Source organism: Lynx rufus, unplaced genomic scaffold (genome assembly GCF_022079265.1).
Source record: "Lynx rufus isolate CCGP_SWC_20201006 ecotype Redwood Valley unplaced genomic scaffold, mLynRuf1.p SCAF_1, whole genome shotgun sequence".
Classification (NCBI taxonomy): domain Eukaryota; kingdom Metazoa; phylum Chordata; class Mammalia; order Carnivora; family Felidae; genus Lynx; species Lynx rufus.
In genome coordinates, this window is record NW_025814823.1 from 92,205,313 (window position 1) to 92,349,491 (window position 144,179).

At 40.3% G+C, this 144,179-nt stretch overlaps 3 protein-coding genes and 1 non-coding gene across 4 annotated transcripts; 2 read left to right on the forward strand and 2 right to left on the reverse strand.

Annotated features, from left to right (window-relative positions):
- Nucleotides 1-1,724: 1,724 nt before the first annotated feature.
- On the reverse strand, nucleotides 1,725-5,518 carry TMED9 (transmembrane p24 trafficking protein 9). Its single transcript, XM_047083455.1, has 5 exons — nucleotides 5,330-5,518; nucleotides 5,059-5,159; nucleotides 4,158-4,283; nucleotides 3,652-3,798; nucleotides 1,725-2,596 (listed from the first exon to the last, which is right to left on the reverse strand). The coding sequence occupies exons 1-5, from the start codon at nucleotides 5,511-5,513 to the stop codon at nucleotides 2,447-2,449; spliced, it is 708 nt and encodes a 235-aa protein (XP_046939411.1). The 5' UTR covers nucleotides 5,514-5,518; the 3' UTR covers nucleotides 1,725-2,446.
- A 9,345-nt stretch (nucleotides 5,519-14,863) lies between these two features.
- Nucleotides 14,864-17,248, forward strand: LOC124521353 (transmembrane emp24 domain-containing protein 9-like). Its single transcript, XM_047092461.1, has 5 exons — nucleotides 14,864-15,002; nucleotides 15,368-15,468; nucleotides 15,797-15,922; nucleotides 16,472-16,618; nucleotides 16,762-17,248. The coding sequence occupies exons 1-5, from the start codon at nucleotides 14,873-14,875 to the stop codon at nucleotides 16,909-16,911; spliced, it is 654 nt and encodes a 217-aa protein (XP_046948417.1). The 5' UTR covers nucleotides 14,864-14,872; the 3' UTR covers nucleotides 16,912-17,248.
- Nucleotides 17,249-32,048: 14,800 nt separating this feature from the next.
- YTHDC2 (YTH N6-methyladenosine RNA binding protein C2) lies at nucleotides 32,049-103,598 on the forward strand. The gene is made up of 30 exons (XM_047083466.1): nucleotides 32,049-32,354; nucleotides 33,548-33,638; nucleotides 41,414-41,610; nucleotides 42,932-43,131; nucleotides 46,460-46,626; nucleotides 47,144-47,246; nucleotides 48,139-48,295; nucleotides 52,238-52,345; nucleotides 53,956-54,104; nucleotides 55,623-55,758; nucleotides 59,866-59,992; nucleotides 60,196-60,261; nucleotides 65,216-65,394; nucleotides 65,645-65,741; nucleotides 65,821-65,908; nucleotides 65,997-66,077; nucleotides 68,037-68,119; nucleotides 71,573-71,678; nucleotides 73,139-73,258; nucleotides 73,816-74,088; nucleotides 78,456-78,582; nucleotides 79,731-79,936; nucleotides 80,281-80,476; nucleotides 86,875-86,984; nucleotides 88,702-88,994; nucleotides 93,044-93,221; nucleotides 99,369-99,572; nucleotides 100,266-100,448; nucleotides 101,650-101,741; nucleotides 101,842-103,598. Exons 1-29 carry the CDS (start codon nucleotides 32,174-32,176, stop codon nucleotides 101,728-101,730), a joined length of 4,287 nt encoding a protein of 1,428 aa, XP_046939422.1. The 5' UTR covers nucleotides 32,049-32,173; the 3' UTR covers nucleotides 101,731-101,741; nucleotides 101,842-103,598.
- Nucleotides 103,599-137,686: 34,088 nt separating this feature from the next.
- LOC124523171 (U6 spliceosomal RNA) lies at nucleotides 137,687-137,796 on the reverse strand. The gene has a single exon (XR_006964939.1). It is a non-coding gene; the product is annotated as a U6 spliceosomal RNA (small nuclear RNA).
- Nucleotides 137,797-144,179: the final 6,383 nt, after the last annotated feature.

The following is a 144,179-nucleotide window of genomic DNA, read 5'->3' on the forward strand; positions in this document are numbered from 1 at the left end:
CTGCTGTTCTCTCATTCAGTCCTTATGGGTAGTGTACTTACTATGCCCACTTTAAAAATGAGGAAATGAAGACACAGGCAATTCAGGGTGTAAACCAAGATACTTTGTACAATCTACGGCCTCAACCACTGTGCTTTCAAAAGGACTTTACTGTGAGAAATTAATCATCCCCAGCGACGCCCATTCTCCCTTAAATCCAGCATACAACCGACCAAAGAAGGACCTTACTGCTGAACTCTGCCATTGCACTGCACTCTGTAACAGAACTTTGGCAAATCCAGCCCAGGTTTGGCTGGTGACAAAGGCAAGGCTGATCCCCTGAAGAGACCAGTCAGTGGGGTGAGGCCAATAATGGAAGCAGGGAGGTGGGACTGTGACCTTTGAAAGCACAAGCCCTTCTAAAGGGGAACAGCTGCCCTTCAGTCTTGCTAATTGTTGTTACATCAGAAAGAAGCCCCACTAGCGTCAGATCTGATTTGCCTCAAGAAATCAGATTTCACATAAAAATCCTAATTAGTTTTAAACAGTGACACCCACAATCATGTTAATAATAAGCACCCTTGGTATGATGGGATGAGAATGGCACCTTTATGGTCTTTCAAAAACCCAGAATTCCAGTTCAATCATGAGAAAAACAGCAGACAAATCCCAATTGAGGGAATTCTACAAGATACCTGAACAGTACTCCTAAAAACTGTCAAGGTAATAAAAAACAAGGCAAGTCTGAGAAACCGTCATAGCCAAGGAGGGGTGAAATGTAACTTGTCCTGGATGGGATCCTGGGACAGAAAAAAGGGCATTAGGCAACAACTAAGAAACTCTGCATACTCTATGGGGTTTAGTTAAAAATAACGTATTGGGAGCCTGGCTGGCTCAATAGCGTGCAACTCTTGATCTTGGAGTCCTGAGTTTGAGCCCCATGTGGGTGTAGGGATTACTTAAATAAAACTAAGATAATGTATCAATACTGTTTCATTAACTTGAACACTTGTACCATACTGGTGCATGACAATAATAGGGAGAACTAACATCATGAATTTTCTGTAACGCTAAGGCTATTCTAAACAAGTTTTTTGTTTTTATTGTGGAAGAGGTCTAGGAGGTAGTATGAGGTCAGACCATATCCCCTTGTCAGTTCAAGTAGTCCACAGCCTGGCCTCCCCAGCCTCTTTCTCACACCCTGCTGGATTCACCTTCCTCAAATTTATCTTCGGTTCTTGTACCCAAAACTGTGTCAAACACTGGGTAATATGCGAGTCTCTTCTAACTCTAACCAACCTCCCTTAACGGCTTCCTCAGCCCCCTCCCTAAACTCCAGTGGAAACCATGTCCATCCACCTCCATGCCAGCCATCTGCCAGGGCTTCCAACCACGGCTGCTCTGCCTTCTTACATCCGAATCCTTCGCCTTCAAGGTCCTCCTGAAATCCCATTCTGTTGGTTAAGACCATCTACATCCTCATCCCCGCCAGCCCAAGGATTTCTGTCCTTCCCAAACCCGCAGTGCTCTTCTGTTCAATGCACACTACCTTCCTGAACAAGGCACCAACCCCCCACCATTCACTTGTTTTATGCTCTTGGGCAAACCCACTATCCCCTGCTACAGAAAGGTACAGAGGGGAGGGAAAGAATGAACTTCACAGGTGGGTATTCATCTTGGAATGTTAAGTGCTTTGCATAGAAGAACTGACGTTCCCTGAGCACCTCGGTGGCACAGTCACTTTATGTGGGACAAGCGAATTTTTTTATTTTTTATTGGGAAACCAATGTAACAAACCTAGACTTGTTGAAAATGAAATCAGTAACTAAGACTTTGCAGGCCCCATCCCCAGCCAGCACCAAGGCCTCTGCCTGGCCTGACCCCAGTTCCTCAAGCCCCCAAAAGGACAACCATGTTGAGAAGCTGAGGTCAACCTCAGGGCTAGTTTCCCACACTGCAACCCCCTCAACCCCACCCTCCATTGACACACATACCCTGGATCTGCAGTCTGGGTCTAGGCCCAAGGAGGGTACAGTGAGGTTCCCAGGGTGGCAGGGAATCACGGCCACACCCCAACCTGCTCAAATCCCAAGTTAGCAAAGGAAGACAGAAAAAAGACTGGCGTGCCTACCCACTCCCCCCTCCCCAGCCACCCCAGACAACAGCCTCACATCCCTGATCAGTAACACTGTGATTCTGAGGTGCCAATGGGGCTCCCAGTGGCTTCACCAGACCCTGGGTGATTACTGCAAAGGGCTTAGAGCCCAGGGGAGGGGACAGGCATTGCCCCACCACCTGCTCAGTATTAGCCAGCCAAGCTCCTGCCCTAAACTTGTGCCTGGGGTGCCTGTAGCCCCTTTCCCCTCCAGACATCCATGGCTCGGAACCAGTCCTCCTGCTAGACAGAAATCAGTTCCAGGAGGCCCTTTCTCCCCCAGCCCGGGAGGAAGGATGGCCTGTGAGCTGGCTACACCAGCTTCTTCGCTTCAAAGAAGCTCTTGAGGTGTCGCATCTGCCAGACGCCGATGGCTACGAGGATGAGGGTCTGCAGAATGGACCACCACAGCACCCGCTGGTTGGTGCTCTCGCTGGTCTGCCGGAAACGCTCCTCTCGCCACTGTGGGAGGGGAGAGCGGAAGAGGAGCTTAAGTTTGCTGGGCACCACCTGGCGCCACTCTAACTGCTGGGTTCCCTTTGCAGAGGATGCCCCAGAATCAAGGAGCTATGCCCAGGTTCCAATCAAGTGTCTGCAAAGAGCCAGAGACCCCATCTGGGGACTGTATTCATCCTCCCCAGCCAGATGACCTCCAGGAACCCACTCATTTAAGTCTGTTTGCTTGGGGGTGCCTGGCTGGCTCACCTAGTAGAGCATGCAACTCTTGGGATTGAAGCTCCACATTGGGCATGCAGCCTACTTCAAACCAACCAACCAACCAACCTCTGTCTGCTCATGTGTCAGGTACAGCCCTCCCCTGGTCCTCTCCTGGAGCCAGTGGGGGGGGGGGGGGAGGTGAAGTGCCAGTAGTATCACCCCATCAGACAGAGCTGCCCTATAGCACTCAGGAGTGCACATGCTCTAAGCTCTCTGCCCAGGTCTTCCCCAACTGCTCCTCGAGGATTGTGGGCACAAGTTGCAAACTGGTGGCCCAGTGGCTGGATGTGTTTCGCCAATAGTTAAAACCTGGTAAAAATTCACATCAAAACACTTGGATCTCTAGCTTCTCTTATAAGCCAGGGCTAGCGTATCTATCTGCAAGGCTACCCTGGGTTGACAATTAACCAAGGCCACTGAGGATTAGACACACAACAGTCCTTATGGTCACAGATTCATTCATGGTACCGCCTGGCTCCTGGACACAAATGAGTTTGAAACAGCTGGTCCTGGAAGCACCTGGAACCATGGAAATAACACCCAAGGTATTAATATCAATTCCCGCTCTGTCACTGTGTACATGTAACTGGGATTTAGAGCAATGATGGCCTCTCAAGAGCCTGTCTCCTTGGTTACACACTGGAGTTAGTGATCCCCACCCCACCTTTTAGACTTGCAAAGCGGCACAGTTAAGTCCCCTGGCTTTCATAATGAATCTGACACACATGCCACTCCTGGCTGAGCCAGGGGAAGGCTTCTGGGAAGAAGCCCACCCAGGAGCTCCTGGCCCAACCACATACCCGCTGGTAGTTTTGCTCTTTCTGGATCTGCTCCACTTGCTCCACCAGCTGTCTCACTCGTAGCTGCAGCTCACTCAACTTGTCTTTGGCGGCAATTTCTGCGTAGTCGTTGGCGTGTTCACCCACCTGGATGTCCAGGTGAACTCTCTGGGGACAGACAAGGGAGAGAAAAAGAAATCGGGCAGCCCTGCTCCATCTTCCTGCCAGGCACTGACAGCTGGTCCCCCTACCTTCCTTCATTTGTGCATTTCGTCCAGTGCTGAGGCCTCCACAGTGTCCAGCCCTATGGGGCTCTAGGCAAACAGGCATGAATAAACTTGGCTGACACTTGGACCAAGGCACATACAAGGAGTTCAGGGACTGTGCCCAGATGTTCAGCGGAAACCCAAAATTATTAGGAGACACAAAATCCGACACGCTCATCTCACACCCAAAGCACCGCCAGTCTCCAGGCCCCACCAGGGTTTAGAGGTTGAAAGCTACGAGCCCCATGTGGGTCCACTCACCAGCATGCCTCCAGCAAAAAGGGAGAACTTGGTGGAATTGGAGTGAAGACAGATCTGGTGTTCGCCAGGGGTATGGGAGGTGAAAGTGAACCTGCCTTCAGAGCCATACTGCCGGGCCAGGATCACCTGGAGACAAAAGCCTTCAGTGAGTGTTATAGAGAGGATGGGGCTGGAAGGAAAGAAGTCTTAAGGCTCTCTGAGCCTCAAAAGTTAGCCAACAGAGACATAGGCACCCCACACACTAAAAGCTCCAAAGCTGCTCGGCGGTAGTTGCCAAAGCTTATCTGAGAACTTCTGGGGGCAGGGGTGAAGAATCTAAAATGAAGCTGACGTGGGCCTGCTGTTGGAAAGGGCTCTTTATTCAGAGCTCCTGCCATTTCAACTCTTTTTTGTGTGTGGTTCTTTTTTTTTTTTTTTTTTAAATGAAAAGTGACAATCAATGATTTTTTTTTTTCTTTTGCTTTCCTTTAATATCCTTATCTGGTGAAATTAACAGTTGCTTCTTCGTTTTGGAAAGCACTCTGTCCTGTGAAACCTTAAAGTCTGGATGCCACAGCGTTAGAGTTGACAAAATTCTTTGACTGCCAGCACCACAATTAAGGCACCAACCACACCTGTAAGATAGGTGAGTTTCCATTTCACAGACCAGGAAACCGGCTCAGGGAAGCTCAGTGACTTGGCAGAGTCACGCAGCAGTCGGTAAGAGGTTGAGAGGAGCCGCTAGCACTGCAGCAGCCCAAGCTTGGCCTAGAGCGCAAAGCCGGGCGCGATCTTCTCACAACACCCAACTGTCTTCAGCAGTTCAGCAGATGCGGCAACTAGGAGGGGAAGTACCAGCACCTGCCTGGTCTGGCGCCTAAGCGCAGGGCGGAGGGCTCCGCGGGCTTTGGGGTCGGCTCACCTTGTCCTCTGGGTCCTTCACCTCCACGAACATGCCGAGCCCGGGGGTGGCCGGCTGGTACTCCTCCCGCTGCTTGTCATACAGCTGCGTCCGGTAGTTTCCTGGAGGGAAGTGGGGCGAATCCAGGTCAGATGAGCGCGAGGTGGCGCGGAGTCGGCCCACGCCAGCACGCGGCGAGACCGGCTGCTCCCCTTTCTGGAAGAGGTGACTCTCCCGCACCCCCCGCCCCAAGACCAAGGTCTTGTTCCAAACTCTCCCCCTCCGCCCGCACCTATAACCATGGTCTCGTCCGGGATCTCCTCAATAAAGCACTTCTTTTCGGTCTCCCCGATGTGGAAGTAAAGCGCGCCTCCGCGGGCCACAAAACACAGAAGCAGCACGAGGGCCCGAATCACCCTTCCCAGTCCCCCTCCGGGCCGGGGCCCGACGACCCTCACGCCCTGCTCCGCAGCCATCTTGCTCCACCTGCCGGCGCAGTCGCAGCCCGCGGCGCCACGTAGCCCGGCCGCCGCTGCGGGGCCTGCCGGGACAGCGAGTTCGACTGGCTGGACTACAAGTCCCGAGATACCCCGCGGCCGCGGCGAGGCAGTACCCGATTGGGAAGCAGCTTTTGCCTGCCTCCGAATTACGGCCCAAGAATTGAAACCTTTTTTTTTTTGTTAATCGCCCTGGCGGCGGGGCGACTACTAGTGTTTATAAAATTTTTACAGATGCTCCAAGTAACGCAGTTTGGTTGCGGTCGCAGTGAATAACGAGCAGATACAGGATTGAAACCGAGGATCCCTGACTTTCCTCGGGATTGCATCCGACACTCTGGGCTTTCTTCTATTTTTAAAAACTGAACTTTAAAAAGTGACACAAACAGTGCACCAACTTATCTTGGAAAAAAAAAAATTAAAGTACAAAAACAACAACAACAAAAAGCTGAGGTCTCATTTTACCACGTCTTTGCCACCTGAAACCCATCCATTGATAAATCTGGTCTACCCTGGTCTGTATGGTCCCCGGTATCCCCGCCCCCCCCCCCCCCCCCGCACTCTCATCGGTACGGGACATCATCCACGCGAGTGTTGCTGCCGGAGCACTGCCCTGATGACTTCTCTCCGAAGGTGGTTCGGTGTCCCAGGGGCCCGCTAGTAAAGGAGTATTGGGGTCTTGGGCCAGGGTCGCCCCGTTTTGGAGGTCTCTGCGCGCAGTGTGAAATGAACAGAGGTCTGAGTCTGCCCTTCGTGTCCTTCCTGGATTTGATCCATAGTCTAGTGTATTGTGGCAGCAGTTTATGACTGTGTGCGTCGTCAAGGTTTCATAGAAGTTGGAGGTTTTCTCTCTACTTCGGCTTCTCTTTGTTATTTCGTTTGGCCCTGTGGAGGGAAGTTTAATGGCAATCTGTTGACATTTCCCCCTCATTGTAAGTCTTGATCTCCTTTTTCTTAACAGTAACAATATAATGTAATCTTTGCTCATACAGTACCTTATTTTTAAACCATTTCTCTGATGAAAGTGGTTAAGATTTCTTTTCCCCTACTATTTGCTCTTACATTTATTGCTGCAATAAATACTCTTGTTCATTTTCTAAAAGAGCATTACTATAGGACATAGTTTTTGATGAAGTCACAAAATTGCCCTTTCAAACTTCATGCCAATTACAGTCTCACCAGCAGTGTGTCCTAATGCTTATTTTCCACACTCTGGTCTAATGTTCTCAACCTTTTTTTTTTTTTTAATGTTTATTTATTTTTGAGAGAGAGAGAGATCATGAACAGGAGAGGGGCAGAGAGAGAAAGGGAGAGAGAATCCCAAAGAGGCTCCACACTGTCAGCCTCCAACGCAGGGCTCCAACCCACCAATTTATTAGGTCATGACCTGAGCCCAAATCAAGAATCAGACGCTAAGCTGACTGAGCCAGCCAGGTGCCCCGGTTGTGTTTTTCTTAATGCTATTATAACTACATGCTATTAGTGTTGATGTAACCATCACACAGAATTAACAAATGATTACAGAATTGATAAACAATAACATTTTATAATAACAGTTTCTAGTATTTGTAAAATTAAACTTTTTATGTTGAGATAACTATAGATTCACATGCAGTTGCAAGAAACAATGCAGAAAGATCCAGTGTACCAATTACCCAGTTTCCCCCATTGTAATATCTTGCCCAAGTATAATGCAATATCACAAACAAGACATTGACATTGATAGTCAAGACACAGAACATTTCCATCACCATAGGGATCCCTCATGTTGTGTGTTAAAGCCACACTCACTTCCCTATTCTTTCATCCTTTCCTTTTTTTTTTTTAATGTTTATTTGTTTTTGAGAGAGGATGTGTGAGAGTGGGGTAGGGGCAGAGAGAGAGAGGGAGACAGAGGATCTGAAGTAGGTTCCTCACTAACAGCAGAGGGCCCTATGTGGGGCTTGAAATCACAAGGCATGAGATCATGAGGCATTTGTCATTTCAAGAATGTATAAATGGAATCATACAGTATATAACCTTTTACGATTGGCTTTTTTTCACTTAGTTAATTCTCTGGAGATTTAAGCAGTTTATTGCTTGTATCAACAATTATAGCAAAAAAAAGTAACTACTACATACGATGTGTATACATATAATTTGTTTGATGTCAGTCACAGAAAAGGGTGAGAACAGAGCTAGCTGTTAAAAGGAGCAGAGAGTTTTTGGGTGTTACTGAAGGTAAACTGGTATAAATTCAAATTGGAATGTTTTAACTTTTAGGATATTAAATGTAACCCCCATGGTAACCACAAAGAAAATAGCTGTAAAATATACACAGAAGAATGTGGGAAAGGAATTTACATGTTTAACTACTAATTTAGAGGAATTTAGGGACCCCTGGGTGGCTCAGTCGGTTAAGCGGCCAACTTCAGCTCAGGCCATGATCTCGCCGTCAGTGGGTTCGAGCCCCGCATCGGGCTTTGTGCTGACAGTTCAGAGCCTGGAGCCTGCTTCAGATTCTGTGTGTCTTTCTCTCCCTCTCTCTCTGCCCCTCCCCTGCTCATGCTCTCAAAAATAAATAAACATTTAAAAAATAAAAGCTTTATAGTTTTATACTTTATATTTAAATCTATATTCTATTTTGAGTTCATTTTTTTAATAAAGTGTGAGGTATAAGTCAAGTCGTGTGTGTGTGTGTGTGTGTGTGTGTGTGTGTCAAAGGATGGCAAATAACTATAGCATCACTTGTTGAAAAGGCTATCTTCAAGGGGTGCCTGGGTGGCTAAGTCCAACTTCGGCTCCGCTCATGATCTCATGGTTTGTGAATTCTAGCCCCTCATCAGGCTCTGCGCTGACAGCTCAGAGCCTGGAGCCTGCTTCAGATTCTGTGTCTCCCTCTCTCTCTGCCCCTACCCAACTCATGCTCTGTCTCTGCTCTCAAAAATAAATGACCATTAAAAAAAATAATAGAAAAGGCTATTTTCAACAGAATGAGAAGCCAAGCCATAAATTGGGAGAAAATCTCTGTAAAGGATGTATATCAGAAATAATTGCTACCCAAAATATACAAAGAACAGACAAAAAACAACAAAATATACAAAGAACCCTTAAAACTCCACAGTAAGAAATGAATAACCCAATGAAGAAATGAGCAAGAGATCTGAACAGACTGTTCAGCAGAGAAGATCATACATGGCAAAAAAAGCATATGAAAACCTGGTTATGATCATATGTCATTAGGGAAATGCAAATTGAAACAATGAGATACCACCAGGGACCTATTAGAATGATAAAAATCCAAACACTGACAACCAACACCAAATGCTGGCAAGGTTATGGTGCAACAGGGATTCTTATTCATTGCTGGTGAGAATGCAAAATGTTACAGCCACTTTGGATGATAGTTTGATAGTTTCTTATAAGACTAAACATACTCTTAGCATGTAATCCAGCAATAGGGCTCCTTGGTATTTACCCAAATAAATTGAAAAGTTATGTCCACACAAAATCTTGCATAAAGATATTTGTAGCAGCTTTATTTATACTTGCCCAAACTTGAAAGCAACCAAGATGTCCTTCAGTAAGTGAGTGTACAAATAAACTGTGGTACATACAGATAATGGAATATTATTTAGTGCCAAAAAGAAATGGGCTATCAAGCCATGAAAAGACATGGAGAAACCTTACATGCATATTGCTAAGTGAAAGAAGCCAATCCAAAAAACGTTGTTACTGTATGATTCCAACCATGCAACATTCTAGAAAAGGCAAAAGACCAGTGGTTGCCAGGAAGGGGGGAGGAGGGATGAATAGGCAGAATGCAGAGTATTCTTAGGGCAATGAAACTATTCTATATGACATTATAATGGTAGATACATGTCCAAAACCATAGAATGTAAAACACCAAGATGGACTCCCAATGTAAACTAAGGACTTTGGGTGAAAATAATGTGTCAATGTAGGTTCATTGATTGTAACAAATGTACTACTGTGGTGCAGGATATATTCTAAAAGTTTTTATTTATTTATTTTGAGAGGGGGGAGGGAGAGAGAGAGAGAGAGAGAGAGAGCGAGCACAAGCAGGGGAGGGTCAGAGAGAGAGAGAGAGAGAATCCCGAGAAGGATTCACACTGTCAGCACAGAGCCCAATTCAGGGCTTCATCCCACAAATTGTGGGATCGTGACCTGAGTCAAAATCAAGAGTTGGATGATTAACCAACTGAGCCACACCAGTGCCCCTATAGTTTTGATTTTTTGACTAAGGCATACAATGTCTTGAAATCAGGTAGACTGATTTCTGCCACTTTATTCTTCTTCACGAATGTTTTAGTTATGCTAGTTCCTTTGCCTCCATGTAAATTTTAGAATAATCTTGTCTATGTTAAAAAAAAAAAAAACTCCTGGGGCGCCTGGGTGGCGCAGTCGGTTAAGCGTCCGACTTCAGCCAGGTCACGATCTCGCGGTCCGTGAGTTCGAGCCCCGCGTCGGGCTCTGTGCTGACAGCTCAGAGCCTGGAGCCTGTTTCCGATTCTGTGTCTCCCTCTCTCTCTGCCCCTCCCCTGTTCATGCTCTGTCTCTCTCTGTCCCAAAAATAAATAAACGTTGAAAAAAAAAATTAAAAAAAAAAAAAAACTCCTGGGGCGCCTGGGTGGCTCAGTCAGTTGAGTGTCCGACTTCAGCTCAGGTCATGATGTTGTGGTCTGTGGGTTCGAGCCCCACATCGGGCTCTGTGCTGACAGCACAGAGCCTGGAGCATGCTTCAGATTCTGTCTCCCTCTCTCTCTCTGTCCCTCCCATGCTCATGCTCTTTCTCTCTGTCAAAAATAAATTGAAAAAATTAAAATAAAACAAAACTCCTGGTGGGACTTTGACATGAATTGTGTTAAACTTGGGTAATAGTTTGGAAAGAATTGCCATATTTACTATGTTGAGTGTTCTGATCTATGAACACAGTATGTCTCTGCACTTATTTGGTCTTCTTTGACTTTTTCTTCATCAGAATTTTGTAATTTTCAGCAAACAGATTTTATGCGTATTTTGTTAAGATTTCACGTGAGTAATTCATTTTCTATGAACTGACTGTAAATCATATTGTTTTTAATTTTGGTTTCCTTATATTTATTGTTAGTATGTAGACATGTGATTGATTTGTACATGTTGCTCTTATGTTATACAAACTTGCTGAATTCATTTATTAGTTCTAGGAAATCTATGGATTTCTTAGACTTTTCTAAATATATAATCATGTCATCTACAAATAGGGACAGTTTTATTTCTTCCTCTCCCATCCGCATGCCTTTTTTTTTCTTAGCCTTCTTACAGTTACTAGATCTTCTGATACAATGTTAAATAAGAGTGGTGAGAGGGATACCTGGGTGGCTCAGTTGGTTAAGAATCTGACTCTTGATTTCGGCTCAGGTCATGATCTCACAGTTCGTGGGATCGAGCCCCACATCAGGCTCTGAGCTGACAATATGGAGCCTACTTGGGATTCTCTCTGTCCCTCTCCCCTCTCTCAAAATACATAAAATAAAATTTTAAAAAGTTTTTTTATTATGAATTATATCAAATCTACCAGTGTTTGAGTGGAAATTGTCTTTATGTAGTTTTATATGCTGTAATATGTCTTCAAATAAATCTCTCCTATTAAAAAAAAACCATCAAATTCTGAGGTCTTGGGTGAACCACAGATGGGGCAAGTAGATGTAGCGCCGCAGTGTCTTCTTTTAATCTTGCAAATGGCACCCAGGTTCAGTGGTCTTGGCAGCAATTGTGGAACGAGCTTTTTGTCAAGTGGGAGGATCGCAGACTGGTGGGTTCACTGCTCTTATGTTCCTAGCCTCGTCATCGATCAGAAATAGGCTGTTCTATTTTTAACAAAACACTTTTACTCCTTGGGCAGTCATATTCCCCCTTCTTAATGTCTGGATTCTGGGCTTTGAAATCTCACTGGTGCACTATCTCCTTACATGTATTTTGATGCAAGCATTTTCCACTTTTTACTCTTTGGGGGATTTCTGTGAGTAGTCTGATCAATGGACCACTTCCACGCAAGACTGGTTACTCATATAGTGGGGTGTGGGGGCTGCCACTGGTCCATCCATGTTTGTTACAGGTCTGCAATGATTTAAGTACAGAAATTGAGTTTTTAGAACCTTTTATAGAAGTTTAACATTGATGTGATATCCAAGCACATGATTAGTTTCATTTTTAATTGTATTTTATAAGAGTATTGGCTTACGAGGGATTGCAAATTTTATTGAAACAAAACAAAGCCAATACTTTACTCCAGGTGGTGGTAGTGCTGGTTCAGAGAACAATCAGGACCAAGGACAGCACCCCTGTCTCCCAAACCGGAGTCCTCGCTTTTCTGCCTTTGCTCCCAGCTGCAGCTACATTCCCTGGTAGACAACTAGTTCCCAAATCAACATATGCTTTTCAGCTCTTGTTTATTTGGCCTTTATAAAGCGTGACTGTTATTAATATCTGAATCTGTCATTTTTGTTTAATAGTCATTCCAAATGAGGAAGTAAGAAACACTCTCCTAGGATTGTCAACGAGCCACACCATTAAAATGAGGGGACAATTCCGGTAACTAAAATATATTATCAGTCTTAAAACACTGTATTGTAATTGCTCCTTTTCTTTCAGTGGGCTCTTAGATGGCAGATGACAGGTCTAATTCATTTTCATGTCCAACACGTGTCATAACACCTGGACCAGAGTTCGTGTCAGCAAATGCCTGCCACTTATCAACTGGGTGATCTTGGGCAAGTTTTTACTCAACTTTGCAGCTGTTTCCCTCTCTAGCTATTAAACTGGAATAGCATTAGAGTCTGCCTAACAATTTTTAAAAGATTAGTTCACTTAGTGAACTTAAAAAGTGATTACAGGGACACCGGGGTGGCTTAGTCAGTTGAGCGTCCGACTTCGGCTCAGGTCATGATCTCACGGTTCGTGAAGTTTGAACCCCACATCGGGCTCACTGTTGTAAGCCTGTCAGTGCAGAGCCTGTTTCTGATCCTCTGTCCCCCTTTCGCTGCCCCTTCCCCCCTTGTGCTCTCTCAAAAATAAATAAAACATAAAAGGAATCAATAAAAAAAAAGTGATTATAATAGTGCCAGGCATTAAAGAACAAAAAAGATGATCATCAGGGTGCCTGGCTAGCTCCAGTTGGGAGAGCATGTGACTTTTGATCTCAGGGTTGTGAGTTCTAGCCCCATGTTGGGTGTAGACATTACTTAAATAAATAAAATCTTATTTAAATTTTTTTTCAACGTTTATTTATTTTTGGGACAGAGAGAGACAGAGCATGAACGGGGAGGGGCAGAGAGAGAGGGAGACACAGAATCAGAAACAGGCTCCAGGCTCTGAGCCATCAGCCCAGAGCCTGACGCGGGGCTCGAACTCCCGGACCGCGAGATCGTGACCTGGCTGAAGTCGGACGCTTAACCGACTGCGCCACCCAGGCGCCCCAATAAAATCTTATTTAAAGGGGCACCTAGATGGCTCAGTTGGTTAAGTGTCTGACTTAATTTCTGCTCAGGTCACAATCTCACAGTCATGAGATCAAGCCCCATGTTGGGCTCTATGCTGGGTGTGAAGCCTGCTTAAGATTCTCTGTCTCTCTTTCTCCCTCCCCTGCTCAAACGTGCTCTCTCTCTCTCTCTCTCTCAAAACAACTTATTTTTTAAAAAAATTTCTTTTGGGGTGCCTGGGTAGCTCAGTCGGTTGAGTGTCAGACTTTGGCTCAGGTCATGATCTCATGGTTCATGGGTTCCAGCCCCGTGTCGGGCTCTGTACTGACAGCTCAGGGCCTGGAGCCTGCTTTGAATTCTGTGCTTCCCTTTCTCTCTCTGCTCCTCCCCTGCTCACACTCTGTCTCTCTCTCAAAAATAAATAAAGATTAAAAAATTTTTAAAAATTTCTTTTAATGTCTATTTACTTTTGAGAGAGAGAGAGAGAACGAGCAAGCTGAAGAGAGGCAGAAAGAGAGGGAGACAAAGAATCCGAAGCAGGCTCCAGACTCTGAGCTGACAGCACAAAGCATGATGCGGCGCTTGAACTCATGAACCACGAGACCATGACCTGAGCCGAAGTCAAACACTTAACCTATTGAGACACCCAGGTGCCCCTCTCAAAAAAAAAAAAAAACTTATTAAAAAAAATCATCATCATCATCATCATCATCATCACCACCACCACCACCACCACAAGTTGCAGAATAAACTAATGAGCATCTCTTAGCACTACAGGCACTAGGTGGTGGAAGACTTCATCCTACTACCTGGGTTGAACTACATCTTTCTACTGACATGTTTGGGTCTACAGTATTCTCACAGGGCATTGTGGGCTTTGGAATTCTCTAGATTTGTTTTTTCTCCGCTCCCATTTTGTCATGTTGGCTCCACTCTCCCACCCCTTTCGGTTGTGTACCGCTATCCTTTTCCAGTGGCTTTCCTGCTATCTTCTCTCCCCTCCAGGCTCACCCACAACCTCTTCCTGGTTCCTAGTGCAGACGGAAGTACACTGGATGAAGGGCTCCCCTATTATATGGGCCTGGCACCTCCTGTGCCCTTAGATTCGGCCCAATTACCTTCACCCTCAAAGTTCCTGTAACTTTTCTTCCCCTAGTTCCTTAACTGGCCTACTGGCTGCTAGGCAATCCTAGGCCCCCCTGCCTAAATTGTTCTTGTCTCTCGCTGCTCAGGGAGATCTTAATCATCCTTCAAGGCTTGAGTCAAATCTACCGCTTCCACGAAAGCCGCGATATTTCCCTCTCCCCTTCCTGAATTGCTGCTGCAGCCTCTAAACCCCACAGGGCTTCTCTTCTCATTCCATGTCACCATGTCACCCCCTCTCCCCTAATCAATCCTAAACTCTTCTAGGTAGAAGCCCAGGTCATAAACGTCCCGTTATCCCCATCCTTTCAGCACACATCTGGGGTGGCTGCGCCGCATGTTGCAGAGGGCAACCCCCCGCCCCTGAAGCTGTTACCCCAATCGGCAAGATGGGCTAACAGCAGCTACGCCTCCCCGGGTTTCTGCGTGGATTAAGAGATGCCCGGTGGCGGAAAGCGCTCCAGAGCGTTCCTCCAGGTTGTTGGGGGCGGGGCGGGGCGGGGCGGGGGGTTCTCGCTTGGCCCCTCTGCAGCGTGGGTCGGCGGGAACGCGCCGGGGGCGGGGCCACGCGAGGGCTCCCGGGAGTTGTAGTCCGTGCGCGAGTTTGCAGTCTCCGCAGGCTCCGCGCGGAGACCGGAGGACTCGCCTGGGAAGGTGGCGGGGGCCTGCGGGGCGCGAGGAGCTGGGCCCCGGGCTGGCCCCCGGCGGGGATGGGGCACAGCGCGGGCAACCGGTATGGCCCTGCCGCTGCTGCTGGGGCAGCTGCTGGCGCTGATGGGCCCCGGGGACGCGTTCTACCTCGAGGTCCGCGAGCTGGAGGAGAAGTGCTTCATCCAAGAGATCCCCGATGGTACCGTGGTCATAGGTGCGCGTCTCGGCCAGTCCTGGCCTTGCCCTCCCTGCACCTAGAGTCCTGAGAGGGGAGGGAAATGGGTGGCACCAGCTCAGGCCCATATCTTCCCTCCCCTGCCGGGGGTAGGGCTCAGAGGGATGGGTGGACAGCAGTCTGGCCAAGGCATCCTTTCTCTTGCCTGTGCCGGGGATGGGGGCCCTAGGAGGCTAGTCTGAACCAGACTGGAATGATGGCAGAGAAGTGGGGCTGGAGAAGGGAGGAGAGGCCGAGGGCCGTGGTCGGTCTCCTCAGACTCAAGATCTTCCTGTTCCTCCCCTGACCACTGGGACTCCATCATGGGTATGGATGGGATTGCACCTCCGTTGCCTCTCCATTAGGTAACTACAAGACGGAGCTATACGACCCTGCTATGGAAAAGTACCAGCCCTCCCCCCAGTGGATCAATTTATTCGTGTTTGTGAAGGACCCGGAGAACAAGGTGAGGCAGGCCTTTACTCCTTGCAGCCTTCCACCGGGCCCCCACCCCCAGGCCCCCAGAGTCAATGTGTAGCCTTCTCTAGTCCTTCATTTCTCACAGAAGGATCTGTCTTCTCACAGGCAGGATAGCTTAAGGAGGGCCATGCTCTTTGCAAACTGTACTCTGTATTGGCAATGCTGGGATCTGAGAATTTCTGGCCAAACTGATGTCCTTTCTTTCACTGTCCCCTCTGGCCTGTGGGGGTGTAGACCTGGGATACCCCTACAATTCTCCTGGAAGCAGGTGTATGGCTAACCTCTCTGTGCTCACTGGAGGCTGCTTCCTCTAGAACCTTCTGGCCCGTCAGTACGGCCCTCAGGGCAGCTTCACCTTCACCTCCCAGTCTCCAGGAGAGCACCAGATCTGCCTCCACCTTGAGTCTATCCGGTTCGCCCTCTTCTATGATGGCAAGCTGGTGAGTGTGGCAGGTGGGAGGTCCACTGTCCCCAGGGGCTCAATTTCTCTGCCTCTAGAGTGAGAAGGGTGCAGTGGGTGGTGCCTGTTGAGTAGGGCTGGGACTTTACATGAAGTAAGCACCTGGGGAACAGATCTTGAGGATAAAAGGAGACCTTGGGAGGGAGTTACCGTGACTTAAAATCCTCCCTCGGCTCCCTGCCCCATCCCTAGGATACAGACTGAGTTTCACCATGTGAAATTCAGAGCTGTTCTGCTGATTGCTTCAGGCCTCTCCATTGTCATCTCCCAATACAGGACTTTTAGTAAACTGCCTCAGAGTCTTACCTCTGTTTCCTTTGCACATGTTGTCCCTATCCTTGGTGTTTTGAATATACAACTCCACACAAGCCGAGTCCCGATTTGGTGTTTGGACGCCCAGAGCAAGGCCAGTCAACAAGTTGGTGTGTGAGGAACAGTGTCAGGCCCAGGCTGGGATGCAGAAGCTAGATTTCCAGCAGGTCCATGGAGCTAAGCTCCCTGACTCCCACCCTTGGTTCCCCCGTTCCAGGCCATTCACTTGGATATGCAGTTGGGTGAACGCAGCAATGATTACTCGGAGTTTGCAGCCAAGGACAAGCTGACCCAGCTGCATCTGCGTGTCCAGCAGCTTGTGGAGCAGGTGGAGTTGATCCAGAAGGAGCAGGAATACCAGAGGGTGAGGGGCTGGGTTGGGCTGGCACAGTTGGGACGGGGGATGTGTCACCTCCTGGGAAGGGAAGCTTCCCGCTCTTCCCCCAGAGTGGGTGGGGGTGCAGTTCAGTTCCGGACGCGTATCTACTCCCTTCTCCCCTCCCACAGTGGCGAGAGGAGCGCTTCCGGCAGACCAGCGAGAGCACCAACCAGCGGGTGCTGTGGTGGTCCATTCTGCAGACCTTCATCCTCGTGGCCACAGGTGTCTGGCAGATGCAGCACCTCAAGAGTTTCTTTAAAGCCAAGAAGCTGGTGTAGGTGGGCCCCAGAAACCCAGCCCCAACTCATTCCCCTTCTGTTCACTGATGGGAAGTGGCCTGGCTTGGTCTATTTCCTGGTTCCCAACCCCCCAACCCTGCAGGGCTTCCTTGCTTACTGGCAGGGGGACAGAGGACTTCTTTGAACTGGTTTCTCAGCCAGCACTTGGGAAAGGATGGGTTTCCCACTAAACGCTTGGTCGGGGAGCTGAAGGATTCTGTGTGGCTCTGTGCTGCTGAGGAGGGTGACGGTGCCCCCATCCCAAGGCTAAACCAGATGGATGAACTATCCCAAGATGGAAAATTAAGAGTGAATTATAAACTGCAGACTCTCTGACCTAAGCATTTATTGCCTCCTACTCTGCAATTCATTCCGGTGTTTTGTTTCTAACCAGATATTGACAGGTGTGTGAGGCCCCACATGTACTGGTGGGGGCTGATCCCAAAATGGATGGGGTGAAGGAAGCTTGTACTCCAAAAGCCTTAGCAACTTGTGGAGTCCTTTCCAGAAAAGTCCAATTTGGGTCCATCTTATGGGTAACCTGAGTGCTTGTGCGGATCCTCTGTCTCTTTCTGGGGTTGGGTCAAGTTCATGTGCTATTCTAGCCACTTGGACTGCTGGGTTCTTCCAGGAGGTCAGGTGGGCACCTCTGTCTTCCTACTATTTTCTGCCAATCTGTGTCTCTCTTTGTGATGTCACTGGTTGATTTTTTTCAGGAGGTTCTTTTTCTCTTTTCTTTCCTTCTTCCCCCTCCTTCCCTCCTTCCTTTCTCTCTTTGTTCCTTTTTCTTTCTTCCTTTCTTCCCTCCTTACTTCCTCTTTCCCTCCCTCTTTCTTCCTTCCTTTCTTTTTCTTAAACAAGATTGGAAGTAATTGTTTCCATTATGTTCAGCATTCCTGTGACTCAGCCTTCACATGCGCACACAAGTATAGATAACCAGGCATCTATGTACCCACTGCATCTGCCTGATCTAGCCCACGTTTTACCAAGCCCTCTGCTGGTTGCTCTGTTGGAATATAGTCAGCGCTCATATGAATCTGTTTTCTGTCATAAGGAAGCTCACTCATCAAGAAAATCAAGTCCAAATCATCAAGGCCAAGGGAGACTCCCCATTAGGAGGGGGACGTTGTGACAAACCCTGCTCTTGGCCCCTGGGACAGACACAACCTCCCCTAAGATACTCTTGAGGGACACTGCAAGCCTTGGGGATGTTGCTCATTTGTGGGTGTGGTCATGACTGGCCTCTGGAAAGTATGAATGGACTGAACTGAAGGCTGAGGGAAACCACTAGAGAGTGACCAGAGTATGTGATCATAGGGTCCATTACCCTTACTTGAAGCTGGTGCATATGTGTGTGTGTGTGTGGGGGGGGGGTGCTCTGCTGTCTGCCACAGGAGAAGCAGAGTGATCCAGAAAGGCACACTCTTGCACACGGAGCCTCTGGTCTGACACCAAATGAGGCAGGGCTTGAACAACAGCTAAGGGTGATGCATGCTTCCGAGGAGAAGGCTGTGCACTAAGATTGACATGATTGGAACTCTAGCCTAGTCTAGATGGTCAGGAAATGCTGCTTTTTAGAATTGCATTTATGATTAGGAGTTAGCTGGAAGAAGTGTGTTCTGGCCAGAGGGAATAGCACCTACAGAAGCCCTAAGGCAAAAAAGAATATGGCAATTTGGGGAAACTGAAAGGAGGCCACTATATCATAATCCCGACTCTAAGAGAGACCACAGGACAGATATGGTGTTCGCTGGGGGTATGGGAGGTGAAAGTGAACCTGCCTTCAGCCATACTGCCCCACCAACATGACCTAGAGAGAAGGGGCTTCAGCGAGTGTTACAAGGAGGATGGGGCTGGAAGGAAATAGGGCTTAAGGCTCTCACTGCCTCCAAAGTTAGCAAACAGAGCCTTAGGCACTCCACAACACTAAAAGGAAGGTCCAGAGATGCTCAGCAGCAGTTGCCGAAAACTTATCTGACAGGGTGTCTCGGTGGCTCAGGTGATTGAGCAGAGGATTCTTGATTTCTGCTCAGGTCATAATCCCAGGGTCATGGGATCGAGCCCTGCCACAGGCTCCACGTTGAGCATGGAGCCTGCTTAAGATTCTCTCTCTGTGCTCCTCTCCCCCTCTCTTGCAGGGACACACTCTCTCTCTTAAAAAAAAAAAAAAAAGCTTATCTAGCAAGGGAGAAGAGTCTGAGAAGAGGCTGAGATGTGACTGCTTCTGGGAAGGGCTTTCCTTCATTCAGAGCTCCTGCTCTTTCAACTCTTTTGGGGTGGCTCCATTGTTAAATGAAAGGGGACAACTAAAGATTTGTTTTCCTTTGTTTTAATATCCTTATCTGGCGAAACTAACAGTTGCTTCTTCGTTTTGGAAAGCACTCTGTCCTGTGAAACCTTAAAGTCTGGATGCCACAGCGTTAGAGTTGACAAAATTCTTTGACTGCCAGCACCACAATTAAGGCACCAACCACACCTGTAAGATAGGTGAGTTTCCATTTCACAGACCAGGAAACCGGCTCAGGGAAGCTCAGTGACTTGGCAGAGTCACGCAGCAGTCGGTAAGAGGTTGAGAGGAGCCGCTAGCACTGCAGCAGCCCAAGCTTGGCCTAGAGCGCAAAGCCGGGCGCGATCTTCTCACAACACCCAACTGTCTTCAGCAGTTCAGCAGATGCGGCAACTAGGAGGGGAAGTACCAGCACCTGCCTGGTCTGGCGCCTAAGCGCAGGGCGGAGGGCTCCGCGGGCTTTGGGGTCGGCTCACCTTGTCCTCTGGGTCCTTCACCTCCACGAACATGCCGAGCCCGGGGGTGGCCGGCTGGTATTCCTCCGCTGCTTGTCATACAGCTGCGTCCGGTAGTTTCCTGGAGGTCAGATGAGCGCGAGGTGGCATGGAGTCGGCCCACGCCAGGACGCGGCGAGACCGGCTGCTCCCGGCTCTGGAAGAGCTGACTCTCCCCACCCCAAGGTCTTGTTCCAAACTCTCCCCCTCCGCCCGCACCTATAATTATGGTCTCGTCTGGAATCTCTTCAATAAAGCTCTTTGTGGTCTCCCCGATATGGAAGTCAAGCCCGCCTTCACTGCGCGCAAAACACCCTTCCCACTCGCACTTGGCATCCACCCTACTCTAGTCTCGGCAGCCGCAGCAGGCGGCGCGTGGTAACCTTGACGCCGCCGCGGGACGTGCCGGGATAGCGAGTTCGACCAGCTGGACTACAAGTCCCGAGATGCCCCGCGGCCTCTGCCGGGCATTACCAGAATAGGGAGCTGCTACTGCCTGGTGTCGAATTGGCGCTCCTGAATTGAAACCTTTGCGTATATCTTCTTGGTGATCCGGCAAGTGGTAGCGATTCTCAGCTTTTTACAGATGCTGCAAGTATCTGCAGTATGTTTGTGGTCGCAGTGAATCATGAGCTCATACAGGATTGAAACCGAGGATCCCTGACTTTCCTGGGCATTGCAAGAGTGCACGAATTTATCTTTGAAAAAAAAAAAAATTAAAAAGAGGGGGGCACCTGGGTGGTCAGTCCTTTAAGCATCCGACTCTTGATCTCGGCTCAGGTCATGATCTCACGGTTTGTGGATTTGAGCCCCATGTCAGGCTTTACGCTGACAGCGCAGAGCCTGCTTGGGATTCCCTCTCTTCCTCGCCTGCTTGTTCTCTCTCTGTCTCTCAAAATAAATAAACAAACCTAAAACAAAACAAAACAAACAAAGCCTGGGAGACTCTCTTTACCATTTCCTTGCCTCCCACACCCATCCACTCCTAAATCTCATCTACTCTGGTCTGTATGGCTCCAGGAACCAGCCCCCCCCCTTCCCAACCAGGTAAAGGAGTATTAATGGGGGTCTTGGGGCAGAGTCACCCCGTTTTGGAGAGCTCTGTGCTCAGTGTGAGATCAGCAGAGGTCTGAATACCCTGGTTTTACTGTCCTTCCTGGATTTTATACAAATTCTACCGTATTTTGGCAGGTCTTGGAGTTAGCAGTTTATGATTGTGCCATGTCAAGGTTTTACAGAAATCATAGGTGTTCTCACTAATTTACATCTTCTTTGGTGTTTTGTTTGGCCCTAAGAAGAAAATTTGATGAGAATGTGTTGACATTTCCCCCTCATTGGAAGTGTTTACCTCATTTTTCTTTTTTCTTTCTTTCTTTCTTTCTTTCTTTCTTTCTTTCTTTCTTTCTTTCTTTCTTCCTTTCTATCTTTCTTAATGCTTATTTATTTATTTTGGAGGGAGGGAGGGACAGAGGGAGAGAGAGAGAGAGAATCACAGACAGGATCCCCATTGTCACTGCAGAGCCCGATATGGGGCTGCATCTCAGGAACTGTGAGTTCATGACTTGAGCTGAAATTAAGAGTTGGATGCTTAAGTGACTGAGCTACCCAGAGGCCCCACCATTTTTCTTAACAGTAACAATATAACATAATCGTGGTTCATACAGTACCTTATTTTTTTAACCATTCCTCTGATGAAGGGGTTAAATTTTCTTCCCCCCTAATTATTTGCTCTTTTGTATTGCTGAAATAAAAATTCATGTTCATTTTCTAAAAAAGCATTACTGTAGGACATAGTTTTTTGATAAGAGATCACAAAATTGTCCTTTCAAACTTTGTGCCAATTTACAGTCTCAGCAACAGTGTGTCCTGGTGCTTATTCTCCACCCTCTGGTCAAACATTTTCAAGCTTTTTAATCTTTGCAAAATCAGTGGATGAAAAGTTGTATTTCCCTTTATTTACCACTATTTCCTTTCCTTCCCACCCTTTTAATTTTTTTCTTTTTTGTTTATTTATTTATTTTTGAGAGAGAGCACACACAGACAGGCAGAGAAAGAGAGAGGGAGACATAGAATCTGAAGCAGACTCCAGGCTCTAAGCTGTCAGCACAGAGCCTGACGCGGTGCACCAACCCATGAACCATGATATCATGACCTGAGCCGAAGTTGGCTGCTTAGCCAACCGAGCCACCTCGGCTCCCTCCCGTCCTTTTAATTTTTGTTTCCTCAGATACTGAGTATGTCTTATTGGTCATTTGATTTCTTCTGTGAATTGCTGATTGTGTTTTTCTTGGTGTCATTACAACTACATGCTATTAGTGTTGATGTAACCATCATTCAGAATTAACAAATGATTTCAGAGTTAATAAATGATAATATTTTATAAGAGCTTATAGTATTTGTAAAATTAAACTTTTTATGTTGAGATAATTATAGATTCACAAGAAACAACACAGTTGCAAGAAACAACACAGAGAGATCCAGTGTACCAATTACCCAGTTTCCCCCATTGTAAATCTTGCCCAAGTATAATGCAATATCACAAACAAGACATTGACATTGATACAGTCAAGACACAGAACATTTCCATCACCACAGGAATATAATATTGACCTGTTGTAGCCTACCTTCCTACTCCTTTACCCCATCTTTAACCCCAGATAACAACGAGTCTATGTTCTACATTTCTATGATTTTGTCATTTCAAGAATGTTCTATAAATGGAATCATACAGTATGCAACCTTTTGAGATTGGTCTTTTCCACTAAGCATAACTCTCTTGAGATTTATTCAGTTTATTGCATGTTTCAACAGCTTCTTTTTATAGGAAAAGTAACCATTACACACAATGAATAAAGTTATAATTCTGTGATATCCACAACGGATAGGTAAGAACAGAGCTGTTACAAGAGCAGAGTTTTTGTGTGCTACTGAAGGTAAACTGGTATAAATTCAAATCTGAGTGAGATAACTTTAGGATGTTAAATGTCATCTCGGTGGTAATCACAAAGAAAATAGCCATAGGAAATACACAAAAGGAATTGAGAAAGGAATTTAAATGATTCGCTACTAAAAAATTAACTAAATGCAAAGAAGACAGTAAATGTAGGAAGTGGGGGACAGAAAAAGCTGTAAGGCAAATAGAAAACAAAATAGCAAACAGCAGAAAGAAGTCCCTCCTTATTAGCATTTACTTTTAATTTTTTTGAGAGGCCGGGGGAGGGCAGAGGGAGAGGGAATGAGAGAATCTCAAGCAGGCTCCACGCTCAGTGCAGAGCCCAATGCAGGGCTCGATCTCACAGCCATGAGATCATGACTTGAGCTAAAAATCAAGAGTTGGACACTTAGCTGACTGAGCTACCCAGGCATCCCCGTATCAGTAATTACTCAAAAATTTCTTTAACGTTTATTTATTTTTGAGAGACAGAAATATAGTGCCAGCGGGGGAGGGGCAGAGGGAGAGGGAGACATAGAATCCGAAGCAGGCTCCAGGCTCCAAGCTGTCAGCACATAGCTGGATGGGCTCGAACCCACAAACTGTGACATTGTGACCTGAGCCAAAGTCGGATGCTTAACCGACTGGCTACCCAGGCACCCCTCAGTAATTATTTTAAATGTAGATGCATTAGGGGCATCTGGATGGCTCAGTCAGTTGAGCTTCCAACTTCAGCTCAGGTCATGGTCTCGCAGTTCATGAGTTTGAGCCCTGCATAGGGCTCTGTGCTAACAAACAGCTCAGAGCCTGGAGCATGCTTTGGATTCTGTGTGTGTGTCTCTCTCCCCCTCCCCTGCTCATGATCTGCCTCTCTCTGTCTCTCAAAAATAAATAAATGTTAAAAAAAAGTTAAATGTAGGTGCATTAAATTCTTTAATCAAAAGACAAAGGTTGGGAAAATGGATAAAATCATGACCCAACTATATGCTGTCTCTAAGACACTCACTTTAGACCCAGAGACAAAAATAGGTTTGAAAGTGCAAGAATAGAAAAAGCTATTCCACATAAACAGTTACCAGAATAGAGCAGGGAGACTATACTAGTATCAGACAAAATAGACTTTAAATCAAAAAGGTTACAAGGTATGGTAATGGTACAAAAAGAGCTACGTAGATTTATGCAACAGGATAGAGTCCATAAATAAACCCACATTTATATGGTCAACTAATCAACAAAGGAAGCAAGAATATATAATGGAGAAAATAAATCTCTTCAATAAATGGTGTTGGGAAAACTGGCAGCTATATGCAAAAAAAAAAAAAAAAAAGTGAACCACTTTCTTACACCATACACAAAATAAACCCTAAAGGAATTAAAGGCCTAAATATAAGATCTAAAATCATAAATCTTCATGGGAAAAGATATTTGCAAATGACATATCAGACAAAGGGCTAGTATCCAAAATCTATAAAGAGCTCACCAAACTCCACTCCTGAAAAACAAATAACCCAGTGAAGAAATGGGCAGAAAACATGAATAGACACTTCTCTAAAGAAGACATCTGGATGGCCAACAGGCACATGAAAAGATGCTCAACGTCACTCCTCATCAGGGAAATACAAATCAAAACCACATTCAGATATCACCTCACGCCAGTCAGAGTGGCCAAAATGAACAAATCAGGAGACTATAGATGCTGGAGAGGATGTGGAGAAACGGGAACCCTCTTGCACTGTTGGTGGGAATGTAAACTGGTGCAGCCACTCTGGAAAACAGTGTGGAGGTTCCTCAAAAAATTAAACATAGACCTACCCTATGACCCAGCAGTAGCACTGCTAGGAATTTGCCCAAGGGATACAGGAGTACTGATGCATAGGGGCACTTGTACCCCAATGTTTATAGCAGCACTCTCAACAATAGCCAAATTATGGAAAGAGCCTAAATGTCCATCAACTGATGAATGGATAAAGAAATTGTGGTTTATATACACAATGGAGTACTACGTGACAATGAGAAAGGATGAAATATGGCCCTTTGTAGCAACGTGGATGGAACTGGAGAGTGTTATGCTAAGTGAAATAAGCCATACAGAGAAAGACAGATACCATATGTTTTCACTCTTAGGTGGATCCTGAGAAACTTAACAGAAACCCATGGGGGAGGGGAAGGAAAAAAAAAAAGAGGTTAGAGTGGGAGAGAGCCAAAGCATAAGAGACTCTTAAAAACTGAGAACAAACTGAGGGTTGATGGGGGTGGGAGGGAGGGGAGGGTGGGTGATGGGTATTGAGGAGGGCACCCTTTGGGATGAGCGCTGGGTGTTGTATGGAAACCAATTTGTCAATAAATTTCATATATTGAAAAAAAATAAAATAATAAATCTTCTAAAGAATGGGGCACCTTGGTGGCTCAGTCGTTTAGGCATCCGACTTTGGCTCAGGTCATGATCTCGTGGTTCGTGAGTGCTGACAGCTCAGAGCCTGGAGCCTGCTTCGGATTCTGTGTGTCTCTCTCTGCCCCTCCGCTGCTCTGTCTCTGTCTCTGTCTGTCTGTCTGCCTCTCTCTCTCTCACTCTCTCAAAAATAAATAAACACTAAAAAAACACAAAACTTCTAAAGGATAACATAGACAGCAATCTCTGGGGCATTGATCTTAGAAACATATTTATGAAAGGGAAAGCAAGGGAAACAAAAGCAATATTAAACTGTCGGGACTGTGTCAAACTGAAAAGCTTTTTGCACATCAAAGGAAACCATCCATAAAATGCACAGGCAACCTACTGAATGGGAGAAAATATTTGCAAATGATGTATCTGATAAAGGGTTAATATCTAAAATATATGAAGAGCTCATACAATTCCACACCAACAAATCTCACAAGAACAAAGAAACAACCCACCCCCCCCCAAACAATATGACTAAAAAGCAGATAGAAGGGGCGCCTCAGTGGCTCAGTTCTCGTCCAATTCTTGATTTCGGCTGAGTCTGCTTTGGATTCTGTCTCTCCCTCTCTCTCTGCCCCTCCCATCCTCCCTCCCTCTCTGTCTCTCAAATTAAATAAATAAAGATTAAAAAATAAAAAAATAGACAGAGGACCTGAATAGACATTTTTCCAAAAAGACAAACAGATGGCCAACAGACACATGAAAAGATGCTCAACGTCACTAATCATCAGGGGAGTGCAAAACAAAATCACAATGAGATATCACCCCCCAGGAGTCAGAATGGCTAGAATCAAAAAGACAAGAAAAAACAAGTGTTGGTGAGGATATGAAGAAAGGCAACTCTTGCGATTATTGGTGGGAATGTAAACTGATGCAACCACTGTGGTAAATGATATGGAGATTCCCCAAAAACTTAAAAATATAAATACCACACAGTCCAGTAATCCCACTACTGGGCACCCAAAGAAAATGAAAACACTAATTTGAAATCCCTATATTCATTGCATCATTATTTTGAGAGAAAAATAGAGAGTGAGCAGGGGAGGGGCAGGGAGAGAGGGAGACAGAATTCCAAGCAGGCTCTAAGCTGTCAGTGCAGAGCCCAAAGTGGGGCTCGAACTCCTGAGCTGTGAGATCATGACCTGAGATGCTATCAAGAGCCAGACGTTTAACCCACTAAGCCACCCAGGCTCCCCTGAAGTATGTACTTTATATGAAACCCAATTTATTCTTTTGTGGTTTGTGCTTTTGGTGTCACATCTAAAACAAATCTTTCTCTAATCCCAGGTTGCAAAAATTTTCTCTTATGTTTTCTTCCAGAAATTTTACAGTTTTAGCTCATATTTAGATAAGGGCCTGTAATTCATTTTGAGTTAATTTTTGTGTGTGATGTGAAGTAAGGTTTGATATTATCATTATTAAAAAAATTCTTATAAAAACTTTTTTAATCTTTATTTTGAGATACAGAGCGTAGGGGAGAGGAGAGCAGGGGAGAGGCAGAGAGAGAGGGAGACACAGAATCTGAAGCAGGCTCCAGGCTCTGAGCCATCAGCACAGAGACTGACGTGGGGCTCAAACCCATGAGCAAGATCATGACATGAGCTGAAGTTGGATGCTTAACCGATTGAGCCACCCAGGTGCCCCTAAAAAAATTTTTTTAATGTCTATTTATTTTTGAGAGAGAGAGAAAGGAGAGAGAGAGAGAGAGAGAGAGAGAGAGAGAGAAAGAGAGCATGAGTGGGAGGACGGGCAGAGAGAGAGGAGACACAGAATCCAAAGCAGACTCCAGGCTCTAAGCTGTTAGCATAGAACCCGATGCGGGGCTCGAACCCATGAACTGTGAGATCATGACTTGAGCCGAAGTTGGACACTTAACTGACTGAGCCACCCAGGTGCTCCTATTGTTATTATTTTTTTTTATAACAATGTTTTCAAAGTAGGTTCCATGCCCTGCATGGGCTTGAACTCACAACCTTGAGATCAAGAGTCACATACTGCACTGAGCCAGCCGGGTGCCCCAGGTTTGATAGTACTTTTAAATTTTTATTTGCATTTGGCCATTTAATTGTTCAAACACCATTTGTTAGAAAGGCTATCCTTTCTCCTTTGGACTGTCTTTTTTTTACCTTCGTCGAAAGTCAGTTGTACAAATACATGTGGGTCTGTCTCTGGACTGTATTCTGTACTGCTAATCTACTTACCTATCTTTATGTTAATACCACGTTGCGTTTTTTTTTTAATTAAAAAATATTTTTATTTATTTTTGAGAGGGAGAGAGACAGAGCACGAGTTGGGTAGTGGCAGAGAGAGAGAGGGAGACACAGAATCTGAAGCAGGCTCCAGGCTCTGAGCTGTCAGCACAGAGCCTGATGCAGGGCTTGAACTCATAAACCACAAGATCATGACCTGAGCTGAAGTCAGACGCTTAACCAACTTAGCCACCCAGGCGCCCCTTTACCATGTTGTGTTGTTAAATGTGGCTTTATAATAAGTCTTTAAATCAGGTAGTTTTAGTCCTCAAACTGTTTTTTTTTTCCTATTTCCAAGTTGTTTTGGCCATTCTAGTGCATTTCCATATGAAGCATCATATTGTTAATTTTTTAGGAAGAAAATGTGCTGGGCTTTTGAGTGGGGTTTTGTTGAATTTATAGACCATTGTGAGGAAAATTATTATCTTAACATTAGTGAGTCTTCTGGCCCCTGAACACGTGTATCTTTTCATTTATGTAATCTTTAATTTTTTTATTCCTTATCATCTTCTTTTGTAGTTTTTGGTTATTTAAATCAGTCGAATGGAATAAGATAGTTCACTTTTTTTTCCTGTACGTGCTTTGCTAGCTATTCACAGATAATCACAGTGAAAAGTGAGGCCAACCTGAAAGTGACATATATCATTTCAATTCACTACCCATTTGCTAAAGCTAATCATATGTAAGGGGGCCAGCAAGTACAATTCTTTCTTTTTTTTTTTAAGTTTATTTTTGAGGCAAGGGGAGGGGTGGAGAGAGAGGGGACAGAGGATCTGAAGTGGGCTCCGAATTGACAGTAGAGAGCCTGATGTGGGGTCTGAACCCACAAACCGTGAGATCACCACCTGAGCCGAAGTCATGACCAGTGCCGAAGTCGGATACTCAACCCATTGAGCCACCCAGGAGCCCCCAGGAAGTACAATTCTGCTACCCACTTGGAAAAGAAGCAAACCAGAAATATTTGGTGAACATCACTGATGATTATCATAACTTCCTTGGTTGCTGACCTAATAGCCATTCTCCATCCCTTATTACTGGCTAAGAGAACCCTAATTTTGTCTACTCTCTTCTGGGTGACATCTGCTACAGAAAAGACCACACTTTTCATGGTAATCCCATTCATTTCTCTTTGGTGGTTATTGGATTAGCCATATTCTGGCTACAAGACAAAAGGATGTCTACTCCTGGGACTTCTGAGAAGTCTCTTAGGGACATCAGAGGGACAACTGGGTGGCTCAGTTGGTTAAGGATCTGACCTCGGCGCAGGTCATGATTTCACGGTTTGTGAGTTTGAGTCCCACATTGGGTGAGCTCGAGCCCCACCTCAGGTGAGTCCCACCTCTCTCTCTCTTTCTCTGTGCCCCTCGTGGGATTCTCTCTCTCTGCCCTCACTCACTTGCACCTTCTCTCCCTCTCAAAAAAAAAAAAAAAAAAAAAAAAAGGACATCAGAGGGGCACCTGGGTGGCTCAGTTGGTTAAGTGTTCGACTCTTGATTTCAGCCTAGGTCATGATTCATCAGATTGAGCCCTATGTCGGGCTCTGAGCTGTCAGCACAGAGCCTGCTTGGGATTCTCTCTCTCCCTCTCCCTGCCACTCCTCTACTCATTCTCTCCCTCCCTTTCAAAATAAATAAATAAATAAACATTAAAAAAAAAAAAGGACATCAGGCAGTGGGCAGTTACTGTTCTTGCCTTTCGTTTGGTGGTGTGTTATGATGTGATTACCTAGATGTGCAACCAAGAGAGGAGTGGCAAACACTCTCAGGATGGCAGAGGGGTAAGGTGGACAGATGCTAGGTGACTGAGGGCATCATGTGCCATGTTGAAATAATCAACCCTGGAACCACCCTACCCTTAGACTTCTTGTTATATAAGGTAAGAAATGTCCTTACTTGGGTCTTCTTTTTTTTTTTTTTTTTTTGAGAGAGGGAGAGAGTAAATGGGGCAGGGGCAGAGAGACAGGGGAACAGAAGATCTGAAGCAGGCTATGTGCTGACAGCAGAAAGCCTGATGTGGGACTCGAATTCACAAACTGTGAGATCATGACCTGAGCGGAAGGCAGACACTTAACTGACTGAGCCACTCAGGCGCTCCACTTGGGGTCTTTTTTGCTTGGGTTTTCTGTCTATTGAAGTAAAAAGCATTGAACTATAACAGAATGCTAAGGCTGAGCCAGGAGCCAGGAATTACGGTAAGCACTTGATCTGCATAAAGGTAATATAATCTGATTTCATCCCGGTAATAACACTGTGACATGGGTGTTATCAGATCGATTTTATGGATGGGGAAATTAAAGCACAGGGAGGTTGAATAATTACATGAGGTTACACAATTCTAAGTGGTAAAAACAAGGATGAAAACTTTAGGTCTATTCTATGCCAAGGATAACTTGAAATCATTTGTAAATATCCTATACGTTCCCTACTTTAATTTTTTCTCTGAAGCACATGTAAAAAGAATTGCAGCGTTTCACCCTCAGCACCCAGATATTTCCAGGGGTAAGGAAAAATACCAGAGAATGTAGAAGCTGGTTAACCTTATAATTTATTGCTACCTACCTTTGGGCAAATATTTTTTATTTGAATGAACATATTCCCTATTCTTCGTAGGCACCAGGAATATAAGCATTTAGGCATTTTAAAAAAGCTTTAATTTTTTTTTATTTTGAGAAAGAGAGAGAGAGAGAGAGAGAGAGAGAGAGAGAATGTGTACCAGGCTTGCAGGGTAGGGGAAGAGAGAAAGAGAGGGAGAGAGAAAATCCCAAGCAGGCTCTGTGTTGTCAGCATGGAGTCCGAAGATTTTTGGCATTTGTTTAAAAAGAAAGGAAAGAATGAAAGAATGAACACAACATTAAATCAATGCTTGATACTTACATATTATACCATATTCACAACAATCCTATAAAATGAGTATTCAATATATCTACTTACAGATGGGAAACCTGAACTTCAGCGTAAGTAGTCAAGCCACAAAACTAATGAATGATGGAGCCAATAAATGATGGAACTAAGAAGTTTTGGAGTGAGATTGAAAACAATATGTGTCTGGCCTCATATAAAATGTTTCGTCACAGGGGCGCCTGGCTGGCTCAGTCAATGGAGTGTGTGACTCTTGATCTCCCGGTTGAGAGTTTGAGCCCCACATTGGGTGTAGAGATTACTTAAAAATAAAATAATATAAAAGGAATTTAAAAAAATAAGTAAAAATGTTTTATCACAGCGTATCTGATGCATCCAGATATTATCTACTATCTGAGTTTTGTCTTGGAATGAAGCTGGCCTTCATTTTCTGCTTATTCAGAATTCATTCTAGTTGCCAACCAACCAAAGAGATTAGGAGTTCAAGGATTATGAAGAAAGTTTTCAGAGGGTAGAGATGAACAATCCCAATTCCAGATTCTAAAATATGGCTAACCAATGAATATTTCTCTGCAGTTTTTAGTTGCTGATGAAACCGACAAACAAGATAACCAAGGTTCCTGCGCTTGAGCTTATATTCTAATAAAAAGAGCAAATTATAAATAAATAAAATAATTTCAAACAGTGGTGAGAGTGATAACAGATTGATGTGAGAGAGCCTGTCTAGGTAACTGAATCCTGCCTTAAATGACAAGAAAGAGGCATCCACATGGGTACTGGGAGGAAGATTGTCCTATGCAGGAGGAAACTATACAAAGTGGAAAGTTCCCCTGATGGTAATGAACTTGGTGTGTACAAGGGAAAGAAAGAAAGTAGTGCATTTGAGCACTGTAAGTGAACATGAGAGTGGTGGAGATGAGATTCCTTGGAGGTAGGGCAGAGGCCAGTTCAGGCAGGGTCCTGAGACGGTCATGGTAAAAAATTGAGGGTTTTTAGTAGTTGCAATGGAGCACTACTGGAGTGCTTTATGTAGGAAGGTTATCCTACCTGGCTTATATTTTTAAAAAGATCACTCTGGTTGCTCTCTGCAGAATGGATCATGGGAAGGCCCGAGTGGAAGCAGTTAGGGTGGCTGTGACTAGGTTTATGTTAATGGAGTTGTATACAAGCAAGTCCAAACTCTCACAATCTTTGACCTTCCAAAATAAAGGGTTCCACCTTCCTATTCCATCATCTCAACTAACACTTATAACTATCATCTAACCATGTACTTGTTTATTGTCTGTCATTCTCATTTAAGATGGTCACATAAAATACGAGCGCTCTGTTAAAACTCCGTTTCAGGTAGAGTAACTTATTTTTACTATACGTGTTCCCAAATATTGCATGGGAAACTCGAATACTAAAAAAACTATTCGTCATCTGAAATGCTAACAAACTGGGCAGCCTGCATTTTTATGAGCTAAATCTGGCAACTTGACCCCCACTAGAATGTGAGTTCCATATGGGCAGGAACCACGTCTGTCCGGGCCCCAACGTACACCTTGGGCTTAGCGTAGTGACTGTCGGAACACGGTGGGAGCGCACACCTGCTCACGGAATGAATTAAAAAAGGATTTAAGGAAAGAATGAGTCAGTGAATAAAAGGCTGCACGAGAGCCCCTTGGTGCGGGGGACCTGTGGGTGGGCACGCGGGAAGACAGAGAAAACCGAGATTGGCCTGCTGCAGCCGGGAAGCGGACGCGCTGAGGTCACCGGCGCCTGCGGCCCTGGTGACGTCATCACGCCCGCGCTGCCGGCCTCGCCTGGGCTTCAGCGGCGCCGGCTCCTCCTCTGCTGTTGTGGTGACGGGGTGGGGGGTAGGGGTGGGGTCTCTGGTGACCCCGGCCCAGCGCAGACAGTCTGCGGAGCGGTCCAGTCCCGGCGGTGGCCTTCTGCGCCTGTCATTGACCGTCAGCCGGCAGACCTGGCCGCTCCCCCGAGGGGAGAACTTTTCAGGGCCATGTCCAGGCCGAGCAGCGTCTCCCCGCGGCCGCCCGCGCCTGGTGGCGGGGGCGGCCCCGCTCCGTGCGGTCCTGGGGGCGGAGGCCGGGCCAAGGGGCTGAAGGACATTCGTATAGACGAGGAGGTGAAGATCGCAGTCAATATCGCTCTGGAGCGCTTCCGCTACGGGGACCAGAGAGGTGAGGTTCCTGACAGGGACCCCGCCGGCTGCCCCGCCTCCCCCAAGCCCGGGCCCACCGAGTGAAGGGGCTGCCTCAGAGGTGGGAGGGCAGACCCGGGCCGTCCCCCGTCCCGGCCCCCACGGCGGCAGGGGGCCACGCTTGGTGGCCCTCTGTGGGATGCGCGGCGTCCTGCGCGTCTGCAGGGTGAAGGCACTTGCCCGGCATTAATCAGGTGAAAAGAGTCGGGTTGCTCCTTTGCAGGGGGCGTTTCTTTCCCCAGAGAGAGGCCTGTAGGCAGCCAGGGGCGGCTTAGCCACAGCTTTTAGGTATTGGTAAGCCCCTACTTTTTTTTTTTTTTTTTTTTTAAAGGAAATTGTGGCAGCCTTAGCGGAGGCACGTTTAAGCTACAGAAGTAGAAGAGAAGGAAATCAGGCAAATAAATGCATTGGGAACACGTAGTGCATTGTTTACATCCCGAGAGCATCACCCTTAAACACTTAAAAACAATCAGACTTTGGTAGATGAAACGTTTCTCACACCTCTTAGGGTTAGAAGGCTGCTTGTCTTGGGTCACACAGTGCAGAACTGGCAGCCGACCCGCGGTCATCCATACAGCATATTGAGTGCCCAGTCCGGTTTGCTGGCCTAAATAGGGTTACCCGTTCGTTAACCCGGAGTTTACGGTCCCGAACAGGCAATGACCTGGACAGAGTGAACTTACATTACACAGAGCCTCAGCAATAGTGTTTAACAACAAATCCAGTCTGAGATAAGTCTGTACTGTTTTGAAAGCAAAGATCATGTGGAGTTTGACGTTGAGCATTCATAATGCTTGAGCATACTTCATCATGGAAGGAAGTGAGCCTTTTGTTAATGAAGCCAGTAAGGACTTCAGTTAAAAGAGTAAAATAGGTTCATCAGTCATCGTACCAATTGAAGATTCCAGCCCAAATAAGAGTAATCTTTGGTGAACATTAGAGCCTTCTATCATATGTTTCTGTAATTTTTACTAATATCGCAATTCTGGCAGACATTTAGTAGTTCTTGAATTAATATCTACTACTCAGGTAACCTATAAATTTGATTATTTGTATGATTTTTTCATATTTTACATTTATGTGTCTATATTGAAGTACCTTGAAAGAAAATTGTATATTCCCAAATGGTACTTTGTGTTTTGTTTGTTTTTTTTTTTCTTTTTTTTCATGTAGAAATGGAATTTCCTTCCTCTTTGACCAGTACTGAAAGAGCCTTTATTCATCGATTGAGTCAGTCTCTTGGTTTGGTTTCTAAAAGTAAAGGGTAAGCTGATAGTTTTTCTTATTTAAAAAGAATTATTTGCCAAAAAAAGAGAAGTGTTTCTCATTACATTGAAGTAGTTATTACTGTTTTAGATTCACATTCTTAATTATACTGTATGTAGATAAACTGATTCATGTCTGTACCAAACTCAGCTTTTTCCTTTTCCTCTTATCCTTCCCTCTTTTGTTTTCCCTTAGAGATTAAATAAATAAATAAATAAATAAATAAATAAAATTTAAGATGTAAGAAAAATAGCTTAAAAGATGAAGTTGCTTGCTTGAGGGGGATGTTTTCTTTTTTCATAGAAACTAAGTCTCATTTTTTAAAAAGAGTGGATGGCCTAAAGATAGTAAGTACAATTATTTACAGAACTATTTCTTTTAAAGTTACCATACTGTAGTGGTAACTTTAGAATACATAATCGTTTTCTTTCCTACCAACTTAAGACTCTTATGATTAGAAATGATTAAATAGAATGGACCAGGAAGAAACAGTATGTATTTTTTTCAGGGTCCCTCATCTGTAGGGGGGAAAAAGTCACTTGAACCATCCAAATTGAAGAACTCTAAAATTATGTGGAATGATTTCATTTTGGGAATAAGGATGGTGGGGTTGATATATAGCAGAGTTTCTTGGTATTGGCACTATGAACATTTTAGACTGGATAATTCTTTATTGTGGAGGTCTGTCTTGTGTATCGTAGGATATTTAGAAGTATATCTAACCGTATTGATATGTGCCAGGAACACCTCCACCCACAGTTTTAACAACCAGAAATGCCTCTAGACATTGCCAGAATGTTCTGGGGAGCAAAATTGTGTCTGGTTAAGAGCCACCGAGAGGGGGAAAGGAAGATAAAATTTCAGCTTACCAGGGTTTAGGTTAAGAAGAGAGAAAACAAATGACTGTTAGGTTCATATATTAATAAACAACAGGAATGTCTTAAGATGAAAATATTTGGTGTAGGAATGTCTGGTATTTGAATGCCCACAGTGATACATTACTGAGTGACACGGGATTTAGCTTAGGTGAATGTGCCTTTTGTTTGTTTGTTTTTTGTTTCTGTGTTTCAGCTCTTATTTATTTATTTATTTATTTTTAATTTAATTCATTTTTTTAATTTACATCCAAGTTAGTTAGCATATAGTGCAGCAGTCATTTCAGGAGTAGATTCCTTAATGCCCCTTACCCATTTAGCCCATCCCCCCTCCCACAACCTCCCCAGTAACCCTGTTTGTTCTCTGTATTTAAGAGTCTCTTATGTTTTGTCCCCCTCCCTGTGTTTATATTTTTCCTTCCCTTCCCTTCTGTTCATCTGTTTTCTATCTTAAAGGCCTCATAGGAGTGAAGTCATATGGTATTTGTCTTTCTCTGACTGGCTAATTTCGCTTAGCATCATACCCTCTAGTACCATCCACATAGTTGCAAATGGGGTGAATGTGCCTTTTGAACATTACTAAGGCCAGTGTGTGAAGCAATGGTTAGGTTTCAATCATGCCCATAGCATAGTCCTCTGTGTAGGTTAAATACAGCACTTGAAAATGAAAAGAGTACAGGGCCATAATCCTTTATCCAAGAATACCTGGACTAAGTAGATTTTGAGATTCAGATTTTAGGAACATTTTAGGATTTTTTTGCAGTATGTTATGTAACAACTCCTCGTAAAGTGCAGGCATCACCTTTAATCACAATATTTCTGCCGAAAAATATAGGCTGTTCACAGTAAGGTAAATACTGGAAATAGCCTCATGTCAATGTAATCAGGTTTTGATACCAACTGAAGTTGTTGCTGTCAACTTTAAAATTGGCAGTTATTTTACCAGCGGAAGATGGGTTTCTTTGGAAGTAGAGAGTTGCCATGTGGGACAAGCAGGCTAGTGTACAAAACCATCCAAAAGTCCAACAAACAGAAGAGAGGAACATTATTTTATGGAGAAGAAGGAGGAAGTTGGGAGGGGTTGTTTTGAACAAAAGTCCATTGGAGAGAAGCAAGAAATTCAGGGTGATGTTGGTTTCTCAATTGGCTGGGTTGCTGGGGTGGTTGATTTCTTGTAGAAGATGCAGTGTACATCTTTTCCTGTTGGGGCTTGTAATTGAATCTGCTTTCCTCTGGAGGAGTCTTCTGTTGGGTCTGTAATTGACAATTTTTCCTGTAATTGACATGAGTGGTTTGGCTTTCCCTACAGCCTCCTCTTCTAGCATCCCCAGTCCACTTTAATGAGGTTTCCTTTTATTAATTTTCACATTGCAAACTTAGAAAGATATTCCAGTTTTCATTGTTGTTTGGGTTGAAGAGTTGCAGATACGAGGGGTGCCTGGGTGGCTCAGTCAGTTGGCTGAACATTCGACTTCCGCTCAGGTCATGATCTCACAGTTTGGGGGTTCGGCCCGCATTGGGCTCTGTGCTGACAGCTCAGAGCCTGGAGCCTGCTTGGAATTCTCTATCTCCTGCTCTCTCTGCCCCTCCCCTGCTCATTCTCTGTGTCTCTCTCTCAAAATATACAAACATTAAAAAAAATATTAAAAAGAAAAAGTTGCTTTTAGAGGTTTCAGGTCTGTCTTACAAATGTCTGTTGTAAAGCAGCTATATCATTTCTGTGGTTAAACTGTTTTTTTTTTTTAACATTTATTTATTTTTGAGACAGAGAGAGACAGAGCATGAACGGGGGAGGGTCAGAGAGAGGGAGACACAGAATCTGAAACAGGCTTCAGGCTCCGAGCTGTCAGCACAGAGCCCGATGCGGGGCTCGAACTCACAGACCGCAAGATCATGACCTGAGCCGGAGTCGGCCGCTTAACTGACTGAGCCACCCAGGTGCCCCTAAACTGGTTTTGAATTATAAATAGTTAACTTCGAAATGACCATTAGAAATTACTCTTAGAGGGGTGCTTGGGTGACTCAGTCGGTTAAGTTCTGTCTGACTCTTGATCTCAGCTCAGGTCTTGACCTCAGGGTTGTGAGTTCAAGCCCTGTGTGGGACTCTGTGCTGGGTGTGGAGCCTACTTAAAAAAAAGAAAAGATAAAGAAATTACTCTTAGTAAAGAAGTCCATTGGAATAGTCTACCTCTGTTTCTGTTCAGTAGCATAACTGTTTAAGGGATGATCCAGAATGGAGAAACCTGGGGAAAGGTAGAGAGCAAGATAGAAGCTGTCAGGACAAGAAAAGGTGGGTGAGAAAACACTGAAGAGACAGAGAGAGGAAAAAAGATGCTAAGGGAAACAAGGCAACCCTGCCTTCTTATCTAGTCCGTAGTTCCTATTCCTAGTGCTCTGCAAGCCCTCTTAGGATATTTCTTAGTGCTTTCCCTCCCCAATTTATCATTGATTAAAGGTAGTATAGTGTTTATCTAGTGTTCCTTGTGATTTTCAAATGCCTTTACTTGTTTTCATATGTACGAAGAACTTCTTACACGTTCTTTCTTTTTATTTGCATGAGAATGTGTATGTGACTTATATTTTCATGGGTTTTTTTGTTCACTTTTTTTTTTAATTTTTTTTTTTTCAACGTTTTTTATTTATTTTTGGGACAGAGAGAGACAGAGCATGAACGGGGGAGGGGCAGAGAGAGGGAGACACAGAATCGGAAACAGGCTCCAGGCTCCGAGCCATCAGCCCAGAGCCTGACGCGGGGCTCGAACTCACGGACCGTGAGATCGTGACCTGGCTGAAGTCGGATGCTTAACCGACTGCGCCACCCAGGCGCCCCTGTTCACTTTTGAGTAAAGGTTTTTTTTTTTCTTTCTTCCCCCAGTGCCTAGCATAACTTCATTAACTTAATAAGATAGTTTTTCTGCCTTTTTTTTTTTTTTTTTCTTTTGTACCTGGCATCATGGTTCCTTAATATGTATTTGAGAGAGCCTTTGGAGGAAAAGGCAGGAAACCTGGATTTGACTCCTAGTCTCTTACTACCTGGTTCTCTAGCTTTGGTCATGGCCCTTAACTTAAAAAAAAAAATTTTTTTTTAATGTTTATTTACTTTTGAGAGAGGGAAAGAGACACAGAGTGTATGCTGGGGAGGGTCAGAGAGAGAAGGAGACACAGAATCCGAAGCAGGCTCCAGGCTCTGAGCTATTAGCATAGAGCCCTACACGGGCTCAAACTCCCAAACTGAGATCATGACCTGAGCCGATGTTGGACGCTTAGCCAACTGAGCCACTCAGGCGCCCCTAAGTAGGTTATTTAATCCTCACAATAGTCTTAACCAGTAGATTCTATTAATAATGTCTGGTACCTGTATAATAGATGGGACAGTTCAGGGTTGGAGAGGTTAAGTGGTTTTCCCCAAGGTCACATGGCTAGTGAGTGGCAGAGCCAGGATTTGAATATAGTTAATGTTTAGTTTTTGATGTTGACAGTGAGTTCATGGTGATGTCCTAGGAGCAGTGAGCAGTTAAAATCGAATTATTAGATAGGTCTCATCTTTAAGTTGCTTATAGTCCAAAGTCACAGAATGAACAAATGTACCACAATTATAGTGTCCATGATATGAGAGCAACTTTGTTTAGGGACAAAGCTAACTGGTTGGTTTATTAATTTCCACATAGTCGTAAAATAAAGTACAAATTAGGATGATAATAGACTTTAATAAATTTGCAATTCTGTATTACAGTATGAGGAAGAAAATGGTTTGGAGTTAGGTCTTTGCATCTTTCTGCATAATGGAAGTATTAAACTAAGGAAATAGGAAATTACACATTTGCAAAGCATCATACAAATATGCATTATTTTTTGAGAGATTAGGTCCTTGGTGGTTGTGAACTTTTTAGGTCATTTCAGATTTTGGCTCCTTAGCTGATTTTTTAAACTGTTTATGGATTTGGAGAGTGGAGAATAATAAGGCATAGGGTGGTATTTGAGTTAAGTGTTGAGTAACATACTGTGTAAATTGATAAATTGATTAATATTAAAATTGCATCAAATTTGATGAGTTATTTTTCCTTAAAAGGAAGCCAAAACTTAATTATAGCATGTATTGATTACTTTCACACTTTGAAAGTTAGATACTATGATGTTCATGCCTATAATTTTAGCACATTTACTTTTATATTAAAAATTGCATATGGAGCTTACATTTCATTATTTGAAAAAATTATTGTGGCATTAATGTATTTAGCATCTCTTCCACATTGTGTGGCTAGTTTCTAGTTAACTTTGCTTTGAAAAGGAGTCTCTTTTTTTTTTATTATTTTTTTTAATGTTTATTTATTTATTTTTTTGAGAGACAGAGTATGAGCAGGGGAGGGGCAAAGAGAAAAACACAGAATCTGAAGAGGCTCCAGGCTCTGAGCTGTCAGCACAGAGCCCGATGCGGGGCTTGAACTTACAAGTGGTGAGATCATGACCTGAGCCGAAGTCGGACGCTCAACCTACTGAACCACCCAGGTGCCCCTGAAAAGGAGTCCCTTAATGGTTTTGTTCAAAGAGTAGTGCCGCTTTGGGATGAAAGCAAAATTAGACCTCAGCGTGTTTACATAGTAGGACAAATCTCTGCTAGATTGAATGTTTTCATCCTCAAAACAACGATGCAAATATTGTACCAAACATTTCATTCATCTTTTTATCATTTATCAGTGTCACCGTGGAGCTAAATATGGTAGGAATGAGCACTGAGAGCTACAAGTAGAATCTTTTACTAAAACATGAAAACTACCAAGTTGATAATATCTTTCTGCCCCCTCACCCATGTTCAAAGTGAATTCAGTACATTTTAAATGGTAATGGTTGAGTACTCACACATGCTTAGTTTGGGTTATTTTTGTACATAAATGATGTATTCTTAGTAGGCAGGCTCTGTTAGGAAAGTTTGACTGATTTTAGTTGTGAGCTTATTGAGGTGAGTATGTTTTACTTAACAGTAATCCCGGCTTCTTGCATAGCGCCTGGCATAGAATAGGGGCTTAATATATGATTAATAATTGATTGAATGAATGGAATAAAATTAGTTACAGGTGAAATATAGCATAGCTTTCCCAAGACAACTTCCAAGAAGATTAAAGCATCTTCTTGGAACTGGCAGAAATAGTAGAGATTTTTGAATTAAGTTGTATACAGTGTCAGAGAGATAAAATGGTTTTTGATCACACAGCTAGTTAGTTGAAAGATTTTTTACTAGCTGAACACAAGCCTACCGAGTCTTGCTCTAGTGATCATTCCAGCACACTTCCAGCCCTCTGTAGTTAAAATTTTTATGAAGTAAATGGGGAATGGATGATTAAGTCTATAACGACTGTGCTGAATTTTCAGAAAGGTCCATAGAAAAGAACCTACTACAGAGATCATCTTTTAGAATCCAGCAATTGTCATTTACCATGGAAATAGCTGAAATTCCTAGATCAGGTTAAATTTAGTTACTTCATTTTTATCCCATAATTTCAAGATGACTAAACACTTTTTAAAAAGCAGATGACAGCACTGAAAGCTTATAATCCATTAAAGCATTCCATAAAACGTTTCCAGAAATTAAAAACCTTGGTAAATCAGAAGCCTCATTTAATAGGTCTTAGAGAGCCAAAACTGTATAGGTTAATCTCCAGTTTTATGTTATTTTTACGGTGAAGATTTTGTTGAAAATTTTAAATCTAATGAAAATTAGAAAAATTGTACATATACTTACCATTGTATTTGTGGCTTTGTTGCTCATTTCTGTAATATAATAGTGACATTAACAAATGATAGAACCTTTTATGAAGTATTTTGGGTAACTTTTTAAAAATAAGTGATTTTTTTTCCCAGACTAAAATTATAATAACAGCTTTAATTCATTTAATGCTTATTCTGCTCAACTTACTCAAACATTAACAGATATTTTCCTTAACATGCATTATCTTATTTAATCATATGAATAATCATTTGAGGCAGGTATTATTATTATCGTAGGCTCAGAGCTGTTAAATAATTTGCTTATGGTCCCAACAGCTACTAAGTGGTAGAGCTAGGATTCAAACCCAGGTTGGTATGCTTTTAGAGCTTGCGCTCTTTTCTAGTACTATATTGTACTGGATTATAGACATGCATTATTAAATCGTTCAAAACACGTTTGAGGACTTCCTGTGTGTCTAACATTATACCTAGTACTCTAGAAGCTACAAAAGTCAAAAAAGACATTGTTAGTCTGGATCAGTTGAAGAAATAAATATACCTCCATCAAATCATTTGAGAACTGTTATAAATCACCATTACCTTATAACTGAAGGCTAGAGCCAGAAGCTTTGAAAAATTTGTTTTTTTCTCCCCGTATGCATATAAAAATACTTATCAGTAATGTTGATTTATGCTTTTTTGGTCCAACCACTAAGCTTGGTTCTTTTAACAGGTTTTCATGGGGTGTGACATTACCAGCATACTATGGAAACGTTCAGTGGGATATATTAGTCTGTACAGTGAACCATAACTTTTTAATGATCATTTTTAGATTCTGTTGTTCAACAGATTGGTTTTCTCCCTCTGTATGCTTCCAGCATATATTAACTGGTGATGTTTCATCCACCATGAAGTCTGCTAAGACTAGACTTTAACATTTGTGGGTAAGTAAGCCATTTTTTGCAGTTTAAAAACTGGATTGGTAGCATTTTGAAACTTTAATTGAAAATGGTCTTTTGGCCACTTCAGCACCAAACCCCTCCTTATTGAATTTTTGGGGATTTTCAGCATCTTCTCACAAAGCATTTTGATTTTTTCCAATGTTTTGCTTAAGACGTGTTGCCTAAGTAGGCATACATCATATGTGAACCAATTGACTATATATAGTAAATAAATGATTTTTATTAATATTCAGAAAGGGAGCAAATAGATACCTAACTGTGAAGAAGAAAGATGGATCAGAAACAGCTCATGCAATGATGACCTGTAATTTGACTCATAATACAAAACATGCTGTTAGGAGCCTAATTCAAAGATTTCCTGTCACCAATAAAGAGCGTACTGAACTTCTGCCTAAAACAGAAAGAGGAAATGTGTTTGCAGTTGAAGCTGGTATGTATTTTCTGGGGGAGCTTCCTTGTTTATCCTATTAATTGATGACTGTTCTTTTTCCATTTTAAATTAATTTAAAAAAACACTAAGATGCAGTAAGATTTCTCAGTTTGAATAGTCTGTTAGAAATGATAAAGAACTGTGAAAATTTGGGAATGAAATGCAGTGTTAAGGCATGTCATGAAGTTAGACAAATCTTTAAGTGTCACAGTAATAGCTATCATTTTTGGAGCACTTATTGTGTGCTAGGCAGGATACTAAACTCTTTATAGAGGGCCTCATAGCAACCCTCCCAAGGTAAGAATTTCCTCTATTTCAAGGGTGAGTAGACTGGGGTGCAGAGCAGTTAAATAATTTGTTCAAGGCTACTCAACCAGCCCGTAAATGGCAGAGCTGGGATTTGGCTTCAAGGTCTGGACTTTGCTGTATTAATGTTGCCGAGGCACGCTAATGAGTGCGATTTTGAACTGGGGCTTTAGCTTCTGGTAAGAGGACAGAGTCTTCATTACACTAACTTGCTGAAAGCTAGATACATGATACATTTAGGTTATAGAATGAAGCTGTAATTTTATTATTTGGAAAAATAACTTCCTAGTGAGAAAACCATTAATAACCTAAAGCAACAGATTTCATAATTTCCATCGTCCGTTGGAGTAGGTTTGCAGAGTGTAGCAAACACATGGTCTTAGATAGCGAGGGAATTAAGTTTTAAATACATGCACACAAAAATGTTTTGAATTATGTGAAGAGTATAAAACATTATGCTTTTTTATTCTTGTCTTATTAATAAAATGTAGCTGTTGGCAAAAATTCTCAATTAGGAAATTTGTTAAGCATTAGGACTTTATGTTTACACATATCATTCTATCTGTTCACATAATCTTACATAGTTAGCTTTAAACACAGAGAATATTTTTCTTTTCATAATGTGTTTTCATATTGTACATAACAGACTTTATAAATAATGCACATTGTTACCAACTTACAAAATTTTAATTTTTTGTGTCTAATTATTGATAGAAGCAAGCCTGAAAACTGTTTTAGGATATCAGAATCACGTTTTATTTTTAATGGGTATGGAGTGATTGATTTTTGTTTGTTTGTAAATGTTATGAACGAGAAACACTTTTAGCAATTTGCTTTCTAATTACTATTGAAATTTATAACTTATTTTTTAAAGAATATTAAGCATAGAGTGCAACACTAAGCTATTGCTTGCTAACTTTATACAGACTGAAAAGGGAAATTACTTATCTTTGTGTTTAACGCTTTTTAAAAAATGTTGATCATAAATTTTTTTTTTTTTTATTCATTTTCAAAGAAAACCGGGAAATGAGCAAAACGAGTGGGCGACTCAACAATGGCATACCTCAGATTCCAGTGAAAAGAGGAGAATCTGAATTTGATTCTTTCAGGCAGTCTCTGCCAGTGTTTGAGAAACAAGAAGAAATTGTTAAAATAATTAAAGAAAATAAAGTAGTTTTGATTGTAGGAGAAACTGGGTCTGGAAAGACTACACAGGTTGGTTTCTTCTTTGTTGTTTATGGAAGAAAAAATATTTTTTTCCACATGGCAGTTTTATAACAAGTTTATACTACATGTATTTTAACAAAAACAACCCCTGTTGGGTACTTTAATGTTTATTTCAAAAATAAATTGTTACTGGGAGTATGTTTTGAGAATTGGTAGAAAGGAAATGTTTTAAAATATTTTTAAACTAGCACCTTGGGCCTCCATTTAAATAGAATCGGGGATGTGGTTTGGCATCATGAAAGGAATATGGACTGGGCTAGTCTTGTTAACCTCTGTGAGCCGGAGCCCTCATTTGTAAAATGGAGCTAATACTTGCTCCCGTTCACCATGACGTTTAGAGAGGTCTATAAAGTGCCTGTCAGTGTTTTGTGCATAGGAGTTAAACTAACAGCAATATTAATAATACCAAACGTTAATATAAAGTTGACTGTAGACGTTGAGGCCTGCGCAGGTCCCAACCTGTCTGTGGTTTGGGGTTGCTATCTGCCTCATAAAGGAAAGTAGAGGGTTTATCTTCTGGGAAGACAAAGTCGTCTTATCCTCTGAAAAAGCCTCCTACATAGTTAGTTTTGGCTCTTCTGGGAATAGGGAGGCAGGGATTGAGGCCTCCTGAGTCTGCGTTTTCAGGTGAGGTAGAGAAGACCGTGTTTATAACCAGAAAGGTATTTAGTGGTGTTTTAAATATTATGCCTACATGCCTGTTACCTGTTAGATATCCTAAAAATGATTTCTCTCAGTTTTTTGTTTGCTCTGTAGCTTTGCTTTGTGGTGTCTTGTGTATTAGCTTTACTAATTATTTAGTCACATCTGTCAATCTTTTTTTTAGGGCTTTGAGCCATGCTGAGAAAGGCATTTCCTATCCCAAGATTAAAAAACATTTTCCTATAAATACTTTATTCTAGTATTTTTGTATTTATAGTTTTAAAAATCCATCTGGAATTTATAATATCATGTCAGGTAGGAATCCATCTTACTGTTTTCTTCATGTTAATATCTAGTTGTTCTAATATAATTTTTATTTAATTATCTTTTCCCCCTTCACTTAAGGTAGCCCTTTTGATCAAACGAAGTTTCTATAGTACTTGGGTCTATTTCTGGAATTTTTGTTATCTGTCTTTAATTATTTTTACACCAGGATCTCTCTTTTTTGCTTTTTGTCGTTTTACAGTATGTAGCATAATATTCCAGTTTATTATCTTCTCTTCTTAAATATTTCCTAAGAGAAAATTATTTCCTTAAATATTTCCTATTTGTGTTCATTTATGCTTCTGTATAAACTAGTCAAGTTTAAAAAAATCCTAGAGGCTGAAACATGCATGAAATGATGCTCTCTCTCTCTCTCACTTACAGTTAAATGAAATCAAAACAATGATTATATTTTTCAACTATCAGAGGGGCAGAAACTAAAACATTAACGATACGTATTTGCATAGGTGTTGGGAAAACAGCATCTTCTGCTTTATGGGCAGGAGTATAAATTGTTTTGGAGGGCGATTTGATACTACTTCTCTCCAATTTAAATTTACATACTCTTGGGGTGGCTGGGTGGCTCGGTTGGTTTAGTATCTGACTCTTGATTTCAGCTCAGGTAATAATCCTGGGGTCATGGGATCTAGCCCTATGTTGGGCTCTGTGCTGAGCATGGAGTTAGCTTGGGTCTCTCTCTGTCTCCCTCTGCCCCTCTCCCCTGTTCTCTCTAAAACAAACAAACAAACAAAACCCACCTTAAAACATTTACATGCTCTTTCATTTGACCTGTGTGTGTGTGTGTGTGTGTGTGTGTGTACACACACACACCTTTTTTTTAATATTTATTCATTTTTGAGAGAGAGAGAGAGCATGAGCAGGGGAGGGGCAGAGAGATAGAGACAGACAGACAGACAGACAGACACAGAATCCAAAGCAGGCTCCAGGCTCCAGGCTCCGAACTGTCAGCACAGAGCCCAGTGTGGAGCTTGAGCCACAAATCATGAGATCATGACCTTAGCCAAAGTCGGACACTTAACCGACTGAGCCATCTAGGTGCCCCTGCATATATATCTTTATAAAAGTTTGTGAAGATATTCACTGCAGCAATTTTTATAATAGCAAGCAGTAATATCAGTAACTTAAAAAAACTAGAAATTATTTAACATGATATTTGTTAAATTATAGCACATCCCTAGGATGGAATATGCAGCTATTAGAATGGATTAGGTAGATCTGAGTATTAAGTGAAATCTGCAAATTTTATAAACATTAAGTACGGTAATCGCTTTGTGTGAATAAAAGCCTGTTAATATACACAAATATCCTAAATTGTGTAAACATTTTTTCCCTGAAACAGTTCATAAGGAGTAATAGTTATTTTTTAAAAATAGTTATTTTTGAAAGAGAGAGAGGGAGGGAGAGAGAGAACGTGAGTGGGGAAGGGGCAGAGAGAGAGGGAGACTCAGAATCTGAAGTAGGCTTCAGGCTCTGAGTTGTCAGTACAGAGCCTGATGCGGGACTTGAACTTACGAAATGTGAGATCATGACCAGAGCCAAAGTCAGATGCTTAACTGACTGAACCACCCAGGCGCCCCAATAGTAGTTACTTTTTTGGAGAATACTGGTAGTGGTACGGCAAGAAAGACTTACTTTTTAAGTCCTTCTGACATGTACATCCTAGTATTAGGCTATTTTTGCTTTCTTTATGCTTTTCACTATTTAAAAAAATTCCAATGGAATTTTGATTGTTGTTTCATTGACTTTATAGAATAATTTGGATAGAATTGACATTTTTGAAGTATTGATTATTTCTACTCAAGATTGTGTCCTATTTCTTTATTCAGTTAGTGTTTTTTAGTTGTATTTTATATTTGTGGAATTTGTATTTGTGCAAGCCTTATTTCTCTGTGAATTTGGTTTTTTTTACAAAATTTTTTTTAAAGTTTATTTATTTATTTGAGAGAGTGAGCAGGGGAGAGGCAGAGATAGAGATAGAATCCCAAGCAGGCGCCTTGCTGTCAGCACAAGAGCCTGAGGTGGGGCTCGATCCTAGGTACTGTGAGATCATGACCTGAACTGAAACCAAGAGTCAGATGCTTAACCAGCTGAGTGCCCCTGTATGAATTTGTTTTTAGTATTTTCATTTTAGTTTCTCTTGTGAATCAGATCTTTGAAAATTACATTTTCTAGCTGATTGTTAGAAGTTACATAAAAGTTGTTGATTTTATGATTATTTGGACATGTTACCAAACTTTTCTAATTCTAGTAGTTTTTCAGTTGTGATTGACTTGGACTTTCTGAGTATATAGTCATGTCATTTTATAGTACTTTAAAACTTTCATTTCAGATTCCTCAGTTCCTTTTAGATGATTGCTTTAAAAATGGTATCCCCTGCCGTATATTTTGTACCCAGCCAAGAAGGTTAGCAGCTATTGCTGTGGCTGAAAGAGTTGCTGCAGAGAGAAGAGAAAGGATTGGTCAAACGATTGGATATCAGATCCGGTTAGAAAGCAGGTAACCATGGTTCTCCTGTAGCCTAGCATTCTTAGAAAAGATTAATGTTTATATTTCATTAAATAGGGACTATGTTAGTCAAAAAGTTAGGTGATCATTTTGCTCCAAGTAAGTCTTTGATAGGATGTTGAGGTCATGTCTGAACTTCATAAGGTTTTGAATACATAGTTGAAGAAAGTTCGGGCCATGGATACAAATCCCATTTTATAGGGGGATTTATGATCGAATACAAGTTATTTTGCCTCCTTAAGGTTTTTTTTTTTTAAAAAATCTATTTAATGGTTTCTTAAAATAATTAATAAAGGCCTGTTAGTAATAAAAATTTTGTGAGTTCGTCAGGTATAAAATACATATTTCAATAACTTGGCTAATAAAGCATACAAACTGCTATGCTATATTAGTAACTTTAACATTTATAAAACTTACATATGAGATTAGCATTTAATGTAATCATGTTTTAATTACATTTAAGAGTTGTAATTGTATGCTTTATTTTTGTTTTTTTTTTTTAAAAAAGGGTTTCTCCAAAGACACTTCTGACATTTTGCACTAATGGGGTATTGCTTCGTACATTGATGGCGGGAGATAGTACATTGTCGACTGTGACACATGTTATTGTGGTAAGAATATTGCTGAGTTTTGCTGTATACAACTCAGATTGCTTGAAAATTTGAATATGTAATTAATTATATTTTTAGAATAGAATAGGGGTGAAAGCCAGTTTTTTTTTGAACAGGTATTATAATGAAGTTACTTTTTATTGCCTGTAATTATTAGAAATAAATTTTACTTGTATTAAGTAAAGAATTCTTACCATTAGGTTTTATGAGGGCAAATTAAATGTATAGGTAGATTTTCAAAAAGTGCTTTTTATATGTGAAAATGATACAACTACTTAGCGTTCCTCAGAATGGGGTGAAAATTTTGTTTTTTTTCTCTCTCTGCTTAGTCATCTGATTCCACCTTTGGCTAATATGTATTTCCCAGTCTTCGCTTTATAGTCATTTAACTTCATAGTTAAGCTGCTAAATTAAGTAGCTGTTGATGAAGTAGATGAATTACCACCTTATTAAAAAGTTGTAAGCTTTTATCCAGTTTGTGTCAGAAAACAATTCGATTAAGTTTTAGAAGCTTGCAATAAGCAGCTTTAGAAAACTTATTAGTTTTGTTCATTCAAACCAAAGGGCGCACCTGTACCCTGATGCTAATTGAAGCATGTTTAAGTAGATTCTATATTTATCAAAAGTATGTTAAATTAGACTCCACTAATTCCGAATTTGTTGTAGTTTGTATGTCTTTTATATTATGTTAAGAGGCAGTGCTTTGTTTCAGTTGGTTGTTAATGTCTGATTATTTCTGAATTGTCCATAATACAACACTTTCACGAGTACCAATTGGCCTTGTTCACATTTAATTTGAATTACTATAAAACCCAGCAGCCCCATAATTTTAAAGGCTTAGTCATCCATAATGTTTTAACTATTCCATGGTTTTATTTTTTGTTTACTGCAGGACGAAGTACATGAAAGGGATCGATTTAGTGATTTTTTACTTACAAAGTTAAGAGATCTGTTGCAAAAGCACCCAACTTTGAAACTTATTCTTTCTAGTGCCGCCTTGGATGTAAATCTTTTTATAAGATATTTTGGAAGTTGCCCAGTGATCTATAGTAAGTTAAATTGTCAGATTTCTTCTAGGATTTTAATGAAAGTATACTTTTGGCATGATTATATTTATTGTAATAGGAATTGGGGAATGTTCTGAAGTAGAGTGCATCCATTTCTGTTTTCTCTGAGACCTGCCTCCTAATCATTCATCTGTATATATTTCCATCCTCTCCTTTTCCACCTATACTCGTTGATATTGTGTTGTGAGGCAGTTTTTCATTCTTAAAAGGAAATGTGCTTTATTGTGGTCCTGTATCCTCCTTAAATTCTGTCCTACAGCTTCCCCTTTATTGCTAGACTCCTTGAAAAGAGCAGTCTACACTCCTGTGTTTACTTCCTGTGTACTTTTTTTTAATATGATTTTTTTATTTAAAAAAATGTTTATTTATTTTGAGAGAGCGAGTGAGCAGGGGAGGTGTAGGGGTTGAGGGAGACAGAGGATCCCCAGCAGACTCCATGCTGTCAGCACAGAGCACTATGCGGGGCTCGAACTTACAAACCGTGAGGTCATGACTTGAGCTGAAACCAAGAGTCAGACGCTTAACCGACTGAACCACCCAGGAGCCCCTAAGCAGCTATTTTAATATTTCATAATACGAATGTACCATGATTTAACCATTTATTTTTGAACACTCAGATTGGTTCTAGACTCTGCTCATCCCCACTCCATAAACAGTGTTATAATAAACATCCTGTATGTATATCCTTATATACTGGTGCTCTTATTTCTAGGGATAGATTCCTGAAAGTACAATTGTTGAGTAAAAGAGTGTATCTGTTTTTAATTTTGACAGCTTTTGCCATTTTACTTTTTCAAAGAGCTGAAATGATTTATATTTCTGTAGTGTATGGGGCTGTTCATTCATGTATTGTTACCAGTATTGTTTTGATACTGATATAATTGCCAAGCCTACTATTTAAATTTTCCACAAAAATCTTACTTAAATTTTCCATATTTCTCATGGTTGGCCCCTCTTTTTTGTATGTGAAATGCTCACATCCCAGAATTTATTTGACAACACTGTCTCCTAATTCTGCATTAGCACTTGTACCCTCATGGTCTCCTTGGTGGGCTTCTCTTTTGCATGGTGCTTATATATTGGTATTCTTTGGGATTATTCCCTTGATCCTTTTTTTTTTTTCCTTCTTTCTCATTCATCTTCCCTTCCTTCTTCCTTCCTTTGTTTTCCTCTTCTTTCCTGGTCTGTGCTGTACTCTACTAGGTACTGGAGATGCACAGGTAGTTTCCCTGGAAGCTCTCATTCATGCCTGTGGCTTCTACTTTCTTTTTATACTCATGGACCCTGAATCTTTGTTTCTGTTTATTTTTTGTTTATTTTGAACATTTTCTTTAAGTAAGCTTTATGCCCAGAGTGGGGCTTGAACTCATGACCCCCTGAGATCAAGAGTCCCATGCTCTACCAACTGAGCCAGCCAGGGGCTCCCTGAATCTTTGTTTCTAATTCAAACTGTTTTCCAGAGCTTTGGGCTTTGATGTCTTATAAGCAGCTCATTTCTAATATGTCCCAACCTAAATATTTAATCTCTTCTACAAAAATCTGTGTTGGGGTGCTTGGGTGGCTCAGTCGGTTAAGCATCCGACTTCGGCTCAGGTCATGATCTCGTGGTCCGTGAGTTCGAGCCCCGCGTCGGGCTCTGTGCTGACAGCTCAGAGCCTGGAGCCTGTTTCAGATTCTGTGTCTCCCTCTCTCTCTGACCCTCCCCGTTCATGCTGTCTCTCCCTGTCTCAAAAATAAATAAACGTTAAAAAAAAAAATTAAAAAAAAATCTGTGTTGTCCGTTTTAGTTAATCATACCATCAACCTAATCACCTACATCACAAACCAGTCTTTCTTACAAAACTTATACATCTGCTAGTTGAAAGCTCGTTTTGTCACCTCACATTTGACATGTCTAAAACCAAACCCCAGCTCCCACCAGCCAGTCTGTTGCTTTTAGCTTTGCTTGTTACCTTTGAGATTGACCTCATCATCTATCCGGTTTTGTGCGCCAGACATCTAAGAAACATGGTTGACCCTTCATATCATTCCTTCATAACCAATTTAATGCTGAGTTTTGTGTATTTTGCTTCCTATCTCTGGAGTCTGTCTCTTGTCCGTTTTTATCATCACCAGTTTTATTCAAATATTGTTCTCTTTTACTTGAATTATCAGATGATAACCTGGTCGCTTCCATCCCCTCTGCTCTCTTATCTATCTATCTATCTATCTATCTATCTATCTATCTAGAGAGTGCACGTATGCACACAAGAAAGAGTGGGGGAAAGACAGAGAGAGAAGAGAGAGAATACCAAGCACACTCCGTGCTGTCAGCGTAGATACGGGGCTTGATGTCATAACTGACCTGAGCCGAAATCAAGAGTTGGATGCCTAACCAACTGAGCCAACCAGGCACCCCCATTCCTCTGCTCTCTTTTATTTATTTTATTTTTAAAAATTTTTAATGTTTATTTATTTTTAATGTTTATTTATTTTTGAGAGGGACAGAGACAGAATGTGAGTGGGTTAGGGGCAGAGAAAGAGGGAGACACAGAATCTGAAGCAGGCTCCAGGCTCCGAGCCGTCAGCAGAGCCTGACGTGGGGCTCGAATTCATGAGCTGTGAGATCATGACCTGAGCCAAAGTCAGACGCTCAACTGACTGAGCCACCCAGGTGCCCCTTAATGTTTGTTTATTTTTGAGAGAGAGAGAGAGAGAGAGAGAGAACATAAGCAGGGGAGGGACAGAGAAGGAGGGAGACACAGAATCCAAAGCAGGCTCCGGGCTCTGAGCTGCCAGCACAGAGCCTGATGTGGGGCTTGAACCCATGAACCATGAGATCATGACCTGAGCCAAAGTCCAATGCTTAACCAACTGAGCCATCCAGGTGCTTCTCCTCTGCTCTCTTTTAAATCTGTGTTATCGGGGCGCCTGGGTGGCGCAGTCGGTTGGGCGTCCGACTTCAGCCAGGTCATGATCTCGCGGTCCGTGAGTTCGAGCCCCGCGTCGGGCTCTGGGCTGATGGCTCAGAGCCTGGAGCCTGTTTCCGATTCTGTGTCTCCCTCTCTCTCTGCCCCTCCCCCGTTCATGCTCTGTCTCTCTCTGTCCCAAAAATAAATAAACGTTGAAAAAAAAAATTTAAATCTGTGTTATCTACTGCAGCCAGAGTGGTCTTTTCTGACCTGGAATTCTAAGGATGTTGAGCACTCTGCTGAGCTTAAACTTTGGATAACCATTACCTCAGGATGAAGACCTAAATCCTTAATAAGGCTCACCTGTTTCTCCTGCCTCATCTCAAACTACAACCCCTCTTTACTCCCCATCTCCCACCATGTTCCAGTTTGCTTGGCCAATTAGTTTCTTGAAGACATCATACTCTTTCCCATCATAGCATCTTTGCATGTGCTTTTGTTTTCTTCATTGTATATTTCTTCTATAAATACTATACAGGTTAGTATTTCATTTATCCCTTCTCTTGGTCCTCATCTTCTCTGAGAGGATGGTTTTCTTGACTCATTCAAATCCCCTATTATGTGATGGTATCCTGTGCTTTTCTCTGGGAGGATTTATTACAACTCTGTTTTCACATTTATATTCTGGATTATTGGATTAATGTTTGTCTCCCTTTCTAGTGTGTAAGCTTCAAGAGAGTAGGAGGCAGCTGTGTTTCTGCTTATGATTTGTATTCCTGGGGTCTGCCATGATGACAGACACAGGATAAGTAGATAGTAAACCCTAGAAAAGACAAGCAAATGAGCAGTTCTGTAAAATGAAAATCAGAATTATATTTAAATATAATGACATGACAATATCATGGGGATCACTTGACCTTTGGAATTGCTTTTGGATTTTTATACTCCAGTTCATTAACTCAGGATTCTCATGTTTTTATGTGCATCGTCCCTGTGATGCAAACTGAGTCTTTAAAGTATTCCTATTATTTAGTACAGGGAAGACCTTTTGAAGTAAAAGAAATGTTTCTGGAAGACATCTTAAGAACTACTGGATACACAAACAAAGAAATGTTAAAATACAAAAAGGAAAAACAACGAGGTAAGCTTTTTATCAAACAAATTTAAAACAAAAGTACTACTAATACTAAGTTTTTGGTCTTATCCTGTGGAGGTACAAGGACACTTGAAAGTATTTTTCCCTTGCACGTAATTGTATAAAATCATATTAGAGTTTGGTCCTAAGTGTACCTGCTACGTGGTGGTTTATGTCCATAAATTATCATCTATAGAGAGGAATTGAAAGTGGATGCTGGGGTGGAGGAGGGTGAGTGTGTCTGTATCCAGAGATGCAGCCACTGTTTTAAGGAGGCCGAAGACTATGTGCTGCCGAGTGTTTGACATGCCGCATACGGTAAGAATGCGACCCGCCACAGCACATTGCACAGGACCCGGATGGGGAGTAGGCAGGAGGCGTTGAAGGGAGTGGCATGTGAGTAGTAACAGGTTCATCTGTGATACAAATGCCAGGTTTTCAAATCTTGATTTCGTTATGAATTGCATCTGTGCTTACAACTTAGTGTTATTTGCCCATTAATACATCTCTTAATCACGACTTACAGTATATCTCAGCTTTGGAGTTAGGGTGAGATTCTTCTTGGTTGCTTTTTTTTTTCCGATTTTTTTTAATGTTTATTTTTGAGAGAGAGAGAGAGAGAGCATGAGCAGGGGAGGGGCAGAGAGAGAGAGAGGGAGACACAGAATCTGAAGCGGGCTCCAGGCTCCACTCTGTCAGCACAGAGCCTGACGTGGGGCTTGAACTCACTAAGTGAGATCATGACCTGAGCCGAAGTCGGACGCTTAACGAAGTCGGACGCTTAACCTACTGAGCCACCCAGGCGCCCTTCTTCTTGCTTACTTTTAACTTCATTATTCGCGATATGAGATTTGGCTTCAAGCTTTGCTTCCTTTGTTTAGTCTGTGTGACCTTGGACAAGAATCTTAAGTTCTTTGGATTCTCCACTTGAATAAAAGCAGTAGGAATTAGCAATTCCTATTTCATATGTAGATCATAAAACTAGTAGATCTCTAAGCTTTTGAAGGTGAAAATTGTAGATCACTTGTACCTCAAACAACTGGCATGGTGGTAGAAGTTCAATGAATTGTTTTTCTACAAAGTGCTGTTTGAATATTAGTCATTGTTTTAAGCAATATTTATAGTATGGCTCAAATAGTTTTCTTGAAATTTGGACTGACTTAGAAATAAACTTCTCACCAATAACGTGGAATAGATGATGTATTTTTTTTTTATTTTTATTTTTTTAATTTTTTTTTTTCAACGTTTATTTATTTTTGGGACAGAGAGAGACAGAGCATGAACGGGGGAGGGGCAGAGAGAGAGGGAGACACAGAATCGGAAACAGGCTCCAGGCTCTGAGCCATCAGCCCAGAGCCTGACGCGGGGCTCGAACTCACGGACCGCGAGATCGTGACCTGGCTGAAGTCGGACGCTTAACCGACTGCGCCACCCAGGCGCCCCTAGATGATGTATTTAAGCATAAACATTACTGGATGTTTCTCATTAATGTATTTTGAAAAAATAAAGCCAACTTTGAAGTATTTTCAGATTCACTTAATTTTTAAAAGCACAATATATTCCCCAACGTGAAGCATTTGTGTACTTTTTTGTTGTTATTTTTGTTACTAATTTAGAAGAGAAGCAACAAACTACTCTTACAGAATGGTATTCGGCTCAAGAGAATACATTCAAGCCTGAGTCTCAGAGGCAGAGAACTGTTCCGAATGTGACTGAAGAGTATGATTTGTTGGATGATGGTGGTGATGCTGTCTTCAGCCAGTTGGTAAGACCTTGTTGATTTCACACTGATATTTTGAGTGAAAATTGTGTAGTTTAAAGAACATCTTACGAGATTATAATATGTTACTGAATTATTACAGTGTAATTCTCTTAGTTTATCTTAGGCTACAACACATTTTTCAGAAAAACTTTCTAACACACTTTTTTTGGCAAATAATGCAACATTTTTTATTGTTTTATATGAATTTAAATTATTTCAATATTTTCTCTGATTTTTTTGAAGACAATACAGATATTATGGATATATGTTATCATTGCCTGATATTTTATCATCTCAAAAGTTTTTTTTATTAAAATTTTTTTAATGTTTATTAATTTTGAAAGAGGCAGAACATGAGTGGGGGAGAAACAGAGAGGGAGACACAGAATCCAGAGTAGGCTTCAAGCTCTGAGCTGTCAGCACAGAACCCAGTGCAGGGCTCGAACCCACGAACCGCAAGATCATGACCTGAGGCAAAGTTGGATGCTTAACCCACTGAGCTACCCAGGTGCCCCTACCATCTCAAAAGTTTAAGAACCTGTGAGCTGAACAATGTAACACAGATAAGTTCAGTTAAGAGAAAATTGAGAAAAAACTTTTGATATTAGAGCCCATAGTCAATACTGGTGTTGTTTCTACAACCAACCAGCTATGTGACTTTATAAAATCAGTTACCTGCTGTAGACCTCAGTTTATTCTTTTCTTCTGCTTTTCTTTTTTCTATTTTGCCACAGAATGTTTTACAAATGAAATATTTTGTAGAAGCCCTGCCTGCTCGTCTTTACTGTCCACTCCCATCCCTACATGGGGCTTCTGCTACCTTGGGTTCCATTGAAACTGTTTGAATCCAGGTTGAAAACTGGAACTAGCTGATTTCCTAGGTCCCTTCTGGTCTTTAATTCTGGTTTAGAATTCTTTAAAAGGCACTGGTGATTAGTGTGATGCAAAATATTGCTGGGCCTATGCACTTTTTGGAAAAAGAATTTAACTGTTTTGAGCATGAGAAGGTACATATGCAGGTGCATTTGGTTCAGTGAATAGCCTTTTGACCATTAAATCAGTGTTTCTTAAGCCTGGTTGCACATGAGCATCACCTCAGGAACTTATTTTAAAGCCCTTATGGAATCTTGCCTCCACCAGCAGAGGTTCTCATGAACTTGGCATCAGTGTTGAAATACACCAGTGTTGGCCCCTCTGATGTGCAGCTGGGAGAGAGAACCACTGGTGTACAAGTATATTTAGCAACATTTTGCTAGAAACACACTTAGGTAATATTTAGACTGAATCATGCTCCTTTGGTTACAAACTCATTCTCAGATGAAAGATAAATGTAAGAACAAGATACGATATTGTAAGTGGAGTGTGTGTGTTCAGATGAGAAACTTTTATGTCAAAGCCTGTGCTATTATATTATATGTGGTTAATAGTTCTTGTGGCCATTGTGTCATCTCATATTCTTTGCAAGCGAAGGTTAAGCTGTCAGGTAATTTATAACCTCTGCTTTTGTTTTGTTTTTTAAAGACAGAAAAAGATGTGAATTGCCTTGAACCATGGTTAATAAAGGAAATGGATGCTTGTCTTTCTGACATATGGCTACATAAAGATGTCGATGCCTTCGCTCAGGTCTTTCACCTTATTTTAACTGAAAATGTTAGCGGTATGTATAACTTCTTAAAAAATATTTTTTTTTACTCTTACAGTTATTTATGGTGGAAATGTAGTTTAATTCAGAATGTATGTACTACATTTGTTGTTCACAACCAATAATTTGTTCTTTTGGAGTACTTATTTCAAATGGGCAAATCAAGATCTTATTAGCATAGTAGAATAAATATTGTGTTAAATTAGGGATTCTTCTTTTTTTTTTTTTAATGTTAATTTTTGAGAGAGAGAGAGACAGAACATGAGTGGGGCGGGGGAGTGGGAGTGGCAGAGAGAGAGGGAGACACTGAATCTGAAGCAAGCTCCAGGCTCTGAGCTGTCAGGGTAGGGCCCGACATGGTACTCGAACTCATGAACTGTGAGATCATGACCTGAGCTGAAGTTGGACGCTTAACCGACTGAGCCACCCGAGTGCCCCTAAATCAGAGATTCTTAATCTAGTTGTCTTCAGAATAGCTATGTGGGGGTCTGTGAATATATGTGCAGTTATGTGCAGAGGTATTTTTCTGTATATATATTGTACCCATATTTCTGTATATATATTGTACCCATCAATACATGTTCCTTTCCTCCCAAGGGAATATCTTCGATTTTTTGAAATTTGTGATTTCAAAAAAGGAAGGAAAAAAAAGATTGATAACTTTGCTCTAGATTTTGTATTTAGTAAGTGATGAATTTTAACATACCGTTAGTTATATAAGCTCAAGTACTCATTCACATGCACATGCTTTATGTCATGTGATATGTTTTCATAATGACCTAGCCTGATTTTGTTAGTTGATTATAGTGACTGTTGGTAACCAGAGGTGAGTTTCAGAACTCTGAAGCCTTCTAGGCAAAAGACAGAATGAAAGGCCAGAGAGTCAGTACTGGAAATGATTTAGATGTCAAGTGGTTTATCCCCTCAACTAAACTTCTCAGTGTTATTATTATTATTATTGATCACTCCTTTCTTGAAACATTTCCTTCAATCAGCCTATCCTATTCCAGCTGGAACTTCTTGGTTTCCTTCGCAGAATCTTCCCTTTTCCTGACCTCTAAAGATGCAGTGGCCCAGGCCTCAGTCCTTAGGCCTTGCTTCAATTTACACGGACTTCTTATGTGGTTCTCATCTAGTCATAGCTTTAAATACTTATTGTCTCTTAGTGACTAGCTTCAGGTACAGTAGGTCAATCAGCCTAAAAATCTTTACTCTTTACTTACATCAATTCAGCCTATGGTTAGTATATCTCGTTGCCAACCACATTGTCTTAGTGATTCATATCACCTTTAAAACTTCTAGTTCTTCTCTTTTTTTTTTTTTTAACATGGGATTTTGTTAAGTGAATGCCCCCTATCATTTACATGTTGTTCTGCTTTTTTTTATTTTTATTTTTTTTGAGTTTTTAAATCTCATAATTAGATTTGGCCCATTGGTTTTGGTTAACAACCCCCCTCCCCCCGCCCCTGCCACCCAGTTCTAATTGTTACCTAGTGTATTAATAAACCTTCTCAGTTTATTAGCTCAGAAGGCCTGGGTCAATGACCATGTGCTATGTATGCTAGAAGAGGCTTTAGGTCAATATTTAGGTGTAGTTGTTCAAATGGTTATAATTCCATAATGTACTAATCTAACAGACCTCTTAAGGAAATGAAGATCTTTGTAAATTTAGTTTGATCTACTTTTTTTTTCCAGTTTATCAGTCATTAAAAAAATAAATTATCTGTATTTTGAAAAGTAACTTTTTGTATTTGGAAATGTGAACATTTGTTCATCTCCAGTTTTCTGGCAATCTTTTTTTCTCCAAAAGAGAAATGCCTTGCCATCTTACCTGAAAATTAGGAAAATTTGAACTCTGAGGCAAGTTGCCTTAAAATATTTATGAAGCATTAATGTATTATTCTTGACCTTCATCCTAGATATTTCTTTAGTGTATACTATTACTTGGATGTCATCATCCTATGCATCCAGGTCCTGCATCTTTATAAAAGTGTCACTGGACATTTTCTAGAGTGCGCTATGCTAGTATTTTAAGCTGTGTGAAGCAAACTAAAATGTTGTAGTAATTCTTTGAACAGTTATTGAATTCCTGTCTTTTTATTTTTCTTCTAAAATCTCAATCCTTAATTGGCACCAGAGTTGAAAATACTTCATGTAATCCAGGAGACCCTGGGCTTCATAGGTTTCTTTTTAATGTTGTCAGTTTCTCCATGTGATCCTGTGGAAGCAGCTGGTAATTAGTAAGATGTAGGCATTCTTTGTCATGCTTATTGTCCTAGTTACCTATTGCTGCATAACAAATCATTCCTAAACTTAGCAACCTGAAACATTTATTATCTCACACTGCTTCTGAGAATCAAGAATCTGAGAGTGGCAAAACTGAGTGGTTCTGGCTCCTAGTGACAGTAGTGAAGCTGTTGTCAGGGGTTTGGTCATCTGAAGGTTTCACTGGAACTGGAGCATCTGGTTCCGAGGAGGCTCGCTGAGGTGGCTCTTGGCAAGAGGCCTCCAGTCATCTCTGCTTTTGGCATAAGGCTTCAGTTCGTTGCCATGTGGACCTCTTCATAGGGCTGGCTGTCTTATTCTTCCTAGGATGTGACAGCTGGCTTCTTTCAGAGTGAGTGATCAAAAGAGAAGGAGAAAAAGCAAGCAGGAAGCTGTAGGTACCTTTTAGAGTGAGTTACGTAGTCTAGCTCTTACTCTAGGAGAATGGAATTAGGCTCTGCCTCTTGAAGAGAGGAGTACTAAGGAATTGTTGGATACTTATTAATACCCTGCTGGTGAAAATACATACTTATTCGTACCTGCTGCTCAAAAATATACACATTTTGGTTCTGTTCTCCAGGGCTATCAAACGACTATTCAGTTGAAGCTGTAATTCTCTTACAGTGAGTATAGGTCATAATCTTTTCAGACCTTTTTAAAAATGCGTGTGCCTGGCCATCCCAGACTTACCGACTCTGAATCTAGAGTAAATCATGCCTATCTGTGCTTTTAGAAATAAGAAGCTTGAGGTAATTCTCTTCTGAGTCCTCCTCCCCATCTTAAGAACCATTGATTTGTATTAATAATGGTTACCATGTTGTAGAGTATTATTAAACAATGAGAATAATTGGGTATCTAAAATTTTCCATTTGTAATTATCTTAAATTTTACTGCAGAGGTTCCCCCCCCCCAGTGATTCTTTATTTTTGAAATTACCAGTTTTATAATTTAAGCAAACTGGTGCTAAGCAATTTTATTATATTGCATTCCTTGAGACATATATTCTAGGAAAGAACTTAAACTCAATAGAACTTTGTTTTTCTCATGGAGGAATTTTATGGTTTGTAAACTTTCTGCCAATGCTTTATTTCCATTAAACATCTCAGTAAGTAACAGCCTGGAATGGTGGAATGAAAACAAAATGAAAGAACAACAAAAAATGGTCTTGAACTTTGCATTTGCACTTTTAAGCATTCATTACCAGTTGATGATGAACATTAACTTTTTAATTCTTTGTATTTTGTCATCTGATGATTAAGACATATCCAGGCTTAGGAAAATTATTTAAGGGTTCTGCAAGTTACTAGTTTTCGTCTTCTGTTTTAATTATCATGGTGAGCTTAAGACAGCTTAACAACTATCTTTCCTTCTCTTGCCTTCCAAATGATTGTCCCTATTCCATCATTTATTTTTATTTATTTATTTATTTATTTATTTGTTTGTTTGTTTATTTATTTATTATTTTTTTAGAGAGAGTGTGAGTGGGGGAGAGGGACAGAGGGCGAGGGAGAGAGAATCCCAAGCAGGCTCTGCACTCAGCATGGAGCCTGACATGGGGCTCAATCCTGTGACCCTGGGATCATGACCTGAGCTGAAGTCAAAAGTTGGATGCTCAACTGACTGAGCCACCCAGGCGCCCCTCCTCCATTGTGTTTATATTAAAAGCATATGAATGACATCTCCTTGGATGATCTGAGTTAAGGTTATGTAATACTGTTACCATGTAGTGGGTTAAGGCGCAAAGTCCCAAGTGAATTCTCCTGACAGTCATTTATTTCTTTCATTTAACTTAAAAAAAATTAAAACGATTTAAAAAATTTGGAAATGTAACCTATATTTATCTTTTCCTGTTTTTAGTTGATTATAGGCATAGCGAAACCAGTGCAACAGCTCTGATGGTTGCTGCTGGACGAGGTTTTTCAAGTCAAGTAGAGCAGTTAATTAGCATGGGAGCCAACGTGCACAGTAAAGCGTCAAATGGCTGGTAATTGTAAACTGCATCCGTTCTTTATATGTCTTGGTCCAGCTACACATACTGTCTTTGATTTCTTACGTTTGTCTTTATGTTAAAAGCTGTTCTATAATAATTGCTGGAATATCTCTAATGGGTGAATGAATAATGTGACTAGTTTTATAATTTTGAAAACATCATTTTTCTAATAGTTTGATATCTTTGAATTTTGGCAGGATGGCTTTAGATTGGGCTAAACACTTTGGACAGACTGAAATTGTGGATCTTCTGGAATCTTACAGGTAAAACTTTATTTTGTGCTTAATTAACCCTAACTTCTTTTTTATTTAAAAAAAATTTTTTTTTTAACATTTATGCATTTTGAGAGACAGAGGCAGAGCATGAGCAGGGGAGGGGGAGAGAGAGAGAGATACAGAATCCGAAGCAGGCTCCAGGCTCTGAGCTGTTTGTTAGCACAGAGCCCGACGTGGGGCTTGAACTCCCAAACCGCAAGACCAGGACCTGAGCTGAAGTCGGACGCTCAACTGACTGAGCCACCCAGGTGCCCCCTAACTTCTTTTTTAAAAGCTGAGCTGTGAAAATCAGTATGATGCTGTAGACTATATAGTCTCTTATTCAGAGATTTTCTTTTGTGTTTTGTTTTTTTTTTTTTGCTGTTGGTTTTTGAATTCTAAGGAATTCTAAGGAAAAAAAAATTTTTTGTAGGGTGCCGGTAAGATCCACTATGCTGTAATAATTTATTTTATTTTGAAAAACAGAAGGATTTCCAGTTAAACATGGTAGCTAGAACACATGTAATTTATCTGCATTTTCACAAAACCTCGTTGAAATGGTACAGAAGGAATGTTCAAGCTAATAAAGTGAAAGAGATTGGAAGAGGTCATAGCAACTGATCAAAGAAATTAGTAAATTTTTGGGTACTAGAAGGCTAGTGGATCGGTGCTGGTTGACGTGGCAGAGCTGAGAAAACTGAAACCTGAGTGCCCACAGAGGGAAATGCCAGTGAGAAACAGATTCATTTTAGCTTCTTAGAGGCTCACTTAACTAATTCTTTTTTTTTTTAAATGAATCTTTTTTTTTTTTAATGTTTAATTTTGAGAGAGAGACAGAGCGTGAGTAGGGAGGGGCAGAGAGAGAGGGAGACACAGATCTGAAGCAGGCTCCAGGCTCTGAGGTGTTAGCACAGAGGTCGACGCGGAACTCAAACTCGTCAACCGTGAGATCATGACCTGAGCTGAAGTCGGACACTCAACTGTCTGAGCCACCCGGGCGCCCCTCACTTAACTACTTCTGAATAACAGTGAAAGAAAAGGCCAAAAACAAAACAAAAACAAAAAACACAACAACAAAAAACCCCCCAAAATCCCAGAATTGATTGAAATTCTCTATGAGGAACATTTAGAATTCCAGATTCCCTTCTCCCCTCCACCAGGTGATACCACTTCCCCACCTTTGCAGGAAGTGGGAAGTATATTAAAAAATAAAGTCACGGACATGTTGGACTTGGAGGTACCAGGCACAGTGGGAGAGTAGGAGTGAGGCATCAAACAGAAAAGTCTAAAGACTGAAAGTTGAGGTACCATCCACTCCCTTCCACTGCTGTCCTGTTGCCTTTTCCTGTTTGAAGCTTATGTTCTTTAGCAGAAAACTTGAGAATTCTTTCCTGGGAAAACAGACGAAGCCAAGGGAAAAGAATTAGAATTATAGAAGGTTGGGTATTCCTTCAGTGAAATGACCATCTTTATTTATTTATTTTTTTTTTAAATTTTTTTTTCAACGTTTTTATTTATTTTTGGGACAGGGAGAGACAGAGCATGAACGGGGGAGGGGCAGAGAGAGAGGGAGACACAGAATCGGAAACAGGCTCCAGGCTCTGAGCCATCAGCCCAGAGCCTGACGTGGGGCTCGAACTCACGGACGGCGAGATCGTGACCTGGCTGAAGTCGGACGCTTAACTGACTGTGCCACCCAGGCGCCCCGAAATGACCATCTTTAAACTAGATAGCTCAGCAATTGTCACCTGTGCAGATGGAGTTTTGTTTTTGTTTTTTTTTTTCATTGTCTTTAAAGATGAACAAAATGTTGGGGATTGATCACTGGGAATCTTTGAGGGGAAAAAGCACCCACAATCCAACAGACAACAATAGTAACCAAAAAACCCGGAACTTGGATGGGACTAAGCGTTAGTGACCAGAAGAAGACTTCAAAAACTAATAGAAAATATTCATGAAAGAGAAACAATGTGTTATAAAATAGGAACAGAACACATATCTTTGTTTAAATCTTACCTTCATGGGGGCTACCTAATTAATTCTATTACTGCAGTCTACCTCCTGTGCTACTGATCCTCCTTAACTGATTCTATTTTGATTTAAAAAAGAAGAATCAGACAATACTTTTCACAATCCTATGAAACAAAGCCTTCATTTTGGTAATTAAAGGTTTTAGGTAAATTTAGGTCAGATTGTGTAGATTTTAATGTTTATTTATTTTTGAGACAGAGACTGAGACAGCACATGAACTGGGGAGGGTCAAAGAGAGAGGGAGACACAGAATCTGAAACAGTCTCCAGGCTCTGAGCTGTCAGCACAGAGCCTGACACAGGGCTCGAACTCACGGACTGCGAGATCACAACCTGAGCCGAAGTCGGACGCTTAACCAACTGAGCCACCCAGGCGCCCCCAGATTGTGTAGATTTTAGATTAGATATCTTTTTTTTTTTTTTTTTTATTAAAAATTTTTTTTTTTTTTCAACGTTTATTTATTTTTGGGACAGAGAGAGACAGAGAATGAATGGGGGAGGGGCAGAGAGAGAGGGAGACACAGAATCGGAAACAGGCTCCAGGCTCCGAGCCATCAGCCCAGAGCCCGACGCGGGGCTCGAACTCACGGACCGCGAGATCGTGACCTGGCTGAAGTCGGACACTTAACCGACTGCGCCACCCAGGCGCCCCTAGATTAGATATCTTAAGAAAAGAGAAAGATATTTTATTAAAGGAAAAGGTACCTGAAGAAGACATGTTTAGTAATACGTGGATAGCATCTATCGGTCTTCAACCTGTAAGAATCAAAAGTGAAAAAAATGGAATTTGAAGTTAAAATATATCAAAACATCTTTTATTGAAGAACATATAAATGTTTTATATGAGTTGGGTTTTTGTATTTAATTCTATAGATATAGTCTCAGGTATTAGATGAAGTATGTTTGAAGTATGAAATTAGTCTTTTCTTTTTAATTTTAATTAAATGCTAATGACATTTAGAGTGACAAAGTTCTTAGCAATGGCAGGATTTGTTGTCATTTCAGTTAATAGCACCCAGAACTTGCAGTCCTTTTAGTGCTAATACTTTGAATGCTCCACTTTGAATGCTTCTTAGGGTGCTAGGAAGTATCTCAGTAGACACTATACATTACCAAGTACAGGAGTTATCTGGATAATATTCTAATTATCCTGGCTACCTGGGCTTTCTTTTTAGTCCACAGATCATGACATTCTCAGTCACCAATTTTAAACATTTAAAATGCAATTTATTAATAAAATGTGTGTTGGATTATTGATAATTGATATGTAAAGTTAGTGGGTTTTTTTTGAGAGTGCTAGTGGAGAGGGACAAAGGGAAAGAGAGAGAGCATCTCAAGCAGGTTCCACACCCAGTATGTAGCCCGACATGGGGCTCCATCCCACGACCATGACATCATGACCCGAACTGAAATCAAGAGTTGGGTGTTCAACTGACTGAGCCAACCAGGCTCCCTTGAAGTTAGAGCTTTAAACAAAGAACATACTCCTCTCCTCATTTACCTGTTAAGAAGTAAAAAACCAAAAAACTTGGAGTATTTGAAAAAGGATCTTAAATTTAAAATACTACAATTTTAAGTTTAATATTTTCCCTATTGAGATCAGGCTTCATTTTCTGCTAAGCTCTTTAAGAGAAATGGGCTGAACTGAACTTCCTAGAAATCTTATTCATAGTTACAAGTGATGGCAGTAGTTTATATTTTTATATAGAGGATGAAGAAGCAAGCAATTACTTAATTTATGCTGATTCTGGGCTTTTGGAAAGTAGTGAAGTCAATCTGCTTTTAGAATAGAATTACCAAGTTAGCAGTCATGTTAAGCTGGTACCTGTAGAATTGTGGTTTGTTTTTTTTTTTTTAACATAGACTTTTCTTCAGAGTATTGTTTATAAGAGTGAACAACCTGTTGAAATATAAATGATGATTGAAAATTTGTGTCTTTTAAGTTTTATTATGGTAAAGTTTACATACCACATGAGTTAGTTCACCCATGTTACACAGTCATTACCACAATCAATTTTGAGAACGTTTTCATTACCCGTCTCCCCCCAAAAAACGCAACTCTTCCAGCTCTCGACACCTAGTGTACTTTCTGTTTCTGTAGGTTTGTCTATTCTGTATACTTAATCTAAGTGGAATGGTATCATACTTGGTCTTTTTAATTGGCTTCTTTCATTAGCATAAATGTGTTCCAAGGTTCATCCATGTTGTAGCAGGTGTTCTTTTTCTGACTAATAACCTACTCTGTGGATACATCACGATTTGTTTAACCATTCATCAATTGATGAACATTTGGGTTTCCACTTTTTGACTCTTACCAATAATTCTGGTATGAACATTTGTGTACACATATTTATATGGACATGTATTTTCATTTCCCTTGTTTATATACCTAGCAGTGGAAGTGGAATTGCTGGGACGTGTGGTCACACTGTGTTTAACATTTTGAGGAACCGCCACATTCTTTTTCAAAGTGGCTTCACCATTTTATGCTCTCACCAGCAATGTATGATGGTTACAGTTTCTCCACACCCTCTCTCCACATTTACTTTCTTGTCTTTTTTTAATTGTAGTCCTCCTAGTGAGTGTGAAGTGGTATTCATTGTGGTTTTGATTTTCATTTCTCTGATGACTAATGATGTTAAACATCTTTTCAGTGTGTTTATTGGCCATTCGTATATTGTCTTTGGAGAAATGTCTTCAGGTTGTGTTTTCAAAAATCACTTACTGACAAATTTTACTTTGGGTAATGTACTGTAAACCAAAACATGAATTGTAGCTGGGACATTAAGTATCACTTACCCTCTTTAGGGTGTATTTAAAATTTGAAGAAGGATATCATGGGAATTGTTGGCCTTAAAGGATTACTCTTTTTTGATGAAAATTGAGTTTGTGGGTTTTTTTTGTTGTTGTTGTTTTTGTCTTTTTTTTCCTAGTGCTTCACTGGAATTTGGAAATCTAGATGAAAGTTCTCTGGTACACACAAATGGGAGTGACCTCAGTGCAGAAGACAGAGAGCTCCTGAAAGCTTATCATCACAGTTTTGATGATGAAAAAGTAGACTTGGATTTGATCATGCACCTTCTATACAATATCTGCCATGGTTGCGATGCTGGTAAATAACTACTGTCTAAAATAACTGGAACAACAGTGTATACTTCGATTTCAAAATTAATATGTTGTGTGTACAGATTTTTGTGTAATTCCATTGGTAGTATTACATAAATAATCTCTTAAACATCATAAGTATCACAGTTTATTAGTACATAAAAACACGTGATAGAGTTCATTATAGATGGTTCTGTTGATTGGTTCTGGTTTGTAAAACCAGAGGTTTACTGTTAAAAACGTTATTCTTCTCCAAGGAGCAATATTAATTTTCCTGCCTGGATATGATGAAATTGTTGGACTGCGGGATCGTATCCTGTTTGATGACAAGCGGTTTGCTGATAACACACACAGGTAAAAGCTAAAGCTTTATATTTGCTGCTTTAAGTAACAGATAGGTACCATAGTGTATTTTCCCTTTCATTGTCAACAGATATCAAGTCTTTATGCTTCATTCAAATATGCAAACATCTGATCAAAAGAAGGTATTGAAAAACCCGCCTGCTGGTGTTCGAAAAATTGTAAGCTTTATAAAATTTTCTTTTGTCCATTTTATTAGTCATTGGTCCTGTTTTCGTATTAACTGTAACATAACATTCCATTTTGCAGATCCTTTCCACCAATATTGCTGAAACCAGCATCACAGTCAATGATGTTGTCTTTGTTATTGATTCTGGTAAGGTGAAAGAGGTAGGTTGGAGGAATTGTATTTTATTTAAATGAAGAAGATTAAGTTACATTCCAATAAATGCTTTTATAAGCAGAATTCACTTTAGTGGGAAAATCTCTGGTTCTGCCTGAATTTACCATAGTAGTCGTTGATTTCTCTGAAGTGAATATTTTACTTTAAACAGTTCAGAATATAAGATCCAGTTAGTGTAACAAATTATATTAAAAAAATGAGCTTCTGCTGATTAAATATTAGGAAGAAAGTAAAGGGTTGGCTAGCTACACTGAAAATTTTGTCACAGTGTGGGAATTTGATTACATATTTTGTATGCTTTCCTTCTACATGTGGGCATGGACCATGTCCCTCCTGTTCAGTGTTTAATCTCCGGTGCTCCACATGTAGCAGATACTCAAAAGATATTTAGTTTGAGAGAACCATACTCAGAGGAAGCAGACAAAACTAAAGTTCAGCAAATGATAGCGGACACATGGGTCCATTACCTGCTTTTATCAAAATAAATTCCGTCAGAACACTGCCATGTTCACTCTTCTGCCTATTGACTATGGCTGCTTTCACACTGCAGATGGCAGATTTGAATTAGTTGCAACAGAGACTCTCTACAAAGGCTAAAATATTTGCTGCCAACCCAGTAGAAATAAAAGACAGCATTTATTTTCTTTAGCATTAGAATACTCAGCAGTTCTCAATGCCCTTAACTTTGGTAGGTCCTTTTACTGAAAGAGTTGAAAGTGAGAGGTGGTTGATTTTCAAGCAAAGATACTATCTATGTTGGGGAAAGCAAATGATCTCTGTTCTAGTGGATATAAATGATCATGTTTTAATGTGAAAAAAATTTATTAATTGCTTTATAATGTTTTCAAAGTAATTTTAAGGAATATCTTATAGAACACAAGATTTTATTATAAAATTTGGACATTTCATTATAGTGGGATGCTATAAAGAGGAGATAATACATTTTGTTTTTTTATAAGAGGATAATGATGAATATTATCTTTAAAAGTCTGAATGGTGAGTCCATAAAAATTCAGATTTTATTGCCCTGAAATTAGCTAAAGCTGAACAAGTGAATTTTGAATAATTTAGAAATTAATTCCTATAGGTATCATTTATCAAGTAAACCATAGTTAAGAATATGATGATAGTGTCAGAAGTTATTTTACATACAAAATTGACAAATGTGACATTTTAATAAAAACTATTGGTACTATTTTTTCTAAAGATCCTATAATTAAACTATTATGAGAATGCATTTGTAATTGCTCTATATAGTTATCCTATGAAAGGAAAAGTGTAAGTCACTGAATGATTAAGTATATATTCTAGTTAGGAATCCACTCTTTTTAAAGTATTTCTCTATAGTGAATTTTTGCTTTAGAATCTGAGGATGTATGGAGGGAATAATGGTTCTTTTTAAAATTCTTTTTTTTTTTTTTTTTTTTTTTAGTGTTTATTTTTGAGAGACAGAGCACAAGCAGGGAAGGGGCAGGGAGAAAGGGAGGCACAGAATCCAAAAATCCAAAATAGGCTCCAGGCTCTGAGCTGTCAGCACAGAGCCTGACATGGGGCTGGAACCCATGAACCGTGAGATCATGACCTGAGCCAAAGTCGGGTCGCTTAACTGACTGAGCCACCCAGGCATCCCTATTTATTTTTGAGAGTGAGAGAGACGGAGAGCGAGCACGCGCTCAGCAGGGGAGGGGCAGAGAGAGAGAGGGAGACACAGAATCTGAAGCAGGGTCCAGGCTTTGAGCTGCCAGCCACAGACCCCGAGGCGGGGCTCGAACTCAGACTGCGAGATCATGACCTGAGCTAAAGTTGGACGCTTAACTGACTGAGCCACCCAGGCGAAGAGGCTTTAAATTAAACTTGGCATGTTAAAATATATTCATAATGTTTCTTGCTGTTTCTTCTTAAACACCTTTTATAAAAGTTTTAACATGAAGAAAACTTAATTACAGAAATCCTTTGATGCACTGAATTTTGTTACAATGTTAAAAATGGTGTGGATTTCCAAAGCTAGTGCCATACAACGAAAAGGCAGGTAATGTACATTCATTCACTCAATTGCCTATAAAATGGAAACATTTTGGTATGTATTACATATTTAATATATATTCTTTCTATAAAATGTTAAGATTTTCATGTTAATCTTCATTTTTATATTTTTTGTAAAGCAATCCATTTTAAAATATACTTTTTTTAAAGGTTGAATTCAGCTTATTTAAAATTTTTTTGCCTAGTATAATCTATACTCAGAAGATGTAAGAAACATAGACAAAATTAAATGGAAAATCTCTTCAATATTTGCTTCATAGGACAATGGACTAATTTCTGTATTTTGCAAAAAAACCCCTTCCAAATCAATTCACGAAGACCAATACATGAACCTCACATATATCACCTCATATATGCCAAAAGAAATGTAAATTAGTGAGGTAATATTTTTTGCTTATCACCGGATTGTCATTGATGAAAATGTTTAACAGTACATACAACAGAGTTGGCAAAAGTATAGGCCAGTAAGCTTTCATGGTTTGCTGATGGGAGTGTAAATTGGTGTGACTTCTTCAGAGGACAGTTTGAAACTGTCGATCCAGATCTACCCTTTGCCACTGGATTCACTTTCTCATAATTTTTCCCGAGTATACTTGTGCACTGTGTGCAGGGATGTGTTTAAGAATGTTTTCTGCAGCATTGTTTGTAATAGTGAAAAATCTGAGAACATTGTAGTGTCCATTAGTAGTGAAGTATTGTAGTTAGATAAATTATGCTGTAGTCACACAATGGTATACTAGGTAAGTGTTAAAAGGAAAGATGTAGATGTATGTATTTTTATAGTGGAATGGGTTTTCAGAATATATTATTAATTGAAAAAAGTAAGGTGTAGAACGTGCATCCAATAGTATTTGCTTGTGCTAAATATGTATATGTGTATGTATATATGTATGTGTATATATAGTTTAATGTTTATTTTTGTGAGAGAGATGGAGTGTGAGTGGGGGAGGGGCAAAGAGAAAGGGAGACACAGGATCCGAAGCAGGCTCCAGGCTCTGAGCTGTCAGCACAAAGCCCAACACGGGGCTGGAACCCACAAACCGTGAGATCATGATCTGAGCCGAAGTCTGATGCTCAACCGACTGAGCCACCCAGGCGCCCCAGTATATATTTAGGCACAAATGCATTGTCAAGTTTGAGAGAAACATTAAAAAAACAATTGTTGACTCTGAGAAGGTGGGTTTGTGGGGCTCTTGAAGGAGATTTAATTTTCATTTTATTGCTTTGTAGCTTGGTTACTTATTTTAATAAATAAATAACATGCTTGCGTTACTTTTTCTTTTTAAAAAAATATTAAAAAAGTATTGTATTTTTCGATAATCATTTGACTGATTTTTTTCTTTCATTTTAACTGATAGAACAACATCAGATACTGACTTTAAAGATGTGCCTCATATGCTGAAGATGGTGGATGCATTATTTCTGTGCTTTATACTTTCATAGGATGTTCTTGAGGGCTTGTTGCTATTACCGTATCAGTTGTTTTCTTATGACAAGGTGTGGCTTGATACACTGAGCTAGGTTTATAGGCTGTTAATAGTATATTATTAGGGATGAAAATCAGAAATTGTAAAAATTTTTCTTGTCATCTCTTTCAACAGGTATTTTTTTTTTTTTTTTTTACAGCCTTCACTGTGCAAGTGTTAGGGATACAATGATCAATAGAGCCTGATGAGTAGAGTTTGAGGTGGGGGGAATGGTGTAGTTCTTCTTGGAATCCAGTAAAGTAAGCAATGATAATACTATGTGATTTGTGCTACAACTGGATTATGCTTCTAGAGGAGTTAAGGTAGAATCTGAGATAAATATGAATAAAGAGGTGTTGTGGCTCTCTGTCTTTCAAAAATAAATAAATGTTAAAAAAAAAAAAGATATTGTGGGAAGGCTTTTCTAGCAGAGGCAAGGCTTACGCAAAGGCCTAAAGAAAAGCGTGAGCAAGAAAGTTGTTTGGGTGGAGTTTAGTTTAGAGTAGAATGGTGAAGAGAGCAGAAAGAGGTAAGTTGCGGACAGGTCCTTAAGGACCCTTTTGTGTTTTCTGTCTTTCTTCTTAATAAACCAGAGGATGGCTCAATGATCATATTCTTTTAGCTCTTTGAAGAATGAGTTGGTACAGACAAAACTGATGGTAGGAGGACCCAGTAGGAGGCTCTTTCATTAATATTTGCATTTAAAATAAGGGAGAGATGACAGTAGTGTGGATTGTGATAGTGGAGAAATAAAGTAGATAATTCATTCAGGAGATACTAAGGGGTAAGGAATACTGTGGAGTCAAGGATGTCATACAGGTGTCTTAGAAATTTTGTGGATGGTGGTGCCGTCGTCATGGAAAGTGGGAATAGTGGTTCTGTTGGGGAGAAGAATGAACTTTTGGTTGTGTTGAGTTTGACTGGAAAACCTAAGTGGGGCTAAAAGGTTTCATAAGGGTAAATGTAGGGTTAGGATGAAGAGATCTCAGTGGATGGAAATTGAAGTCAGGAGGATAATTACGATCCCCTTGGGAGAGAGGGTAGAGCAGGAGAGCAGAGGGCTGAGGTCCAGCCTCACAGGAACATCAACATTTAAGGACTGGCAAAAGACAGAGGTATCTCAGAAGAGGCAGGAGAGGAGGGAAAGCGGATGGGTTGATAGTGAGGAAAGTACTGATGAAGGAAGCAGTGGTCCAGAGTCTAATTTTTTGTAACTTTGTAACTACAACAGTGTGTTAGTTATGTTTGGGGGTCTGGATTGTGAGCTTTGCCAAGGTAGGGATATTTCTGTATCTCTCTCATTTAGCATACTCAGCCTTGCCATTAGCGGACATGATGACTGTGGGTGAAATGAAAAGAGACTGCTTTTCTTCGAGATATTTTTCTGCTGCTTCCCAGAAAATGATACAAGTCTGTACGGTGACGGGGAGGGTGGTGGGGATGCCGCTCCCTGGGAGCTGTTTAATGCCTGCTTTGTGCAATTCTAAACAGTGGCATATGCACTGAGCTCTGAGCACAGTGCTTGTGTCAGTTCAGTAAAGCTGATGAAATTTATTTTCTTTTCAAATTTTTATTTAAATTCTAGTTAGTTAACATACAGTGCAATATTGGTTTCAGCAGTAGGATTCAGTGATTCATCATTTACATATACAAAGCTGGTGAAATTTAAATTACCATGTATTTTTTTCTTTATTTTTAGTCTCATATGTATCTTACCTAAAAAAATTTTTTTTAATCATTTCCTTAGAAGGCTTATCAGGTAGGTGTCATTCATGAATTTTTATAAATGAATCCCAGATGGGTAAAGTGCCTTCTGGAAAGATTCAGAGGGGAGGAGTATCACAGTAGGGATTTGCACTCAGATGTCCTGACCCTGGTCCATTGCTCTGTCTCCTTAGCACACTGCTTGTATAGTTTCGTTGATATAGTCTTCATTTCTTGTTTGAATCTCAATTTTTTTTTTCACTTTTAAGGGCAGGGAGATGTAGACCTGGAATTTGTTTCCGGCTGTTCAGCAGACTCCGATTCCAGAATATGTTGGAATTTCAGACTCCAGAACTTTTGAGAATGCCACTACAGGTAGGAATTTACGAAACTCTAAATTAGAGGCTATTTTTGTGGGTGACAGAGGAGAAAGGACCATTTTAACTTATACTAGTTGGACTTTTAAATAATCAACTCATAAAACAAACTTATAAAATGTATATTATGTAGGGTGGTTATGTACCTAACATTTTTTTCCTATACTAGAAAATCCATAAACCTCTAAAATTTTAAAGAGTTACTTGAATGCATTTAAATTATGGTACAGTTTATAAATATGCTTTTTTTTATATGCGACATTTTAGAAGTCTAACGACTACATTGTGTTCACCTTTCACATTCTCACTGAGGATTAGAAAACAAATTATTTAAGGTCCAAAAGATAATGCCACAATCTCAGTTTAAGATGCTGAGATTACGATGGTAGTTTAGAAGGGAGTCTGCTGAGATTTCCTGGCCTTTATTGTTTTGCTTTAGGTCTTCTCACTTCACAGAACAGCCAGACATTGTAGTTTCTAGGGAAAACTACCGGAAGTACATTAATTTGATTATGGTGTGCTGAGATGGATGCTGGTTTCTAACCATTTCCAGAGATACTGGATCATGTTTTTGGTATTCATGTACCTGGATGACTTCCCACTTTTCCATGCCTTATGGTCTTAGGATGAAATACAAAACTCTTAACAGGAGCCTAAATTATCTGCCCTTCCTGTGTCTCTAGTTTTAATTTTGACATCTTGTCTTTCCTTCTCTCTCTGCTCATACCAGTAGTTCGAATTTCTCAAGCACACCTTGTTTCTGTATTAGGGGCTTCCTCTGTGTGCTCCGCTCTCCCTAGAATCCTCCCTCTTGTTTCTTTGGTAATTACCTCCTACTCAGTCGTTACATCCAAGTTTAAGTGCTGGTTCCCCAGAGATGTTGTCTTTGACTTCCCATGGCCTCCTCCTGCCCTTTCCTGAACTTGATTAAATATTTTCCTTTACCTCTTTAGTTCTCTGTATCCTTCACAGCATTTATAAAAATTGTAACTAAGTAGTTAATTGTGTCATTATTCTGTTTTTCCCACAATGAAAAATCCACCAGGGCAGACACTTGTCTATCTTCTTTTTCTCCCAACTTGCTGCATAGTCCCTAGCACTTGGCAAGCACTTTGTTGAACGGATAAAAGATTCTAGAATGTAATGTAAAGGAAAAAAAGAGACTTCTGGACAATAACTCTTACTGTTATGTATAAGAACTGTGTGAGGAGACATCGCCAGTGTGGGCAATGGTAATCTTGATAGGAGGTAATGGAGGGTGTTTATTATATTAAAGTTCTAGCACCTAGGGCAAGGTTAGAGCTTGTCTTTCATAGAAAGACATGGTTCCCTCTACTGTTCATTTTAAGCAGAGACTCTGCTAGTCGGTTTGGGGACTGTGTTTCCCATGATTTCTTTAAAAAACAAAATCACCATAAATTTCAGCATTTCAACATTATTTGCTGTTCTTATTTGCAGGAACTTTGTTTACATACTAAGCTGTTAGCCCCAGTTAATTGTCCTATTGCCGATTTCCTAATGAAAGCTCCTGAACCTCCACCTGCTTTAATTGTAAGAAATGCTGTACACATGCTTAAGGTTCGTGTCTTCATAGTTTTCACTTTACTGATTTTACTTGAAATTTAAAGTGGGAATATATCTTGCCTGATTTTTGTACTTAAAAAGATTATCTGAAAGAAGCATGTACTTTGGAATAATACTCTCATGGTAATTACAGTAAAACAGTTGATGTAGATCTTTTTTTATATAAAATATTTGAAGCAAACGATGTTTTCTATAAGATGTGGCAAAAGAAAATTTACATTTTTATTTCTTTATGATTTTTTTTTTTTTAAATTTTTTTTTTTCAACGTTTATTTAGTTTTGGGACAGAGAGAGACAGAGCATGAACGGGGGAGGGGCAGAGAGAGAGGGAGACACAGAATCGGAAACAGGCTCCAGGCTCTGAGCCATCAGCCCAGAGCCTGACGCGGGGCTCGAACTCACGGACCGCGAGATCGTGACCTGGCTGAAGTCGGACGCTTAACCGACTGCGCCACCCAGGCGCCCCTTTATGATTTTTAAGTATGCGGTTCAATTAAACATCATGAAACATTTTGGTCCTGCCAGATTCTGTTTTCTGTGCTTTTATTTAGACAATAGATGCAATGGACGCGTGGGAAGATCTCACTGAGCTTGGGTATCATTTGGCTGACCTGCCCGTAGAACCACATCTTGGAAAAATGGTCCTGTGTGCTGTCGTGTTAAAGTGTCTGGACCCCATCCTTACAATTGCCTGCACCCTGGCCTATCGAGACCCTTTTGTACTGCCAACCCAGGCCTCTCAAAAGCGCGCAGCTATGCTCTGTAGGAAACGCTTCACTGCAGGAACTTTCAGTGACCACATGGCACTTCTCAGAGCATTCCAGGTACTGGTCGTTGTTGTCATTTCATTTCTGAACATGTTGCTGGTTGAACAGACTTCTGGGGCAAGTGTAACAAATTAAAAAAGAGCTAGGACTCCATTAATTTGGTTTCCTTATAAAGTCACATTTTGTAAATAGCTCAGAAAGATACATTCCTGCTGTCCTTGTGTTAAAATTATCACTGTTTTTCTCTACCTTTTTTTCTTTTATTTTCTCCGTTTTCTCCCTGTAGGAATATGTGTATGTATATATTTATTTACTTATATGTATTTTTTAATATCCAAGTTCCTTTTAATCATATCTTGGACAGGGAATGCTCTCAAATTTTAGTTGAGAAGCAATGTATATTATGGGGTGCCTGGTTGACTTAGTCGATTGAGTGTCTGACTCTTGATTTTGGCTCAGGTCATTATCTCATGATTCGTGCGTTTGAGCCTACGTTGGGCTCCACACTGTGTGGAGCCTGCTTGGGATTCTCTCTCTGCCTCTCCCCCCTCTCTCACAATAAATAAGTAAGCTTAAAAAAAAAAAAGAAATAATGTATATTATTCAAAGTATGTAGAACAAACCGAGGAAGAAACTTATCTTGAATTTAGTATCTCTGTGTTGATTTTTTTTTTTAGAGTATGTCTTTTTCTTGTGTGCTCAAGACACGATGCTAAGAACTTAATTTTATTTTATTTTATTTTATTTTATTTTTTTTTTTTGAAGTTTATTGCCAAATTGGTTTCCATACAACACCCAGTGCTCATCCCAAAAGGTGCCCTCCTCAATACCCATCACCCACCCGCCCCTCCCTCCCACCCCCCATCAACCCTCAGTTTGTTCTCAGTTTTTAACAGTCTCTTATGCTTTGGCTCTCTCCCACTCTAACGTCTTTTTTTTTTTTTTTCTCCCTTCCCCTCCCCCATGGGTTCCTGTTGAGTTTCTCAGGATCCACATAAGAGTGAAACCATATGGTATCTGTCTTTCTCTGTATGGCTTATTTCACTTAGCGTCACACTCTCCAGTTCCATCCACGTTGCTACAAAAGGCCATATTTCATTTTTTCTCATTGCCACGTAGTATTCCATTGTGTATATAAACCACAATTTCTTTATCCATTCATCAGTTGATGGACATTTAGGCTCTTTCCATAATTTGGCTATTGTTGAGAGTGCTGCTATGAACATTGGGGTACAAGTGCCCCTATGCATCAGTACTCCTGTATCCCTTGGGTAGATTCCTAGCAGTGCTATTGCTGGGTCATAGGGTAGGTCTATTTTTAATTTTCTGAGGAACCTCCACACTGTTTTCCAGAGCGGCTGCACCAATTTGCATTCCCACCAACAGTGCAAGAGGGTTCCCGTTTCTCCACATCCTCTCCAGCATCTATAGTCTCCTGATTTGTTCATTTTGGCCACTCTGACTGGCGTGAGGTGATACCTGAGTGTGGTTTTGATTTGTATTTCCCTGATAAGGAGCGACGCTGAACATCTTTTCATGTGCCTGTTGGCCATCTGGATGTCTTCTTTAGAGAAGTGTCTATTCATGTTTTCTGCCCATTTCTTCACTGGGTTATTTGTTTTTCGGGTGTGGAGTTTGGTGAGCTCTTTATAGATTTTAGATACTAGCCCTTTGTCCGATATGTCATTTGCAAATATCTTTTCCCATTCCGTTGGTTGTCTTTTAGTTTTGTTGGTTGTTTCCTTTGCTGTGCAGAAGCTTTTTATCTTCATAAGGTCCCAGTAATTCACTTTTGCTTTTAATTCCCTTGCCTTTGGGGATGTGTCGAGTAAGAGATTGCTACGGCTGAGGTCAGAGAGGTCTTTTCCTGCTTTCTCCTCTAAGGTTCTGATGGTTTCCTGTCTCACATTTAGGTCCTTTATCCATTTTGAGTTTATTTTTGTAAATGGTGTGAGAAAGTGGTCTAGTTTCAACCTTCTGCATGTTGCTGTCCAGTTCTCCCAGCACCATTTGTTAAAGAGGCTGTCTTTTTTCCATTGGATGTTCTTTCCTGCTTTGTCAAAGATGAGTTGGCCATATGTTTGTGGGTCTAGTTCTGGGGTTTCTATTCTATTCCATTGGTCTGTGTGTCTGTTTTTGTGCCAAGGAACTTAATTTTATAAAATAAAATCTAAATATCATTTAAAACTTTTTAAGATAACAGTAGTGAGAAATTGATGAACATGATAAATAAGAAAGAAAAGATAAGGAAAATAGGATTCTGAGGAAAGGAAATGATATGTAATTTAGAATTTCAGATATGTGGAGAAGAATATGTTATTTCTTGAAAAGGCGTCCTTAAATTCTCTTGAATGTGGGCTATGACTATACATTTTTTAAAAATTTCATTTTGTTGGGACGCCTGGGTGGCTCATTTGGTTAAGTGCCAACTTCGGCTCAGGGTTGATCTCACCGTTCGTGAATTTGAGCCCTGCATCGGGCTCTGTGCTGACAGCTCAAAGCCTGGAGCCTGCTTCAGATCCTGTGTCTCCCTATCTGTCTGCCCCTCCCCTGCCCGTGCCCTGTCTCTCTCTCTCTCTGTCAAAAATAAAATAAACATTAAAAAAAATTTCATTTTGTTTATGCAGAAGTGACTCTTTTCCAGGCATAGACGATTTTTTCACTATATACGGTTTAAAGAAAACACTGGCAAGCTATTTTGTGAGCATTATTGAACAATGGATAATGCAATGCTATTGAGTCTATTAGATAACCATGTCTTACAGTAGATTTGTTGAGTAGATAATAATTAGAGGGAGATTTGGAGTAGAATTCCTATGTATTCTTTGCTTTTCCCCCAGCTCCTTCAAGAGCAGAAAGGATAAATTACTGCTTTGGTCTTTCAGTTATATTCCAAAGCAAGAAAAGTCATTTTCAAAGAGAAGTTTTCCTATACTGCATATAGATGGTTTCTAGAAATCCCACTTCCCATTCAAAGATAGATTAAGAGGTTGATATAGAGCTTATTTTTGGAGGACTAGAGTGGCAGAATCCTTAAATATAAGTGGTGTTTATAATGGCTTAGTTAAAAACCTCCCACACTTCAGTGGAAGAAAATTAGCAAACACATATGAAAAGTTAAATATGTTTACACAGCTGGTCATTTAAGTTAAAGGATACGTAGTTCTCATTGGAATTTTATAAACTCAGTGACTTTCGTAGCATTTGAGTATAAATTAATGATAAATTTCATTTGATCATAAAGTCTTAGATTTTATTTTTTTATATTTAATTTTAAAATTTTATTTTTTTATTTTTTAATTTTTAAAAAATTTTTTTAATGTCTATTTATTATTGAGATACTGAGAGACACAGAGCGTGAGCAGGGGAGGGGTAGGGAGAGGGGGAGACATAGAATCCGAGGCAGGCTCCAGGCTCCGAGCTGTCAGCACAGAGCCTGACGCGGGGCTCGAACTCACAAACTGCGAGATCATGACCTGAGCTGAAGTCGGTCGCTCAACTGACTGAGCCACCCAGGCGCCCCCTAATTTTAAAATTTTAATAAAAAAAATTGAGACATCATTGACATATTAGTTTTAGGTGTAAAACACATTGATACTGTAATTGTATGCATTGCAAAATGATCTCCACAGTAAGTCTAGTTAACATCTATCATTGCATATAGTTACAAATTTTTTTCTGTTTGTGATGATAACTTTTAAGATATACTCTCTGGTATGTTAACTAGATTTATTGTGGTGATAATTTCACATTAATATATGGATATTGGATCACTATTTTGTATACCTGAAATGAGTATAATGTTAAATGTCAGTGATACCTCAATAAAAAAAAGTGGACAAAAAAAATCTCTCTTATCAACTTTCAAATATACAATACAGTGTTATTAACTATAGTTACCATGCTGTACTACAGTTACCTTCCCAGGACTTAATTTATTTTGTAACTGGAAGTTTGTATCTTTTGACTCCTTTCATCCATTTTACTTCCTCTCCTCCCTCACCTCTGGCAACTACCAATCTGTTCTCTGTATCTTTGAGTTTTGTTTGTTTATTTATAAATGTTTATTTAATTTTGAGAGAGAGAGAGAGAGAGAGAGAGAGCACAAGGCAGGGAGAGGCAGAGAGAGAGGGAGACACAGAATCTGAAGCAGGCTTCAGGCTCCAAGCTGTCAGCACAGAGCCTGATGTGGGGCTTGAACCCACGAACTGTGAAATCACAACCTGAACTGAAGACGGACGCATAACTGACCTGAGTCACCCAGGCGCCCTGAGTTTTGTTTTTTTTTAATGAAGTCCTAGATTTTATCAAATAATTAGAAGGAGAATTGACCTTGAGTGGTTAATGTAGTGGTTTTCAGTTACTTTGCTGCCTAACTGAGGAGTTTGGTAAATGTGTCTCGTTATATAATTATGTTTTTGTAGGCATGGCAGAAAGCACGAAGTGATGGGTGGGAGCGAGCCTTTTGCGAAAAGAATTTTCTTTCGCAAGCTACCATGGAAATAATCATTGGTATGAGAACTCAGTTGCTTGGTCAGCTTAGAGCATCAGGTAATGTTTTCCCCAGAGAACCTATTTAGACCACTGAGAGTACCCTACCTATACCTCGTAGTATTTGTAGTGTTAACTGATGCCATTTTACATTATTTTTATGATGTTTTCACATTGTTGTAGATCTTGTATTTATGAACTGTGTTGTAGACTCCTATGTGATCTCAGAGTTTGTTGATTTAAAAAATGATATTGTGGAGGCCTGTAGCTGAGAAATCTATGAACACCTTTTGATACTGTAGGCAGTGAGCAATTTGTAGTCTATTTGTTGGCAAAGATCGTTGTAGATAATGTAGCTCTGTTTTATCACTGTTAATAAACGATTATTTAGCTCTGTGAAATAGAAGTTAAAAAATGTAAGTAGGTTGATCTGAATGCTGGTCTTCATGTTTGTGGAACATAAAACAACTAGTAATCACTTGAAGGTACTTAATTTTTTTTTTAAAAAAAGAGAATGCCAGTATTGCTATGTCAATTTAGAATTGTATCTTTAAATTTCCTTTTGAGTAGCATGGTACATTGAAAAAATAGCCAAAGACTACCAGAGCCTGGATTCATAGATTAGCTAAAGTGTTAAAATAATATAAGGAGCGAGCCAAAGGATTTCGAGTTGTTGTAAATATCGGGAAATGTGAAGGGCTTTGAAAATTCAAGCAAGAATATATTTACTTCACTCCAGAATTTGTCTGTCATAACCACAGTGTTATTAGTACCAGTTAGAAGAGTGGTTTAGATTTTCAGCTGTGACTTTAGTACATTTCTTTTTTTAAATTTTAGTACATTTCTCACAGCAGCTTAAGAAGAACTTTATAAAAAGCAAGAGTGTGTATTTTTTTAAATTTTCAGCTGTGACTTTAGTGCATTTCTTTTTTTAAATTTTAGTACATTTCTGATCGCAGCTTATGAAGAACTTTATAGCAAGAGTGTGTATTTTTTTTAAGAGTCCCACATCCCCAGTGAACAAACCTAAACTTTATTAGAATATTTAATCTGTATCTTAAACTTACCAGAGGAGATTTTATTAATTGCTCTGGAATTTGAATATCCCTAAACTTACATGGGCTGTACAATTTTTGTAAAAAATGCATACGTTTAAAAGTATATTTTGCACAATAGAAAAAGTTGGTGTGGTTTTTTCCTCCTTCTAGGTTTTGTTAGAGCACGAGGCGGTGGTGACATTCGAGATGTTAACACAAATTCCGAGAACTGGGCTGTCGTTAAAGCTGCATTGGTGGCAGGCATGTATCCTAATGTAGTCCATGTGGACAGAGAGAATGTAGTACTGACAGGGCCAAAGGAGAAAAAAGTTCGGTTTCATCCCACTTCAGTTCTCAGTCAGCCTCAGTATAAAAAGGTAAAACATTTTTAATACTGTCTTAGGCCTTGAAGTCAAACTGATCTAATTTACATAGTTGAAGATCAACCAAAAATGCTCCAAATACCAGCCTGCTTTAAGAAATTAGTTACCTATGTCTAATTCAACATTGGAACAAATTTTTGATGGAATGTTAGAGTTGGAAGAGGTAGTGTGTTAGGTAATGAGGACTACTAGCTGTATGAACAAGGATGTGCTTTAGTTTTTGCTTGAGTATTAATACACCTCATCTGTTTCATTGAGGGACTTTTTACATTTTAAAAGTATTGCCGGTAAACTAGGTGACATACAGTTAACAATTCTTCAATCCATTTTTCTAATAGATTCCTCCAGCCAATGGTCAGGCTGCAGCGATTCAGGCACTACCTACAGATTGGCTTATTTATGATGAAATGACCAGGGCCCATAGAATAGCTAATATTCGATGTTGTTCAGCAGTGACACCCGTCACTATATTGGTATTCTGTGGACCAGCTAGATTGGCAAGTAACGCTCTTCAAGAACCTTCATCATTTCGAGGTAAATGGATTATGAAGGAAATGAAAATCTATCTGCAATGAAATTTTTTTCACTGGACCAAATAAATTTTGAAATTACCAAAATTTATGTAGTAGTAGCTCCCTTTTGATATGGTAAGACTAATTAGAAACTACTGAAGTATACCTCAGTTCTTAAAATTGATTTTTCTAAAGGTAACTTGGTATTGATTTGTGTATTTTTGATTAATCTTGATAGGTTTACTTTTCTCTCCCACTTGAAGTTAAATAACAGTTTAACATAAATAAAGGTAATTGTTTAAGGAAATAATATTAATAGTGACCCATGATCTCATTTCCCTTATGCAAACACTTTTTAATATTATTTAAAAATTATGTTTAATATTTTTACATATTTCTTAAGCTATTTTACATTGTTATTTTCATTATTCAGAATATAAGTTTTAAAAAATCTTTTATATTAATGGCTGCAAAATATACTATCACTTAAAAGTGGCGTAATGCATTTAAAATGTTCTGGCAGGAGCGGGGGGCCTCTGGGTGGCTCAGTTGGTTAAGCATCTTACTTTGGCTCAGGTCATGATCTCATGATTTGTGAGTTCGAGCCCCACATCAGGCTCGCTGCTCTCAGCCTGTCAGTGCAGAGCCCCTTTCAGATCCTCTGTCCTCCTCTCTCTGCCCCTCCCCTACTTGCGCTCTCTCACTCTCTCTCTCTCAAAAATAAATAAACATAAGGGCGCCTGGATGGTGCAGGTGGTTAAGCATACGACTTCAGCTGAGGTCTTGCGGTCCGTGAGTTCGAACCCCGCATCAGGCTCTGTGCTGACAGCTCAGAGCCTGGAGCCTGCTTCAGATTCTGCGTCTCCCTCTCTCTCTGCCCCTACCCTACTCACACTCTGTCTCTTTCTCTCTCTCTCAAAAATAAACATCAAAAAAAAAACATTAAAAACAATTCATGAAAGAACTAGCTCTTAGTTTCAGTGATCTTTTCTGTTGTGTTTTAGTCTCTTATTTCATTTATTTTTGCTCTGATCTGCATCATTTCTTTCTTTCCACTAACTTTGGGCTTTGTTCTTTTTCTAGTTCCTTTAGGTACAAGGTTAGATTGAGATGTTTGTTGCTTCTTGACTTAGGCGCCTATATTTCCGTAAACTTGCCTCTTCGAACTGCTTTTGCTGCATCCTGTAGATTTTAGAGCATTGTGTTTCTGTTTTCATTTGTCTTCAGGTATTTTTTTTCCTTTCTTTTTTGATTTCTTCATTGGCCCATTGTTTGTTTGGTAGCCTTTTGCTTAGGCTTTACGTGTTTGTGTTTTTTCCAGTTTATTCTTATAATTGATTTCTAGTTTTGTACCATTGTGGTCAGAAAGGATGTTTGATATGATATAAGTCTTCCTAAAAATATTGAAACTTGGTTTGTGGCCTAACATACGACCTATCCTGGAAAATGTTTCATGTACACTTGAAAAGAATGTGTGTTCTGCTGTGTTTGGATGGAATATTCTGAATATATCTGTTAAGCCCACCTAGTCTAATGTGTTGAGACCAGTGTTTCCTTATTGGTTTTCTGCCTGGATGATTTGCTATTGCTGGAAGTGGATGCTGTGTTCCGCTACCATTATCGTGTGTGACTGTTAATTTCTCCTTTTACATCTTGTAATACTTGCTTTCTATGTTTCGATGCTTTTGTGTTGGTTGCTTAGATATTTACAATTGTTATATTCTCTTATTTGATTAATCCCTTTATAAGGCTCTTCTTTGTCTCTTCTTCAAGTCTTTGTCTTGAAGTCTGTTTTGCCTGATACAATTATTGGTATTTTAGCTTTCTTTTCAGTTTCTATTTGCATGGAATATCTTTTTCCATCCCTTCACTTTGAGGCCTTCTCTTTCTTTAGGTCTGAAGTGAGTCACTTACAGGTAGCATATTAGATGGATCTTGTTTTTTATCCATTCGGCCACCCTCTGTCTTTGGAGCATTTAGTCCTTTTACATTTAAAGTAATTATCGATAGGTATGTTAGTTGTTAATCATTTTCTGGTTGTTTTTGTAGTTCTTCTCTGTTCCTTTCATCTTTTATTCCCTTTCCTTGTGATTTGATGACTTTCTTTAGTGTTATATTTGGATTCCGTTCTGTTTATTTTTTATGTATCTATTATAGGTTTTTTGTTGTGGCTACCATGAGGTTCATCTATAACAACCTGTGTATACAGCAGTGCATTTTAAATTGGTGGTTAAGTTTGAACACATTCTAAAAGCAATATATTTTTATTCCTTCACCTTACATTTTATTTTTTGACACTGTATTTTATATCTTTTTATTTTGTACATCTTCTAAGTAATTAGGGTAGGTAGGTTTTACTATTCTTCTCTTTAACCTTCATACTAGCTTTATAAGTTGTTGACCTACTACCTTTACTGTATGTTTGCTTTCAGCAGTGAGATTGTTTTCTTTCATAATTCTTTTACTTTTAATCACAGCCTTTCCTTTTCTGCTTAAATAAATCCCTATAACATTTCTTATAAGGCCAGTTTAGTGGTCATTAACTCCTTAAGCTTTTGTTTGGGCAACTTTGTCTTTCCTTCAGTTCTGAAAGATAATTTTGCTGGGTAGAGTATTCTTGGTTGTAAGTTTCTTCTTTTCAGTACTTTGACTATATCATGCCCATTCCTCTGGTCTCCAAAGTTTCTGCTGAAAAATCAGCTGGATAACTTTACGGAGTTTCCGTTGTATGTAACTCATTGTTTTTTTTCTCTTGCTGCCTTTAAGATATTCTTTTCTCTTTATCTTTACTTTTTGGGCTTTTAATTATATGTTTGGTGGACCTCTTTGGGTTTATCTTGTTTGGAGCTCTTTGTGCTTCCTGGACCTGAATGTTGTTTCCTTCTCCAGTTTAGGGAAGTTTTCATCTGTTGTTTCTTCAAATAAAGTTTCTGCACTTCCCCACTGTCTTTTCTGAGACTCATATAATGCAAATGTTAGTATGCTTGACACTCTCCTTGCGGTCCCTTTAATCTATCCTAATTTTTAGAAATTCTTTTCAGTTTTTGCTGTTCAGCTTGGGTGATTTCTACTACCTTGCCTTCCAGATCGCTGATCCGTTCTGCATCATCTAACTTGATGTTGATTCCCTTTAATTTATTTTTCATTTCAGTTATTATATTTTTCAGCTTTCCCTTCATATGTACCATTTATTAAATAATCTTTATCTTCTTTTTGAAAGCTTGCATATTGTTATATATTATATTTGCCATCTTTATTTTTTTTTTAATATTTATTTAAGTAATCACTACATCCAGTGTGGGGCTCAAACTCATAACCCTGAGACCAAGAGTTACCTATCTTTTAAGTGAGACAGCCAAGTGCCCCTGGCATCTTTATCATTATTACATCTTACATTTGGCATTTTTAAACTTTCTATATATTTTGTTCCTTTAAATTTTTGCCTTTGTGTTGTGCCATCTTGTTTAGTAATTTTGATTTTCAGTAAGTTCTTATGTCTGGTAGCAAAGGATCTCCCTGTAACTCTGCCTTTCTGTTATAAGCTATTTTTTATAATCTTTCCTATTTTTAATAGTGAATATTCAGTAGTCATCTTCTTGTAATCTTTTCTGTAACCAATAGTTCTTTTGTGATTTTAATTAAGAGTTTGCTTCTAGGAATATAGTATATTCTTCTATTCACCTTTTATTAAATTTAGCAATATCTTTTCTTTGGTAAGTTTTACAAAGGTTAGATATATTCTTACGATGATTCTTAAGATTTTGTTGTTGTTCTTGAGTTACTACAGTGAATGGGTTCTCTTTGTGTCATTTTCCTGCTGATCTTCTAGTAAGGAATACTATGTAACAGGGGAGTATATTTAAAATTTATTTTTTAATGTTTATTTATTTTTGAGAGACAGAGTGAGAGAGGGGGAGGGGCAGAGAGAGGGAGACACAGAATTTGAAGCAGGCTTCAGGCTCTGGGCTGTCAGCACAGAGCCCCAACATAGGGCTTGAACTGTGAGATCATGACCTGAGCCAAAGTTGGACACTTAACTGACTGAGTCACCCAGGTGCCCCCAGTAGAATATATTGTATTTGCTCTTGCTTTACTAAGCTCTTACTAATCCTTTTGACTTTCTATTAACTTAGAGTACCTTTAAGTGGTAATTTTTAATTTGTTATAAAAATTTATTCCTTTTATTTCTTTTTCATGACTTGGGAAAACCATGTTAATGGCCTGCTTTTTCTTGTTGCATTTTAAAGGTTTAAATTCTAAAGTGATATTGATGATGACAGTAATTTTTGTTTTAATGAAAGTACTTGTATTAAAATAAGGTAGAAGGGGCACCTGGGTGGCTCAGTTGGTTGAGTGTCTGACTCTTGGTTTCAGCTCAGGTCAGGATCTCAGGGTTATGGGATCGAGCCCCGTGTCAGGCTCTGTGTTGAGCATGGAGTCTGCTTAAGATTCTCTCTTCCTCTGACCCTCTCCCCAACTTGCACATGCTCTCCCTCTCTCTCTTTCTCTCTCTCTCAAATAAAAATAAATAAATAAAAAAGAATTCTTTTGAAATTTAAATTTTTAAAAATACTTATGTATTTTGAGAGGGAGCACATGTAAGTAGGGGAAGGGAGAGAGAGGGAAAGGATAGGGAGAGAGAATCCCAAGCAGGCTCTGTCCTCTCAGCGCAGAGCCTGACATGGGGTTGATCTCATGAACTGAGAGGTGATGACCTGAGCCAAAATCAAGAGTCGGATGCTTCACTGACTGAGCCATCCAGTTGCTCCAGAATTGTTCTTTTTTTGAAGTTTTATTTATTTATTTATTTTTTTAATTAAAAAAAAATTTTTTTTTTTAACGTTTATTTATTTTTGAGACAGAGAGAGACAGAGCATGAACGTGGGAGGGTCAGAGAAAGAGGGAGACACAGAATCCGAAACAGGCTCCAGGCTCTGAGCGGTCAGCACAGAGCCTGACGCGGGGCTCAAACTCACGGACCGCGAGATCGTGACCTGAGCTGAAGTCGGATGCTTAGCCAACTGAGCCACCCAGGCGCCCCTCTTTTTTTGAAGTTTTAAAACACATTTTGAAATTTATTAAATAGCTTGTGGGCATTTGTTCATATCAAAATTTATTTAGCCTGCTGTTGTACTGTATATATTTTCTTATGGGACTATCATATTTATCATAAGAATAAACCTTCCTTGGACTAAGGAGGACTTACTGCATTGCTCATATTTTGCTAGCATTTTATTTAAAATTGCTCATTAGTGAGGTATGTGTGTTGGGAATATTCAGAAATGTTTGTTTGTTTATTTATTTATATCAGGTTTTAGGATTAGTTCAGACTTGTCTCATGCAAGGAATTGGCCATTGTTTGTTTTCTTCAAAGTTTGAGAGACTTGATGAACTGGATTTCTGTGTTTGGTGTTCTTTCAGGACAGCTTTGGTTTCTTCCTGAAATAGTCTGGGCTTTCCTACCTCTTGTTCTTTGTTTTGGTAATTTCTTTTTTTTTTTTCAGTTTGTTTCGTACAAAAGAATAGATTTCTTTGAATGTTTCAAATTTATTATTTTTTATGGATACTGGATCTTCTTAGATTAAAACAGTTTGTATTAATTTTTATAATCTTATTCTCAGCTCTGATTTTGTATATGGATTTGAGCTTCCTTCTCCCTTTATTAAACTTACCAAAGGGTTGCCTCGTCTTTTCAAGGAACTGGATTATAGTTTTGACTACTGCCATTTTGTTTTATCTAATGTATCAGTTTTTTTCCCTCACTGTTTTCTTCATTTTTTTTTTCCTTTGGGGTTTATACTGTTTTTCTAAGATGTAGTTATGGGTGTGGTTTCTCCTTTTCTTCTTTTAAATTGAAACCTATGAATTTACATGAGCATTTCTTGTTTTCTTCCCTTTTTAAATTATATCCTTAGTTTTCATCTTTATTCAGTTATTATTTAAAGATTTTGTTTTGATTTTTTTTAAGTTTATTTATTTATTTTGAGAAGGAGGGAGGGAGGGAGGGAGAGAGAGAGAGAGAGAGAGAGGTAGAGAGAGAATCCCAAACAGGCTCTGCACTCCCAGTGCAGAACTTGAACTCATGAACCATGAAATCATGACCTGAGCTGAAATCACGAGTTGGATGCTTAACAGACTGAGCTACCCAGGTGCTCTTTGTTTTGATTTTTAAGTTATAGTGTTTTTTATTTTGTTGCATTTTGATTAGAGATTATAGAGATTATGCCTTGCTTCCCCCCCCCCCCCTTTTTTTTTGTAAGTATTGAGACTTAATTTGTGAACTGCTGGCTTTGAAGAGCTCTATACCCAAACTCTTAGTATGGAGCATTTGTGTAAATACGCAGTGTCTGTGTTTACTTACTTCTTTTGCTATATGGTGGTAAGAGTGAAATTTTTACCTTTCAATATGTGTTTGAACAGCGGATGGTGTTCCTAATGACAGTAGTGATAGTGAAATGGAGGACAGAACCACTGCTAATTTGGCAGCTTTGAAACTTGATGAGTGGCTCAATTTCAAACTAGAGCCTGAGGTAAGTTGCTTTTCAGTAGTGTGGTAAGTTTCTTTCATTCTGGTAGTACGAATTGACATACAGCATGATGAAAATTATATCTTTACTATTGAGCCCTTAGTACTTGAGAATATAGTTTGTTTTTCAGTTTTCACAGGGCCCTCATGCATTCTCTGACATACCCCATGGGGTTTATTTTAATAGAGGATTTGAAAAGCCTTGGTGTGGCAGAATCTGAAGCAGGCTCCAGGCTCTGAGCTGTCAGCACAGAGCCCGACATGGGGCTCAAACTCACAAACTGTGAGATCATGACCTGAGCTGAAGTCTGATGTTTAACCGACTGAGCCACCCAGGTGCCCCAGAAATGCACATTTTTGGTCAATAATATTACTGGGGGAAGAAAAGGAGGAGAATGTGTATTAAGTGGTGAAATCCACTAAATCAATATTCTGTTACACCAAACAGTTTAAAGACAAGGGAAATGTTGTAATATAATTTCAGATTATATTTCATCTGGCTAAATTAGAGTTTAAAGTTGCTTTGCCATGTTGAAAGTTTGCTGCAATAATTTTTCACATAAACATTTAGACTTGAACTCTGAGACTAGATACAGCATGATTATTTTGCTTTTAAAATCTGTTAAATAGCTAAAAATTGACAATTTGAAAACTACAACAAAGAAAAAGTTGAAGCAGTGTGATTGTTACATCATTGAACCACTTCTAATTGTCAACTGTTAGTATTAAAAGATCATTCTATATCCTTTTTTGGGGGGATGTGGTCGGCTGAGCTGTCAGTAATCGACAGCTGGCTAGGTTTAACTTTTTTACTGTCTGTTCATTCATCACTTCAGCCGACAGTTGTCTCACTTCCCTTTTCACCAGCCATTCCCTTCACTGAAACTGTACTTGCCAAGGTCAGCACGTGCCCCACATTGTCCAAGCCAGCCTGCCGTCCTTGAATTCATTCTTTCTCTCCTGTTGGGCACTATTTATTGTCCATACCCTTCCTTTCATAATTCTGCCCTTCCTCATTTTTCCTCCTCAACCCTGTCCCAACTTCTTTGTCACAAGTTAACCGTGACATGAATCTTTCCTGATTCTTCTTCTTTCTTCAAAGGTCATTCCTTCTTAGGTTCTTTCACTGACTCTTCTCTATGTGTCTGTGCCTTAAATGTTAGATGTTCTCCACTACTCCGGGCCTTTCTCTGCTCTTTTTATGTCTCTGTACAATCTCCAGGGACCTTACCTCTCTGTGTAGATTCAGTAACCACTTATGTACTGATGACTCCCAAGTCTGTCTATATTTTTAGCTTAGGCCTTTCTGTGAACCTTTCTGTGAATCTAGCTGCCTTCTGGGCATCATCATCTGGATGTTCTGTAGGCACTAAAGCACGAATGGAACTAAATGTATTTTTCTCCATTTACTGTGCTGTTACCATTTCCAGTTTTAATCACACTCTGCCACACATTGTTTACTGTCTCTTCCATCGGACTGTTTCATTTGATTTTGTGTCTCTAGTGCCTCCAGTATGGTAAATAAGAATTTTTATCTTGTTCGGGCAACAAAAAGAATGAAATTAATAGTAAATTACATAAAATGTAATACCTTAGAATACATTAACTCCTTACAAGTTGCAGAGTGTTCTTTGGAAACAGTTGCAGCCTTTAACTAGTAAATGGGTGTCTTGCAAGTAGGGTATACATTTTGCTTGTACCTGTTTGAACTTTCATTACAGGCAGCCAGTTTATTGCTGCAGCTCAGACAGAAGTGGCACAGCTTATTTTTACGCCGAATGAGAGCTCCATCCAAACCTTGGTCTCAAGTTGATGAAGCTACCATAAGAGCAATTATAGCTGTTTTAAGCACTGAGGAACAGTGTGCAGGTTTACAGCAGCCGTCTGGGATAGGCCAGAGGCCAAGGCCTATGTCTTCAGAAGAACTTCCTTTGGCATCATCTTGGAGGTCCAATAATAGCAGGAAAACTTCCGCAGATACTGAATTTTCTGATGAGTCTGCTACTGCAGAAAGGTACATTTATAACATTTTATCAAAATGGGGACATTTTCTCCAGGAAAATGAGTTATTTCTCACAGAATCAGATGTTTTAATAATATTTAAAAATTGCTTAGAGTGTACGTAAAAGGTTACAATAAAATGCGAAGAGTGTTTTACTTTTAAAACATAGTTCTTGTAAGTAGTAAGATAATATGAGGGATTTTAAGCTACTGGTATCTGTGAGTCATTTAATAAGGAAATTTTTTATTGGGAAAGACTAAAAATGTTTAATTTCAAGACTTCACAGATTTAGGGTCTGTTAAAAAGATAGCAGTATATTAAAATTCTGTATTTTAGTTGATACATGGCAAGCAACATCTTTCGCATGTGTCTTATAGCAAGAAGTATGGGTTATGGCCATTTAAAAGAACAGCCTCTTCACAAGTCTTACCTGGGTATCAGTAGTGCTGACTAGTATTCCTACAGAAGATCAATTATTCATTCACTTTCTCAGTGACACATTGAATGTGTGTTGTTCTTGGTGTAAGAGAGATAGCAGTGTACCAAACAGACAAGAGCTCTTCCTTCAAAGAGTTTTTATTTTATCCAGCAGAGACATATGATACAGAAGTAAACAGATTTACTCTAGGGGCAAAATCTATTACAGTTTAGCCAGGTTCTTCTTTTCTTTCTAACATTTAGCAATTATACATGGTATTTTTATTTACTATATGATTATTATTAATAAGAGAGTTCTTATATTGAATTATTTATCAAAAAACGTATTATGATGATATAATAGTGGTTATAATGAATCATTGGCCATGATTCAGAAATATTTGTTGTGTAAAAAAAACCCCATTTGTTAGAATCAAATTTATATTTTATAAGAATCAGAATTTCTTCATATCAGTTTAAAATTTTTTTTACCCTGTTAGAATTGATAACGAACACGACATTCTTGCCTGTGATGCTGGTTTCGGCAGTACTGGTAGAAAGTCTGTGTAGTAAGAATATTTCATTGTTAAAAAGAAAAATAGAACAGTGGAAACATAAAAGATACATGATGTTTACTGTTTTGTAAGGATCGAATGGGGCTGTTTGTACTTTCTTTTGGTCACATTTGCACATTTGAATGAAGCATAAGGCTTCATTAGGTCAGACTTGAATTGCAGAGAAATAATTCGTACTGGTTTCCAAGTTCTTCACATACTGCATTTGAGGAATAATTCAGTCGTTTGCCAAGAAAACCTTTTCATCATGTGCGTTCCTGAATGTTTCTCTCTGATGTAGGCCCTCCTGAGCGATAGAAGAGTGAAGAGCACATTTTCTTCTTAGACACTGCCCACTTTTTGGAAATATCGATCTAAAAGCTTACTCGAAAAATGGTTTAGAATATGGGAATAGATTTCCATAGACATTGCTAGGTGGTAGTGTTATTCCTAGGCCCATCTATAAAAATATGTTAGGTTCGTAGAGACTCTGTGTGTTGTGTATGTATGGGTCTGTGTGTATACATACAGATGTATATATGTGTGTGCCTATATATTCATATATACAATATATACACACATGCACACATGTTTTTAGGAGAAAGGCTACTTGTTTCTCAATAAAAGTAATACATGCTTATTTAGTAAAATAAATTTAATACAACTAAAATTATAAAGTGTAATATTAGTTACAATTCAGATATTGTTTGTCTTATAAATTCAGTTTTTCACCTGTGATACCATTTTCATTTCCTTACAAGTTGTAGTCTGGCACTCTTCATTCTTACCTGTTGAACAGGGAGACACAGAACTTCATCTACTTTCAGGCTTTTGGTGTTATTGATAGATAATGTCTTGAAGTTGATATATTTGGTGGGGAAAAGAATGAGGACTCTTAGGAAAAATTATACTTGAAAGGAGAAATTACAGTCTGTGAGATTACTTCTTAGAGAAAAAGTATCTGTAGTTCATGTTTTCACTGTACATTGGCAAGATATATGGTACATAATTTTTTTTTAATTAAAATTTTTTTAAGTTTATTTGTTTTGAGAAAGAGAGAGCACGAGCAGGGGAGGGGCAGAAAGAGAGTGAGAGAGAATCCCAAGCAGGCTTTTTTTCTGACAGCGTGAGCCCGATGTGGGGCTTGAACCCACAAACTGTGAGATCATGACCTGAGCCAAAACCAAGAATCGGACGCTCAACCAACTGAGCCACCCAGGCGCCCTCATAATTTCTTTAAATAAAAACATTTTAGGGTGCCTCAGTTGCTCATTTGGTTAAGCATCCAACTCAGTTACGGCTCAGGTCGTGATCTTAATGGTTTGTGAGTTTGAGTCCCGGTTTTACTGTCGTTAAGTTCTTTTGCCTAATTTTCAGGTCTCTGAGGTTCTAGGGGTAGGAACGATGGGATTTTAGGGGTTGAATTTAGATAATGCATTGGACATCAATTCATGAAGGAAAAAACCCCTGAAAGATTGTTTTTTATACTTCTTAAGTTGTTGATGATTCAGGTGTGCATTCCTTATATATTCTTTTGTTAATACCTTTAGGCTTTAGCTATTTTATTTCATTTGTGAAAGAAATAATCCTGGATTAAAGATACTGATTGAAGCAGGGGCGAATTGTGGGGATTAGCTATTTTAACTTGTCTTGAAGGAAGAGTAATTATTAATTACAAGACTCTCTGGAAGCTTATGAATTATTGAACACATCATTTTTTGTTTTAAACGCTTATTATAAATATTATTTAACACAGCAAACTAAATGATATACCGTAATGAACTCCATATCCGTATCTAACCAAATATTCTTTGTTCTCTCCTGCTTTTTTTGTTTGTTTACATATTTTATTTTTTTAAAAAAGTTTTGTAAATTTTTTAATTTTTATTTTGAGAGAGAGAGCCAGAGCAGGAGCAGGGGAGGGGCAGAGAGAGACGGAGACACAGAATCCGAAGTAGGCTCCAGGCTCTGAGCTGTCAGCACAGAGCCCAAGGTGGGGCTCGAACTCCTGAGCTGTGAGATCATGACCTGAGCCAAAGTCACTGACTGAGCCACCCAAATGCTTCTGGTTTAGATATTTTAAAATAAATCCCACATATCATGTCATCTTACCCTTCCATATTTAAATATGCATCTCTTAAAAATAGAGGAATTTTTCCTACATAATCGAATTCCAATGATCAGTCCCAGTAAAATGGCTCATGCATTTCTCAGGGTGTCATGTGTCTTGAGTCTCTCGTGATCCAGAGCAGGTCCTCTCGACTTTTTTGAAGAAAGTGGGGTGGTGATACTGTGAGGTGTACCACATTCTGGATTTGTCTGTTTCTTCTTGGCATTATTTGTTGCCATACCATATATATTTTGTGTAAACTGGCAGTTAGCTCTCACGGCTTGATTAAATCCAGTATTTTGACAAGTATAATTTATAGGTGGTGCTGTGAACTTTACTATTGAATGACTTTAGGACGTACTCAATAATATCTTTTCTTTTTTATGTCTGGTTATTCCACAAAGACATATACTTTTAGAAAAATTATAAAATTCCTGACTTCCAGGAATGTTAAAGACCTCTTTTCCTAAACCATCATACAAGAGGCTAGGAATTTTGTAAGGGAAATCATACTTTGAGTATTTGTTAACATTAAGTTAAGGACTTCTGTAGATCGCTAATAAATATATTTTTACCTCTTTTTGTAAGTGTCCCTTAATGTCCCTGATGGTATTAAACTTCTAAATGTATGAGGGGGCACCTGGGTGGCTCAGTCAGTTAAGCGTCCGACTTCGGCTCAGGTCATGATCTTATGGTTTGTGAGTTCGTGCCCCGTGTCAGGCTCTGTGCTGACAGCTCTGAGCCTGGAACCTGCTTTGGATTCTGTGTGTGTGTCTCTCTCTCTACCCCTACCCCACTTGTGCTGTCTTTCTGTCTCTCAAAAATAAAAATTAAAAAAAAATGTAAGAGAAGAATGAAATTCCCTTTTTAAATACTATTCCGTAAATCATAACGCCCCTGAAACTTTGGTTTGAAATGGCATCTGCTTTCAATCACGAGTTTGTATGTAACTGATCTTTGCTTCCTCCTTCTCACTCAAGAGTATTGATGAAATCTCCATCTCCAGCACTACACCCACCTCAGAAGTACAAAGATAGAGGAATTTTACATCCTAAACGAAGCACTGATGACCGATCGGATCAGTCTTCTGTGAAATCTACAGACAGCAGTAGTTACCCGAGTCCTTGTGCCAGCCCTTCTCCTCCACCCTCAGGAAAGGTAGGGTATCCACAAGTTGATCCCTAGCACATCTAATGTTGCAGATTTAAGCAAAATTATAGAACAGTTCTACTTTTCAGTTACTCATCATGGTCTTTGTTCTTGATATAAATTGAATCTGGTAAACTTGAAACACCTTGAGTAAATTTTTTAGTCTTTCTTGCTTGCCAAACATTTCTCGTTGTTACCATCTTGGGATGTTTTAAAACTAACTGATCATTTACCGAGTTATATGCCATAACTCAGCCATCTGTTATTTCCTTTCTGTATCATTAGAACCTTTTTTGTTAAAAAGATGGTCTCGGGGCGCCTGGGTGGCGCAGTCGGTTAAGCGTCCGACTTCAGCCAGGTCACGATCTCGCGGTCCGTGAGTTCGAGCCCCGCGTCAGGCTCTGGGCTGATGGCTCAGAGCCTGGAGCCTGTTTCCGATTCTGTGTCTCCCTCTCTCTCTGCCCCTCCCCTGTTCATGCTCTGTCTCTCTCTGTCCCAAAAATAAAAAAAATAAACGTTGAAAAAAAAAATTAAAAAAAAAAAAGATGGTCTCAAATTAGGTTTTTTTTTTCAGTTATTTATTGATTTTTCCAATTCAGTGGTTATATTAAAAAAATACAAGACAGGGTGGGGTTAGGAAGATAGATGTTGGTAGGGAATTGAGAACTATGTATCTTTTAAAAAATTTGCAATACAAATGATTTCAAATGTTTAGAATATGTTACTTTTATTTCTCCTGTTGTTGGTACTGAGTAAGTATTTCATTAGGGTTATTTAGCTATATGTTGTGTTCTGGTGAGGAAAATATCTGCTGAAACACTTGTTAAATAAGAGGAAAATAAAATGTTTTTTGTGGATTTGCATTCTTAGGTTTTGAGGTTTTTATTTTAAAATACCTTTATTTAGATACGCACAGTAAAATTCACCACTTTAAACTGTACAATCCAGTGAATTTTGACTAATGTATATAATTATGTAACTGTATCACAGCCAGGTACAGAACATTCCCATCACCCTTGGATCATGACAACCACTGAACTGAACTGCTCTCTGTCCCTAGAGTTTTGCCTTTTCTGGAATTTGCTGTAAATGGAATCCTATGCATGTAATTTTTTGTGACTGCCTTATTTCACTTTTGAAATTCATCCAAATTATTCAGTGTATTATTAGTTTATTACTTCTTATTGCTGAATCGTATTCCACTCTTTGGCTCATACCCATAGAATGTTTATCCATTCACCTGTTGATGGACATTTGGATTGTTTCCACTTTTGGGCTGTTGTGAATAAAGCTGCTATAATATTTGAGGGCAAGTCGTTGTGTGTACGTATGGTTTCTATTCTTGGGTAAATACCCAGGAATAGGATTGTTGGGTTGTATGGTTAAGTGTACATTTATCTTTACAAGAAGCTATCCCCACCATTTTCCAAAATGGCTGTACTTTTTTTATTCCCTTCCATCATCTATTGAGAGTCCCATTTACTCCATATTCTTGACAATAGTAATCTCTTTACTGTTGGCCATTCTAGTGGGTATATAGTGATCTCCCATTTTGTTTTTAATTTGTACTTCCCTGATGACTAATGATGGTGAGCATCTTTTTATGTGCTTATTTACCATTCCTGAATTTTCTTTGGTGTGGAGTAGCTGTTCAAATTGTTCAACTTTTTTGGTTGTTTATGGATTGTCTTCTTTATTTAGTAGTAAGATTTAAAAATATATTTCTAGATACAAGTCTTAATTATATATGTTTTGCAGCTTTTTCTAATAGGCTGTGCCTGCATATTCATTTTCTTAACAGTGTCTTTTGAAGAGCAAGTGTTTAATTTTGATAAAGTCTACCATATCTATTTTTTTCTATTTTGGTGTCATCTATTTTTCTATTATGGTTCATATTTTTTGTGTTCTAAGACGTCTTTGTTTAACTCAGGATTACAAAGTATTTCTCCTAGAAGTGTGACAGTGAGAGCTCTTATATTTAGGCATATGATCTGTTTTGAGTTAAGTTTTGTTCATAGTATGGGTGAATCAAGGATCATAATTTGTCATTTGCCTATACAATTGTTCTAGCACCATTTATTGGAAAGATTCTCCTTTTCCCATTGAAATTATCTTGGCATCTTTGTCAAAAATCAATTGACTGTAAATATGTGGTCAATTTATTGGACTGTATCCTGTTTCATTGATCTGTATACTACTTCTCTGTTTTTGCCTTTGCTACGGTAGTTTGATTATAGTAGCTTTATACTAAGTTGAAACCAGTTAATTTTTTTCTCCAACTCTTTTGTTCTTTTTAAAAATTGTTTTGGGGGGCCTGGGTGGCTGAGTGGGTTAAGTGTCCAACTTCGGTTCAGATCATGATCTCATGGTTTGTGAATTTGAGCCCCACATGAGGCTCTCTGCTGTCAGCACAGAGCCTGCTTCGGATCCTCTGTCCTCCCCTCTCTCTCTGCCCCTCTTCTGCTTGGTCTCCCTCTCTTTCAAAAATACAGAAACATTCAAAAAATAATAAAAAAAATTGTTTTGGTATTCAGGGTGTTCTAATGGTCTTTCATATAAGCTTTAGAAAATGCTTGTTAATTTCTACAGAAACATATTTTGGTATTGAGTGGAATTGCATTGAATTTGTAGATCAGTTTGAAGAAAATTGATAACAGTTTTTAGTTTTATAATCTATTAAGTGTGGTATATATATGCATTTCTTTTGATATTCTTTAATTTTTCACAAGTGTTTTGTAAATTTCAGAGTTCAGGTATTACACATTTTTTTGTTAAGTTGATCACTAAATATTTTATATCTTTGATGCTGTTTGTAAAATTTTTAATTTCTAGTTGTTCATTGCTATGATTTAGAAATACATTTGACCTTTGTATATTTACCCAATATGCCGTGATCTTACTTCATTTATTAATTCTGTTTGCTTTATATGAGATTTCTCAGTACTTTCTACATGGATAACCATTTCATCTATTAATAAAGGTAGTTTCACTTTTTTCCTTTCCAGTATTGATTCTGTTTATTTTTTTTTCTTGTCTGTTCTCTCTAGCTAGAACCTCCAGTAAAATGTTTAATAACAGTGTTGAGAACAGACCTTTGAGGGAAAACAACCCCCCCTCCCAACCCCCATCCCTCATTAAATCTGTCACCACTTATCATAATGTAACTGTGGGATGTTTCTTTTTGGATTTAGTTTGCTGAGAGGGTTTATTAGGAATAAATGTTGAATTATGTTCAGTGCTTTTTTTGTCTTTACATCTGTTGAAATGATAACACAATTTTTTTTCTTCTATTAATAAAGTGGGTTTTGTTGACTGCTTTTCTAATGTTTATACCTCGCAGGATCATGACATATTATGGTGTTAAATATTAATGGATTTGATTTTGCTTAATCAGAACTTCTGTTAAATTTGGGATCTTTGTTCATGAGGGATATTCTATAGTTCTCTTGTGTTATTTTTGTATTGTTTTGGTATCAGGGTAATGCTGGCCTCATAAGATTATTTGGGAAGTTTTCTTTCTACTTCATTTTTGCAAGAGATGCATAGGATTGATATGATTTTTTCCTTAAATGTTTGGTAGAATTCACTACTGTAGCCATTTTTTAACTTTCCCTAGTATATCTTGAATTAGTTTTATGCCACCTCAGGTATAGTTTGAGAACCTTGCAACAGTGTATTTTTATTTTACCCTTTAGTTCTTTGTGTTACTTGTCTCATACGTTTTATTTGTATATTTGTTATACTTGCTGCAGTGTATTGGTTTTTTTTTACTTCATAGTAAATTATCTTGTACCAAAAGTCAGAAAAATGTGTTTTATATTTACTAAATATTTACCATTTCTTGTGTTCTTTATTCTTTTGTGTTGATGAGGATTTCTATCTTGGATCATACGCTTCTGTCTGGAAACTTTCTTTGAACATTTTCTCTGGTACAGATATTCTGGAAATGAATTCTTTAAGCTTTTGTCTGAAAAACCATTTTTCACTGTTATTTTTGGAAGCTATTTAAAAATTTTTTGTAATGTTTATTCATTTTTTGAGAGAGAGAGACAGACAGACTGTGAGTGGGGGAGGGGAAGAGAGCGAGGGAGACACGGAATCTGAAGCAGGTTCCAGGCTCTGAGCTGTCAGCACAGAGCCTGACATGGGGCTTGAGCTCACGAACTATGAGATCATGACCTGAGCCAGAGTTGAAAGCTTAACCGACTGAGTCACCCAGGCGCCCCAAAAGCTGTTTTTACTGTGTATATAATTCTAGGTTGACAGTGGTTTTCTTTTGTTACTGCAAAGATGTCACTCCATTATCTTCTCGTTTACATAGTTTCTGAGGGAGGTTTACTATCATTTTTGTTTCTCTGTATATAATGTTTCTCTGTATATAATGTATCTTTTTCCTCTACCTGCTTTTAAGATTTTCTCTTTATCACTGGTTTTCAGCAATTTGATTTTGATATGTTTCTATTTGTAGTTTTTTTAAATGTTTTTTCTTATTATGAGAACTTTTTTTAATTTTAATTTTTTTAAGTTTATTTACTTATTTTGAGAGAGAGAGAGAAGGGAAGAGGCAGAGAGAGAGTGGAGAGTGAGAGAGAGAATCCCAAGCAGGCTGTGCACTGTCAGCACAGAGCCCGACATGGGACTTGAAGTCACAAACTGCAATATCATGACCTGAGCTGAAACCAGGAGTTAGAAGCTTAACTGGCTGAAGCACCCAGGTGCCCCGTTTGTAGTTCTTATTTAATCTATGTATTCATAGTTTCCATCAATTTTGGAAAAATTAAGATAATTATTTCTTCACGTATTTTTTATGTCTCATTGCTTCCCCCTCCTTTCTGGGACTAGGGATATACAAGTGCAAGACCACTTGATACTATACCATAGGTCACTGAGGCTGTCTTCATTTTTTTCAATTCTTTTTTGGTTTCTTTGTTTCATTTGAGATGGTTTCTCTGGCTATGTTTTCAAGTTCACTGATGTTTTTATTTGTAGTGTCTCATCTGCTGTGCATTCTTTCTAATGTATTTTTCACTTTAAATATTATATCTCCATCTCTAGAATGCCCTTTGGGCCTTTAAAAAACACTTTCCATTTCTCCTTTAAGGCACATGCATGTTTACTTTACCTTCTTGAACACAGTGAATATATTTATAATAGCTGCTCTGACATTTTTTTGTCTCCTAATTCCATCATCTGTCAGATGTGAATCTTTTCCTGTTGGTTCATTTTTTCCCTGGTTATGGATCTGTTCTCCTCCGTTTCTTTGCATTCCTTATAATTTCATTTGGCTGCTAGATTTTTGTTGTATTCCTTTAAGTAGTGTCAGACATCTCTCTGGTATACCACTAAGTAAGTGGCAATCAGTTAAATGTTTTTAAGATTTTTCTTTTAAGTGTTATAGCAGGTCCTGAGCAGATTTTATTCTGGTACTAATTTAGTTTCAGTACTAAGGCATGAGCCTTCTGTGGGCTGATGCCCTATGTATTAACAGTTGTTTCCATTCTGGCTGGGGAGAACATCAAATACTCCGAACCCCGTGTGAGCTCCAGGAATTACTTAGTTTACTGCTTTTGTCTGGATCTTTCCCTGGCGTTAAATCATGTTTTCTCACTCACGTGCAGGTCAGTACTTGTCAGAAACTTGTGGGAACCCTTCTTTAGTTCCTTGGGAACTCTCCTTCTGTGCAAATCTCTTATATCCAGCACACTGCTGTGCAAATTCTAACCCTGGCCTCTCAATTCCAGGCTCTCTCTCTGCAGTTCACTGAGACGGCTGGATTCTGTTTCCCTTCCCTGCACTGTTGCCTGGAAGCTGTATCCAGGCGGGAAGCTGGAGCAAATTTTTGCTTTGTTTTCAGCCTTTGAAAGTGTATTAAAATAGTTTCTGAAAATACATTTGCAATATAAATCAAAGTTTATAATCCCAAATCCTTCTTGATAAGAGATTTTGAATGCTCTGAAAATGAGTGCTTGGTTTTGGCTCTGTAACCTCATTCTGAGGGAGCCTTGTGTAGCTTTTCAGGCACAATGGAGCTATTTGCACTTGTTGGATATTTGGTAAAATACTTTGGTTTATATGTTTATGAAGATGTTATTTAATGGAGCCTATTGATTTTGAAAGGTCAAATTACCTTTCAAGAACTTATGCATTCTTTTATAGGGCTCAAAATCTCCTTCACCAAGACCAAACATGCCTATTCGATACTTCATAATGAAGAGTAGCAATTTGAGAAACCTTGAAATTTCTCAGCAGAAGGGTATCTGGTCTACAACCCCTAGTAATGAGCGGAAGCTAAATCGAGCCTTTTGGGAAAGCAGCATGGTTTACTTGGTATTTTCTGTTCAAGGATCTGGACATTTCCAGGTGAGCCATCCTGAACCAGTAAAATGGGGTTGTTCTGGCTGCAGGTTAGACCACAGAGATTAAAACAAAAACCAAAAACACCCTGGCTTTTTATTGCATCAGAATGCAAGAATGCATTTTGCTTGACAGAATGAGGAATGTATTGTACCTCTTCAGGGGAATGATAATAGGGATCCCTTTGTTTTCCTTGTCTTACCAGAATCTCTTTAGATAAACCATTTCTCCTTCTGAAGGTAACTTTAGATTTACTGTTTTTCAGGTGGATTAAGAGTAATGAGAAGCTTGACTTTTTTGGTAAAATGTTTATTTAAATAGGCAAGCAAGTTAGAATTGACAATCCAGAAACTTGAGTATGTTTCTTAACTCATCTTGACTTGATGTATAATATTTGGAAGTAAAACTTCTAGGTTAGAGTATATCCATTTATCATGGAATAAATGTGGGTTTAGGGCTGTTAATACATTATTTAGAAAATATCTGTTCATACTAAAATTATGTTAGAAGGCTAGAAATGTGCTAATACATCTTTTTTATAAAAAACAACTTCTTTTTGTTTTTGTTAGATATCTATTGTTTTTATATTACACTTTACCTTAAAATTAAAGAAAAAAAATGGAGAGCTTTCTCTGGTAAATTTTATTCAGATATTTAATATCCTCCTTACCTTTCCCCTTGCCCTCATTTGGCCCACAGGGATTTTCTAGGATGTCTTCGGAGATAGGAAGGGAGAAGAGCCAGGACTGGGGCTCCGCTGGACTGGGAGGAGTGTTTAAGGTGGAGTGGGTCCGGAAGGAGAGTCTTCCCTTCCAGTTTGCACACCATCTACTTAACCCCTGGAACGACAACAAGAAGGTCCAGATCAGCAGAGACGGGCAGGTATACGGTGGCCTTTCATATTTGCCTTCCTCTGGTCTCTTGGTTTTGTTTTGCTGCTATGCAGTGGTCCGTTTGAGAGGGAGACGTAGGAGTACAAATTGTATATTCTGTGTGCACACGGGAGACGGTGGCTCAGGTTTGTAAAAGAGTTAGTATAAAAACCTGCTCGTACTGGTGTTTGACAGAGCTCATTGCTTTTTTAACATTTGGTAAATTTGACTTCTCTCCATCATTACGGACAAAGTCTTTCATAAGTTACTTCATGGAGGCTCCTGGTGTCTTAGTAACTGAAGCTCTGATCAAAACGGAGTGTAATTCTGAAGTAATCTCACTGAGGGTAACAACAGCATCTGACATCTTTGTGCCTTTAACTAATGATGCAATATAAAAACAGCTTTTTTATATTTTTGTGACTTGTTTTGTTTCTGTTATGTTTGCTTTGCCTTCATCATTGCTGCTGACATGTATTTTAAGCTGGTTAAGGGGATGGGAATTAACATATATATGGACTCCTGTGCTAGCTGCTTTCCATGAGGTCATTTTTTAATGCATATTGCTTTATTAGCTCAATTTTAGGTAGGAGAAATAGGAGAAATTATTCTAAGGTCACACGGCTAATAATCTATTTAAACCAGTGTGGCTCGCTTTAAATCGCCATATGAAAAGTGTTTGGGTTCTTTTTAAATGCACATCGTATCACAAGAGGACTATAAATGACATTCTTTTCAGTTGTATCAGAATATTTTAATTTTTATTCTATACTAAGGATTTTGAAATAAGCCTAATTCCTAAGATAAGAATATTATATACTCATCATAATTTCTTAACAACCCCCCCAAACATCAAATACGCTAGGTTTCACAGTAAACCTTTGAAAGTTGAAGTGGAGTGGTTTTGGTAAATCTCCATTTAAAAAAAAATTCATGATTTCCACATAGTAAAAAGCTCCAGAAGAACTCCATGGAAATCTCTTTACCGTTTTGTCACAAATAGTTGCTGTATTTGAGGGTTAACTACAATCTTGAAGTCTGGAAGTGAACTTCACAAACCTGAACATAGGTTGCATGATTTTATCATGTTCTGGTAGAAAAATGAAATTCAAAGTACTTCTCTTACATTTCTATCAGCATAGGTTTTGGTGATTAAAAAAAATTCAATCCATTTCCCTTGGTGTTTGTTGTGTGACTTGTGATTTATCCAGGAGCTCGAGCCTCAGGTTGGTGAACAGTTGCTCCAGTTATGGGAACGCCTTCCGTCGGGAGAAAAAGCCACGACTGATTGACCTGAACTCAGGTTACACTATACTTGACTTTGAGTACTGGCAGTATTTATGATTGTTAAGGATATCTTTCAAATTACTTACCCCCCCCTTTTTTTTTTTTAACTCTTTCAGATCTCTTAACTACAGAAGAACATTGCACCTACTTATAACCACTGAATGCACTGACTTCTAAAAACTGAGGTGGAGATAGATGTGTGTGATGAATGAATGGGCTTTTCTGGCTTAATGTTACTTTAGAACCACCATCTTCATATAAAAGAGAAAAGGGTAATTTAAATTTTTATAGTGATCATAAAGAATGATTATGTAATGTTTGTTAATTATATGTTTATACTTGAATAAAATAGTAGCAGGTAACACTATTTGGCACAACAGCAGTTACTTGAAAAACATACTTAATTTGAAGTTAAACATTTCGTTTGTTGAAAACACTGACTCATAACTCTTATTGATGATTTTTTTAATGCAAAGTAAGTTGTTTCCTTTTAAGAAGGGCCTGTATCAGTACCTCTGAGCACCATTTTAGAAGAGCTAAATAACTCTTAAGGTTTGTCATTAAAAACAATCCAATTCTAAAAATGTCCCTTTTAAAAATAGTGTGTGTTGATAAAGGACTATTCATTCTGCCATTTTAAACCTGAGCTACATTACGAAAAAAAAGGAGAGATGTTCTTTTCTCTTTGATTATAAAGTGTAGTAAAATCTGAAGAAAATCAGGGTTCTTTCCTGTCTTTGACTGGATCAGATTTAGTGCTTAGTTTTATTCCTGGTCCTGCATCTTACCCCCTCCTCTCATCTTACAACCTTCACACCTCTCTTACCTGAGCACGGTAATTACGACCTCTCTGCTTTGGCTAGAGAAACTCAGCTTGGACAAGTTAAAAATGTAAACAAATGGTGCATGTTACAAAAAGTGCCCAGCAGTTAGCAGGAGCCTGGTTGGTGTATGTCTTTCAAACGAAAGCCACACCACAATTCAGCATGCCTCCTGCTTGCTTTCCAGTACTTTTCAGGCTCCTTGCGTTTTTGGATTTCTTACTGTTTTGCATTTATGGTTTAATAAACGGGGGGGGGGGTGTAATTTTTGGTAAACCAGTGATAGTGCCAGCTCTCCTGTTTCCTTGTCTTCTCAGGATTATTTGATCTCTTTACCACCACTCTGTAAAGTTTCCCCAGTGGCTTTTTGAAGGAAAATAGAGGTACAGGGAAATACGGAATGAAAGAAATGTCTTGGTTATTGAGCTCTAAATAGAACAGCTTTGATAGCACTTCTCATGATATATTTGGGTTATTGAAGAAAAACCAACATGAATCTAATTTAAAGGCAAGAAGAAAACTCTTAAGGCTTTTTTGCTTCTGCATTTGAAAACAAAGAAGTGAAAAGTCCTGGGTCAACATAAGATCTTGGGAACCCGTCTTTTTCTTGGAAAGTATTGTGTGTTGGTGCGGTAGTTTAGAATGGCAGCTGTGAATTTTGCCTGTGTTTGTCGTTACTGGCTTTTTGTTGGTTTGTTTTATACTTTGAGATACACTTGTAAATTGAGCCTATGTGAATTATGTTCTGCTGTATGTGTATTACAGGTTTTTTTTTTCCTATTAGAGCAACTTGTGTTTTTTTTCTCCTGATACTGTATATACATTTTGTTTGGGTATATATTTAACAGTTTATGGTATTCTAAATTTGGAAGTGAGAACTTTTAAAAAATAAAACTTGTTTTAATGTCCTTCTGTTTTCTAATATCTAGCCCTGTATGTAAATGATGAGTTTGTTGATATTTAAAATGAACACAATTTGAATGTAATTAAAATGCTGTTTTTGGAAGAGATGAACTTTAAATATACTTATTAAATGAAATTCTGTTAAATTATTTAGGTCTTGTTATTTCTGATGCTCTATAATAGGGCTTATCAATAATATCCCTTGAGATATTATTAATGAGTTTCAAACACCTTGAAGAATACTAAATTGATATATAGAAGGTGATGATTTCACATCAGTATCTCTTTCTTGAAAAAATTTGCCTCATTACCACAAGGGGATGGAAAAAAAAGCTCAAGATGTGTTCAACATAAAATCTTTTGAATATGATAAACTACGCAGCCATTCACCTTGCATTCAGTCAGGACACTGCATTTTGGTGATGTGCCACTATATCCACTGAACACCCCAGCCTCACTCTACCAATTACAGCAGAGATTGGCGGGGCGGGGGGCATAATCTCAAATGTGTACTTCAAGAAAAGACTGAATTTGAGAATTTAAGAATTTGTCCTCAGAGACTCATTCTTCACCATATAAAATCTTACTTCCTGCAGCAGGGAAAGTCTTGAGGACTAAGTCAGGTGAACTTCACCCCTGGATCCGCTCGGACCACACATGTAACCGACAAGTGACAACACCTGCCAGTCTGTGTGAGCTTCCTGTGGCACAGGTGCTTGCTGTGCTCCAGCACTCTCCACAGCTCCTCCCCACACACTGGACCACACAGTGCACTCAGCGTGCCCAGGGCCACCAGGTGTGCTTTGGTCTTTCCAGCTAAGGGTGAGATTTCCGCTTGACTGTCTCCTAAAACCACAAATGCTGCATTTTCAAAATGGAACTAGTGTTCCTTCCTACAACCTGTTCCACTGAAAGCTGTTCTCTCTTCAGCTGATGCCAGTTCCAGCCTTTCGGTTGCTCAGACCAGGAAATGTACAGTCATCCTTGACGCATTTCTTTCTCTCGGTCTCATCCATCAGAAAATTGTCTCGGGTCTACCTTCAAAGTAGATCTAAACTTGGACTGTTTCTCCCCGCGTCGGTCACACCCACTCTGGACTGAGCCACGGTCCTTGTTGCCTGGGTTATTGAAATTGCTTCTTGAAATTTGTCTTCCCTCTTTGACCTCTCCCCGCTGCCACCAGTCTGTTTTCCACACAGAAACCAGTGATCCCTTTAAGAACGTTCAATTTGTGTCACTTGGCTGCTCAAAGCCCTGTAGTGGCTCCCCGTTTCTCTCAAAAGCCAAAGTCCTTCCCATGGCACGGATACCTACAAGATCTGGTCCTGTCTTGTATCTCAGGCGGTCTCTCCCCAACTCCTATACTTACTCCACTTCAGCCATACTGACCTCCTGACTGTTTCTTGAATATAGGTGTGTTCTAGCCTAGAGACCAGTGTGAGCTCTTAATTCTGCCTGGAATGCTCTTCCTAGAACCTCTGGCCAACTGGTCATCACCATGTAGTGTTAGGTTTACTGGAAAGTTTTCTGTGAAGCTTATTTAACTTTTATTTCATTTTATTTATTAAAACAATTTTTTTAATGTTTTTATTTATTTTTGAGAAAGAGAGGGAGGAAGAGACAGAGCACAAGCTGGGGAGGGGCAGAGAGAGAGGGAGACACAGAATCCAAAGCAGGCTCCAGGCTCCGAGCTGTCAGCATGGAGCCTGATGTGAGGCTCCAAGTCATGAACCATGAGATCATGACCTAAGCTGGAATCAAGAGACCCTTAACCGACTGAGTCACCCACGCGCCCTGAGAGCTCATTTAACTTTTATAATTGACATACAGTAAAATCAATGTTTCCTAGATGTGCAACTCTGAATTTTGACACACAGACTTGTAGAACTTTGTCCTTGATGAGGATATAGTTCCATCACCCCTGAAACTCCCTCATGCCATTTCTTTGTACTTAACAGCCTCCTCTCACCCATAATGCCAGCCAGCCTTAGGTCTGTTCTCTGTCATTCTAGTGTTCTTCTTTTGAGGATGTTACATAAATAGAATCACACAGTGACTGGCTTCTTTCACTCAGCATAAGGCCTTTGAAACTGATCCCAGTTGTGTATATCAAAGTTCATTTCCTGTTATTGCTGGGTAGTATCCCATTGTATAGAACATGCCATTTTTTTAGTCATTGACCTAGGATACGCACACGTGATTATACATAGAACAGCTATTTTGTGCACACCTTTTTGTGTGAAAATAAGTTGCCATTTGTTGAGTAAATACCTAGGACTGTAATCGCAGGATCATATGGTAAGTGTATGTTTTATAAGAAACTGCCGAACTATTTCCCAGAGTGGCTTTTCTGTTTTGCATCCCTACCAGCGATATTTTAGAGTTCAGGTTGCTCCACATGCTTGACAGCACTTAACAGTTGTCAGGATATTTCTTTTCTTTAAGTTGAAAATACACATCAATTTTATTAAATTGTTGCTATGTTCCATTGAAGAACAGTGTAAGGAACTATTTATTATTACAAGGTGCCTATTCTGCATGTTAGGTTTTCCTATTTGGCGCAATAACTTCATAAATATTAGTATACTGTAATTAATTCAATTTACACCAAGACACCTGCCAGAGGCAATCCAATATATCTAAGAGGGATATGTTCACAACCTCTCTTCATCTCTTTTTATTTTATTTGTTTCTTCCATCATGGTAAGTGTACTCTTGAATCCCTACCACCTATTTTCACCCATCCTCCCCCACCCACCTCGCTGGTGGTGACCATCAGTTTGTTCTCTATAGTTAAGAGTCTGTTTCTTGGTTTCTCTCTCTCTTGCTCACTCTTTTTTTCCCTTTGGTTGTTTTATTTCTTAAATTCCACATATCTGTGAGATCATATGGTATTTGTCTTTCCCTGGCTTATTTCATTTAGCGTTAAACTCTAGCACTATCCATGTTGTTGCAAATGGGAAGATTTCATTCTTTTTTATGGCTGAATAACCTTCCATTGTGTATTATGCACCACTTCTTTGTCCATTCATCAGTTGATGGACACTTGGGCTGCTTCCAAATCTTGGCTATTGTAAATAATGCAATAAACATAGGGGTGCATTTTAGTGTTTTTGTATTTTTTGGGTAAATACCCAGTAGTGCAATTACTGGATCATATGGTAATCTATTAATTTTTTGAGGAACCTCCCTACTGTTTTCCAGAGTGGCTGCACCACTTTGCATTACCACCAACGGTGCAAGAGCTTTACTTTTTCACCACATCCTTGCCAACACTTGTTGTTTCTTTTTTTTTTTTTTTTTAATATTCTGAGAGAGCAGAGCAGGGGTAGAGAGAGACAGGGAGGGAGAGAGAATCACAAGCAGGCTCTGCTCTGTCAGCGCAGAGCCCGACACAGGGCTTGAACCCATGAACTGTGAGATCATGATCTGAGCTGAAATCAAGAGTCAGACGCTTGACCGACTGAGCCACCCAGGCGCCCCTCTTGGTTTTTTAATTTTAGCCATTCTATTGTCAGTATCTATTGTTTTTAATCATTCTTTTACATGTGCATCAGTATCTGATCATGGTTTTCGGTTGTAGCTCTTTAATGGCTACTTATGTTGAACATCTTTCATATGCTTATTATGCTTGTTATGTCACTCAGTCCTGTCAGTCCACAAGCTGTGAGATCATGACCCGAGCCGAGGTTGGATGCTCAACCGACTGAGCCACCCAGGCACCCCAAATTTTGACCATTTTAGAAGTTAGTTATTTTCTTACTGTTGAGTTTTGAGAGTTCCTTATAGTCTGTACTCCCCTTTATGTACAAGGCTCCCCCACTGGATGCCTGAAACCATGGATTGTACCGAACCCTATATACTGCGTTTTTTCCTATATGTACACACCTATGATAAAGCTTAGTTTCTAAATTAGTCCCAGTTAGGGATTAACAACAACAAATTAAATACGATTATAACCATCTACTGTAATAAAAGTTATGTGAATGTGGTCTCAAACTATCTTAGTGTCCTGTACTCACCCTTCTTATGATGCTGTGAGATGATAAAATGCCCGCATGATGGGATGAGGTGAGGGGAATGACGCAGGTGCTGTGACATGGCGTTAGGCTGCGACCTACCTGATGGTGCCAGAGAAGGAGAATCGTCTGCCTGTGGATTGAGACTGACTGTCCGTAACTGAAACCGTAGAAAGGGAGGGCTGCTGCATTTGGAGTACGAGCTCTTCGTCCAGCATGTGATTTGCAAGTATTTTTTCTCTGCCTGTCGCTTGTCTTGTCATTGTCTTCATAGTAGTTTTTGTAGTTTTTTGTAGATTCACAATATTTTTGTAGTTTTAAGTTTTGATGAACTACAACTTAGCAATTTTTTTTCTTTTAAGGATCGTGACTTTGATGTCATGTCTAAGAACCTTATCTCTAGTCACTAAAGGTTTTCCTCTTCTTTTTTTAATGCTTATCTATTTATTTTGAGAGAGAGAGACAATCCCAAGCAGGCTCTATGCTGTTAGCACAGAGGCCAGTGTGGGGCTTGAACTCAACAAACCATGATTCCATGACCTGAGCCAAAATCAAGAGTTGGACGCTTAACCAACTGAGCCACCCAGGCACCCCTGAAGGTTTTCCTCTATGTTTCTTCCTAACAGTTATGTAATTTTATATTTTATATTTAGATTCATGATCCACTTAGAGTTAATTTTTATACAAGCTGTGATATTTAGGTTGAGAGTCCTTTTTACGCATGTAGTTATCCAGTGGGTCCAACACCACTGTGGAGAAGACTGCTCTTTATTGAGATATTTTTACATCTTAAAAAATTTTTTTTAATGTTTTATTTATTTTTGGGAGAGAGAAAGAGCGGGAGCAGGGGAGGGGCAGAGAGAGAGGAAGACACAGAATCCGAAGCAGGCTCCAGGCTCTGAGCTGTCAGCACAGAGCCTGATGTGGGGCTGGAACTCAGGAACTGTGAGATCAGAAGTCAGATGCTCAACCAACTGAGCCACCCAGTCGCCCCTACAGCAATTTTTAAAAGTGGGGTAGTGAGGACTTGCACTTGCTTTTTAAATTAAATTAATAAATTTAAATTATTTAAAATTAATTAATAAATTTAAACAATCTCCACACCCAGTGTGGGGCTCGAATTCATGACCTGGAGATCAAGAGTCTCACACTCCACCAACTGAGCCAGCCAGGTGCCCCAAGGACTTGCACTTTTAACTAAAACGGAGTAACATAGATCAGATTTACTTTCTTGCTCGAAACAACATATATATGTATATATATTTTTTCATATATATATATGACATATATATGACAAGACTCCTGAGTTGAGGAGACAGAGTTGAACGTGGGGAAACCCCACAGCTCAAGTTCATAGAACAGAATACCAGAGGGAGAACTGCTTACAGAGAGAAGCCTAGAGATGTGTAGATGGTCCCCCTGGAATGCATGCATGGGCAGAAAGGGTAGGGGGAAAAAACGTTTGAAAGGATTAAAGGGAATAGTGCCTGTTCCCATCAGCCAGACTTGTACAAATCCAAAAGAAGACAGAAAAGAGGAAAAAAGAAACAACAAATGGAAGTAAATAGAAACAAAAATAATGAACAAAAATAAAACAAGTAGCAAGATGGTAGACGCACACCTAACAAAATCAATAACCATATTAAATGTCTAAAAGTCCCAACTAAGGGATGCCTGGCTGGCTCATTTGGAAGCGCATGTGACTCTTGAGCTTGGGGCTGTGAGTTCAAGCCCCACGTTGGGTGGAGAGATTACTTAATTAATTAAAAAGAATTTAAAAATCCCATTTAAAAGGGAGAGCTTGTGGGGTGCCTGGGTGGCTCAGTCAGTTAGGTTGTCCCAACTTTGGCTCGGGTCATGATCTTGCGGTTCGTGGGTTCGATCCCTGTGTAGGGCTGTGTGCTGACAGCTTAGAGCCTGGAGCCTGCTTTGGATTTCGGGTCTCCCTCTCTCTCTCTACCCCTCTTCTGCTCACGCTCTGTCTCTCTCTCTCAAAAATAAATAAACATAAAAAAATAAATAAAAATAAAACAGAGAGCTTGTTAGATTGGATATAAAAAATTCAACACTCAACTATAGGATGCCTATAAGTAATGTACTTCAAGTATAAAGACACAAATAAGGTAAAAGTTAAAAAAAAATGGAAGAAGTTATCCCCTGCTAGCATTAATGAAAAAGAAAAAAACCACACTAGTATATCTATATTAATATCAAGCAAAGGAAAATTCAGAGCAAAGAATATAATCTGGGATAAAGACAGTCATTTAGTCATGATTAAAAGGGTCAATGGATGTAATAATCTTAAACACTTAGGCATCTATAAAAGAGCTTCAAAATACTTCAGTAAAAATTGATAGAACTGAAAGGAAAAACAGACAAATTCACAATTATTGTCAGACATTTCAATACCCCCTTTTCAATAGATAGAAAAAGTAGGCAGTAAATCAGAAAAGATACAGTGGGCTTGAAGAACACTATCAACCAACTTGATCTGATCAACCTAACAGCAACAGAATACACCTTATTTAAGTGCACACAGAACATGTATCATGATAGACCATTTCGTGGGCCATAAAACAAATTTCAAAACATTTATATTTTATTGCGGCAAGAGCACTTAATAGAAGATCTACCCTCTTACCAAATTTTTAAGTGCACAGTAATGTTAACAACGTGCAGATCTCTAGATCTGCAGATCTAGAGGCCCATAAGTACAGCAGATCTCTAGAATGTACTCATGTCGTATAACTGAAACTTTCTACCCTTTGAACAGCAACCCTTCATCTCCCTCTCTCCCTAGTCCCTGGCAACTGCTATTCTCTGTTTCTACAATTTTGACTGTTTAGATTTTATTCATGTACATGGCATGACCCACTCTTTGTCCTCCTGTGACTGGCTTATTTCACTTGACATAATGTTCTCCAGCTTCATTCATACTGTTGTGTGTGTGACAGGGTTTCTTTCTTTTTTAAGGCTGCAAAACATTCCATCATATGTATGTGCTACATTTTCTCAATCATTCGTTTCTTGATAGGCATTTACATTGTTTCCATGTCTTTGCTATTTTGAATAATACTGCACTGGACATGGAAAGCATGTATCCTTCTGAGATCCTGATTTCAATTTTTTGGATATATACCCAGAAGTAGGATTGCTGAGTCAATATGGTGATTTTGTATGTATGTATTTAAAGGTGGTTTTCTTTTTTTTGTTTGTTTTTTTTTTTTAATTTTTTTTTCAACATTTATTTATTTTTGGGACAGAGAGAGACAGAGCATGAACGGGGGAGGGGCAGAGAGAGAGGGAGACACAGAATCGGAAACAGGCTCCAGGCTCTGAGCCATCAGCCCAGAGCCTGACGCGGGGCTCGAACTCACGGACCGCGAGATCGTGACCTGGCTGAAGTCGGACGCTTAACCGACTGCGCCACCCAGGCGCCCCTGTTTGTTTGTTTTTTAGTTTATTTTGAGAGAGAGAGAGAGAAAGAATCCCAAGCAGGTTTTGCATTGTCAGCTTGCAACCTGATGTGGGACTTGAACCCACAAACCGTGAGGTCATGACCTGAGCTAAAGTTGGATGCTTAACCGACTGAGCCACCCAGCCATCCCTATTTATTTAAAAAAAAAAAAAATTTTTTTTTTTTTAAAGTAGGCTTCATGCCCAGCGCAGAGCCCAATGTGGGGCTTGAACTCAGGACCCTGAGATCAAGTCATACGCTCAACTAACTGAGCTCCCCAGGTGCCCCTGGTAGTTTTGTTTTAAAATCTCAATGAATTTGAAAGGATTCACGTGCCACAAAGTGTGTTCTCTGACCACAGTGGTCTTGAGTTGGAAATGAGTAATGTCTGACTTTGAATTAGCTAGAAAAATGCAATGTTTTCCTGTAAGTTCCATGATTGACTCTTCCTGGATCAGTTGGTCATGTGCTTATCTCCACACTAGTCTATTATCACTGTGGTAATTGACCAAATGTATAGTAAATGCTCACCTCAAACACATGGACGAAGGATAGGAGAGAAATGGTTCTCTAAAGGATTATCAAAGTAATATTCCCAGAATGAAAATTCTGGGGCAGGCAAAATTATTAGCTATGCAATACCAAAACTAGAACTTTCCCTCTAAGAAACTTTCTAGAACTAGTTAGTGAGTTTAACAAGGTTGCAGTATACAAGGTCAGTATACCTCCAAAATATTTTAAAATCTCTATATAATAGCAACAAACAATTGGAAATGAAAATAATACCATTGATCATAACATCAAAGATATCAAATACCCAGGAAGAATAATGTGACAAAAGATGTGAAAGACTTATAGGCTGAAAACTACAAAATATTGCTGAGAGAAATTAAAGAAGACCTAAGAAAATACCATGTTTGTGGGTTGAAGACTCAGTATTGTTAAGATGTAAATGCTCTCCAAAATCTATAGAGTTAACACAATCCCAATCAAAACCCCAGCAGCCTTTTTTTTTTCCTTTTGTAGACCCCAGCAAACTGATTCCAAAATTCATATGGAAATGCAAAGGATCAAGTATAACCAAAGCACCTCTGAGAAAGAACGACTTTGGAGGGTTCACACTACCTGATTTCAAGACTTACAAAGCTATAGTACACAAAACAGCTTGATACTAGCATAAATATAGACAAATAGATCAATGGAACATAATGGAGAGTCTAGAAGTAACCCCAACATCTGTGGACAATTGTGTTTTTGTTTTTGTTTTTTTTTGAACAAGCGCCTAAAGGCAATATGATGGAGGCGGTTATAGCCCTTCCAACAAATGGTGAGGGAACAACTGGCTATCCATATGCAAAATAATGAACTTAGATCCCTATCTCACACAATATAAAAAAAATCAACTCCTAATAGATCATTGCCTTAAATGTAAGAGCCACAACTGTGGAACTGCTAGGCGAAAACAGGAGAAAAGATTTCTTACATCCACTGTCTCTGGGAGAACAAAAGGATAAATTTGGCTTCATCAAAATTTGAAAGTTCTGTTCTTCACTCTTTATTTTTGAGAGAGAGAGAGAGAGAGAGAGAGAGAGAGAGAAGACAAGTAGGGGAAGGGCAGAGAGAGACGGAAACACAGAATCCGAAGCAAGGCTCCAGTCTCTGAGCTGTCAGTACAGAGCCTGATGTGGGGCTCAAACCAACGAACCATGAGATCATGACCTGAGCCAAAGTTGAACGCCACCCAGCACCCCAAAACTTCTGTTCTTCAGAAGACACTGTTACAAGCAGTAGACTGCAGGAGAATATTTGGAAGACATATATCTAATAAAGGACTTGTATCCAGAATACCTAAAAAAAATTCTCAAAACCGCAATAAGAAAACAACCCAATTAAAAAGCTGGGCCATGTTGAAAAGATATTTTGCCCAAAAAGACATACAGAAGACAAATAAATACATGAGATTATGTTCAACACCATTAGGCATTAGGAAAATGCAAACTAAAACCCACGATAAGATACCCTTACATACCTGTTAGAGCAACTAGTGTGTTGGCAAGGATGTTCACATTCCCTGATGGTGGGAATGTAAAATGATAGAACCACTTTAGAAAACAGTTGTGCATTTTCTGAAGAAGTAAAACACATAAAAACATACACATAAAAGCATTAAAAACATTCCACTCCTAGGTACTGGTCTAGTTTTTTCCTAATTTGCATATTTTCATTAGAGTAATTGTATTCCTTGTTTTCATGTGCTGCCTCCTTCTGTTCCACATACCATACACGGCCTGGAGGTGGAGAATCTTTCCATTTTATATACTGAGTTTCTTGCACAATGCCTATCAGGTATTTAATAAATGTTTAAGAAATTACTAACAGCAGGGGCACCTGGGTGGCTCAGTTGGTTAAGCCTCTGACTTTGGCTCAGGCCATGATCTCACAGTTCCTAAGTTCGAGCACTGCAGTGGGCTCTGTGCTGGCAGTGTGGATCCTGCTTGGGATCCTCTCTCCTTCTCTTTCTGCCCCTCCCCCACTCGCTCTGTCTCTGTCACTCTCAAATTAAATAAATAAACGTTAAAAAGTTACTAAGAGCAGTAAAGAAAATAACGATGAGAAAAATTCATTATTGAATATGAATTTTACCTAGTCTCTTTTTAGTATGGAGCAATGTTTTATTCTATTTATTTTCATCTAAAGTTATATGATAATGTTGCTCCCATGCTATTTCAGACTTCTAATTCATTCATAGTAATGGCTATGTGATATTTAATAAATTGCATTCATTATAATAAAATCCCTAATTTTGTCTTTTTTCCCTAGTATTAATGCAAACATTTCTTATTTTAAATAATTTCATTAGGACATATACCCAGCAGTGGTGTTACTAGATGAGAGGGTATGAACAATTATATTACATTATTTTAAAGTATACTTAGCTAGCAGTGGAGCATATGGTTCCTTAAACAGAATGATTTGGGTATGGAAATGGTCTTAGCTATACCTGGATAAATTTTTTCAAAAGGATTTAAAAAAAATTTTTTTTTTCAACGTTTATTTATTTTTGGGACAGAGAGAGACAGAGCATGAACGGGGGAGGGGCAGAGAGAGAGGGAGACACAGAATCCGAAACAGGCTCCAGGCTCTGAGCCATCAGCCCAGAGCCTGACGCGGGGCTCGAACTCACGCACCGCGAGATTGTGACCTGGCTGAAGTCGGACGCTTTAACCGACTGCGCCACCCAGGCGCCCCTCAAAAGGATTTTTAAATCAAGAAAATCATCTTTAAAAAATATTGGGCCTATTCTCTTTGGGTTTAAAAACCAAACACCTATTTTTACTGTTGGTGGGTCTTTCTTTTCCATGTGGCATAATTTTTTTTTAAATATTTATTTTTGAGAGAGAGAGAGAGAGAGAGAGAGAAAGAGAGAGAGAGAGAGAGAGAGAGAGAGAATGTCAAGCAGGCTGTGCACTATCAGCATGGACCCCAACGTGGGGCTTGAACTCATGAACAGAAATTATGACCTGAGCTGAAATCAAGAATCAGATGCTTAACTGACTGAGTCACCCAGGTGCCCCTGGCCATAATTTTTTAAAAACAATTCTATAGTTATGAGTTTTTTTTCCTAAGAACATGTTTCATCCACCCTTAATTTATCTTGGCTAAACATCAGAAACTCTTATGTGAGTATATAAATATGTAAAAGACTCTGTCTTGTTCCAAAAAGGATTTGAGATTGTATTAAACCAAATTCTGGTGTGAAATGTAGGGGAAAATACTAAAACAAGAAATGATTTCTTGGAGGACTGTATAAACAGCATAATGCGGGATCATCCCGCGAGAGAAGGACACCTATAATGTTCCGCCAATATTTTGATCATCCTTAGAGAAGACGTGGCTTCTGGAAATTTTGATTAGTTTTTGGTCTTTTGCTTTAAGTTAAAGTGCTATTAAGTACATGATGAAGTATGTTGCACTGCGGAAGAGTTTACCTTTTCACTTCACCCCTATGGATTTGGTGTATGTATCAATCACAACCTTTGGTGTTACTTAATTGTAAGTAACACATACTGACTCAAAGTGGTGAAGGGCTTTATTGGAAGGATGCCAAACAGCTTCCAGAATTGATGGATTTGAAGGATGAGGTATGGAAACAGGCAGGGGTAGATGGACTTAGAGCTCAGGAAAGGTAGGATCAGGACCGCACCCCTGGCTCTGCTGCTACTGGGTGCTGCCAGTGCTAGCTTCTCACTTCTTTTTCAACGGTTTTCCAGCCTCCCTGAAAGGGCGGACCTACGCCGGCCGACTCCATCTTGTTCTGTGTCCTCCACCTTGAGCGACTATGTCCCCTACATGCCCCCTTTCCGGGAAAATCGCAGACACCTCAGACCACGCCTCCTCCCCTTGAGTAACCTCCCGGTCACCCTTTCAAACTTCCGGATCAAAACAAGCCCCGTGACCTGCGTAACAGGACGCCGACCCTTCCCCAGCCAGTCGGCTGAGGCCACAGCCATTACCTCACCAACTGCCCCTAGACCCCTATAAAACCTTTGTGCTTTTGAAACTCGCTCTCTCTCCCCGGCATCTCACCACTGCGTCGGTGCAAGTAGGGGATTGAGCTCCAGCTAGCTCGAATAAAGGCTCTTTTGCTTTTGCATCGGACTCGGCTCCCTGGTGGTCTTTGGGGATCACGAATTCTGGGCATAACATCCCCTGTATCTTTGTCACATCCTGTCAAGAATCAGAGGTGGTAGGAGCAAATGACTGGGCAAGTGGGTACCCTTTCTGTTACGCAGTAGGAAAAAGAAGGATCTGGGAGTGCCTTGCTGGCTCAGCCAGTAGAGCATGTGACTTTTGATCTCTGAATGATGAGTTCAAATCCCATGTTGGGCGTGGAGCCTACTTAAAAAAAATTAAAAAAAAAAAAAGGTGGTTTGGTTTATGGTTAAGTTAAAAAAAATTGTAACTCTGTTACAACATTTATTGATTCCTGATGATTATAGGATCATTTTTCACTTTCCTTACAATGTGTACAGTGGAGGTTCTTTTTTTTCTTTAATGTTTACTTATTTTTGAGAGAGAGAGAGTGAGAGAGAGAGGAAAGGACAGAGAGAGAGGGAGACACAGAATCTGAAGCAGACTCCGGGCTCTGAGCTGTCAGCACAGAGCCCGATGTGCGGCTTGAACTCATGAACTGTGAGATCATGACCTGAGTTGAAGTGGGACACTTAACTGGCTGAGCCACCCAGGTGTCCCTACAGGACGTTCTTAAACTGTGGCCCATACATGATTGGGGAGAGCTGGGGAAGTTCCCATATTCCCACAAAATTCCCACAGAATTTTTGGTATGTGTGCCTTTTGCATTGTTGGGTGGTAGGAGGGTCCATAACTTTTGTTAGATTCTCCAAGAGGGCCACAATCTGCAAAGAAGTTAAGAGATCTTCCCTGGAATGTCCCACAAAAATTACTTTATCCTTGTGAAATTTCATTTCATTGGTCTTAATCGTCGCTAGTATTACTACCTTTTGTCCGCTAGATGGTGCTGCTGTACGCATTTTCAAACACCAATCGCGAGGTTCATTGATTTATTGAATGGAAAAAGCGCAGTAGTTTAATGGCAAGTTCTCAAGTTCATTTTAGGTTGGGAAGAATTTTTGAAATCACGTAGTTCAGTCTTATTGCTTCATAGATAGACAACCTGATGCCCAAAGTTTAAGGGAGAGCTTTGACCGGGACCAGACCTTTTAAAAAGTGAAAAGGATGCCCTGGAATTGGGGCTCTCCTCCTACCAAAGTGTACTTGAAAGATGTGCCCCTGGCTCCCATAGGACTGGGGATGGTACTGGTTGTTGACTTTAGATTCTTTGGTTCTGAGACATTTGTATATTTCAGTTACAGTCATGGCATGAAGTTTGGCCCTTTTCCCCTGGGAGCTGGTGGTGTTGCTGAAGAGGGCTTTATTTAGTTAAGGAGGGAACTTGGGCAGATTCTTCCCTGTGACTAATCCTCTCCTACCCCCTTCCCTGGTTGGCTTTAGACATATCTTAATTATGTGCTTTATGTTCTTTCCAGAGCCAGTGGTAACCCTATAAATATATGTGTAAGCAATATTGATGACACATAAGGGAAGTGCTATAAATATTGATGTTTGGATTCCTCAGACCGGAAGAGAGAGAAAACCCAAGTCAAATGCGAAGACCACTCTGGGAAAGTGGCTGGACAGATTCTCTGTAGCATCCTTTGTGTACAGATCACTAAACAAAGACACGAAGAGTGGCCACGGCGTGTGCTTTGGATCCACCTATCTCGGGGACAATCTTCTATGTTTCTCCCCAAAAAGAGTCTGGACATGCCTAAGTCTTCAAAAGATGTGCTTGCTTGCTCCCTTTCTTTTCTTTCTTTCTTTCTTTCTCTTTCTCTCTCTCTTCTTTTTTCCTTCCTTCCTTCCTTTCTTTCTTTTTTTCCTTTCTTTCTTTCTCTTTCTCTCTCTCTCCCTTTCATTCTTCCTTCCTTTCTTTCTTTCTCTCTCTCTCTTTCTTTCTCTCTCTCTTTTTCTTTCTTTTTTCCTTCCTTCCTTTCTTCTTTCTCTTTCTTTCTTTCTTTCCCTTCCTTCCTTCCTTCCTTCCTTCCTTCCTTCCTTTCTCTCTTTTTCTTTCTTTCTTTCTTTTTCCCCCACTTCCCTGTTCTCTTTATTTCTAGATCCTTTCTGTCTTTGGCAATCTCCTCAGCCACACCAACAGAAGAACCCAAGTGTTCACCATTCATACCTCTTCCCACCAAAGCTAACAATATGAATCAATAAAGTGTCCTTAAAAACAACAACAATTTCATCTGTACTGATACACATACCTGACTATATCTAAAACTCAATGTCGTGTATTGAATTTCAGCAAGCTGTGGTGAAATTGTCTCCACTTGTCTCTACAGACCCATGCTTCTAACTGTGCCTGGGATGCTGACTTTTATGTCCTCTGACAACTTCTTGAGTAAGTGGGTGGGGGGCAGAGAGAGGGAGACACAGAATCGGAAGCAGGCTCCAGGCTCTGAGCTGTCGGCACAGAGCCCTACATGGGCTCAAACACAAGAGCCATGAGATCGTGACCTGAAGCTGAAGTCGGATGCTTAGCCAACTGAGCCACCCAGGCACCCCTTTACTCTGACTTCTTGTTGGGTTTGGCCAATGGGAGGTACCAGCATGAGATGAGAAGGTGAGAGAGAGAGAGCTGGAGAACTTCTTTCCCTGCATCACTGTCCGCTGGGTCACTGGGTAGCTTGGCCGTGTCCTCAACCTGCTGCTAAAAGCCATAGCTCCTGTCAGGCAGCTCTCTGCCACAGTTAGGACTTTCTGGTTTCTAGTAACTTCTCGTTCCTTCCCTTGTTCCATCAGGCCTAAGGGTGGTAGTATCTTTCTGTTATTGCTAGTCATGGGGTGCCTCATTCTGCCTCATGTTTCCCGAATTCTGCCTCCTCCTTTGTAAACAGACCCTTCATTAAAATTTCTTCATTCTTTCCATCTGTTTTCAGTCCAAGCCCTGACCTGTTCAACCAGAAGCTTCACTGAATGTCTATAGTATGAGTTTCCTCACAAACATCTGTTTATGATGCTGGAGTTACGTGTAGATTTTTGAACTGGAACATTAATGGTCACGTTTTATTATACTTAGTTTGAAAACATATACTGAGTGCCAAGCTTGACATGAGGTACTTCAGTCTCTCATTCCATTTGATCCTATCACAACATTAAGTTGCATTAAGCATTTTATAGTTGACAGTCTTTAGGCATTTACCCTAATAGGTGAATATTGACATTTAAAAATTTTAAAAATTTATTTTTGAGAGACAGCATGAGCAGGACAGGGAGAGAGAGAGAGCGAGAGAGAGAATCCCAAGCAGGTTCTGCACTGTCAGCGCGGGTCCCCAGTGTGGGGCTTGAACTCATGAGCTGTGAGATCATGACCCGAGCCGAAATCAAGAGTTGGACGCTTAACTGACTGAGACACCCAGGTACCCCAGAACATTGACATTTTTATTATGTATGTATGTCTGCTTTAAAACAGTCTCATAAGAATCCATGATTTACTGCTAGTCATAGTTTCTGTGATGAACACCATGATTAGTTACTCTGTACACCATTGGGAAGGAGGAACTTATTCCCCCATACTGGGTGGGCTGCTGGCAGAAGTCCTCAGATGTCAGATCCTCACAGGTCTTCAGCCTCAGCTGAACAGAACTGCCTTGCCCAAGTCATGTCCCCTACCCAGAGTGGCCCATCTCCAGTGGCTGATTAATACCCGGGACACAAAGGCTCAGTCCTCTTGTCCCAACTCAGGATAACTCTGAAGGGTCATCCCAGCATCAAGACTTCCCATGGGAAGCATGGAGACCACCAGTGGGACTGCGTTGAGGCTCATCTTCTTCCTCTGGCCAACTCTGCTTCCTTGCTTCCCCCTTTCAGGTGTCCATCATTCTCCTCCTCAGAGGAGAATGGATACCATTCTCCTCCTCAGAGTCTGACCTCAAAATGCAGATGCTGGGATAAGATTCTGGATCTGGATTATGCATGAATTGTTTGACAATGAGGACTCCCATTGGCAGTGATGAGTGGGGTGCAGACAGCCTCTGGCACAAGGTGGCGATGCAGTTGTTGAAACTTTTGACCCTGCTTGGGTCACGTGATCACCTCCTGACTGGGTGAGAGGAGACCTGATGTGGGTCATGTGTTTTGTAGCTGGGAAGCAAGTGGGGTGTTGTGATGGAAATTCAATAGAGCCACATGGGGGATGGTGGGAGTTCACCCAAGAAAAGGATGTTGAGGTGTCCAGAGCAGTTCCTGAAGTCATTAAGGCCTACCAGACTCTACTTCACTTAGCCTTCCTAAACGTTATTTCCTTCCATTCTGTCTCCCCCACCATCCAAGGCAACACTAGCCTTCTAACGGTTCCCTTTTTTGAAGAAAATGTTTACTTATTTTGAGAGAGGGAGAGAGAGAGAGTGCATACACATGAACAGGAGAGGGGCAGAGATAGAGATAGGGAAAGAGAGAATCCAAAGCAGATTCCACGCTGTCAGCACCGAGCCCAATGTGGGGCTCGATCCCACAAATCATGAGATCATGAACTGAGCCACCCAGGCATCCCCTTACTGTTCCTTAAGTAAGCTGAGCATTTAATTCCTGCTTTGGGGCCTCTGCAACTATTCTCTTTACTCCAAAGGCTCTCCACCCACCTTACCATGATCACACCCTCACTCCATTTGGTCTCTGCTCAAATGTCACATACTCAGGGCAGTCTTCCCTGACCCCTTTCAGGGTCATTCATTCTAGTCATCTTACCCTTTACCTAACTTAATTTTTCTTCACAGCATCAAATTGCACTTGACATAAAATTATTTTTGATTGTTACTTTGTGTCATCCACTTGACTATGAGCTCTTAGAACAAGAACTGTGCCTTTTTTGGTACTGTGGCCATACTCCTTAGAAAAGGGCTTGGATGATCATAGGTGCTGGGTACTAATGATTGACTGAATGGAGACATAGGACAGATGGTAAAATATAGATGCAAAGTAGGGAATGGATAATCTTGATCGAAGAAAGCAACGATAAAGGCTTCATGGAGGGGGAAAGCATTTGAGTTGGCTCTGGAAAGATGGGTAACATGGACAAGCAGAAATGGAAAAGTTCGGGTAGAGGGATGTTTGTGGGACCTGCAGAGAAGTGAGTAGCCCATTGGTGTAGTCTGGTGACCCAGGCCATGTGGTCTTGGGGCTGCTTCATGCTGTGGTTCAGGTTCAGTTGATACGCAGTGTGTAACTATGAAATTCATACTCTAGGAAGATATTTCCACTGCTCATCAAATAATTCCTTACTAAACGGCACGCAAAGCACCGGTTTGTGGTTCCTGCTCATGGTGCAAGCTAATCTGCCTGCCTAACCACCCGGGTTGTCGGTGGTTATCTATAGGATGTCTTAGTAGAATGGTTACCCTCCCTGCTAACTCTGTGTTCCTATAGGGTCCCAGCACGCTGCACAGGAGGCCAGTACTGGTAAGCCAGTGTTTAAAAGGGAGTGGGTGATATGATTTCTCAAGCCTGTGTCAAAGGTTCACACGTGAACAAAGCTTAGGTAAGTACTCTCAACACTGACCGTCAGAAGAGGTTTTAGGTGCTTGCATTTTTGGTATCTTTTCTTGATATTCAGTAGTGTATAGCTCTGCCTATTTATTTAAATTAAAAAAATATTTATTTGGGGGGCACCTAGGTGGCTCAGTCGGTTGAGTGTCTGACTTTGGCTCAGGTCGTGATCTCTCGGTTCATGGGTTTGAATCCCCGATGGGCTCGGTGCTGACAGCTCAGAGCCTGGAGCCTGCTTCGGATTCTGTGTCTCCCTCTCTCCCTGCCTCTCCCCTGCTCATGCTCTGTCTCTCTCGCTCGCTCCCTCGCTCAAAAATGAACATTAAAATTTTTTTAAAATATTTATTTTGAGAGAGAGAGTGAGCAAGAGGGGGAGGGGCAGAGAGAGAGGGAGGGAGAAAATCCCAAGCAGGCTTCACGCTGTCAGCATAGAGCCCGACGTGCGGCTGGATCTCATGAATTGTGACATCATGACCTGAGCCAAAATCAAGAGTGGGATGCTCAACTGACTGAGCTATCCAGACTCTCTGGCTCTGCCTATTTAAATATACAATATTTAATCAAACTTTGATGAATATTCAATATTTTATCCAGTATTTAAATATTCATATTGGAGAAATTTCTGGAAAGATGATAAAATAAGAGCAAGTTTACCTTATTCCTGTCCCTGAAAACTATGGAAATGAATAAAATGTATCAAATATAGGAGGGCAATATCTATAATGAAACTAGGAAACAGCTAAATGCCATGTCACAGGTTAAAGAATATCTTCTAGATGCAACATCATTTAAACCAAATTGAAGAAGGATACTTAGCTGACTGCTGTATCCTTGGATATTGGGAAGGGACAGATCTCAAAAATGGAATTTAGTGGATTCTAGTAATCTTTAACTTGGTGGATTAATCTCATGGGTGGATCAGGGAGAAATATGGAGACCTTGGCTGGGCACATTTCTATTCCAAAAGATGGCAAAGGAGATGACGTTGAAAGGGATCATATGGCCACCCAATGTTGGTGACCTGCTCCCAGAATAAGACGACTTTCAGAGTGGCCAGGATCCTACGAGAGCACCCTCACAGAACCAGTATGTTCCCATAACAGCAGATCCCTCAGCTTCATAAGAAAATATTTTATATGAAGCCTAGGTTTCTATGGAAAGGAAAAAAAAATTAAGAAACCCAAAAACTAAGAGGGGAAAATGAAGGTTGTGGCAGAGAGATTCTAAAGCAAGGGGTTTTGACGTTAAACGATCAAAAAAGTAGTTGTGAAAATGTGATAACTGTTACTGCTCTTCTGTCTTGAGGAAATGTCTAATTCCTGGTTTGCACGTAGAGAAAGAGGGAGATTGGAAGAATTCTGAAGTCATTTGCTCACATGTGCCGTGGACTCTAATTCTGTTTGACTATTGTTTCCCTGTAACTCAAGTTAATGTTAGATCTTTGTGCATTAGTTCTTGGCAACCTAATTTAACCTCTTACACCAAACAAGAAAAGGAATTGGTGAAGCAGATTTAGAGCTTTTCACAAGATTTCCGTGGCTTAGGTCTTTTCTGCTCTCTGTATCCTGACGTGACCAAGAATTGACCTGAAGTGAAAAGCACATTGGAAATTTTCATTATTGGGGGATTTCTTTTTCTCCTTCTAGAATTTCTAACATGTGCAGGGTGCCACTTGTTCCTTACCATTATTTCCTGTAGAGTTTCTGTGGTCCAGAGATGAAGCATTAATTGATGGCTCTGCTGTCTACTTATGCACTTGACTTGGGAGCAAGTTTCTTAATGTGTTTAGGATTTGCCTTTGTAAAACACAGGTCATATGCACCTTGTAAATTGTGGGCATTGAACAAGATACCATGGAAAACACCTGTTTCAGAGTCTGGGCGAGAGAGGACATTCCAATAATGCACTGTTGTTTCTTATTCAATAATAGGAGCTCATAACTCATGAAATATGATAATGCCAAAAAGAACACTTCCTTCACTGAAGGGTTTTGTCCCTCCTAGGTAGTGGCCCACCCATGACATCTGTTACATTACTCTATATTCTTAAAATTAGCATAGCATAGCATTCTGCTGGACATTTTATGGATGGAAATAATTAGAAATTTTATTTTTGGTTCAGATAATGGCCTCTGAGCATATGGAAGCCTCCTAATTCATTGGCAACAAGTTCATAAACTCTGTTGGATCTGCAGCTGTGAACCTCCAGGACCCATCCTCTGGGTATTTTTAACAGATTTTTACTTGGAGATAATTAATAAATTAATAATTGGTGCTAAGAGAATTTTATTTATCATGCAAGGAGAAGCAGACATGGCAAGTAAGAAACGCCTGTTTCTATATGGGACATTGCTATTAGAACAAAGGGAAAGCTTGAAGAGTGTCTTGACCTTGGCTAACATGCTAGCATGGTAGATTACTTACCCCCCACCCCCTTGTGAGATGAGTCAAATGAGTGTCCATTTTTAAACACTGATCACTGATGCAATGGAAGTCATCGGACTTTGTTGGAATAGTGGTATGGTGGGAACTCTTGAATTATTAATGATTAGTGCTGAAGTATTACATTCATATGGAATACATCTGCAGCCTTTTAAGGAAAAGTGATGCACATACAGTCTGAAAAACTATTGATGCAGAAAGTCAGATTCTTCTACCTAATTGCCCTCCTTTACTGAGAAAGAGCTCTGTGTCCAGTCTCGTCGTCATTCTCCATGAGCACCTATGTTCAATATGTTTTGTAGGCACCCAAAAAGAAGAGCTCAGAATCTATACGGTGCTTTTTAAGGAGCTCTCTTGAGTTGTTTTGAGTTAAATGTATTATTATTTTTATTATTAGTATTAGTATTATTTAATGTCCAGGGACTGGGAATAGTTGTATATCAGAGGTTATAGGTTATAGAGCTCTTCAGATAGAGTCATGACCTGGGAATGAGACTGTCCCAGTAAGAATAGTGCCTGTGACTTCATTAGTTTCTCCAGACACTGGAGAAAGGAATAAGAAAGATGCACGAAGTAACTATTGTTTTTGTGCCTCTTCTTTTCTTTCCCTCCCTCCTTCCTTCTTTCCTTCCTTCCTTCCTTCCTTCCTTCCTTCCTTCCTCTCTTTCTTTCTTTCTTTCCTTCCGTTTCTTTTTTCTTTCTTAAATGATAAACTCCTGTGTGTGATCTGAAGCCACATGAAAGCTTTTTTTTTTTTTTAATGTTTATTTATTTTTGAGAGAGGGGGAGAGACAGAGCATGAGCAGGGGAGGGGCAGAGAGAGAGGGAGACACAGAATCTGAAGCAGGCTCCAGGCTCTGAGCTGTCAGCACAGAGCCTGACGGGAGGCGGGGGGGGGGGGGGGCGCTTGAACCCATGAGTTGTGAGATCATGACCTGAGCTGAAGTCAGAGGCTTAACCAACTGAGCCACCCAGGAGCCCCTGAAGCCACGTGAAAGTCTTTTAAGGTCCACACTGTCCACTCAACACTTCCACAGGATGTCTCCAAGGAAAGCTAAACCACCATGTCTAAAACTCTACCAAGCTTACTCTTGGGACACCCCCCCCAAACCCCCCCCCCATCACGTTCCCCTTTTTGGGTTTCCTAACTCAGCGAAAGGTGCCACAATTCCCCCAGATGTGCATGTCAGGAATTGGGCATTGTTCTTAATCCCGATACATCCTTTGGCTTCAACCTCCCCAACCACAACTGACCATTTTACTTCTTCATATCTTCCAGCTCAATCTGTGTCTCTCCCCTTTCATTGCCACTGCCCTAGATGAGCCATTAGCATATCTCACCTGGAGTGCCTTTGGGGCCAGGTAAAGGGTCTCTCCTTTCCACTTTTCCCTGCCAGTGTGTTCTCTGTAACTCAGGTAACCATTTAAAACCCAACTGGATCACGTCACTAACCTATTTTAAATCTTTGTAGTTGGGATAAAGCCTGTCTGATCTGGACCCTGCTTCTCTCTCCAGGTTCGTCTGCTTGCTACATACTGTCTTCTTAGAATCCTTCAGCCCTGTCGTGCTCCTTCCAAAAGCAAGGATCTCATCTCAGTTAACTCCTTTGGACCTCAGAGCAAAAGTTACTCCTGGGAAGATCTCAGACACTTCAGGCTTGGTCAGATCTCCATTATGTGCTTTTATTGCACCAGGTACTTTTCCCCCGGACATTTATTACACATGTTCATTGTGGGATTGCTTGCTCATTATTGTTTGAGCAGGTACCTTATTAGGTCATCATTGTGACATGCTGCTTGGGACATTGTAGCTTTCTCTTTCTTTTTACATTAATTCCTTAGCTCCACTCATGACTCTTTATTTTTCTTTTTTGAGAGAGAGAAAAGAGAGAGAGAGACAGAACGTGAGTGTGTGCGAGTGGGTGAGGGACAGACGGAGAGGGACAGAAAATCCCAAGCAGACTCCACACCCAGCTTGGAGCCTGATGCAGGTCTCGATCCCATGACCTTGAGATCATGACCTGAGATGAAATCAAGAGTTGGATGTTTTTTAGTATATGTGCTGCTGAAGCGAGCACAAGAGTTGGATGTTTAACCGACAGAGCCACACAGGCGCCCCATGGCTCTTTTCTACGTGACATCTTCAGGGTTGGTTTGGAGGAGGAAGCAAGAGCCTATGATAATCAGCCATCTTGTCAGTATTTCCATTCCCTATAATTTTTCACAAATAGTATTTTAGTGGCATCTGTAATCGTGATGATGTGCTACAATATGAAAATTCAGTAAGGCGGGGAAAACTAAACTATAGTATTGAGGATCATACACAGCTAGTAAAGTTATAAGAAAATCAATAAAGTGGTTGCCATAGAAGTCAAGATAGATCTTATCTTCGTGGGAAGAAAAGGGATTGTAACTGGGAAGGGACAGGGTGGAGCTTTGGACATAAGGCAATTATTTATTTCTTGACATGGATGGTCATCAGGAGGAGCTACATAAATTGTGGAGTCTATACAACATGGAAATGTGGGGTCCCTTGTTTTTAAGATTATTAGAAATATCAAGGCAGGGGCGCCTGGGTGGCGCAGTCGGTTAAGCGTCCGACTTCAGCCAGGTCACGATCTCGCGGTCCGGGAGTTCGAGCCCCGCGTCGGGCTCTGGGCTGATGGCTCAGAGCCTGGAGCCTGTTTCCGATTCTGTGTCTCCCTCTCTCTCTGCCCCTCCCCCGTTCATGCTCTGTCTCTCTCTGTCCCCCAAAAAATAAATAAAAAAAACGTTGAAAAGAAAAAAAAATTTTTAATAAAAAAAAAAGAAATATCAAGGCAGTGACACTAGGTCATCAGACCAAGCATGGAGCCCCTCTAAGTGGGAGTCCCTGTGTAACTGCACCCCCATGAAGTCAGCCTTGGGGGTGATTGTATGAATATTCACTCTGCAATAATTTGTTAAACTATGTATATTTATGTTTTATGTATTTTCCTCTGTTTTCATGTTTCACAATGAAAGAGATGAAGATAATAGAATAGAATGAGAACTCAAAAAATATAAAAACATAAATTAGAACCCTATATAATTACTTTGAGGAACTGCCACTGATTAAGAAAAGGAACAAAAAGTAAAGAGATGTGAATAAAGAGATATTAGCATCTGTATAAAAATAGAAAGCTTCAAAGGAGAAGAAAAAAATAAACAGAGAAGTAAATACTTTATGGAATAATGATTGACAACTTTCCAGAATGAGTGAAAGTAGAAAGAATTCATAGAGTACAGAATAGGAAAAGTAAGAAGAAACCTACACCTACATATGCTATCATAAAATTTAAGAACTAAAAAGCAGTTAAAATTCGAAAAGCTTCCAGGAAGAAAGAACAGATAACTCATAAAGGAACAAGAATAAAATTGATGCTTACTTCTCTTCCATGACATGGAATGCAAGAACATAATGGAGAAGTAGTTCTAAAGTGTTAAAGGAAAAATCCTTTAACTTTAGATTCTTACTTTTAGCTAAGCTGGTAGTTTTAAAATGTTTTGATATTGGAACTCCTTAACATTCTTAAAAATCATTGAGGACCCAAAAGACATGTCATTTATATGGATTATATCTATCAATCTATCAATTATTTATTGTAGTCAATATTAAAAGTGAGAAAAGAAAGAATTATATTACTTCATTGAAAAAGCACTAGTTACACTTTAACACAAATAGCATACTTTTAATGAAAAAGAACTACATATTTTGAAACAAAATGCAATTAGTAAGAGGAATGGTCTTGTAGTTACCTGACCTGACTCCAAACTATGGGAAAGGCTCTATCTCCAAGGTGTTTGTCAAGAACAATAAGCAGCAATTGTTTGACATCTGGGCTGCTTTAAGCTGTGATACCAGCTGGGACAAACAAGCCTGGCCGAAACTTAGAAGGAAAATTTGGGAAAGAAGATATACACAGCAGGCTTTGAAAAGCTTTGACTTATTCCTGGGAATCTAGAAAGCCATCTGCCAGGCTGTGAGCATACCCAGAAAAGACCTGAGAAGGCCTCAACCCCTGGTTGACCTTGAGGCCCTGGGCAAGCAGGAGGTGAAGGTTAAGACAGAATTGTAATGTTTTGAGCATTGAACGTGTGCTCCAGCCCAAACCCAGAGTCTCTCACCAAAGCTTTCAATCTCCTCGTAAAATGGTTCTGAGAGGGGGAGACAGAGTTGGGGGCTAAAGAAAGATGCCTTACACCTAGAAAATTAGTGTTCTTGGGGTGCCTGGGTGGCTCAGTTGGTTAAGCGTCTGACTTCAGCTCAAGTCATAATCTTGTGGTCCATGAGTTCGAGCCCCACATTGGGCTCTGTGCTGACAGCTCAGAGCCTGGAGCCTACTTTGGATTCTGTGTCTCCCTCTCTCTCTGCCCCTCCCCCACTCATGCTCTGTCTCTGTCTCTCAAAAATGAATGTTAAAAAAAAAAAAAAGAAAATTAGTGTTCTTTTGGTGACCAAGAGAGAGGGTATGAACATATTCAGGCATTTCTGTCTTCTCTACAGATCCCGCTCAGGTAGTAGTTTCATTGCAGTTTTTCTCTTCTCTGCCTACACATTGTCTAGGGTAGTTCTAGAGCCTTCTGAAATAAGAATGCAGATAATAAGAGGATACCGGGTTATCTCACAAGGAATACCCTAGCATGAGGCTTCATTCCCACTAAACATAAAAGTCAGGAAACAAAAACAAACAAAGGAAAGAAACCACCTATTTGGTTTTAAAGAATAAAAATGGCTCTGAGGTGGAGTAGAATCTAGGACAACAGTGTTTTAGAGAAATCAAGAAAAATAAATAATGCTGAAAGCACACAGGAAATGAAGCCTAGGCTTACTGCTCCAAGCAAAAAGCCTACATCAAAAATAAAATCTTTTTTGGGGCATGTGGGTGGCTCAGTCATTTGAGTGTCCAACTCTTGGTTTTGCCTCAGGTCATGATCTCACAGTCGTGGATTCAAGCCCTGCTTGGGATTCTCTCTTTCCGTCTCCTTCTGCCCCTCCCCAGCTGGCACTTGCCCCTCCCCCCCCCCAATAACAGTGAAAACAACAACAAAACTTTCAGGTGGTTCAAGTGACGTAAGAAGCATGCCATTAGCTGAACAAGTTATAAATAAGGAGGACTCCAATATCTACTGAGGAACCTTTTCCCATTTAGGCTTGTAAAACCAAGCTCTGTCATGTAAGGGTTTATCCTTTGAAAAAACAAGCCAGTATCAATATGGTTGTCTTGGTCTGGCAATTTTCTTTCACTCTTGAGAGTGCAGACGGTGTGCAAGGAGGCTGCAGCTGTCTCCCTAAATCCACAAGATAAGTGAGTCATGTCTTCATGGGGTCTACTGTACCCTTTAAGCATTTTTAATCCTATTATCGACAGGACTGGGGAGGGGGGGGCAGTGGATTCATGTGATTTTTTCGTCCTGTTGCTCTATCTTAGACTTGTCTCATTCCTGAAGCATAACTATTTTTGGGGGTTAGGAGAGAGAGTTGAGCTGAACCCTCTAGGTTTTTTCTTTCTGCGAAGTGGTAGGTGAAGGAGCCCTGTTGCGTGCCTTCCTTCCCACACCCAGGAGTTACATGTATTGGAGACCGAAGCAACCAACAGACAACTTAACATTGCCATTCAACACCGCCATCAAGTGTCGACACAGAAATGGCTTTAGAACTGGTTGGATGAAAGACGATATTACTGTTTTTCAAATTCAACCAGGCGCTGACATGGTACCAGACACTGAGCTAGGTGCTTACGCATCTATTATTTCATTTTATTCTTAGCATCATTATTTCCTCCAGAGCTCCAATGGGAAATTAAGTGATACTGTAAGCCATTTGTGGGTGAAATTGCTGCCAAATGCTTAGAGAAAACTCAGAGCTTTAATGAATGGTTTAATTCAAGCCTGAGCTGAGCCAATCCCAAGTGCCCTCCTATTTCCTGTTCATATGGTATTGTTTTCACCTCTTTCCTTGAATCTCCCACAAAAGGTCTTAGGTTTGAGACTCTGTCACTGTGAGCCCTGGAACACACAGATTTGAAATAAACAAATTCTGCAAGGACACCAGGACTGACCTATTCTTGTCAAAAAGTCTATTTACTAAAAAAAAAAAAAAAAAAAAAAAAAATCAATTTATTACATTGATCCAGCTAAGAAGTTTTTATCCAATAACTTCTTTTGAGATTTCCAGCCTGTTTTTAAAACCCCCAAGAAAGAAGAACCAGATGTGTGGCTGCCTGCAATGAGATTTTTAATTTTTTTAATGTTTATTTATTTTTGACAGAGAGAGAGAGAGACAGAGCATGAGTGGGGGAGGGGCAGAGAGGGAGGGAGACACAGAATCCGAAACAGGCTCCAGGCTTTGAGCTGTCAGCACAGAGACTAATGCAGGGCTCGAACTAACGAACTGTGAGATCATGACCTGAGCCAAAGTCAGACACTCAACCGACTAAGCCACCCAGGCACCCCTGCAATGAGATTTTATGACAAGTGGGGAAGTGCATCCCTGAAGCTTAACTTGGAGTCCTCCACACAGATGAGTGGTTGACAGAGGGGCCAGGATGAAGACCAGGCACATAGGGCTGTCAGGATGAAAGGACCTCAACATGTTTCTAGTCACATTCCAATTCCTGATAGAAGGTACTTTCTAAAGGCCACAGATGGATTTACTGCCTCAGTTTGTAACCCTTACTCCAACTCGTGTTGAAGGCATTTGGACTCAGAGGTAATATGGTACTTCCAAGCAGGTTAGGGTCCACACCGGCGGGGCGGGGGGGAGGAGGGGAACATTCACGTGGTCTTGTGCAAGGTCAGAAGGAAGGGCAACTAGAGTACAATAAAACCTTGGATGGCGAGTAACTTGTTCTGGGAGTGTTCCGCAAGACGAGCAAACATTTCTAACAATTTTTAACTTGATAAACGAGCGATGTCCTGTAATAGGAGTCGTACGTGACACTGAATGTCACATGATCACAACTGAGCCAATGGTTCTTTTCTCTCTCACTGTAGGATTGTGGGTGATTATCAGTGTAATGTCACATTTCCTTGACATCCTTAAAAGGAGGCAAAAGCAAGTGTCGTTGGATACGTCCCTTGTTACAGTTGCATGAAAAGAAAAAGATTCCATTGAGCCAAAAGATAGCAGTGATTCCGTTAGTGATAATGAAAGTCGTCCTCCATAATAACCTCCCTCACACCAGCCACGAAGGTTTGCAAAGGTAGGTACAGGTTAATTAGTTTATTTTTTTATAGTTTGTATTTTCTTTATTATTTTGTATTATATTACAGTGCTGTAATCATTTTTATGTGAATACTTTTGGGTTGCGGGATGAATCACATGAGTTTCCATTATTTCTTACGGGGAAATTTGCATTTATATACAAGTGCTTTGGATTACAGGCATGTTTCCGGAAGGAATTATGCTCACAAACCAAGATTTTACTGTATTCTCTAACTTCCCCATCAGGACCCTTCACTTCACTTCCTCAGTCAAGAGCTAGGGTGAGGCCCTGGAGGTCCTGGCTGTCCTCCCTCCCTGTCTCACACTGTTTCAAACTGTTCTGAATCTTTAATGCATGTTCAGAGTGATACCTGTCATTGCCAGGCTGATTTCTGAGCAGGCAAAGAGCCCTTTGGGTTCAGCTGTCACCAAGAGTGGTAGCTGTCACCTGGGGCAAGCAGGGATGTGTCAGAATGGGACCAAGATGCTTTAGCCTGAGAGACAGAAGTCCTGGGGTCCTCCTCTGCCTCCTCTAATCCAATGTGAGGAGGGTGCCCCTGAGGCAGAGGAAGTGGGTTTACAGCAGGTGAAAGTGTGCTTTCCAGGACTGGGACCTTAAAAAGAAAATCAAATCCTCAATCGTACATAAGCAAGTACAAGAGCATATTTGAGGAACATTTTATATTCAGGACAAGGACACAGTTCTGGGAGGGTGTGTGTGTGTGTGTGTGTGTGTGTGTGTTTATGTTGTGGTAAAATATATATAATGTAAAATTTCCCTTTTAACAATTTTTTAAAGTTTATGTATTTTGAGAGAGAAAGAGAGAGGGAGAGAGTGCAAGCAGGGGAGGAGCAGAGAGAGAGGGAGAGAGAATCCCAAGCAGGCTCCATACTGCCAGCGCAGAGCCTGATGTGGGGCTCAATCTCACAGACTGTGAGATCATGATCTGAGCCGAAACCAAGAGCTGGACACTCAACCGATGGAGCCACCCAGGTGCCCCTGAACAATTAAAAACATGTTTTTTTAATATTTATTTATTTTTGAGACAGAGACAGAGTGTGACCAGGCGAGGGGCAGAGAGAGAGGGAGACAGAGAACTCGAAGTAGGCTCCAGGCTCTGAGCTGTCAGCACAGAGCCCGATGTGGGGCTCGAACACACGAACTGTGAAATCATGACCTGAGCTGAAGTTGGAAGCGTAACTGACTGAGCCACCCAGGCGCCCCAGCCCCTGAACAATTTTTAAGTGCACAGCTCATTGGCAGTAAGCACATTCACAGTCCTGTGCAACCATCACCACTGTCCATCTCCAGAACTTTTTCATCTTTCCAAATGGAAACTCAACTCATAGAACACTAATTTCCTATTCTTCTCTCTCCCCAGCTTCTGGCAACTTCAGTTCTTTCTGTCTCTGTGAATTTGAATATTTGAGTACCCCATCTAACATTTGTCCCTTTGTTTATGTCAGTTTATTTGTTTATGTCAGTTACCACGACATCAAGTTTCATTTATGTTGTAGCTTGTGTCACGATTTCCTTCCTTTTCAAGGCTGAGTAATAGTCCATTGTATGAATAGCCCACTTTGTTTATCCATCCACCTGTCGATACACATTTGGGTTATTTCCACTGTTTGGCTGTTGTCAATAATGCTACATGAACAGGGGTGAATAGCTATCCATTTAGGAGCTTAGAGGTTTAGAAAATTTTATTATTTATTTTTTAATTAATTAAAAATTAACATTTATTTATTTTTGAGAGACAGAGAGACAGAGCATGAACAGGGGAAGGGCAGACAGCTAGGGAGACACAGAATCTGAAGCAGGCTCCAGGCTCTGAGCTGTTAGTACAGAGCCCGACGTGGGGCTCGAACCCATGAACCGTGAGATCATGACCTGAGCTGAAGTTGGATGCCTAACCGACTGAGCCACCCAGGTGCCCCTGAAAAAAATTTTTTTATTTTTAAATTAAGTAGGCTCTATGCCCAATGTGGGGGCCTTAGCTTGGGATCCTGAGGTCAAGAGTCACATGCTCTACTGACTAAGCCAGCCAGGTGCCTCAGGAGCTTAGTGTATTTTACATTGCAAAATTACATGGTATCTACAGTTTGGGTGGCATTGGAGTATTATTCTTATTTGGGTTAATGTTTTCATCCTTGAAGAGTCTCCCAGCTTAAGAACAAGGAGGATCTTCTCACGGGCTTGGACACAGCCTGAAACACAGAACCTATAAATTAATGCCAGTTGAAAAAATTTTTTTCTGATGACAGTGTCTTTCTCAGATTAGTCTGCTGCCCGATCAGCTTTAGAGAGTGTTGGTTGGTTGGAGTTTCCAAATCCTAACCAACCTTCTTGGCTTTAGCTTCCTTTGTCTTAGTGTCTTAGGAGGCAGCTCAGGGTTCTGTGCCTGGGTGTGAGTGCCCGGCTTGGGTCTGCCCCCAGCCTGTGTGGCAAAGTGAGAACTTCAAGTATTTTACCCCCCCCCGCCCCCCACCACACCCACTTTGCTGGGCCTCCCTCAGAACTAGGATGTTTTCAGGATGCACGGTAGCCACCATCATTACTGTGCATCTTCCACATGTTGTTAGAGCAACTCATACTGCTTCTCTTTGGTGCACTATATTCATTTCACTGCCTTCAGAAGAGTGAAGCTCTTAGGCATTTGCTTCTGCCTTGCTACTGTTGTTGATACTGAAACTGTGGAGGTTAGTTTCTCAGCCATGAAAATCCACACCCACTGAATGCGCGATAAGTCAGACCATCAGAATCACACAAACGGGGGTAAACATGCCTCAGAAATGAAATGATACCTCAAGCAAAGTGTTGCTAAATGATAAGAAGATAAGGAACACTTTCTGACATTAGTTTCATTATTCCTAGTAGTTTTATATCAAGAGTAAAAGACTTACCTGTACCCGTTATTGCTCTAGAGAAAGGTCAACGGAAAAGCTCGTAAGTGGCATAAAGGATAAAAGAACAGCTCTGAAGTTGAATAGGGGAACGTTTTAAAGAAAAAAAAAAAGGAGAAGCAGTATTTACCTAAAAGAGTCATAGAAAATATGCACGCACTTATAGCCGTTAAATATGAGTGTATTTGGGTCATTTCCGGACGGCTCAGGACAGAGTGGCCAATGCCTACAGAGCAACAGGCCTATGTTTTATGGTGACTCCTGTGACACACACCTCGTCCATGACTCTCCATCTGTGAGAAAGACACACTGAGGCGGTAGGAAACGCAAAGAGACTGTGAAAGCCTACTGTCAGAACCGGATCTGAACAACAAAACAGCCTCAGCATTTCAACAAGGAAAGATACCACCTACTCTGTTCTCTGCTCCTGCTCCCCCTCCTCCAGGGGCAATGATCCTGACTCCCCCAAGTCTCCTGGGTCCTCCTCACCCGGGTATGATGCCAATACCCCATATGGAGGGCCCTTCCATGATGCCAACGATGGGCCCTCCTCCCCCTGGGTAGATGTCAGTGGGACTAGCTTCTGGAATGAGGCTGCTTATTAGAGGCTGTGTGCCTCTAATGCCTGGGTCCCCCATGATGAGACCTCCCACCCGTCCCCTGATGGTGCTCAGGAATGACTAGACCAGGCAGATAAGGAGAGATGGGAACCTCTTTATCTCCATTTTATATTACGTGTCCTACCTCACCTGGAGATCCCAGTGCTGTGACTTATGGTGTTTTCTAACAATATGACAAGGAAGACTTACTCCCCCTTCTGATCGAAGAGAGAATAGTTTTGGCAGGGGAGTAGTGGGACCAAAAAAAAAAAAAGCAACTTTCATTTGTATTGTGAAATGTGAAAATAAAACTGTCCACTGTTTTAGTTAGAAAAAAAGTTAAGAAAAGATGAGTGTAACTAGAGTGGTATTCTTAAAAATATTTGTGTTTTTCTTTTTTATCTTTTTCCATGTATTTTTCCTCTATACCCTGAGGGATTCATATGGCTGAGGTGAGGTATTCATAAGGGGTTGTTACAAAGAAGTATAAAGAGCATAAAGAATTAACATTCAATTTCTGCCGTTGAAGACGGAATTTTGCAGGAATTTTGCAACAACAGACTTTGTTGAGGAAGAGACAGTTTTCTCACATTTTAAGCATATCAAGAACCAAACAGAGAGAACTTGGATCAGAGTATCAGAGTTTCTTCCATAAAGGTAAATAAACACCCCCATCTACCTATGAATCCATGAGACTTGCTGCCCTAAGGATGGAATGAAATCCTATTTCCTGAGGGATTATGGGATAAGGAAGGACAAGAGAGGCAGAGTATGTAGGGAGTGAGAGACATCTCAACCTCTCCTCTCTGGCCTAAAATATTTAAATAATATGAAGGGAATGCCATGGGCAGGGAGTTGCATCCTTGATTGATATTTTGTTCTTGAGGGTTGGGGATTATTTGCAATTCCCCCCCCCCCAATTTGTGACAGAAACCACATCCAATTAAACTCAGTGACCCACTGTTGTTAGGCATAAAAGAGGGACCTAAGCATAGCTTTCCCACTCACCTTTGTTTAGTGGAGGGTCTAGAGAAGATCTAGAAGGCTCCCAAATCTCTAGGAAGCACATGAAATTTTGCTGAGACTCTAATTTTGCTTAGAGTCTTCCTCTAAGAGGAAGTTGCTCTAGATTGGGGTGGAGGTTGGGGGGGCCAGGGCGGCGGATGTCACCATGTAGCTGAAGGCTGCGAGGCAGAGCCCCTGGGCCAGGATCACACAGGAGACATTTGTTGGGGAGGGAAAATTTTCCCCTGCCCTTCCAAATTCTTCTGGCTTGTCTAAGAATCAAACTGACATTAAATGAACAGGAGAAAGTCAAATTTAATTTTGTGTTTATGGGGAATGCACATAAACCTGAGATTCCAAAGACAGGGAAACAAAATGAGGTATATGTGTCATCCTGAACTAAGGAGAAGAGACTTCAGGGGGAGGGAATGCAATTCACAAGAAGATGAAAGGAGTAAATGTTTGGTAGACAGTGTTTGTTGGGCTGCTCAGAAACAATGGGACCAAGAGAGGACTTTGGTCAAACAAGTCTTGCTAGGTTCTTCCCTGTCTACCACATTTAGTTCATATAATGTAGTGATCTATGGTGATAGCTCTCTTCCTGGAGCAGGTCCTCTATCCCTAAATTCTTTTAGGTGGTTAAGGGGAAGGTCAAAGTTTCTTCCAGAGCCTTTTGGGCCTTGATGGCTTTTAGCTTTAAATAATTGGCATGCCAAAGTGACGCATCTAGGGGTGACTTACCCCTGGCCCCTACACACACAACACGTCCAAGAACCAAATTAACCAGTGAGCACTGCTAGGCCCAGAGCAAGCCAAAGAGACAAAACCACAAGTTATATGAAGCACCGTAATTATAAATGTAAATTTGTGCTATAAATATAGGCATAAGGGCTCCTGGATGGCTCAGTTGGTTAAGCATCAGACTCTTGGTTTTGGCTCAGGTCATGATCTCACAGTTCATGGGTTTGAGCCCCATGTCAGGCTCTGCACTGAGAGTGTGGAGCCTGGCTGGGATGGATTCTCTCTCTCTCTCTCTCTGCCCTTTCTTCTCTCTAAAAAAAAAAAAAACAAAACAAAACAAAAAAACAAAACCAAAACATTAGAAGAAATAAATGTAAGTATAGAGAGAAGTGACCAGTCCAAATAGGGTGGTTGATGTAGAGATCAGAAAAGCAAAAGGACACCACCTAGACCACAGATCCCTTTCTCCACTGCTGTGAGTATCCCATCTGAAGGCAGGTGGGAAGATGGGGGAATTTCTGAAAGCCCGGCATTATCCCAACCTGGGAGTCCCAAGCAGAAATCTAGCTGTGTCTCCTGAATGATCCTGGCCACGGGCTCTGCCTTGCAGTCCTGAAAAGAGATGTTACCTCAAGAGATACCTCAAAATCTCAGACAGATGGCTGGATTGCACTAAAACGTAAATGTTTTCCCTCTGCTACTACTGGCTGGTGGGTGCTTGTGGGCACAATAAGAAGAATGATAGGCAAGATTTAAAAAAGTGTCCATTTTCTCCACCCATCTGAGTGAAGGGTGAGAAATTTACAGCTCCAAGAAATCAATAACACACTTAAAAAACCCAGACTGCATAATGTGCCAAATGATAGCCCTAACGTTGAGGGCAAGAGACGCCTTGTGACATTTCAAATTCTAGACATGTGTTGAGAAAATGGTATAAACGCAGGGGGGTTGATTCTGACGGGTACCTTACCAGGTAGGGAATAACAACTACTATTCCTAAGGCTGTGGGGGTAGAGGGGAGAGCATGCCACCTCCATTCCCTGCACTGGAGGGCTTGGGCGAGTTGCCGACTCCCTAGTATCTTCACCTGAAGACAGAAGGATCCAACACCTCCCTCAGATGGTTTTAAGGTGTACAAACAGTTTAGTAAGTGCTCACAAATATTCACTGTCATTAAAAAAGGTGAACCTTCTACTGCCTTGTATGAGGTCATAAACTGGAGAGAACTGCCTGGGAGGGGCTTCTTTGTGTGTGTAGGGATGCATGGTGAGTGTCCTGTGGGGGTTTGGGTACTTGGCAGTATTTCATTCTGAATCTGCGCATTGTTCAGTAGATGGCGAATCACGGTTTCATCTGGTCAGGAAAGAGCAGAAAAAGACAATGATATCAATGAGTCATTAACAAGAATCCCGTTGTGTTTGATCATATTAAATGCAGGTTTTGGAGGTCAGAATAAGATCATGACACATAATAAAACAGTTACAGATTAGCTTAGTATCTATGTTTTTAATGTCACAGTAGAGACCATCTCACGGCTAGGTATAATGGCCTCCAATATCTAAGTGTTCCCTGTAAGTTGCTTTCCCTTTCTTATCCATGAATTTATCTGAATCTTTGAAAAAAAAAATCTGTTGGCATGATCCCTCTTTTTAAAAAAATCGTTTATTTATTTATTTTCCATTGTAATTAACCGTGTTATCTTAGTTTCGGGGATGTGCAATGAAAATGTGGGATGCTTCATAAATTTATGTACTATCCTTGCACAGAGGCCATGCTAATCTTCTGTGTTTCATCGTTCCAATTTTCGATTATGTGCTGCCGAAGTGAGCACACTGGCATGATCTCTTCAACGTAATGGGCTCCCTCGGTTTTTGCCCACAGTTTTTCTGTTAAGAAGAAAAAGTCCTTTTATTTGTAATAAAACCACCTCTCCCAAGCACAAGCATTTTTCTTTGTTATTTTATCAGACAAAAGAAATTAGGGAAAACATATTTTTATTTCCATGATGCATATTCATCTTTAAATTGAGATCATTTGAAAGTGACCTGGCAAATGAAATCAACTATTTACAGAGGCACAGAAGATACTGTTCTCTCTACCCCAGGAAAAAAAACCAAGATGATTAAAAAAAAAATCTTTTTGGGGCGCCTGGGTGGCGCAGTCGGTTAAGCGTCCGACTTCAGCCAGGTCACGATCTCGCGGTCCGTGAGTTCGAGCCCCGCGTCAGGCTCTGGGCTGATGGCTCAGAGCCTGGAGCCTGCTTCCTGTTCTGTGTCTCCCTCTCTCTCTGCCCCTCCCCCGTTCATGCTCTGTCTCTCTCTGTCCCAAAAATAAATAAACGTTGAAAAAAAAAGTCTTTTTTCTTTAACATTATTCAGTTTTTTTATTACTGATGCATGTTTACTGCATCAAAAAATCAATGCAGTATTTAGATTGGTTTTTACAACGTTATTCAGTTTTGAGAGACAGAGAGCATGAGGGGGAGGGGAAGAGAGAGAGGGGAGACAGAATCTGAAGCAGGCTCTAGGCTCTGAGCTGTCAGCGCAGAGCCTGATGCGGGGCTCAAACTCATGAACTGTGAGATCATGACCTGAGCCCAAGTCAGACGCTTAACTGACTGAGTCACCCAGGTGCCCCGATGATTTTTTTTTTAAGTTTATGTATTCTGAGAGGGAAAGAGAGTGAAAGCAGAGAAGGAGCAGAGAGAGAGGGAGAGAGAGAATCCCAAGCACTCCACACTGTCAGCACAGAGCCTGATGCAGGGCTCGAACTCATGAACTGTGAGATCATGACCTGAGTGGAGATCAAGAGTCAGACATTTAACCGACTGAGCCATCCATGTGCCCCCCAAAACAAGATTATTTCTTAAAATGGCTGCAGGCTGTCTCTCTCTGTGAAACCCAAAGCCCTCTCCCAAGAGCTAAAGTTTGGGGATTGTTGGGGACAAAATTTCCCAGCAAGACTTCTCTGCTTTTCTGAGGTATGGTTAAGCATGGCACCTAATATGGATATTCTGGTCCTTACTTCTCATTGGAGAATTAAGGAAACAAGCTCTAGATGACTAGTCAATTTTAACTGAGTGGTTGTACACTCAGCATACTTCCTGGGAAGAAGGAAAGAAAGAAAAAGAAAAACACAAACAATATTGTGAGACAATTCTTCCCGTGTCTCTTGTGTTTTTGCCTGTCTTGTGGACAGAGGCACTGAGTGACTTTGCTTTGGGCTAGCTTTTCAATGATGTGTGTATAGCAAACAGCCTTGGAAGACAGAGACAACGTCTCCCTCTGGAACACAGCGCAGGCATGCTTACTGTCCTTGTAAAAGGCTGGGTTCCTGCAACACACCTGTTAACCTGAAAGTAAAGAGGCACAACGAGAGGCAAGTGTGCTTTTATTTGGGTTAAAAGAATTGCAGTTCAGGGAGTACAGATTCAGGTAGGAATCCAAATAGTGTCCCGCTTGTAGGGTGAATGCAAGAGGTTTTTATGAGGAAAAGTAGGGAGCCACCTGAGGTGAAGAAAAGAAAGAAAAAAACTTTCTAGGGGTGTGTGTGATAATGGCTAGGTTACTCTGGGTTATACATTGACTGACTACTGAGTCTGTCCTCAGAAAGTCTCTATCAGTCTTGTGATCAGGATTTCCTTTCTTCCACTGCCTTTCCCAGTAATTGCTTGAAACAGCTGCCCTGTTGCCCAGTCCAAAGGTGGAGAAGGCAGTTTCTCTGCAATACCTGCTCCATTTTAAAATGGCTCCAGTCATGTCAATTTTTCACACACTCCCCCGTGTGCAGGTGGGTGTCCCCTGAATCTCTCTGCATTGCCCTTTGGGAAGTGGGGCTCAGAGAATTGACACAAAAAATGCAAATATTCTGGCAATTGCCATTGCTGTGAGTGACCAGGTGTTTTGACTCTGACCTGGGAGTTTTGCATCCTCTGGTTTAGTCTGCATTATTGAATAGTGATCTCGGTTCTTCGATTCCCCATGAAGGATTTATGTGAGGATTAGCACTCAAATAAAGCTAGCCAGAAGGAAGGAAGTGAGCACAAAGCAGTTTATTAAGGAGAGTACGCTCTCAAGGAGGGAGAGTGGACAGGCACAGAGGTGTCAACTGCTCTGGGTTAGGGGTGTCTTTTCTTTTTATGTTTGCATAGATTATGGGTCGTGGTGACTGAGGTTGCTTCATCAGAAGGACTCCTCCTACAAGCTGGAAGGGGGAGTTTTTAGCCCACAAGATTCTTACCAGAACTGTCATGTCCATCTTTCCCCAGGAGGGGGTTGAAACCACAATGCAAATGTATCCCAGTGAAGCTATAGGTTACCCTGGGGCAGAGGTTGAAGAGGAGACCTTGCGTTCTGCACCTGTGGCCTCTGGGAGCTGGAAACTGTAAAGCCAGGATGTTAAAAGCCTCGAAGTGAGGATGTTGTGCCCTCAGGCTTCAAATGTGTCACCTATTTGTCACTGTCTTTGCCTCTGGCTCTTGTCTGACTGCCCACTCAGTCACTCGGTCAAGGATTCGTAATGGCGGCCAACTGAGAGTGGATCTTCCAAGGGAAGCTGAGTGCAGTTACCTGAAAAGGAAGGAGTGGATGCAAGACAATGACCTGAACATCTGCCCCCTGAGACGTATAGTTCTGTGTCTGTGGTCCTTCTCTCTTACTGATTTTCTTGCTTAGAGGCTCTTCTGATCCTAGTGCTGGTTTTCCCTCATAGCCAAGCAAATCTTTCTCACTCGGGAGTGCCTTTGGACCTCTTGGTATCTCACTTCTGGAAAAATGTACTGTATGGAAAAATGCACTTAAGGGCATCTGGATGGCTTAGTTGGTTAAGTGTCCAGCTCTTAATTTTGGCTCAGGTCACGATCTTATGGTTGGTGAGATCGAGCCCTGAATTGGACTCTGTGCTGAAAGTGCGGAGCCTGCTTGGGATTCTCTCTCTCCCTCTCTTTCTCTACCCCTCTGCTGCTCTCTCTCTCTCTCTCTCTCAAAATAAGTAGATAAACATTTTAAAAATTTTATAAAAAAATAAAGTAGGCACTCAATAAATTACGGCTATTTATGACTTTGATCTGAGTTCCCTTGTATCCTATGGCTATATGACTTTGGAAGACAGAGAATATAGTATTTTGGATTTATTAAAGTCTTTTTTTTAATGTTTATTTATTTTTGAGAGAGAGAGAGAGAGAGACGGAGTTTGTGAAGAGGAGGGTCAGAGAGAGAGGGAGATGCAGAATCTGAAGCAGTCTCCAGGCTCCGACCTGTCAGCACAGAGCCTGAGGCAGGGCTTGAACTCATGAACTATGACATCATGACCTGAGCTGAAGTCGGACACTTAACTGACTGAGCCCCCCAAGTACCCCAAGGATTTATTAAAGTCTTCAGCAAATATTAAAATATGATTTAAAAGTGATATTAATCTAGTAAATATGTGTTAAAATGAACAGTTGAGAAATAGCTTGTTACTGGTGTCAAACTTCTTGTGTGGGGAAATCACTTAGTAATATAAAATAGATATAAAATAACACCGGCATTCTTCACAGAACTAGAACAAATAATCCTAAAATTTGTATGGAACCAGAAAAGACCCCAAATAGCTAAAGCAATCTTGAAAAAGAAAACCAAAGCAGGAGGCATCACAATCCCAGACTTCAAGCTATACTACAAAGCTGTAATCATCAAGACAGTATGGCACTGGCACAAAAACAGTCACTTAGATCAATGGAACAGAATAGAGAACCCAGAAACGGACCCACAAAGGTATGGCCAACTAATCTTTGACAAAGCAGGAAAGAATATTCAATGGAATAAAGACCGTCTCTTCAGCAAATGGTGCTGGGAAAATGACATCCACATGCAGAAAAATGAACCTGGACCACTTTCTTACACCATACACAAAAATAAACTCAAAATGGATGAAAGACCTCAATGTAAGACAGGAAGCCATCAACATCCTTGAGGAGAAAGCAGGCAAAAACCTCTTTGATCTTGGCCTCACAACTTCTTACTCAACATGTCTCTGAAGGCAAGGGAAACCAAAGCAAAAATGAACTACTGGGACCTCATCAAAATAAAAAGCTTCTGCATAGTGAAGGAAACAGTCAGCAAAATGAAAAGGCAACCGACAGAGTGGGAGATGATATTTGCAAATGACATATCAGATAAAGGGTTAGTATCCAAAATCTATAAAGAACTTATCAAACCCAACACCCACAAAACAAATAATCCAGTGAAGAAATGGGCAAAAGACACGAACAGACACTTCTCCAAAGAAGACATCCAGATGGCAAACCAACACATGAAAAAATCCTCCATGTCACTCATCATCAGGGAAATACAAATCAAAACCACCATGAGATACCACCTCACACCTGTCAGAATAGCTAACATTAGCCATTCAGGCCACAACAGATGTTGGTGAGGATGTGGAGAAAGAGGATCTCTTTTCCATTGCTGGTGGGAATGCAAACTGGTGCAGCCACTCTGGAAAACAGTATGGAGGTTCCTCAAAAAACTAAAAACAGAACTAACCTACGACCCAGCAATTGCACTACTAGGTGTTTATCCAAGGGATATAAGTGTGCTGTTTCGAAGGAACACATGCACTCCAATGTTTACAGCAGCACTATCAACAATAGCCAAAGTATGGTAAGAGCCCAAATGTCCATTTATGGATGAATGGATAAAGAAGATGTGAGATATATATATATATATATATATATATATATATATATCCAATGGAGTATTACTCGGCAACCAAAAAGAATGAAATCTTGCCATTTGCAATTACATGGATGGAACTAGAGTGTATTATGCTAAGTGAAATTAGTCAGAGAAAGACAAATATCATATGACTTCAGTCATATGAGGACTTTAAGATACAAAACAGATGAACATAAGGGAAGGGAAGCAAAAATAATATAAAAACAGGGAGGAGGACAAAGCATAAGAGACTCTTAAATATGGAGAACAAACAGGGTTACTGGAGGGGTTGTGGGAGCGGGGACGGGCTAAATGGGTAAGGGGCACTAAGGAATCTACTCCTGAAATCATTGTTTCACTATATGCTAACTAATTTGGATGTAAATTAAAAAAATAAAATTAAAAAAAAAAAAAAGAAAGGGAGGCTGGTCCCTCCTGGATATCAGATAACCATGCAGCCAAAAAAAAAAAAAAAAAAAAAAAAAAAAAAAAAAAAAAAAAAAGCTAAAATCCTTCTTTTGGTAAATATAAACTGTGATCCATTCTGTTCTGGGATTTTGGATAATGCAACAAGTTTTGGTTATATCCTTGCTGAGAACTTTAAGATTCAGTGTGAGTGGAGATGAACTGGAGAGTGGAGTAAAATGTGAGTGGAGAGAAATATAAAGTTTATTTATTTTGAGAGAGAAAAAGAGTGCGAGTCGGGGAAGGGCATAGAGAGAGAGAGAAGCTCAAGCAGGCTCTGTGCTGTCAGGGCAGAGCCTGATGCTGGGCTCCACTTCACAAACCATGAGATCATGACCTGAGCTGAAGTCAAGAGTCAGGTGCTTAACCGACTGAGCCACACAGGCGCCCTGGGAAATACTTTACCTAAAATATTTGATTAGAATGATGGCAAATTTAATTCAAAAATTAATAAAGAGGGCGCCTGGGTGGCTCAGTTGGTTAAGCATCTGATTCTTGATTTCAGTTCAGGTCATGATCCCAGGGTCATGGGATTGAGCCTCTTGTTGGACTCAGTGCTGAGCAGGGAGTCTGCTTAAGATTCTCTCTGTCTCTGTCTCTCTCTTTTTCTCCTCCCTTTCTCCCCAGCTCATGCACTCTCTCTCTCTAAAAAAAAAAAAATTAATAAGGAGAATGGGAAGATAGGTGATGGTTTCAGTATGTAAGAGCTAGTTTAACTACATGTGTGGCTCACATGTAACAGAAGGTACATGTAACATGTACAGAAGGTAAACTTCTTCTGTAAAAAGAGACTAGGTATCTTCCTGAATGCACCCAGTCTCAGGACCAATGCTGTGCCCTAAGATTCTCTCAAAGATCAGAGACCTTGGGGCTCCTGGGTGGCTCAGTCGGTCAAGCGTTCGACTTCAGCTCAGGTCATGATCTCATAGTTCTTGAGTTCGTGCCCTGCGTCGGGCTCTGTGCTGACAGCTCAGAGCCTGGAACCTGCTTCAGATTCTGTGTCTCCCTCTCTCTCTGCCCCTTCCCTGCTCATGCTCTGTCTCTCTCTGTCTCA

What these genes read in the sequence shown, in the direction of transcription:
- TMED9 (XM_047083455.1), bottom strand. Translation starts at nt 5,513, where the DNA reads ATGGCTGCGGAGCAGGGCGTGAGGGTCGTCGGGCCCCGGCCCGGAGGG. An exon ending in TGAAGGACCCAGAGGACAAG is followed by an intron (nt 4,284 to 5,058) that starts GTGAGCCGACCC and finishes TTTTGTCTCCAG; the next exon opens with GTGATCCTGGCCCGGCAGTA. An exon ending in AAGAGCAAAACTACCAGCGG is followed by an intron (nt 2,597 to 3,651) that starts GTATGTGGTTGG and finishes CCCCTCCCACAG; the next exon opens with TGGCGAGAGGAGCGTTTCCG.
- LOC124521353 (XM_047092461.1), top strand. Translation starts at nt 14,873, where the DNA reads ATGGCCCTGCCGCTGCTGCTGGGGCAGCTGCTGGCGCTGATGGGCCCC. An exon ending in CGATGGTACCGTGGTCATAG is followed by an intron (nt 15,003 to 15,367) that starts GTGCGCGTCTCG and finishes CCTCTCCATTAG; the next exon opens with GTAACTACAAGACGGAGCTA. An exon ending in TCTTCTATGATGGCAAGCTG is followed by an intron (nt 15,923 to 16,471) that starts GTGAGTGTGGCA and finishes CCCCCGTTCCAG; the next exon opens with GCCATTCACTTGGATATGCA.
- YTHDC2 (XM_047083466.1), top strand. Translation starts at nt 32,174, where the DNA reads ATGTCCAGGCCGAGCAGCGTCTCCCCGCGGCCGCCCGCGCCTGGTGGC. An exon ending in CAAAAAGGAAAAACAACGAG is followed by an intron (nt 52,346 to 53,955) that starts GTAAGCTTTTTA and finishes TTACTAATTTAG; the next exon opens with AAGAGAAGCAACAAACTACT. An exon ending in CTGCCATGGTTGCGATGCTG is followed by an intron (nt 65,395 to 65,644) that starts GTAAATAACTAC and finishes TTCTTCTCCAAG; the next exon opens with GAGCAATATTAATTTTCCTG.